This window comes from Arvicanthis niloticus, chromosome 28 (genome assembly GCF_011762505.2).
Source record: "Arvicanthis niloticus isolate mArvNil1 chromosome 28, mArvNil1.pat.X, whole genome shotgun sequence".
In the NCBI taxonomy this organism is placed as follows: domain Eukaryota; kingdom Metazoa; phylum Chordata; class Mammalia; order Rodentia; family Muridae; genus Arvicanthis; species Arvicanthis niloticus.
Window position 1 is genome coordinate 22,013,412 of NC_133436.1, and position 144,179 is coordinate 22,157,590.

Genomic DNA, 144,179 nt, shown 5'->3' on the forward strand with positions numbered 1-144,179 from the left:
TTCTTAATTGTTCGTCCAGCTGCATGAGTCACTCAAACATTTTGAGTCCCACGTCAGTATTCTGTATTGTGGACATTTTCTCCCAGCATGAGATAGGCCTCTTATGTGCATGTACATGTGGTGTGTGTGTATGTGTGTGTGTGTGTGTGTGTGTGTGTGTGTGTGTGTTGTTTGTAATCATGATTATGTCAGCTGATGTAGGAAGACTTGCTCATTTTGCATGGCTCATGTTGGAGTTTCGATCTTCTTAAATGGTCTCTTCTGAAGAACTGAAGATTTTATTTTCAGTAAATCTGCTTACTGATTTATTCTTTCAGAATCTTCATTTTGTGTAGCCTTCCAAACAACTGCCTGCCCCAGGGTTTTCTTCTGCATCAGAGTTGCCAGAAGTGTGAGTCATTATGTATCGGATTTTCCAGGAGCCACAGTAAAATAGTGAGACCACCTTCCTTCAGCAAACTCAACTTATTTTATTCAAACTAATATATCTAGAACATTATCAGTTTAACATGTAGTCAGTATAAAATTACTTTTAACCATCATTAATATGTGTTTGTTGTGTGTAGGGGACTTATCAGTGCCAGAGTGTGTGTGTGGTGTGGGGACTCATAAGTGCCAGTGTGTGTGTGTGTTGTGTGGGGACTCATAAGTGCCTGTGTGTGTGTGTTGTGTGGGGACTCATAAGTGCCAGTGTGTGTGTGTGTGTGTGTGTGTGTGTGTTGTGTGGGGACTCATAAGTGCCACAGCATGCACATGGAGGTCAGACGACTACTTTGTGGAGTCAATCAGTTCTCTTTCAGTCTGGGAATGGAACGTAGGTCGTCAAGTTTGCATGACACAAGCCCTTATCTGTGGAGCCATCTTGCCAGTCATGATATGAAATTGATAATGAGACATCACATGTTGTTTGTCAATCCAGAGACCTTGAAAACTGAAGTTTAATCATCACAGGTAGTCCTCGGTCTGGACTAACCACAGTTAATGTGCTCAGTAGACGAGTGAGGATTACAGTGAGTAAAGCAGTTTTGAAAAGTGTGTATTGCCTTTGTTTTATGTTGATCTATGACCTACCTTGGTTTCATTTTCTCATTTTAAACATAAGCAGAAGGTTACCCACCCCCCCACACACACACAAGCAGCCAGTCCCCACACCATTATTTCTCTTTCCAATTTTCTGCCAAAAATCAGCAGGTCTTAAGCTGAGAGTGATGGTCCTGTCTGTCACCCCAGTCCTCGGGAGGCAGAGGCAAGCATATCAAGAGTTCAGGGTCATTCTCTGATACATATCAAGTTCAAGGCTAGCTAACGTGGAGTGTTTGAGACCGTGACTCAAACAAAACAATTTCTGGATTCAATATTCTGTTTCTTTTCTCACCCTGATGTTAGTGCCTTCTTGTCTCGGTTTTTATACTTTTGTATTAAGCCTTAAGATCAGATCTTAAGCCTCCCAATTACCCTGTCTTCTTCACCCTTTCTAGTCTTTGTTCCTCTTCCTTTTTCTCTCACTCTTTTCTACTTCCTCCTTCACCCTCTCTTCCTTCATCTCTTCCTTCTTCTCTTCCTCTTCCTCCTCATCTGAAGGAACACCCATATCTATATTTTAAGGTGATTTTTCCCCCTCCTCTATGTTCTTTTCATATAAAGTTAAAATCAGTTCATTACAGTTCTGCAACAAATTAGATCTGGGTTTCACTTGTTATAGAAGATTAAAAGACAGCACTCTTGCCAGGTGGAGGTGATGGTAGGACACACACCTTAAATCCCAGCACTTGGGAGGCAGAGGCAGGCAGATCTCTGAGAGTGTGCTGCCAGCCTGATCTGCAAAGCAAGTTCCACACCTTCCCAGACACACCCATGTCTATGTCCTAATCCTTGGTACTCGTTGTTGTTACATTATTTGATTAAAAAAAATATATATATATATATAATGGGAGTGGAGGGAAAACTTACATTCTAAATTAAAGTTTTATACATCAGGGGCCAGAGAACCTGTAAGTCCAGTTTTGATGAGATTCCATATGAAAACATTAGGTATTATACTTGTGTTAAAGTAATTCAGGTGAAATATTATTATGATACAATGACAAGTGTCCTAAAAAGATGACAGTGGAGCCACTAGTCAAGAAGACATACTGGAGATAGAGGCAGAGATGGGGACAGTGTGACTCTCAAGCCAAAGAACAGCGACAAAACCTTGCTAGAAGCAGCGGTGGGTTCTCCCCAAAGGCCACTAGAGGGTGCACGTGATCTTTGCTGATCTTTTAAATGGCCGACTTCTTGCTTCTTGAGTTGTGAGAAAGTTTCTTGTTTTGAAGCAACCATTTGTGGTAATGTATTGTGACAGCTATAGGAAACGAGTCTGCCCATTAGCAGGCCAAGGAAGGTCCCCTATAGTTCTACGTTTTGTTTTCAAGAATGAATGTCAGATTTTGCTCAACGTCTTTTCTACATGACTGAAAAATGATACTGTCGCCTATTATTTGGTTATTGTGTTCATATTTTGTATCAACTGTCTGTTCACATGGTGTAAATATTAGAATGCTCATACCTGCTATCCCTTGTAAAACCAGCCCTGATAGTGAAGAGTTCTGACACGTTACCACTGTGTAAATCAGCATCAATCTTCTTGCTTTTTATTTGATAAGGAGAACACACACACACACACACACACACACACACACACACACACACTTACTTTTTTTTCCCTGCTAAAGTCTCATGCAGCCCAGTCTGGCCTCGAACTCACTTGTAAGGAAGATTTTGAATTCCTTGAATACCTAACCTTCTTGCTTCTGCCTCTTAAGTGTTAGGGTCATAGTCATGAGCCACCATGCCTGACCCATAAAGACATTTTAAGAATTCAACGAAAAGTCTGTGGAACAAAACAGCACTTGGAAGTACTTAGAAAAAGAACGACTGGTTACAGGATTTCTGACTGTCAGAGGGGCTACTGTGGAGAGACCCCCGTGGTTCAGTTTTGCCATGAGAGATGATTTTGACATCTTTGGTGTTTCAAAAATGAGAGAGGTTTTTTTTTTTTTTTTTTTTTTGAGAAAATATCGTGTCTTTTTTTGTACAGATTTGATGACACTTCTGAGGTGTAGCCTAGCAGCACAGAAGCCATCCCCACCCATTTTAATATATTGCCATCCTCCTTCCTGGTTTTTACCTTGTGAGGATTTATTTACAACCTGTGTCCTAAAACCTTTTGGGGATGTGTGTTTTTGAGGAAAAGCTTAGCTGTCACAGCTACCAGGGAAACCCACATTTAAAAAAGAACTCTGAAAATAGCCTAGTAGGAAAAAAAAAAAAGGTTCCCTATGATTTATTATCAATGAGAGATTCCTGTATAAGCATATCAGGGAAGCATGAGAAAGTCAAAATTAGACCACCTAAGGGAAAGAAAACAGCATGTCAAATAACCAAGGAGAGAAAAAAAAAAACCTCTCCTCTTAGTTTTCTTTTCTTTTTTTCAAACAGGGTCTCACTATGGCCGTCTCAAGTACAGACTGGCCTTGAACTTTTCTACCCTCCTGTTTTTGCCTTCTGAGTGCTGGGATTACAGATGCTCATAACCTATCCAAAACAGCATTCTTACAGTGTCCAATTTGAGAATTGATAGCAGAGCTAAGGTTTATTGAAGTGCCGTGTGCATACAATATGCCTATACCCACCCCATCTTCCCCCTTAGAGACATGTTGGGGGAAAAAAAAGTCAGACTAAGTCTTGAGAATCTCAAAAATCTGCCACATTGGAAGTCAGTCAGGAGCATCTTTATGAAGTGTCCAGGAAACAAAACACTTAATGCTGCTATTCAGTTCACCTCCTGGGGCGCTATGATCTGCTGAAAACTCCAATCAGAGTTTATGGGAAGGCGCGGTTTCTATTGAGGAGGGGTCTGGTGAAGGGATGTAGGCTTTACCAACGGGGGGCTGAGTTGCCTAGGCAAGCTGTATTCCCAATCATAGCTGTTTCCGCGAGCATTCTTCCTCCCAGGTCTCCGTGCCTTGAGACCTAAAGAATTCATAGGAAAAAAATAGTCTACAAAAACAACACCAACGCCTAAAACGGAAGCTGGTTCAGATATAACATGAATGGAATATTATACTCTTTAAAGAATGTAACTTAAAAATTAAAAGAGCATGGTATACGTGGAATGGGGGCAGGGGTGGGGAGAGCAGGCCGTTTGGCCTTTGATAAATAATTCTTCAGGCATTCAAGCAGAAAAACCAAGTGACCTCGGAGAGAAGCTTATGTAGGATTCAGGCCTTTGCGTGGAGCCCTTTCATCAGTAAGGCGGTCGTACAGGACACGGTGTTGCAAGTATGTACTGCCGGCATTTAGGAGACAAAAGGATCAGGAGTTCAAGGCTAGCCTGGGTACACAGTGAGTACAAGGCCAGTCTGGACTACATGAGACCCCTGGTTTAAAAAAAAAAAAAAAAACTGTGAGGAAATTGCTTTTGTGTTCTGTGAGGTTTTGCAAGGCTTGGATTCAAAATACCAAGGTTTTGTTTATCTACATGTAAAGACAAAAGCGTATTTTCCCTCGAACGTGGAAGTCACATACTTCTTAAGAAAACGGCCTAAGGGAACAACATATAGCCAGCTTTCCTTATTAGATAAACGCAATCTATGAAAGGTCTACCATGACCATCACGTTCATTAAATCTGGAGTTAAGATCGCACATTTAGCTGCTAATAAGCCAAAAGCAATATAAATGACGGTGGGAAATTGAGTCTGGGTTAGGATAGGAGAAAGTGTGCACGCCTCTGTCTCACTTAGGAGACTGTGAAACTGAAACAAGTCCGGAAGCCCTGTTCCTTACTTTTTCCAATTTGTGTTCACAGACTCCCTTTAAGTAGCTATGTCTTACAAGGACAAAAGCAAACCCTGGAGATTCGTTTCAGGCTCTTTCTCAAAACAAAACAAAACAAAAAACACTATAAAATATTTTAAATGCCTTTAAAGTATTGGGCAATGCGAGCCGTGGTCACAAAAATTGCTTCCAATCTGTCTTGTTTATTTGCTATTCAGCGGGGAGAATAAGGTTTTCACAGGGGCTATCATGGGGTACTGAGCCTCAAAGCTGTTAGAGCCCCTCTGTGGCCACACCAGCAGTTGTACCACTGCCCACACAGGGACTAAGTTCCTTTGGCCTCTGGCTACAAGCTCCAGCTCACAAAGCATCCATCACCCCTCCGCCCCCACTCCAGCAAGCTTCTGGTTTGTGATGTGGCCGAGGGTGGATCATCCCGGTGGGGATGGAGCGATCAATACGCAGATATTCGGGCTGAGTTGAGGCTACCTGCGCCAACGCGGCACCTAGGCGACCTTGGCTTTGCGCACACAGCCGATGAGTCACCACGGAGGGCTGCGTGGCTGTCCTCCCCCGCCGACCCCTGAGCCCCAACGGGGCCTCTTCTTCCCACGTGACACCAGAGGGGGGGGGGAGCAGCTACTCTCGCAGCCCCGCCCGCAGCCTCGTCTGTGCAGCCATCCCCTTGGCTGGTGTGTTGCGCGGCAAAGCCCACGGCATCTGTGATTTGTCACTCAGCTTGGGCAGGGACCGCCCCGAGCCTTCATTTAGACGGGGCTGGGGAGTTCTCCAGCCTCACTCGCCTGGCAGGCGGGAGAACGCTCGGGGAGTTGCGGCCGCGGGCACGGGGCTCGCGGCAAGCGGAGTGGAGAGCGGGCACCTCCTGAGCGCCGTCATGGCTGCTTAGGCTGTGCCTGCCAGCGGACCGACGGTGTCGGGGTCGCCTGAGTCCTGCCTGCTAGGGTAGGTAAGTAAGTGACATCGGGGCGCTGCAGGGACTTGGCTTGGCGATGCCGCAGGGAGGGTTGCTGCTCTTCGCGGACTACAGGGTCCCGGACCCTTCAGGCTCCGAGGTGATAAACTCCAACCCTGGGTGCCTTAGCTGCAGCCAGAGATCCAGCGAAAGGCTCTGGGTCCCTCCAAATGGGCACTCGTGCCGCGCTAGCTCGCACCGTGAGCTATGCGGCACTTAGCCGCGGTCCTTACAACCTGGCGACACGCAAGTCGCTAAAAGGAAAAAAAAAAAAAAAAAGTCGGGGAGAGGTGATTTGTGTTCCTTTGGGGGAAATACACTTTTAACGATAACTGGGTGCTCTCATTCTCGCTCTTAAAGCTACTTGAAAATGCTGGACTCCTAGGAATTCCTCGGAGAATTCAGAGCGCAACTTGTGTACTTTTTTCTCCAGTCTCCACGTCAACTTTAAGGTCGCTAGTAAGGGTTTTGGCTTTTTACCTAAAAAAAAAAAAAAAAAAAAAAAAGCTCCAAAAATGTTGGGAATCCCCCTTGCAACAAATGTGCTACTTTGATGTTTTAGGAATCGAGTAAAAATTAAAAATAGAAATGTCTCAGAGTAGATTCTTCTAGGAATCTTCCGCTAACCCCACCCCACCCTACAGGGTAGCTCCTGTTAGCTTTCTGGGGCCTCGCGGAGGTGCTGATCCCCTGAAGTGCACCCCCCACACACATACCAACCCTTTCCCCTTTTCTCTGCGTTTTAATCCATAGGTCTGGGTTGGAGTCTGTGCCTGCTTACTTGGCGTGTGGTAAGTGATTAATATTTTAGTGACATATGAAAAGATAAAATCTGTTGTTTCGCGGTTTTTGCTCTAAAACAGTGGGAAATTTTTATGCTAATAAATGAGAATGTTCATTTAAGTCAAAAAAAAAAAATCTGAGTTGACGACATTTGACAAATGCATTTCCCGACCTCACTGTCCCGTTCCTCAAACTAAACGGAGCAGCGTTGTTCCAAATGTGAAGCCCGTATTTGGGAGTTGTGAAATCATTTAAGGAGACGGTGATAAGAAATTGTAAACCACAAACAGAGAATTTTAAAATGCCAGAATGTGTCTCAAGTCAGTCAGAGGGTCTTTGTTTTATGATACCGTCCGTTTATACACACGAATGTATGTAATGCTATTCTAAAATGGCATTCCTTACTCTGAGTCACGGTCAAAAAGTTGAAAAGCCACTGCCCTAGATACATTTTCGAGTGCACCAGAGAACAGGTACAAAAAACCTTACTGTGTAGTACCACAGAGCTGGCCAACGCCTTCATGTCCGTCTGACTGGGAAACATAAATTATGTACCAGTCATAAAATGGAGCAGGCTCAGGAGCAAATAAAGTAGTTTTGTGTTTCCACACAGTCTCCTCTCAGTGTTGAGGGGAAGAAATAAAAACACGTTACTGAATATTGCATGATTTCATCTATGTAAAATTCAGAACCTGGCAAGCAAAGCTATTGTTTAGGGACCCACAGAGATATTAAAAGTCATAAAGAGAAAAACACAAGTCAATGGCTCTCTCCCTGGGGGGGGGGGGGGGGGGCAGAAGGTGTGAGTGAACACTAAGAATCTCCGTGATTCTGGAAACTGTCTCATCTCCTGACCACTGGACCTGAGCCATGTTTCAGGATTAATAACTATTAATGGTACATATAGATCTAAATGTTATCCCCCCCCCCCATCACCAGTATATTAAAGAAAGGGAAGAATCCCAAGTATGGGGCTGGAAATCTCATATTTTCCATTGCGTCATAAGGATCAGGGAGAGTTACCTAGGTAACATAACAGCATTAACATCTTATTTCATTATTTTTCTGGTGGGCACATTGCTATTCATTAAATCCATCATATGTTCCTATACCGTAAAAAAAATTTAATATATTTTAAAAGAACTTGAGAAAATTGAAAGCATTCAGTGTGCTTTCTTTTAAAAGTAACTTTGATGTTGGTTGGAATTATATTTTATTTATCAATTAAACTCAAATGAGGTTTTGTTATTTAAAAAAGTAAAAACTCAAAAGGTAACAAAGCACACAGATTTTGTAATCCTCCACTCCGGGTTGTAAAATGCTGGCATGCTGTGTTTATTTCAATTTCAGCTATTCAATGGCTCCAGGCCATATTTCTTGTGCTCCACATGTAACTTTATATTTTATTATGTTACACACTTCTACATTACAGACCAGGACATTTCCAACATTGCAGACATTTCTCTTGGGAAACATTGTTCTGGAGACAGGTCATGGTTGAAGAAACTTTCGGATAATAAACAGACATTCATCTTTGTGATGTGTGTCTTGATTTTTTTTTTTTTTTTTTTACAAAAAAAAACTTGGCTGTTAATAAAATTTATTCCACAATGATTTCTAAAGTGTTTATGGTTTATATCTTGTCAGCAGTTTGGGAACGCATGTACTCGTGGGTGTAGATGTGTATGTTTTGTTTATGTGGTGAAGATAGTACAAGATAAACAACATTTTATTTCATTTGATTAGATTATTTTTTTTACTTGGAAAGGCAGTTGTCCCTGTGCCAGGGACTTGGAGCACCCCTTTGCCATGGGTGCTGCTCAGATTTGTGTGGGTTTGCTTTTGGGTTGTGTACCCATTGTCATCTGAAAATGTTACAGTTTTTTTTTTTTTTTTTTTTTTTATGCACTGTTGCTTTACATGTACTATGCGGTTCTGTTTAAAAATTAAACATGTTTTTATTGTGGTATTTTTTTTTCTTTCACTGTGAGTGTTTGAGAGGTATTCTCTAGCTCCAGTGTGGAAGGAAGGCTTAGCAAGTTTCCCTCTTGTTACTGAATTCTGATATGCGCTGCAGTTAGCCCATGATCAATAACCCTGGCTTGATTGCTTTTGAGCGTCACGTTACGGTCTTAATTGTTCCTTGTATGATGATGAAGGACACTTAATCAAAGACTTTCCGGGTCAGTAATATATGTACTGTGTGCATATGTATGGATTGACACTTTTACCTAAAGGTTTTTTTTTTTTTTTTTTTTTTTTTTTCAAGTCTGGGAAGTTTTATCCTGAGTTCATTCTCCCTGAGTACCTACTTTTTTTTTTTCTGGGAACCACGGTTAGGTGTATTAAAATTTCTCACGTGTTTTTAATCTGACGTTTATATTTTTTACCCATGTTGAATTCTGGATATTATTTCTTTAGATTCACATTCTAGTCACCAGACTTGTTTCTTTCTCCAAATTGAGCTACACACTACTTGCAAATACGAAATGTGGAAAGGGCAAAACCTAAAGGGTGTGGCCTGATGAAATGTATTCATGTAAATGCCTACATGCCTATCCAGATGTGGTCACAAACCCTTTGCATCCCTCCTCCTTCTCCCCCTCCCCACTCTCCTGATTTTAGTCATCAAGAACTTAAAAATGTAAACTTAAAAATATAATCTTTTTTTTTTTTTTTTTTTATTTTATTTTATTTTTTTTTTGCTTACATTGTGTTCTGAGAGACATCCATACTACACTGTAATTTTGTTTGTTTTGTTACCCCTTTGGCAAAGGGTAACTGGACTGGCAAATTGTGGCCCATTAACCAATTCCAGCCCACTACATATTTTCATATAGCAGTTTTTTTTTTTTTAATTGGAACAGCGTCAAAGCCTGTTTCTGTGTTTGTTACAGTAGAGCCATCAGACCCACAAAGCCTAAAAAGTTCATTTGCTCCACTTCAACAGTATACATTACAAACCCTTTATCCATTTTATATTTTTTAATGAACATTTGAGTTGTTTTTCATATTGGACTGTTACAAATTAAATTGCTATAATGTTCTTTCTTTTTTTAAAAAAAAAATGAATTTACTTTATTTCAATTATGCATATATGTGTATGTTTGCGGGGTTTCACAAAGGTAAGTGCAGGTTCCTGCGGAAGCTGGAGATGCTGGGATCACCCTGGAGCTGGAGGTCCAGTAGGTACTGGGAATTGGGTGGGGCAGGCTATGAAAGAGCACCGTTTGCTCTTAACTGCTGAGCTATACCTCTATACCCAAATGTTTTTGAAACTCGTTGGTAGAAATATGTCTCTTAGGTACAGATTGAATGTCCCTGATCTTAAAACCTAGTCTTTTTGAATCTTCAAGGCTTTTGGGCACCAATATGCCACAAGTGGAAAATTCCACACCTGGCCTTAAATGATACGTTTCAGTCAAATGCAAGTGAATAAAAACAGTATACAGATATGCCTTCAAGCTATATGCATCAAGCATATATGACACTTAGCTGAGGGGGCCTATACAACTCAGCACATTCTTCCCTAGCACCTCTGAGGCTCAAGGTTCAATGCCCAGCACGACAAATAAGGAAGTAAATAAACAAACACAAGTAAAGTGCACTTTATGTGTAGACTTAGGTTCCATTCCAAAAAATATCTTATGCATATTATAACTTTTAAAGATGTCAGATGACAAGGGACATAAAATCTGCACAGCCCAAGAAGTTGAATTCATGGCCTTTGTATAAGTTTGTCGCATTATTGTGAGTGTTTATAATGAATGGCATTTACATTTTTTTTTGAGACAGGTCATACTAGGTAGTGCTTGCTGGCCTAAAATTTAGTATGTATTCCAGGCTATCCAGTAACTCCCACCCCTGCCTCTGGGTGCTGGGACATCACAAATTCTCTGTGAAGAAGTACCTGTTTACACATTTTGGCAATTTTAAATTTTTGTTCATTTTAATCCCTAATACAGTCTGGATGGGAGACTCAGCAGGTCATGCTTACAAATTGTTAGTTTTTTGAGACAAGGTCTCCCTGGGATGCTGCCAACTCCCCATGTAAATCAGACTGGCCTTGAACTCATGGAGGTCGAACTGCTTCTGTCTCCAGAGTGCTAAGATTAAAGGTCTGGCCTGTCTATAAGTATATATATATTTTTGCCTCTGGAATTTACTTTGTTATTTGCCTCACATTCCTTCATATCCCCCCACTTCATCTGTGTGTGTGTGTGTCTGTGTGTGTGTGTGTGTGTGTGTGTGTGTGTGTGTGTGTGTGTTAAAGCTTGAATCTAGGGTCTAGCACAGGATAGGAAATTGTTTTGTCACCGAGTTACACACACAGCCTAATTTAATGGTGCCATTTGATAAGCAGTATTACTTCTATGAAGTCCAATCTGTCAGGGTGTTTGGGGGGTGGGGACCAGGGCAATAGTGTTTCTATGAGTCTTGCCCATACCTGATTTCACAATCTCATTTGCCTGTGGCTTCTATGAGCAGGTCTGTATTGTCCTCAAGGCAGACCTGTGATTATTGCTATTTGATCCTGGTGTATGTGTTAGGTCAGGATCAAGATAACTTTTTCCATGTGGGCAAACACCTTCTATCTAAATTAATTGAAAATAACCTATTTTTCATTAAATGATAGAATCTTTGTAGAAAAACAAAAGGTCATGTAATTGGGTCTATTTCTGAATTTGTTCTCTTCCACTTAGATTGCTTTTCAATTCCCAAGTTAGTATCAGGTTATCTTAACATGGTTTATAGTGGGTTTTTTATTTTTGTTTTTTCCTTATGCTAGGCATTAAGGGGGCCTTGTGCTCACTAGACAAGCATCTTACTACTAGGCTACATTTCTAGACTTAAAGACCTTGGCAAGGTCTTGTGCCTCCTCTAATCCCCTCCACCGTGGTGTGTGTGTGTGTGTGTGTGTGTGTGTGTGTATATGTGTTACATATGCAGGTACACTTCCTTATATTGGCAAATATGAAGGCCAGAGGTCAACATGTGTCTCCATCTTGGGGTTTGAGATGGGATCAATGAACCTGGAGCTCACTCCTTTGCTACACTGACTGCCTGTAAGCCCCACCCATAGGCCTGTCTCTCTTTCCACAGTACTGAGGTGCCAGGACTCACTTTTTATGTGGGTGCTGGGGGTCTAAAGTCTACATGTTTGCCCAGCAAGTGCTTTACCCACTGGGCTGTCTTTTCACCCTTGGATTTTTTTTTCCATAACTTTCAATGAAATTCTTTGCATTTGTGTAAATGCAAAGTAAATAAATTAGAGTAGATTAGAGTAAGGTTGTGCATGTCCATTTTAAGAGTCCTTCAGAGCTTTATTTATGATTATTGTACTGGCTTTACAGAGTAATTTTTGGAAATTGTCCATTGATATATCCATTGGCATCATAATGGAAAATGGCTATTTATAAGCATAACATACCTTTCCATTTTATGAATTCGTTAATTATTTGCACTGTTATTTTGTAGATTACCATGTAGAGGACTTACACACTGTTAAGTCTCATTATGTACATTTTATGCTCTTATAATTTTTCTCCCAGTTTTATTTCCCCTTTATCTTGTTCAATATAAAAACAGTGGATCTTTGTGCCTTGATCTTGTAGTTTGTTGCCTTACCAAATTTTTATTTGAATAGTGTATATCTTTGGAAGGATCTCCCAAGTGCACAATTATTCCACACGCAAAAAGAAAAATAATTTTAGAGAGGGTATCTATCCTTAAAATGTCTGTTAAATGAGTTTGGAGGTCCTTGCCTGTACAGTAAGGCAAGAAAAAGGAAACAGATTGGAAAAGTAAGTTTAAACGTTAAATTAAAAAAATTATAGAATCATATAACATTATAAAATTTTTAGATTTGCCAAGATAGTAGAGTATTCTTATATACTTTCCACCCACTTCCCTGTGTTAATGTCTTATAGAACCATTATACATTTACAAAAATAAGGTAGCATTAGCACAGTACTTTAAACCAGTGATTCTCAACCTTCCTAATGCTGTGACCCTTTAATACAGTTCAGGTGGTGTAAACCCTCTACATACATTTTATGAAATCATTCCATTGTTATTTCACAACTGTAATTTTGCTACTGTTATAAATACTTCTTAATTTAAATTTGAGTACTTTCATAGTTATGTAGCTGGTCTAGATTTGGGTGTCAAATATCATGAGGTATTTACATTTCCAATTTGGATCTTATCTGGGGTCACACGGTATCCACATCAACTAGTGATGTCTTCCCAACCATGTAGTTGTTGCGTTAGACAGAAAACAAACGTGGTTTCTTTTATGTTTCTCATCATTATACCATATTTTTCTGTTATTCATTCTTGTTGTTAGAAGAAAGTCCAAATTCAAGAGAAGGAAAGAATTTTTTTAAATTATGGATATATGTTAAAGCCACCATAGTAATTAATATTTTGAGGGAAGTATTTCAAGGTGCTACATTCTGGTGCTTTGATAATGCCGTGAACTCATAAATATGTTTTTTCTCCCTCGTTAAAACTGACTGTTTTTCAAGTCCTGATTCTGTTCACTTGAGACAGGGATTAGAAGCCAATATCTAGGTACTAGGAATCCTCCTGTTGGCTGCTCTCCCACTGTTTTTAGGCCTGCCCAGTGGTGATTCTATAGATGTATACCCAACTTCAAACTTGTCCAGTGCCTTCCGTATCTACTGATGTCATCACATTTGCTTTTCTTGCTGTGATGAGGTGATGAACTTTTATATAAACTTTATATGAATTTTAGTGCCAGTTCTCCATGAAGGACCCTCAGTATTTGAACTTACAGGTTAATTTTAAAAGAACGGATGTATCTGTAACTTCTAGTCATTTCATTCACCCCACTTGACTTTTTAAAAATGTCCTTGACTGGTCCTTTAAAAAGGACAGGTGCGTACTTTGTTAGGTGTGTTCTGGGTCTTTATAATCCTTACAATGTATATTTCCCTTTGTTTCCATGTTTCCAAAAGTAGCTATTTATACTGCTACTTTTATAGTAGTAAATAGTTCTATACATTCTCAGAAAGGGCACTTATGCATTGTTTTTCCTAATGGTCATGTGCTAGTCTGTTGTCTCTGTGTTCTTTCACTGGCCAGGCACCAAGCATCAGCCATAGTGGCTATGGGTGTTCTTATCTTGTTTCTGAACTAAATGACAGTGCTGTGTCTCACCAGTGCCTAGGGCTGTGGTCTCATGAATGATACTGATTTTATTAAGTTCACCATCTAATCTATTAGATTCTTATCCTAGTTGCTTTCCTAGTTCAATCCCTTTGTGGTGCAGTAAAATCTTGGAGAGTTGCTTAGCTTCTCAGTATCTTAATTTTCCCATCCATAAAATATGGAAAACGGGGAATCTCTCTTGTGAAGTTGGTGAGAATATTGGTGAGGGTTATGAACTGTTCTTATCCTCTAAGTCAGTTTATTCTTCTCCTTGGATTTCTTAGCATCTGATAGATTACTTTCTTCTAGTTATTGCTTAGTCATCAGATCAGCTCATGTTAATTAAACCTTGGGCATATGATTGGGACTTAATATGCTTTCTAGTGTGATACTTATGAGTCATAAAGCAACTGGTCTTTGACTATAGCAAAAAAAAAAAAAAAAAAACACACAATGAATGATAGATTCCTAAGAGTATTGCACAAGAGCTTAGCAACTAACAAGGCAAGCTTTTCTGGATCGATTTTTATCTGAGTCTTTGATAAGATAGAGACAGAGCTAGTTTTTGCATGCACAAATTCAACACTTGCCTATTTCATGGCAGATCCCCGCTACAGAAAGGGAAAGTGAATCTAGTTTGTATTACATTAGCCATACATTGAGATTTCTTAACTTTGTGTTTAGAATTTCTACCATATATTCATTCACCGACAGCATTTTGAGTACTTCATGGCAGGAGTGTATTTTGCTTGTTTGAATACACCCATGTCCTTGAGGACTTAGAGGTCAGTCAGGATTAAAGATCGGAAGATGAGTTTACCTGTACCAATTTGGGAAGACCCCTCCTAGTTTTTGTGTTCCCATCAGCCCACAGCGTCAGGCCCTGTGGTCCTGTGTAATTTTCCTTGCTGTACAGTTTCCTGCTCTTCACATCACGAGGGATGACTACTTGCTAAGACATTCTTGTATCCCAGTCCTTGTGAAAAGAGGTTCTTTGTTCCAAGTCTGGTAGTGACCCCTCCTTGCTCACCCCCAGCTTTCTTTGCTGGCCTCCTCATATCTGCTGCTTCTTAGACTGAGTCCCCCTGGTCAGGTGGCTGTCACCTCTTAGCAGTTCCAGAAGATTCTACTGGGCCAATGGATGTATTTTTCCCTTTGTCATTTCCCCTGTGTTTAGTATATTCACCTCCACTAATTTGCAACCCAAACTTTCTAGGTCCTGTACTGAGGCTATGTGATAATCCTCCTAGCTAGATCACAACCCTATTATTTGTGATCTATGGTTCTTCTTAAATTGTTAGGTTTCATCATCCTTTTTTCTTTTAAATCTAAATGTCATTTCCAGCCGGTCAGGTTCTTAGAGATTCTGTCCAAAACGCCCTGCATGGTACTTATCATACAAAACATGATTGCTAAATAGCTCCCACTATTAAATACCCGTGATGATTGTGCTTGGTTTTGCAAGGTAAGTAGAATTATCTTTGTTTTCAATTGTGAAGAAATTCAGCAAAGAGATCAAGAAACTTGCCCAACACCGTATAGTTAGTAAGTTGCAAGACTGGTTTGTCTGACTTGAAAGCTTTTGCTTGTTCAGGCTGTATTGCCTTGGTGCTAAAAGTACATGCATGGCTAAATAAATGAAATTACTGAGTAGAAATATTTACAGTAAAGCAAGCATAGAGGTGCCTGTGTCTTCATTGCCAGTGTTCTGCTTGGACTCTGACCTTTGAGACCATGCTAAATTCGTGGATTAACCAGTTCAGGCTTCCTTTAGATTTTCCTTCTAATTTTTATTGTTATTAATGGATGAGTTTTAAATATTCTTCATTGGGCTCAAAACAGGGGAAACCACACTTTACTTGATATTTCATTGTTTTGAGTTTTTATTTGTTTTTGTAGGGCTGGGATTCAAACCCAAGGCCTTAAAAATGCTAGGCAGGTAACTACCACACGCAATACCTGTAGCCCGGTTTCCCTGACTTGTAACTCTACCACACACAATACCTGTAGCCCGGTTTCCCCCACTTTTGGGGTTTTTCTATCTTTGCCTTGCTGACTTTTAACAAATATTTGAGCTATTTTTTTTTTTTAATTGTGTGTAGTTTCTGCCAATATCTCAGCATTTGTCACGTGCTTTGGAATGGTGACATGTAGCTGCCTAGCCACCAGGAGCATCACCGGGGCCTAGTAGATTAAAAGGGAATTGGGGGCTGTTCAGGTGATTTTTTTTTTTTAAAGGGTCTCAGCATCAGGAAGGGTGGGAACCACTGAAATAGGGCCCTACCCTTCTGGCCTCACTTAACCTTAATTACTTCTGGACCAGTGGGGTCTCCAGATGTAGCCTCACCTGGGATTGTACTTTGACATAGGGATGTGATAGACTCATTACATTTGTAGCCTGAATCACCCACAGGCGAAAAGCATTGAAATGGAGACAAGCTGCTTCCGTGTTTATGATGCTGTCTCTCATCCCCCATCATGTATCTTAACAGGCATAATGTCAGTTATTATTATTTTTTTTTTATGACGCCATTTATGGCTCCTGGTTGAGATCTTGAGAGCTTGGTAAGGTGGAGAGCTGACCATTTGGCAGGCCTTCCGTGACATATTCCTGCCTCGCATGCTTTTAGTGTAATACCTTGTTGTGCTCTAAAGAGACGTTTCACGCTGCAATCTAGAGAATTGCTTTTTAAAAGCCCAGGGAAGACGTTGTAGCCCTAGAGGCTGCCTTGTAGAACATAGAGATGTGCCACTCAGTGTGAGGCTTTGAAATCCGAGAAGTGCAGGAAAATTAGGGACTCCTGACATCTCAGGAATTATACAAATAATAAAGATCCAAACCTAGTCTGTAATTTTTTTTAAATATAAGTTTATACTCAAAAGTGTCATTGATTGAAGTGCAGCAAGTTTGAGATAGGATACCCCAAAGGAAGCAAAATGTTTCTTACTGGGCCCTGAGTCTGTCTGGTCATTGTTTTGAGCATCTTCCTGTTCTTAGTCACAGGTAGAAGGGAGGGTTAGAGAAAATGCCTCATTTGGGAACTAACTCTTTCTCTCTTTCTCTCTTTCTCTCTTTCTCTCTTTCTCTCTTTCTCTCTTTCTCTCTTTCTCTCTTTCTCTCTTTCTTTCTTTCTTTCTTTCTTTCTTTCTTTCTTTCTTTCTTTCTTTCTTTCTTCCTTCCTTCCTTCCTTCCTTCCTTCCTTCGTTCCCACTTCCTACAAGTGGAAATGCAAGGGCCCAAGGATCATTTTAACACTTCAGCCTGAGAGGCCTTTGTCTGTGGCAGCACAATAGTCCTCTAAACTTGGACAGTTTAAGTATTTATTTACATATTGTGTTTTCAGGCAAAGAAACATACCCTTTATTTCTATTTTTTTTCCCCCCTCTTGAGGTATGCTCCTCAGATAGATGCTGTAGGTTTATTTTCTCATTTCTGTGGTTCCTTTTAGACTTCAGTGAAACTGTCTGGGACTCCCTGGCTTCTCTTAGAGAGATTAGTGTGTATTTAGACCTCCCTGTATTGTGTGTCTTCAGGCAATTTAGCAACATTTTCCTGAACTTATACCCTTCACAATCTTCTAGACATTCTCTGTTAACTGGGTCTCACCACATAGTAAAAGCTGGCCTTGAACTAGTGATGGTCTTGCCTCAACACCCACCCCACCCCCATGCCTGAGCAATAGAATCCATGGTTTTATGAACCTGACACTCATGTAGTTGAGAGTGGTTAGTACCTTCCATAGATCCTGGGACTTTTCTCTTCAGGGAGATTGTGCAGCTGAAGAAGGTCCAGCAAGAAGAATGGATCAGAGGCAGGGTCATGTTCACGCAGGTCTTATTTATGGCAGTTCTGAAGAAGCACAGTTGCCTTTGTGCCTGGAAAAATGAGGGTAGGATGTGAAGTGACCTACAGGCCGGTGCCAAGGTCTGTCAGCTTTGAGCCAGCACCAGGGGAGCTACATTCTAGGATAGCCTGGATTGAGGCACTTATCTTGACAATGTAAATTCTCACAGTTCCATTGTGATAAGTCAGTTTTTTAGGCATTATAATGAATTTACATCAACTCTAAATTCTCTTATCTCTTGGAGGTAATGGGATTGGGTCATATAACTCAGAATGGCTCCCTTATGGTTCCCTTTAGGTTCCCCCTAAAAGGGAACAACTAAGGAATGGAGCCATTAGAAAACCGCAGGGTTCCTGAATCCAGGTGACCAAGGTCAAATGCTTGCTTTACTAAAGTGATGCCGGGGGAAACCTTTTTATTCTTATTCTTTTTATTCCCTTTCGGCCATGGTTGAATTTCATCAAGGAGATAGAGCCGCCAATTCTTTGGATTGTCAAGAAAATTAAGTTTTAGCAAATAGCTAATGCAGGAGCATGGGTAACTCCTTTCTCAAATAAAAATAATGAAGATTGGTGATCATCTACACTAAGTCTGTGAATTTTCTGCTTGGAGGATGACATAAGAGAGGAAGGAGGTGTAGCTACTTGAAGTCCCTAGTCTGATGTCCTGAGTGCTCTGGGAAGGACCTGGACTCCCGAGTATCTCCAAACAGGTGCTTTCACTTACAGCCTTATAATCTCTGTTAATCAGCAGCCTCCTGACCTTTAAAGTGAGGGTAAGAATTCCTTGATGGCATTAATAAGTATTCTTTGATAAAGTGTTTAGAAAAAGAGCTAGCTTGGGAAGTGAGTAGGCAGCAAGGCAATGAGAACCTTCCAGAAGTTTCTCTGGGAAAGGGTAAAGTTGAGCAGAGAGCTGTAGAGTGCAATCAGGTCAAGGAGTGTTTGTTTTTTAAGTTGGGATATACCAGAGTATGTTAAATAGTGGGGATATGTGTTTCAGTGCAAGGGGAGGGCATGGAAACCTAGAGAAAGGTCTAGACAGAGAGGTGGGGAATGGCTTCCAGTTCTGTGGCTGGAGGGAAGTCAGTGTATTTAGAGTTGGAACGGTAAGATTCCTTATCCAATAGCTTTTGTTTTCTCGGTGAACCATGAGGCCAGGGTGTTGATGGACATGTGTGCAAGCATTGGGAGTAGGAAGGGCAGCTGGAAGAGAGGAAATCTGTGGAATGACCACAGTATGGGGGGGCATTATGAAGTTGGACAGTCTCCGGAGTCTTGGTGAGAGCAAGTTGGCAGAATTACGGCATTCAATATGTATACATGGGCCCACAGTGAGGAAGGTGCTTTTGAGTAATTGAGAGGTACTATAAGGTTTAGTTAAAATACATGAACTAATAATGGTTTCTGGAAATGGAATAAAATATAAGCATTTTAGAGCTACCAATAGAGTAAAATGTGGATAAGGTAGAGTTGACTCCATCCCTTACAAGGGAACAAGAATAGGTAGCTTCATATGGAAGTGAATCTTAGCCCACTCCCTTGCTTTCATGTATAACTTCTGTGCACAGCCACCTATGCTAGTAATGAGTCTGCCGCCCTTGCCCACCTCCTGACCCTAGACCATTAAGGGGACATCTATAAATGAAGCATACCCTGAGTATCTGGGACAGAATATCAGTGGCTTATTGGCCATATGCCTCTTAAGTATTCTCGAGTGGGCCGGCCTGCCACAGTGATGCATAAATATGTTGCTTTGTTTTGTGAGAGAAAATAGCTACTACTTTTCAGTAATAATGCCATGTCATTAAGATAATAGAACCTACAGAAATTTCGTCCTGATAAGTATTCTACTAAATTATTATCATTATTTGGATATTACCTTTAGGCTGTTAGACGTATCCATTGGCTAAAGAGCCTAATTTTGAAGCTTTTTTTGTCTGTAACTGTAAATTCCACTTCTCATCTTCCCCTTTGCTAGATGAATGAGCCTTTTTCAAGGGTCGGCATGGCTATGAGATGGGTTTGTTGTTCTAATTAGGGGTCTTCTTGCTGTACGCTTCATCCTCTGTTTTTTTGTTTTGACCATTTTCCATCATTTCCATCTGTTTGAATACAGAACAATTTTCCTTTTGTAAATTACCGTTCAGGTCTGGTTAATGTGCTGCATTATACTTGGGAGACTGAAACAACATAATTGAGAATTCCAGGCCAGTTTGGGTTATAGAACGTGAGTTTGTCTCATAAAAACAAAACAGAACAGAACAAAACACCTGTACCATTGTTCGGGGACATTTTTTTCTATCCCGTTTCTCTATATTAAGGTGAAGTCTAGCAATAATTGAAGGCCTTGTGGTGATAGCACAACATATTTTGATGTCATTAATATTGATTATCTTGAGGGAGAGTTGAGCCTAGACGCCAAGGATCTCGTCCCAAATATTGCTAATGTAATTCTGTATAACTTATTCAGCTTCTCAGTGTCTTAGTTTCCTCTTGGGCTGTTCAGGGGTGATAGTGGTATATGTATGCTAATTAAATTAATATGTAAAAGACCTACATGTGGTCCTATGATAAATTTCCAAAAGTTTCTTGTTAGAGATGCATTGAAAACATGGGATGAGAATTCACAGATCATGTCGTCTTTAACAGTTTCAAAATAAGTTTTAAAGTAAGTTGCTTATCCCGAAGTAGCCATGGGAAGAAAGAACGTTTGTTTCTGAATTAAAACTTAATGCATAAAAAGAAAATTCTTTAATCATGATTCAATATGCAACTTGGTAGTAGTCTGTTAAGCATGTGAGGTATCTTTTTTTTTCCTTAATAAGTGGATACATGTTTAATGTTGAAATGGGCACGAACTTGATGGTGGCAGTTATGACTGGGCTGTGAAAAGGCCATGTGGGGCCCCTTGTGGTGGTAGATCTGCTCTGTATCTCCACTTTGGTGGTGATGGGAGCCCCTGGTATATACTCACATCCAATAAAGCTAGAGAAATCTTCAAGACTCTGGACTGTATCAACAGCATTTTAGCTGTAACATTTTATATAAGGTTTTGTGAAATCTTGATGCTGGGGGAGATTAAGTCAAGGCCGTCTTAAAAGTGAACTAAAATCTCTGACAGTCTCAACATTCCTGTCAACCAAGGCGCACACTCCACTGTCGTGTCGTGTGATAGTCAGTGACAACTCTTTGTTTGCTTTCAGGTGGCTCCGGCTTGTTTGGTACAGAGTGTCATTGTCGCTGGCTTCGTAAGTTCATATTTCTTTCCTTTCTTTTTCTTCCATTTTTTTTTTTTTAAATTCCCCTTCCCAGCATCTTACCCTCTCTAATCACAGGGGAATATCTTTGTAAATGACCTGGAGTGAAATATTTTCATTATTTGGCCCATAGACTGGTATTTTAAGGTCCTTTTCAGTTGAGCCTCAATGCTAGTAGATGAATTATTTCGAGGGTAGTAACATGATTGCTTTATTCAGTGTAGTTGGGGAGAGATGACTTGAGTGGATAATTATATCCATAGGACAGAGCGTCTGCGTATAATGCGAGCAGTGTGAGATCTAGAGGCTGAACACTTGGCGTTTCTGCTGTACGACATTAGCAAGTCTCTTCACTTGCTAGAGTCCATTCCTAATGTCTCAGTCGGTTGTGAGGAAGATCAAGTTGCATTATCTCAGTTCTTTGCAAATGCTTCTAAGAGACAGGCAAAGGAACTGATGAGTGTGTTTGACCCTTGCCACATGCTTTCTTTAAGTAGTAAATTTCAGGAGTACTTCTGAAAAAATAACTTGATTTAGAGGAACTTAATGAGTTTCCAGAGAACCTGGTTTGAGTCAGACTGACCTGCAATTATGTGAAGCTGTTCATAAGACCAGCTTCCTATAATGAAGCAAACTTTGGAGGCATGTTAATTTCACAGTACCTTGTAAAGAAATTCTTGACAGATACTTCTGTCTCCATTTCAGAAAACTAGGAAAACAGAGATGTTAGTGTAACCCCTTAACCTAAAGTGCGTCAATGGCCAGATTTAGCTTAACATTCTTGATAGAGCAGTAACTTGTCTTTATCACAAGCCACCTCACCTATCTCCCTCTCCCTACCTTTACAGTTTTGTTCCCTTCCCCTTTTGTCTCTTTTTTTCCCCTTCTTTAGTTTTTTGAGTCAGGGTCTCATTATAGAGCCTAGGTGACCTTGAACTTGTGACCCAACATCGTGAATGTCTGAGTGCCATCCTGAGATTGCTGGCGTGTGCTATCACAATCTCGATGCTCTGGCTTTTTAAAAGTTCATTTCTATCCAACCCTGAAAATTAGTGGAAGCCCTTCACAGAGGGCTGTTGATACCCTCTGTGGTACCTCTGCAGTAGTTAAAGATAGACAGGAATCAGTAGACTCAGGGCTCAGGAAATCTGTGGTGAGCCCCAGGACAGTACTGAAGCTTGGAACTAGACATGTGGGAAGGGTGTGTTCTGTGTCAAGAAGTGGGTTTCCATACCTTTAGTTCCAATAGTGTTTATTTTCTCTTCAGTTTAGGAATTTTGAAAGGTAACCCATCTCTCCTCCTGTTTACTCAGGATGAGTGACAGCCATGAACACATTTCATTACAGGGTTGGGTAAAGGTTGAGTCAAAGAAGCAGTTCTGAATCCAAGGGCGAATTTAGAAAACTTTTTAGTTATGTTTGCTCAATAGAGGAAACCCCTTGGGAAAACACATTTTCTTTCAGACTCCTTTGGCTCACTCTGCCCCGGCTAGCCCTCTTAACTCCCACAGATATGCAAACACTCCTTTATACAGAGACCACTATTTAGGACCTGGTTACCCAGCTAGACTCCCCAAGTCAAAGGAAAAAAGGTAACTGTTTTGCCCCGTTCCTATTTCTGTTTAGCAAACAGAATTTATACAAACTATACTCTTCCTTGAGCTGTGTGGCCTTCCCTGGGGACGATGCTTTTGGGAATACCTACAAGTTAGAAATGAACACTTTTTCAGTTGGAGTTACCAGGAGCATGTAGCAGCTTCACTGGAACAGAGAAATGGATTGATAAGGGGCTACATGGGGGATGTTCCACCACACCCACACAGCTGTTAAGTTTGGGAATAAAGTTTCCAAAGAGTTTGGGTTCAGTAACATGAAAGAAATTTCAGACTGTTAAGTAGATCATCACTCCTCAAGATACTGCATGGAGGAAGAAAGGGAGAGCCAGAAGAAGTTTATTTATGGAAGGTCAGAGGGCCATTGAGGCTCAGCAGGCCCTAGAAGCCTAGGACTTCCCTCCGCGCCTGCTCTCTCCCTCTGACCTTGGATGAACTAGAGAGCAGTATATTATGCCAGATAATTGTGTCCTTTTGTCATGGTTAGCATTCTGGACTGTCACTGGAATGTAGGAAACGATGAATTTGAATTGAACCATGAGGTGGTCCTTCCGGCTCTCTCCTGGTCTCAAGAAGACCTGTCTCAGTTTGTCTGGGCTGGGCCTAATGAAAGCTTTGGAGGGAGAGAGAGAGAGAGAGAGAGAGAGAGAGAGGTGGGCCTTTGATCTCTTTGTTCAAGCTGCACCCTGGGAACTGGCTGAAATCAATGCGCTGTTTTCCTGAAGGAGTGAATGGCTCTGCCTAACTAGCTTTGTAAAGCTGTGGGGAATTCACTGCCTCTGTTTATTGACAGCTGAAAAGGGAGCACATGGAGTGGAATGGACCTTCTTGTGAAAACCATGCACAGGAAAAATTAGACCTCAATTTAACACAGAGGAATTTGGAAATTCACCCCAAAGGAGCCGGGAGTTTCTCATGCTTACATTAGAATGATTCAAGTTTGGGACTGGTGTGCAATGAACAATGGAGGTTTTGTCACAACTATGCTTTAAGTAGGAATATGGTATGCATAATGAATAGATGTCTATTCAACACGCTTTCTCCTTTTAAAACACGGACATAAAGACAAATGTGAACCATGATATAATCAGGTGATCCCTTCTTTTCTTTATGTTAAGAAGAAGCATTAGCTGCATGTCTGGCTTCTCCGAAGTTTGTTGTTCATTTGTTTGTTTCAAAACATCTTTGAACTTGAGATCTAAGTTCAGGCCAGGGACTCATTTCGTATTGTGATTATTGGGGGAACACGATGATTACACATCGCCAAGTTTTTATAGTCCTGGGACTGCTGAATGTGTGAGAGTGTGTCAGAAGCAAATGAAACAGAGAGTGGACCAAGATAGCTCCTGGAGTAACAACAGTTTGTAAAATTTAAAATTAACTACCTTCCTTTTCAGAGCACAGTAAAGTAAGATCTCTAGTTTATCGAAAGGAAATAGCCCACCCCTTCTTAGCTGTCTTCCCTCACTCGCTCGATGCTTGATTTCCCAGAAAGAATTTATTGCTCTTTCCTTTGGCCCCAGCCCCTTGTGCATACCTCCACCAAAGTCCTTAACACATCCCCCAAGCTCTTTGTTTAGGTGTATTCTTTTTAGCTGGAAGTAAAGCAGCTGTGTCGGATTCATTTTTTATATCTTCAAGCCCAGCAAAGTTTTTGGCTCAGTAAACGTGGATGGATGAATGGGGATTGATGGCTCCCTGTACATTCCTGTGAATGTAATTACTTAACCAGGCCTCAACGGCAAATACTACACTTTAGGAAAACCTGATTGGTCTATTGAACCTGATCAATGCTGCTGCTGTTGCTTTATGGAACAGTATACACTTTTTTTTTTTTCCTTTGTAAGTTTGTGGCACTCCATCAGCCCCTCTAGAGGAAGCATTTAAAGGCATAGGGAGATGTCCCTTCTGTGACCAGCCTCTGATTTCATTCCTTTCTGAAAGATGTGTAGATACTTTCACTAAGAAGATGAAAAGGCTCTTAATTAAGAGTTCCGTAGACTTTCACGTGACTAAATTTAGCGACCGAGACAGATAAAGCTTGAACTTGAGATGGTTTAATTCTGTGGTATGCTGATAATATAGAATGAAACCGCCCCTAGGAGGGTGCCTAGCTTGCTTTGCTGCCATTGTAGATTATGAATTCTTTGCTAAAGGGAGAAAAAAAAAAAATCCACCCCCAGGTGAAAAATGAGGAAGAGTCCTATCCTGTATGGCCACTTTGATTTCATAGAACCCTAAACCACACTCAATTGCCAAATTATTCTCACATCAATCCTCTGCCATGGGACTTGTGCTCTAAGTAGGTAGATCACTGTCGCCATTTCCCAGCCCAGGAAGCCTGGGTAGAGGGGGATTAAGCAGAGGATAGGAGACCTTGGGATCTGATCCAATAACTGTTCTTCACTGTGCTGCTTATTGCCTCTCTAAACCCAAGAACACTTTGGGACTGACCCCTGGCTGGGATGTGGCAGGGTGACATGTGACAGAGGCATTCCTGACATCCCTGAGCTCATGTGTTCCTTACCACACAGAGCATTTCAGTTCCCCAGCAGTGCCTTTTCTGGCTTTTTAATTACGTATCCCTCTGAAGTTGCTGTCACTCCTGACATGGCCTCTGCCTTCAGTGTCATCTGGGTCTCCTCTGTCCTCTCTGCACAGTAAACATACCTTCACTAAGCTGTCAGAGGCCTGCCCACTCAGCTCTCTCCCTGGTCAGTCTTGAGTCTGCCCTGGTTTTCTGAGTTGAAACCCACACTAAAGCTGTCCAACATTCATAACATTCAGTATGTCCTTTGAGTGGCCTGGCGACACGTGTAAGACCAATTCATTCCAAGCCCATTTGTAATCGGTTTCAGTCACTAAATATGATACTGCATTAAAAACACTACCTAAAGAATATCATTAAAATTACTTGCTGGGGTAGTAAGATGATTCAGCAGTAATGAATGCTTACTGTTCAACCCAGAGGGTCAGGGTTCAATTCCCAGCACCCATATGGCAGCTTACAATGACCGTAACTCCAGTCCCAGCACACCTGACGCTGTCTTCTAACGTCTGTGGGTTCTAGGCTCACAAGTGGTATGTTTTAGATACATTTCAGGGAAACGCTCATACACATTACAAATAAATAAAAATTTAAAACCACTCCCCTTTTCCATTAGCAGTTAAAGCAAAACGGTAGGCTGTGGATATCCTCGGAGAAGAATATTGAATGTTATTAAAATCAGCCGGTGTAGCTCATTTCCCCATCAGTATTCAAAACAATAACGGAAATGATGTGTATTTATACCATAACAAACGTACTACACTGAGAGAATAATGTAATTGACCCATTATGTAGCTTTTACCAAGGTAAAATTCTCCCCTTTTGTCTCAGTGGCAGGAATCAAAAGTGATTCATGAAGCGCGCGCACACAATCACCATGTAAATTGGAGCCACATTAAGATCCCAGTCATTTTACGCTGTTTTCTTTAAATGCTTCTCATTTGGCCCATCTATTCAATTCAGTGTGTAGGAGAGCTACCGGTTGTGATTCAGAGGAGATTAGAAACTCTGTAAATGGTGTTATAGAGGAGCTGAAGAAAGGCTTCATTAATTTTTCTGTGGGCAGTTTTTCATCGGTGGTGGTGGTGGTGGTGTCCCCTCCCCCACCGCCCATGGGAGTTATTATTTACCTGTTGTAATGTATAGCTGTGATCAATCTGAAGGAGTAGTCAGTGTCTGTTGTGTATGGTCTCTTTCTGGAACAGAAGCCTGAACACACTGCTTTCCTGTTTAAGAACCTTCAGTGGTTCTGATTAGACAGGCCTCTTGGTTGCAATTGACAGAAACTAACGAGACCATTAAGGGATTGATTCCAAACAGGCTGGCGACAGGGATGGATGCATTAGCATGTTAGAAAAGATGTCGCTGACAGGACCATTGTGATTTAGAAGGAAGTCGAGCCAGGCTAAGAACACAGAGACCAGTGTGGACCTTAGACACCAGCATGTGGAAATAGCCCTTTTACAATCCTGACCCCTGGCTTCTTGCTCGTCAGGCTGGTTGACGTTTTAAGGAAGCCATTGGAAAGCTCTGTCTGGACCAAAATAGTGGGCTGATTCTTTCTTTAGCATTCTTCCCATTCTTTCCCCCACAAGGTTTTCAGTACCATAGATGGGTACCTATAGGTGGCTACACATCACGACCACCTTAGCCAACTCTGCTCTGTGAGCAGTCACTGTTCCATACACCTGCCCTATAGGCCTCAGACATGCAGCCACAGATTGAACTGGAATTTGCTTAGAGGATATGACTGGACTCAAAACAGTATCCCCTTCCCCCAAACCCAGATGCGTCATTAGTATCTTAATTAGTATCTATCTCTACGGTAGTATCTTTGAATCAACACATCTTGTTTCAAGTTATTTATTTTCTTTGTGGTAGGGATAGAATCACCTCTCTCCGGAAGTACCTCAGGTCTCATCATTTTCATTTTAGGGACATGAGCTGGCCCCTCCGCATCCCAGTTTGTTGACTGGGAAGTCTACCTAGGTTAGGAAATACGGCTTCCTAGATCTTGGCCGGCAACTGTTCTGGCCTACCTCTTGCCTCTTCCAAGTAGGCTTTCCTTCCTTTTTTTGTGTGTTTGGTTTTGGCAATTTAGAGCTTAAGATAAAGGCTTAAAATAACACTGTAGGTCTTTCTCTCCCTAGGTATTTGCATAGGAATCAGAGGAGTTAATCTTGTGAGTATACTCTAACACCAACCCCCTGTCTCCAATCTTCCTGCTCTATCTGCTCCAGGGTACTAAAACACTGGGCACCCCCTAGGTCACCAGCACCTTCGATGCTGAGGCTTCCCTCTCCAAACCCAGGTGACCTTTGTTATTTGTGTTTGACAGATTGGTTTCAGTCCCAGAGGTCCTAGCTAGTGTAGAAGAGAGGTACACTTCTGAGGGGGACTTTTGCCTCCTTACTGAGGCAGTACCCACACATCTGACTCTCACTGCTCAAGGTCAGAGAGACTTATAACCACCATCCTCGAGACTACAGCCCCCAGGAGGGTGGCTGAAAGAATGCCCCCTAGACCAGATTTAGGTGCCTTGCTTACACTGGCAGCGTGTTTCCTTGAACCTAGAGATTTTCATGGCGCCTGAAAGGTGAGGAACCGACCCTCTGCCCTCCATATATCACAGAATGACTTGAAGCTTTGCAGCTGTCTGGGCTGGGAGCAGGGCTGGGAGTGGGGGCTGGAGAACCAGCTGAGGTTGGCTTGCCTCCCTCGAAGGGATGCTTCCACACAGCTGTCTGGTCAGGGAATCCTACCCCAGACCTTCCAGGCACTGACAGATTGCCCTTTCCTTTCTAAACTGGGTTTGGGCTTACGTGGTGAAGGAAGAAAGAGGTTTGTTTTGTTTTTTTTTTTTTAAATCCTCCTATCTGTTCTCCCTTTGGAGTCACTCCAAATCCTGCCGAATTTCTATGGTAGGTTTAAATGCTAACAAAGAGACTTTAGCGCTTGTCTGCCTTCAGCTGGGAGAAAATATGAAAGATTAGAAACCTTCCACCTGTTGCCCGCCATGCTGATTTAGAACCCTAAGAAAGGCACTTGAACAATAGGCAACTGTGAAGGAAGAAAACAGATTTGAGAGACAGACAGTGCTTGATCTGTGCAGCATGATCAGGTGGGGGAAAAAAAAACAAACAAACAATCTAAAGTCAGGACAGAATTTCTAACTCTGTAGAGGCCAGGAGGTTAGAGTGTAAGGACTCCCTGTCAGACCACACACCCCGGATTCATAGCCAGTTCAGCTGCTTGCTAGTTACAGGGGCAGGCAAGTTAGCCTACTTGCAAGAGTTCATTTGTCAATAAGTAAAGTAATAAGAACACCGGGCCACTCCTGTGATTGCCCAGGGTGCTAAGGACTTAACATTACCATTGCCTGGTGAGCATCCAAGAGTTGTGACTACATAGTGGTGTTACAGTGCTCGACAGGATCCAGCAGCAGGGATGGAGGGGAAGCCTCTGCTTTAGAAGATATTGGAGCCATGAGGGGGAAGAAGGAAGGAAAGAGTTTTTGTCCAGGATTTTAAGGAAGTTCAGGGTTGAAGATAGTGATTCGGGAGGCATACAAACTCAGGAACTATTTGAAACCTTAATTTTGTGAATGGGGAGTATAAAGATTATGTGAAATGAGAGTGCAGAGACCAGAAATAAGGCCCCCAAATCTACTAAAATTTCATGTGACCCTTGGTCAGCCTGCCTCTGTTTAAAATATCATCCTTTGGAAGAGAATATTGTCTCTCCTAGGTCTCTTCGAAGATATAATCTCATGGTTTATGATCCATCTCTGTGAGAAGATTTATTTGTAAGTTTCCAAATCAATGGGCCCCTTTGCCTATGAATGAGGTCATAGTTTAGAAAAACAAAACAAAACAAAACAAAACTTGTCGGAGAGACTTTTCCTGAGCAAACCCCACACATCTTTAAGCAAGAGAAATCTTTACGTAGAATAAAGAGTAGAATAGAATAAAAGTTTCAAGCACTTGCTTAGATCAAACCAGGAGTATCTCAAAGTGCTCAAACTGAAACAGAAGAAGTCTCTTTGTTCAACTTGAGTCTCTGTAAATGTTCAGTCAGCAGCAAACCCAGTTCATCAGCGAGGCAGAAGGCACACTGTAAACTGTAAACAAACTTCACAAGGCAGAAGGGCATTCTAGTAACCATACACTCTAGATTGGTGAAGCTTCCATTTTTGTTGTCCACGAGTGGCATTGAAAATCCATTTAAACTAATTAATGTGATTCTATTCACCACATGCCAAACTTCTTTCTTAGAAAAATGTGATTTTTCTCGATCTTCTGGAACTCCAAGACACTGCCTTAGCACAGTTTAATTTCAGAGGGTCATTTTCATCTCATGCTGCTGCTGCTGCTTCTCCTTCTCCTTCTCCTTCTCCTTCTCCTTCTCCTTCTCCTCTTCATTCTCCTCCTCCTCCTCCTCTTCATCTTCATCCTCCTTATTCTTTGTATTCTTTGTCTTCTTCCAATTGACATTTGAAAGTCATTTTTCTCAGCTTTTGAAATCTAGGCCTGAAAAGCAGTCTGCAAGTGGCATCCTGTCAAAGTGAGATAGATGAATTTTTTTTTTCCTCTTGGTCTCATCTCTGCTATGTTACACTGTTACATGAAGCATGGGATTGTCCCCTGGGCCCTGTCTGGCCTGCTCTAGAATCTCGACAGCATTGTTGAGTCTTGTGTATATGAGGCACTGCTGGGTGGGCAGGTGGGAGAGGCTGAGAAGCTTGATCCCCTCCCTGCTAGGGAAACCCTCTTTCACACCCGTTCATTCTGTGCAACAGAAGAATAGACTCCTGTGTGAGTCCGCTGCTGCCGAGTATTGTTGGAGGCAGAAAAGAATGATTTTCTCTTCGCGGTGATTTGAATATTTTGACAATGAAACCAAGCTACTCTACTGCCTGGCTTGTGAGCCTCATGTTCTGTAAGCCCCTTCCTGGGCAGCATAAGTGAGCCCCCTCCTCTCTGAATACAGAAATTGGTATTGTCCACTGAGGAGATGGGCAGACTCAATGAGGAGTCATTCAGACTAATTTTATTCTTTCGCTTTCATGTGTTTTAAATCTCTTGGGGTAAAAAAAAAAAAAAAAAAAAAAAAAAAAACCCTAGTTAACACAGGCCTCTAGACCACCCAATTAAATGACCATAGTGTGGAGCATTTTGAGATGAGGGGCGTGTTTACCCATGCAGAACAAGGACCAGACGGAAAATAAACAGGTTCAGACTAGTACATGGTTACCTCCAGATTTTGTTTTTGTTTTGTGTGTGTGTGTGTGTGTGTATGTTTTTCTGGACTATATTTGATTGTTTTTTAAACTTGTCTAAAGAAAGCTGCATTTTTTCCATCTTTAATTTAAAATGATGTTGATGTACTAAATATACAGATACAGCCTTTTTGATCAAATTAAGGAAACAGGTAGTCATGTGACTAAACCCTTTAGATGAGATAAAACAGGCTCTCGAAATCCATTGGCATCCTCCCTACCTGCAGGAAAATCAGTTTGGCAGAATAGTCTTGAGTTAGAAGAGGCCAAGTAGTAGGATGAATTGATGAACAGAGATGTTGTAGGTTTCTAAATGTGTGTAAGTGTTCAGTGGTCCATGGTTGGTATGAGGATCAGGCCCTTGAGAACTAGGGGGAACCAGTTTTCCAGGCTCCTGTCATGTTGTTTCAGTCTGTGTTGATTTGTGAAGTGGCCTTGCAATCTGCTATTAAAAAAAGAAAACAAAAAACAAAAACCTTTCCTGCTAATTCTAATGCACAGTCAGGTTTAGTACCCACTTATCTGCATATTCAATTTAGTGATGTCTGCCTTTCTGCACTGCAAATTTGCTAAATCTATATGCTTACATAAAACTGTGAAAAATGCATGTCACCCAGTTGCTGCTTTCCTTCGATTCATAATTTTATTTCAGGTTCTGTTACTGCCTAGATTTGCATACCTGTTTTATGGCATTTTAATATTGTTGTTTTAAAAGAATCCCCATTTCCTCTGAGTGCTGTTTTGAATATCTTATGTAAGCAATTTCATATTTTCCCCCCACTGTTAGAAAGCAGAGGGAACCTTCAGAGTTCTAATCCAGTTACATGAAGGACAAAGGATATACCTTAAATAAAGACCATCTATTGAGATGCTTGAGAAAGCAGTAGGGAACCTCTTTTATACCACACCAGAGGGGCAGGTATTCACAAAAGAAGGTGTGGGAGGTAGACTCATGGGAGAATATTCTAGCTTCATTCTCTGACAATGTCCAAGGTCTCTCCTCACAGGTTCGAGTCTTCAGACTTCTACAGGACTCCATCCATACCTGCCTCACAGCCAACTTTCCTGCTTACACAGAAGGTACGGAAGTTTAAAAACTATTCTTATCTGGACATGTTTGATAAGAATTCCTTGGTCCAGGTGTGGTGGTGCACAAGTGTTTAATCCCAGCACTTGGGAGGCAGAGGGCAAGTGGGTCTCCATGAGTACAAAGGCTACCAGGTTTATATAGAGAGTTCCAAGCCAACCAGGGATACACAGACTCAAAAAACATATGGAAGTACATGGCAAACTTAGGAATGCAGGGATGTGACAGTGGTCCAAGGTACTTCAAGCGAGTTTCGGTGAAACACGTCTATCCCCCCTGTCTTCACAACCCCTCATTTCCCTCTTAAACTGTACATTTTAGGATTCTTGTCTTGTAAAAGCATCTGTATACTCTACATCTTAGGGACTCTGGTAATGAAATTAGCAACCTTTCAGCTCCTCTACCCCAACTGCGGCCACAGCCTATACCTAGTGGGTCTGTGGCATTTTCTGCTGTCAATTCATAGCGATTCAAGAACCTGTAGGCTGCCTCTGCTGTCAGACCTAGGTAGTGAAGATGTGTCAGGTTGTTCTTCACTTGTGGAAGAGGATGAGCTATAAACCCATGGAGGTTGGCATTCGGGGGAAACATTCAGCTTCATCGGAGAGCCCACTGCCCATTTGGGGGATTAATCTGGAAACAGTGGCAAAAACATTTGCCCAAGGGCTCTGTGCACCCAGACATCTTGCCTTGGTAGAAATTTTAAAAAGCACAGGGCTTAGCTCTGGACAGCTAGCACTCAGCAGCACACTGAGCTCAGCCATCACTTTCTTAGCACAGTGTTCCATCAGTAAGAACAGTGGCGTTCAGCTCATTGAATTTCCAGTGCCCCTCCAGCTGTATGTATAAGGCAATTGAGTAGTATGGGAAGGCTTTACATAAGCTCAACGGGAATACTATAGTGCTGTTTTAAATATTATTTTGATTCCGATGGAAAGACAACTGTCCCTAAAAGCTGTCTTGATTCATTAACCAAGAAATTGAAATCCATACCAAGAGGGTCAGCCATGATCTGTCAGGAATGGACAACGGCCTGAGGAGTTGTGATTAGTTGGAGGAGGCTAGAGAAGAAGAATCTTTGACTTGTGTCTTCAGTTTAGAGTGCACATGACTTCAGAGGGCAGAACGTGATAACAGGGAGATCTGGAATGTGTCTGTCTAGCATTCAGGCCAGAGCCCACAGGCTAAAGAAAGAAAATGACTCAGGAGACACCTGTCTTAAGGGGGTCAAAGGGGACAGGCCCAGCCAGGATGTGCACCAACCAGGGGAAGGCAGAGAAGCTTAGGCGAGGTTATAGGTTCCAGGGAAGGGGTTGCACGTATGCCTCAGTGGGAAGTTGAGGTTATTGTAAGCCGGCTGCTTGCCCTGTAGGAGGCTCAGCTTAGAAGGGCAGATGGAGCCCCACTGTGTTGGGGGAGGGACCACACATGTGGACAGCTACTTAGAGAGTTCACATTCCTCTCCCATTGAACCCGGTATGATTGTAATGGTCTCTTACACAAAGGGCTTAAAGCTATGAATGGGGGAGGAAAAAAAGACATAAGGCAGAGAGAAAGAGTCAGACAGACAGACAGACTCCTGCCTAGTTAGTGTTCCTTTTCTTTTAAGCATTCTCCCCCATTTCCTAATATTCCTTTCCCCATGTGGAAGCTTAGAAATGTCATCTTCTTTACGTAACAGTAAAGAAAGACAAGCAGAAACTCAATAACATGTTTACTAGTGTTAACAAAAAAGAATCAGATGAGGAGAACTGTAAAGGCGCAATAATTAAATGCTTTTGCATTTCATGTTCATTTTTCTACATGAACAGTTTGCTTTGCAGATACAGAAAGTTCACTTTTTTCAAATCACAGATTCTAACTTCTGGATATCTATTCATTGATTGGGCTCTTAAAAAAAAAATAGCTCACGGGTTGTCATTTTTAAAGTGCCTGTCAAATGTGTGTCTGTGGTGATTTTAGTCCTGGACTCCATCACTGTGTGGAAAGACTCACTGGGAGCTTCTGCTCCTTTCAGAGAGTCCTGTTAGAGGGAGCCCTGACTGATGGCCTCTCTGTTAGGCAGTCTGCTGCTGCCGGCCCTGACCTCCACAGACTACTACTCCCTACATCTACTTTCATGTGCCTGAAGGGTCTCCAGTTTAGTCTGCACCTTCCCTCACCCCAGGCAGGCTGAAAGCTGGGCTCCATGTCACCATTCTCTGTCGTCTCTCTGCTGTTTTGCTTTTTCCTCCATCCACAGCGCACAGCCCCTCCCTTTTGTCAACCCAGTCTGTAAACGGCCTAGTCAGAAGCTAGCAGAACTCAGGCTGTGTAGATTCTCTGCAAGAGCAGCAAAAATTAGACCCTCAGATCATCCAGACCATCTGACAGACATGTAGGTATCCACACTCTTGGTCCTTTCCTGTTTATCTAGCAAAATCACTTGTGTGATGCTGCCCACCCCACCCAAGTCTGGAGAATCCCCTCTGGACAGTATAGATTATGAGTTTGTCTTAACTAATGGATCTAACTTCCCCTCTTCATTGTAACACAGATGGCTTTTGTTTTTCTCAGTATTAACCTGTACCCCCTCACTTCCGAGAATGGACCCAGGCTTTCTTTTCTGTCCCTGAAGGATGGTTTTATTGGGACAAAAGGCCATGCTGCTAATTAGAGTTCTGGTTGCCCATGCCCTATTCTGAGAATCACGAGGGGAGAGATCGGCTATCAGCTATAGAATAGTGACCCTACAGAGGTCTAAAGGCCAGCCAGCAGGGATTTATAGGGAGGGTGGAGTGGGGGATATGTTCTCATCTGTCACAAAGAAGCAGTTTCCGCTCCTGACCTTGACATTAGAATATCTGCTCCTAATAGCAAAGTTGTTGTTTTTTTTGTTTTGTTTTTTTTTTTTTGTTGTTTTTTTGTCTGGCTTGTCAGGCTGGTTCTCCGCCACTCATCTCACACCGACCTACCTATTCTCCATCAAGAAATAGTCATCTTAAAACAAAGATGAACCATCCCAGCCTCTGAGCCAATCCGGGACTCAACACTTGTGTTTCTGGGTAGACCTATCTGTTGGGCTCCCTTGAGGCAGTTGTCCTTTTTTGCCTGAAGGTTCTATTTAAGAATCCAGTGTGTGACACTGAGTGGAAGAGCAAAGGCCTGCAAGGATAACTCCTTTCGTGGGCTCTCCCCATCTCTCTCATCCTTCAGAAGCCCATGAGACTGTCAGAATGGAGTCACCCCATACCCCAACCCCCAGTCCACTCTGTGGGAAGAGAAGGGGTTGGCTATGGTGTTGGGGGAGGGAATGGAGACCTGTGACAGAGGACATGTGTGGTGATGGGCCCTACACTCTGCCCCCTAGCAGCTGCTGGGCAGTCATGGCTTGCTCCTTCCTCTGTGGCACTCTGAAGCTCCTATATGTCCCATTCCAGCTGTGGTGGCTTTGCCAGCCTTCTCCAGGCATTGTTCCCCTCGTCCTCCTTTCTCCCTTCCTGTGTATAAGCTTGGTGATTAGTGGGCTGATAGTATCTTCAGCCCCCTAGATAAAAACTTTATTAGTTTTGTAAAGGTAGCATATAAAGTAGTCACTGTAACATTTTATTCATACTTTTATTCTTACTGGTTAGTGCTCCTTCCCCCATCCCCTTCTTCTTCCCCCATCCCCTTCTTCTTCCCCCCACCCCCATGCATCCAGCAGCCCCTCCTGCCATGCAATTTCATTATATGCTCTCCTTTCTGCCCTCCCCCCATCTCCTGTTTCCTTCTCATGCTCTGCTTTCCAGTTTCTTAACCTGCGTGCACATATACCCAGGTACGCATTTGTACAAATTCAAATCTAGGGTTAGCACAGGAGAGTTGAACAAACCGTAACAAAGAAAAATCCCATCTGTAAAAAAGTTTACACTTTGCCAGTGGATGGGACAACCAAAGATGGTCGTTTCTAAGCCGTTTGGGTCTCCTTTATATTTCCACTGTGCACAAGTTACTTAGATGCATTTTACTAAGTTTTTGTAAAATGAGACGTAATTCTCATTTGCTGATTTTTCTCGCTACAGCCCATCCCCACAATGTCAGAGCTGAGGAATTTATGGGAAGAGGCGTCTTTGGGGCTCTGGGAACTTCATGCCCCCACATGCCTGCTTCCTTCCCCCTCCACAGCCCTAAATAGATATCTGAGGGGGAAGGCTCAGTCTGGCTGCAGCCTGCTGCAAAGAAAACAAACTTGTCTGGACCCCAGGGTTGGTGAACTTCATCCGTCTACCCTAGGGAAGAGAAACATTGATGAGTAAGGTTGCTCACGTGATGACAGAATCCCAGACCACCCATGGCAAGTTGGGGTGTGTCCCCTCTCTTCCATAGTGAGGCAGAGGACACCAGCAACTATGTACTTCAGTCTTCTTGGTGCCCCAAGCACCGTTAAAAATAAAAATTCAAGACCTAAAGCAGAAAGATTAACTCCTAGTCTTTGCTAGGTTTTCCCTCTGGATCCTTTCCTAACACCATGCGCCCTTTCCACTACCCAGGTACTAATTAATCTAAGGAGCCTGCTCACCCAGCGTTGTTGAAGCCAACTCTCTCTTTAGAGGCACATGGTCTATAAACCTCTGGTCCCACCAGTCACGCTCTCTTAGACTTTTATCATGAGTAGAGGTTCATAAAAAGCAAAAGCAAAAGCTAACCAATGGAAGCTTGTATTTTTAAGGAGAGGACATACACGTGGGCCTCACTGTCAAGTAACACAGTTGGACACTCATGGACCTGTCGTTAGTAGAGTTTCAAGAGTGGCCAGAATAATTTACCTGAAGTAAGTCCCCATTTTGAACTTTATGGCAGTCACACTGTTTGTGAACCGAAAAAAATTTTTTTTGTTCTTTGAAAATGTACAGGCGTGGTATGTACTTGGTATCCTGAAGCTTGGTTTAATCAGTTCTGTTAATTCTTGCATTTTAACCTTGAATATTAGACTTAAAAACTTTACTCTGATTTCCTTAGTATGGGCCCCCTTTCTAAGAGAGTAAGAGCTGACTTGGCAATTAATGACAGTTGAAAAGAGTCCACAGGCAGCAAACCTGATTGTGCAGCTGGCTGTGGGGAGACTGTCCCAGGGGTGATAGTGGAGCCCCTTAAATTCAATGCATGTGAATTTAAGTGAAAAATTTCCAGACAAGTCGGTGAGGATGCTTGCTAACCTGCTGAGTGAACCCTGTAGTGTGGGAGAGGTCTTCATGCCTCTATCTGGGGGAGACAGGGAAACAGGAGTTTGCAGGGCAGACAGGGAATTGTCTACATTCCAGGACTGGAAACACATTTGCTACAAGAGAATGTAGCACATTAAGGAAATAACCCAGTGGACTGATCTTTGGCCTTGATTGCCTTTGAGCGGCCACTGGAGAGAGGTCTGCAGACATGGCAGAGTGACAGGCCGTGTGGAGCCAACTTATGAGTTCATCGCAGGCAAGTGTCTTCTAAGTGATGTGTCAGCTCAAATGTCAGGGGATTTTTAACACTAGTGTCTGCATATTGAGTGCTATATATTTAACAGACTTAAATAGGCTTGCAAATGAACCCTGCAATTGGTGAGCAGCCTGAGTTCTGGGACAGGACCTATTAAATTATCACCTGTACCCATACTTGAGATCAAGTTTTGTGTAGATTGTTTGCTGCTTGAATTCTCCAAGAAACATTGTGGTAGAGCCTCCCATTTTAATCTGATAGAGCATAAGCATATGGTGTGTAGCACTCAGATTACGAGATAGTTCATTGCAAGTATTTTAATGGAATGACAGCCCCCAAAGGATTTCTCTCTCGTTTCTAACCTTAGGGATACCCTTTAAACTTTTTTTTGAATATAGGACCCCCTTAAAAATGTGAGAGAGAAATCATGGCTCAGAAAGAACCTTTCATATTTGAACTAGTAACGTAGTAGTGCTCAAAAAACAACCCCCAAGAACCAGCCAACTTAGAACATCCATCTTGGAAGACCAAAATGGAAATCCCATTTCCTCACATGTGGGCCTCACTTTGTGTTACTGGGGACAATGGAAACAGGAGCCAGAAGTCCTGGTTTATTTTGAGAATGCTATAAAACAGTTGTTCCCCATTAGATAATTGTGTTTTGCAGCACTGGGGAAGTCCTGAGTCTGCATCTGTGCTCTGACCTCTCGCTTTACAGTTGCATACCTCTAATCCCCAGGGAATACAGTCTTCCTGGATATATATATATATATATATATATATATATATATATATATATTTCTTATTCTAGTTTGATCCCCTCTCATCCCTAAAATAATCACCATGAGCAGAATGAAGCAGATGGCTCAAGGTCTTTGGTACACTGGCAGTTCTGGATCACTCACTCAGTATTTTTAGAATCAGGAGGACTGAAAATTAAGTCCTGAGATGTTTTGGCAGGGGGTGGGGGAGGGAGGAGGAAGACTTACTATCTTTCCAGGGCAACAGGTGTTGAAATAGTAGAATTATGTGTGTGTGTGTGTGATTCGAATGCAATTTGTATGTCAAGAGACAGGATGGATTGACTCTCTTCAGGACCATAGCCCTTCAGCTCTGTTGTAATTGTTGGTGGTTTTCTAGATAGTAGGCAGTCTATTTTAAGCACATCAAATTTTAATGGAGGAATAGAATTCACAGTATACAGCTAGTATGAACTAGGTGAGGGGTGGCTGAGACATAGCATATATATCTACATGACTAACCTTTTTTTTTTTTTTGACATTTTGATTATGTCAGGAAAACAGTGCAAACCTGAGTATTTTAAGTTCCCATATATATCTAATATGCAAGGATGTTGAGTGAATTTTGATACTATGAAACTGAGAACCACTAAAGACTACCCAAAGCGATTAAGAATGTTCACAGTGGTATGGTTTATCAGCTCCACGTTTTCGGGTGAGGTTTGCCTTTTGTGTTAGGCTGGGTTTGTTTAACACAACATAAAAAAAAATCAACAAGACAAAGTTTTAGGAAAGGCTGTTCTTGAAGTATATATGCTAAGTATAAGGCATTTGAGAGACTTTTGTGTAGAGCTTTTCTGTCTGGGGAACTTAAAAGTTGGAGGAAATCTGCCTTCCTTTTGAGTAGTAAATCATAGTCTCTTTTGTCTCTGAGTGCACCCAGTCCGAGAAGGCCCAGGGGAAATGGTGTGGGCGAAGACCACGGTTGTTGGTATTTGCAGTCAAGGAAAGAAGTGACTAGGGAACGGGGCTGACAAACTGCAGTGTCATGGGACAACTATAAAAAAAAAAAAAAAAAAACCCGGAGAAAATACCATTTTTCTGCTTCACCCACAGTATATTGATAAGCAGTGACTCACCGAAGGGTCACATCTGCAGAGAAACTAAGACCGCCATTGCTCCTTCTGCCGCTTCTTATCTTCTTTCCCCATGTGTCTGGCCCATGCTGGCTCCTGCTACTTCGAGTTATTGGAGGTGTACACGGGGGTAGATGCCATGTCTCATTGCTCCATCACGCACATAGCTCAATAGCTAGGAAGCATTAGCTGTGTGTACCCTGGCACATAGCTTTTATCCCATAAATACTACATATTTTGTGATTTCTTTTTCCTCTTCAGGTTACAATCACAAATGGAAAGATTATGTCACTGCTGTTTCAGTTGCTTGTCCCCCAGCAGCCTTCACATATGCTATGTGGTTATATAAACCAAGAAGCTAGGATTCACAGTAAAGCTGGAATATGAACTGGGATCCTTGCTCCCCTCCCCCCTGTGTTAATAAAATAGGTGAACTAAACCGCTGTGTTTCTGCAAAACACCTGAGGTTTAACCAGTAGCACAGTTATGTGCAAGAAAAGCCCAGCCTTTTCCCCATCTCTTGACAGGGAATCCAAGAGTCTGCCTCTGTCACTCACTCCTACAATAGCTACTGGCTGCCTGTGGTTGCTGAAATCTAACTTAAGATAGTTGTGACTTCCCAGCATCAGGAATTGTGGTGTGGGGTGGGAGGGAGGAGAGCGCGGAGGGGCATTGTTCGTATCACACTCCGTTGTAGAAAGTTCCGTTGGGCATACTGTTCATCTCCTAAAGCAAGAGTTGGGGAGAGTAAATTTCCTTAGATAAAAATTGAAAAAAGTCAGTGTACCAGAATTGACAAATTGGTGATGGGACTACAGAATCTTCCCCACTGGCTCCTCCATCTTGATGCGAGTTCAGTGCTAATTTAGCTATGAAGGGTTAGCGGGAATAGAGCGCTTCATACTTTATAGGCTTATAGCTTCACCGCATCAGCGCAACTAGGCTTCATTTCCCCATATTCTTGTTTGTATCGGGCCTCCTGCATAGTGATCTTACAAACAAATTCACCGAGATGTATACAAATGATTTCTTCCCATCCTCTGAGAGTTTAAACAGGTGCTGGAAACAACCTCTCTTATGCTCACAGTGCATGAAGAGGAAAAAGCTCATGGTTTGAATAAGGGGTGGTCATTGTGAATCAGTAACGCACGACAACACAAATAGGGAGGCTTACCCCTCCCCCCACCCTCCACCCCCCCACCCCTCGCGCCCTTGAGTCGGTCAACTGAGTCTCACACTGAGCTGACAACAATAAAGTTGATAATCTTGAGTCTATGGAGGTAGCAGTTCTTATTAGGAGAGAGTGTTTCGTGAACTACCAGGACACAGGGGCTCCAGAGGGACGGAAAGCAAGAAGGGAGAATGGGTTGCCAGGCCCATCTGAGCCTCTTAAAGGAACGTACTGATTGCAGGTCATTGGCTTGAATTCGGTGGTGCTGGTGGGGGATAGAGTTTTCCAATAGCTCATGTGAGGAAACCATTCCTCTTCTCTCCACAGACACCCAGCTATCGTACTCTGGATCTCTCCCAGCTGCTAGGCTGTGGTGCTACCTTTCTGAAGTCAAGCTGTAGTGACTCCCTACCTTCTTTCTGCCCATGCTTAAATGGCACAGCAGTTCCTCGGCACATCTGAAGAAGAAAGTGTGAGAAGCAAAGACCATGGCTCCATTCCGCTGTCAGAAATGTGGCAAGTCCTTCCTCACCCTGGAGAAGTTCACCGTCCACAATTATTCCCACTCCAGGGAGCGCCCATTCAAGTGCTCGAAGGCTGAGTGTGGCAAAGCCTTCGTCTCCAAGTATAAACTGATGAGGTAAGAGGCGTTAGGAGGGGGTGCGCTTTTACTTGGGCCTTTAAGTGTCTCCTCAGGCCTGCAGGGCTCTCGCAGAAGGGGAAAAGAAGGCAGGGTGTGGGTGCATTTAGCCTGTTAGGCACTCTTTAAAGCCCTATCTTCAGTGATTACTGGAGTATCCGGTACTCCATTGACGACTGTGACACCTGGAGACATGGAATTCACTTGTGTATTTAGAGTTTGTGCATGTATGTTTCTTAGGGTCCAGGATCTATGAAAGCAGTGATTTTTCACATGAGTCCTTTAAAAGAGAGTTTGTATATAATATGAATTATTTCTCTAGTGTTGATTATGTACTCGCTACTATTATATAAGTGGTCCCCGAGATGTACAATGGATTTTGGTGACAATCTATGTAATCAGACTGCAGCCTGACCTACAGTGAGTGCTGTCTGTATACTTCTCTTGGTATGGCTTATGTCTAATCTTCACAAAATGGTTCCTCAAGATTCAACTTGCTGACAACTCACATGCAAATGCATGGGTAAGAGAACTAGCAACCCAACTTCCAATCTGAGTGGTAGAAGCCCTGCATTATCATCCCATCTTGGGGTACTTCAGAGGAAGGTACTTAAAAGAGATAAAAAGAAGATATAAATTATGCTCCTGACCTTAAGAACATCACTATTACTGATAATGTAATATAATTTGATGTTTAAAATAAGACTGAAAATGCTTCTGTACTTTACATTTCAAATGTCTTCAGTTGTAGGCCATACTCTGGTTGTCATAGTAACAGCATCAAGTGCCCACCATGTGCACTGATTGTGTCAGGGACTCCCTGGTTAGTATCAAACTCATTCCATGTGTATGCAGGTATCTTTCCTTAAACACAGAGGGTAGCCGTGGCTTCTGTGGGGCTACCTCATGGTACCGTGGGAGGTCTGGGGAGAAAGTACAGTGGGGGCAACAGATTATTGTACTAAGTAGAATTAGTTAGAAAGGCAATGGTAAGTCAAATGGGTGCTTTAAGAGCTGTTGAAGAGGAGGTAGTGGTTTAGGAGAAATGATTTGTTTTATCAAGGTGGAAGGTAGACCCAAAGCAGGAAGCAGTGGACATCAACCGAGACCCTCTGTCCATGCCCCAGCCCTCTGTCTTCCCTGGCCAGAAGCCATACTCTTTCATGGAAGTAGAGAGGGCCGAGAGGGCAGGGTATTTAGCTTCATCTTAAAGGTGGTGGGGCAGCAACCATTGCTGCCTAACTTTCATTTTATAAGCAGAGACTGAGGAGAAATATCATACATCTATTTCACCCCTTCCTGAAAAATATATTTCATAGCCATATTTTTTTTAAATCTGTAGATACCAGGAAAATTCAGTCTTTCTTAATAGGCATAAAGTTGAATCTGCCTTTTAGTAATTCTTGGCTTTTTAAATGGTAAAATGTTGTATTCATAGGGATACTAAAGGAAAGGTAGTTTACAAATGAAAATGTCACTAAGACCTAGAGAAAATAATTAGAAACATCTTGAAAGTGGTGCCTCAGTCTTCCATTCATAAAATAACTCTGTTGCAAACTGTACCCCTTCCGTTTTGCTTCCAGACACATGGCTACACACTCACCGCAGAAGATTCACCAGTGTGCTCACTGTGAGAAGACATTCAACCGGAAGGATCACCTGAAGAATCACCTCCAGACCCACGATCCGAACAAGATCTCCTACGTTTGTGAGGATTGCGGCAAGAAGTACCACACCATGCTGGGCTACAAGAGGCACCTGGCCCTGCATTCGGCCAGCAGTGGCGATCTCACCTGTGGGGTCTGCACCCTGGAGCTGGGGAGCACCGAGGTCCTGCTGGACCACCTCAAGTCCCACGCGGAAGAAAAGGCTCAGCACGCGCCCCGGGAGAAGAAACACCAGTGCGACCACTGTGATAGGTGCTTCTACACCCGCAAAGATGTGCGTCGCCACCTGGTGGTCCACACAGGATGCAAGGACTTCCTGTGTCAGTTCTGTGCCCAGAGATTTGGGCGCAAAGACCACCTCACTCGTCACACCAAGAAGACCCACTCCCAGGAGCTGATGCAAGAGAGTATGCAGGCAGGAGAGTACCAGAGCAATTTCCAACCCATTGCGCCTCCGCCTTCATTCCAGATAAAGGCTGATCCCATGCCTTCTTTCCAGTTAGGAGTGCCCCCCGAGAATGGGCTTGATGGTGGCTTGCCACCCGAGGTTCATGGTCTAGTGCTTGCTCCCCTGGAAGAGACTATGCTGTCTATGCCGCCTATGCAGCTTATGGAGCCTATGGAGCCTATGGAGCCTATGGAGCCAATGGCGCTTATGCAGCCGATGCCAGAGCAGCCTTTTACTCTGCACCCTGGGGTAGTTCCCACCTCTCCTCCCCCAATTATTCTTCAGGAGCATAAGTATAATCCTGTTCCTACCTCATATGCCCCATTTGTAGGCATGCCGGTTAAAGCAGATGGCAAGGCCTTTTGCAACATGGGTTTCTTTGAGGAATTTCCTCTGCAGGAGGCTCAGCCGCCCTTCAAGTTCAACCCATGTTTTGAGATGCCTAAAGAGGGGTTTGGGAAAGTCACCCTGCCCAAAGAGCTGCTGGTAGATGCTGTGAATATAACCATTCCTGCCTCTCTGGAGATCTCCTCCGTATTGGGGTTTTGGCAGCTCCCCCCTCCCACTCCCCAGAATGGCTTTGTGAATAGCACCATCCCCGTGGGGCCTGGGGAGCCACTGCCCCATAGGATAACTTGTCTGGCCCAGCAGCAGCCACCACCACTGCCGCCTCCACCACCTCTGCCTCTGCCACAGCCGCTGCCACAGCCAGTGCCACAGCCACAGATGCAGCCCCAGTTTCAGCTGCAGATCCAGCCGCAGTTCCAAATGCAGCCCCAGATGCAGCTGCAGCCACTACAGCTGCAGCTACCACAGCTGCTGCCTCAGCTGCAGCTGCAGCAGCATCCTGAGCCAGATCCAGAGCTAGAGCTAGAGCCAGAGGAAGAGGAAGAGGAAGAAGAAGAGGAGGAGGAGGAGGAGGAAGAGGCAGAAGAAGAGGAAGAACCAGAGGCAGAGGCAGAAGAAGATGAAGAGGCAGAAGATGAAGATGAAGAACCACAGCCAGAAGCAGTCCAAATAGCAGTGAGCGCTGTGAATATGGGCCAGCCCCCATTACCCCCAACTCCCCATATTTTCACCGCTGGCTCCAACACTGCTATTCTGCCCCATTTCCATCATGCCTTCAGATAAACTGTTTTTTTTTTTTTTAAGAGGGTGCTTCTCTTAAACATCAGTTACAGTTTGAGACATCAGTTACAGTTTGAGGAGAAGCACTGGAAAACAGGAATGGGGCTTTAGCTTATTTGCCGTGAGTAGCTTGAGAAAAGAATTCTCTAACTGCATGTGTTGTGCCAATACACACCCATAGTATTCATGCTTTAGTGAGTGGGGGCGTATTCTGTAATCGAACTGCAAATATCCTCATATTAGTATCCTCGTATTAGTATCCTCATATTATTACCCTCATATTATCCTCATATTATTCTCATATTATTATCCTCTTTATCATATAATCACAACGTGATTACGTGATAAGATCCAAAACATGAGCTGCTATTTTGTAAATATCGTGTTGAGTGTTAGCTGTTGTAGTAACGTTAGCTATGTGACTGTGTGTAGCCTAGAAAGGGCATGGTGGTAAAGTTTGGATTTCTCCAACTTAGAAGGTGTTTTTAGGAGAAGTGGGTAATCTTCGAATGGCGATTATAACTAGGCTGTGTGTTTCTTTTCAGGGACTCATCTACCTTCAGAATTAGATGTAGTTTAGTTACTCTTCTTGTTAGCTTCTCTGTAGTTTATTCTTCTTGTAGCCTACTGTGTAGCTTTATAGAAAAGTTCCTGTGAAACTATCGATGTCTCCGTTTTTAAAGTGAATTTTAAGTGTACTCTTCAATATTTTTCATGTTATGTTGTTCCAATGTGAGTTATGACTTCATTTATCTTAAAGACAAAACTGGTTGTCAGTCATATATGACAGGAAGAAAGAAATCACAATGTAGCCAAGTCAAGTGGCTAACTAATTGAAAGAAGCATCAATCAAAAGTGGTTTTCGGACTGTGATACTCATTATGTTTTTAACAGGAATTTAAGAAAATGTACTGGAATTTTTTAAAAGCATAAGTATATTAGATAAGAATTTTCTTTGCCTACCTTAACCTACTACTTAAGCTGCCTAAGTTCTGACAAGTTGTTTGTAGTCACCAATAGAAAAATGTATCTGTAGTTGATCAATTTAAGTCGTTGTTAGTTTGTATCCCAAGAGGATTGCTGTTTGCAATGTAACTGTACTTGTAATCTCACTTGATATCTTGTTAATCAATTTTGAAAGTGTAAAACCTAACCTTTGAAGACTCTGTATTTCGTTTTTGAGACTGTATCTCCCAGCATATATCTCCTAACCTTTGAAGACTCTGTATTTCGTTTTTGAGACTGTATCTCCCAGCATGTATCTCCTAACCTTTGAAGACTCTGTATTTCGTTTTTGAGACTGTATCTCCCAGCATATATCTCCTAACCTTTGAAGACTCTGTATTTCGTTTTTGAGACTGTATCTCCCAGCATGTATCTCCTAACCTTTGAAGACTCTGTATTTCGTTTTTGAGACTGTATCTCCCAGCATATATCTCCTAACCTTTGAAGACTCTGTATTTCATTTTTGAGACTGTGTCTCCCAGCATATATCTCCTAACCTTTGAAGACTTTGTATTTTGTTTTTGAGACTGTATCTCCCAGCATATATCTCCTAACCTTTGAAGACTCTGTATTTCATTTTTGAAACTGTCTTTCCCAGCAAATGTATCTTAACCTTTGAAGACTCTGTACTTCGTTTTTGAGACTGTACCTCCCAGCATGTATCTCCTAACCTTTGAAGACTCTGTATTTCGTTTTTGAGACTGTATCACCCAGCATATATCTCCTAACCTTTGAAGACTTTGTATTTCATTTTTGAAACTGTCTTTCCCAGCAAATGTATCTTAACCTTTGAAGACTCTGTATTTCGTTTTTGAGACTGTATCTCCCAGCATGTATCTCCTAACCTTTGAAGACTCTGTATTTCATTTTTGAGACTGTATTACCCAGCATATATCTCCTAACCTTTGAAGACTCTGTATTTCGTTTTTGAGACTGTATTACCCAGCATATATCTCCTAACCTTTGAAGACTTTGTATTTCATTTTTGAAACTGTCTTTCCCAGCAAATGTATCTTAACCTTTGAAGACTCTGTATTTCGTTTTTGAGACTGTATTACCCAGCATGTATCTCCTAACCTTTGAAGACTCTGTATTTCATTTTTGAGACTGTATCTCCCAGCATGTATCTTCTAAACTTTGAAGACTCTGTATTTCGTTTTTGAGACTGTATTACCCAGCATGTATCTCCTAAACTTTGAAGACTCTGTATTTCATTTTTGAAAGAGTGTATCTTCCAGCATATGTCTCCTAAACTTTGAAGACTCTGTACTTCGTTTTTGAGACTGTATCTCCCAGCATGTATTTCTTAACCTTTGAAGACTCTGTATTTCCTTTTTGAGACTTTTCCCCCAGCATATATATCTACATATAATAAACGCTAAGCATCTGGCAATCTTCTGTCTTTTCATTTAGCGACACCAGTGGCATCCCATTGAGCTAGAAAACCTTCCCAGTTCCCTTCCGCCCCCTCCTGGTCATTTCTTTTTCTGAAAGTACTTTTCAGCACTGTGGGAACTTTACATCTTTTGAATAAATTATGACTTAAGAAAAACCTATAAACTCAGGTCACATTCTCAGTACTGAGTCTTATGATGTCACATGATTTATTTCTGATGCATGGGTCTAGCCACCAGAGTTTAGTGTATCCTGGACTACCATAATTCAGTTTCACAATAGTGTTTACAATTGATTTCTGATCCCTCTTAGACAACTTGTTCCCTATTGGGATTTCTTCAAAAAACATTATACCCTTTAGATACAACAGGGTTTTTTGTTGTTGCTGTTTTGGGGTGTGTGTGTGTTAGTTCTAGATGAGGGTGTGAGAGAATGTGAAGCCTTGAAGAAATCGTGTCAACAAGCCCAAGGTCTGGGTTGAAGCCAGTGACTGTAATGGGGAACCTTGCACTATGGGGTCAGCTGTGAGACCAGGGTCCATAAGCCACAGTTGACCCAGAGTAGACAATGAGGCAGCGAGATAACCTCCTGGGATCAAATTCATGGTTCTAAGATATCTTAGTTCCCACAGTCCCCCTCTTCCTCTGGGTGGGAAGGCAGTCTCCCCAAACAATAGTTAACCTCAGCCAAGGTTGGGTATATGCTTCCACAAATACCTTTACATAGGCTACTGTGGTCTGTGGTCCGTTGCAAAAAATACTTGACTTTCCTGTATGTGAAACAATGGCATTTGGTCCCCATGGTCTAGATCATTGGTGTTACGGAATGCTTCACTGGCAGTGGGAGTAGCCTGGGATTCTTCTTGCTGACATGTTGACAGAGAATGTGGCTTAGTTTTCCTAACTAAACTTCCCTGATTAAGAAAACGTTCTTGGACTAAAAAGTATGAACCAAATGTAAATGCCTACAAAAGTATGTTTCCTGACCCTTTAGACTCCGGAAAGAAGGAAGACTTGACTCAGCACTAAGCACAATTCTGTAAACAAAGCAATGATAAAAACTGAGACTAGGAGGCTTCAGGTTTGACTCAGACAAATGTGGTGCAAAGCTGCCCCACCTGCCTCAAGCGACCATCAGAAAGTAAATATTTAAGTTATAATTCACAACAGTAGCAAAATCACAGTTCTGAAGTAGCAATGAAAATAATTTTATGGTTGGGTGTCATCACAACACGAGAAACTGTATTAATGGGTTACAGCATTAGGAAGGTTGAGAACACTGAACTACATGTTGTTCTATGACACTAATAATATAATCTATCCAGGTGACTGAGACATTGGGCTATGACACCAACAGCCATGTTTTGCCTGGGGTTGCAGGGCGGGCTGGGACTCAAGACGCCAGCTGGGGCTTGCAGAAACCATTACAAGGAATTAAAGCCTTTTTTTTCACAGCAAGAGAATGTACCTTCAACCTTTTCCCTCCACTCCAAGAAATGTAATTTGGGGCTGAATTTGGGATGGTATACATTTTCAGTCGCAGCCCTTGAGAGGCAGAGGCAGCCAGATCTACAATTTAGATCCATGCCTATATACACAATGAGTACACACACACACATATATGTACATTTATATGACAGCATACAAACTGTTTGGTAGACTGACCTATCTCAGACACTTCTATATGGTGTATATAGGAATGTGTAGAGTAAGGATGGGAGGTGCTGGAAAGATGACCCAGTAGTTAAGAGCACTTGCTGCTTTTGGAGAGGACCCGGGTTTGGTTCCCAGCACCCAGATGATTGCTTACAAATGTCTGTAACTCCAGTTCCAGGAGATCTGACACTCTCTTCTGACTTCTGCAGGGCATGAGGCATACATGTAGTGCCCGTTCATACTGCATATAATTTACACCCACATCATGCACATTAAATAAATTTTAAAAATCATAGCATTAAAAATAAAGTAGGAATAATTAGTAACCACAGTTTAATAGATGCACATATAAAAAAAAGGGACGTTATGGTTTTGACATAGAATGAAGTGGGTTGAAAGTTGATGTTCTCTTCAGGCAATTAAGGTTCTCTAATGACTAGTTCACAAAAGGATATAAATATCAAAAACACATTGTCATTCTTAAATGTCTTAAGGACACTTCAAGCAAATCTTCAATCTTTAAACCAGACATTATGATTTAAGCTGGTAAATTTAATGACATTTGAAAAATGTCAAAAGGGCAGATAAAGTTGAAAGCTAATATCACTTGTTCTGAATGATGCCCGACAAGAACAGACATTTTTTGGAGGTGTTTCTGAGTGCCTACACACCCAGGCTGCAGAGCCCCAGGAAGCCATTCTGCAGTTATAAAGAGAAAGGATATGAACATTACCTCCTGGGTTTCTACATGGAAAATGTTAGGTAACCTGGGCCTTTGAAGCCCTTGGAAACATGATGCTTGCTTAGTCTCTGGGCCAGTCTTCAGACCGTCAAGTTAAATCACAATGGACTCATGCATACCCAGCAGAACTATCCAGGAGGAAGACATATGAGTCTATGGATGTGAGCACAAGGTATCTTTTTAGGGGAAGTATATTTGTTAAAAAACAAAACAAAACAACCCAAAAAAACCGACAGGTCAAAGGGAAGGAATATTCCCTTTCCTATACAGCCAAGACATAAACATGACTAGAAATAGCTCACTGAACTGCTTGATTTGCAAGCATAAGGATATGATTTCAATCTTTGGAACCTATGCTTTTTACAAAAGATGCCAGGGATGGTGAAGTGTGTTTATAATCCCAGAGCTAGAGGGACAGAAATAGGGAGTTTCCTGGTGTTCAGTAGCCACCTAGCCTAGTTAAGTTGCATTTTGGGCCAGTGAGAAACACTGATTCAAAAGAAAGAGTCAGCTAGTACCCGGAGATAAGACTGGGGCCTGTCCTTTGACTTCCATGTGCGTAGGTACACTTCACACACACACACACCTGTATACACACTTGAATACGCATGTATAAAAGAAAATCTAGGTGTCCTTACACACCACAAGCTTAGCAAGCAGCTTCAAAGAAACACTTTGTCAGGCCCACTCAGGGCTTCCTTGCTCCAGGCCCCTTCTCTCAGAGGTTCACTTACTGGACCCTGGACACATGACCAGCTGCAGTGGGATACATGTGGCTTTGTGCTTACCTGGTCTTTAGGAGTTAAATCTGTTTTAGAAGATTTACTAAATCCCTGTCTGAGTTTTCCTCCAGAAGCAAGATCCATGGCTAATCCTTTGCAAACATAAACAGATTTGTTATTATGTCAAAAGGGAACATTCCCAAGGAGGGTGGAAGTAAGGCACAGTTGTGAAACCCTCACACTAAATTCCAAACTCCCTGTTCTTGTTTTCTTTTTGGTATCTATAGACACAGACTTACTCGTTCTTGAACTTGAGGCACTAAATAAATATATAAATAAATGAATATGAACACACAGACAACAGGGACCATTTGGACTGATTTGGCCACCACCTTATAGCCTGTGGTCCACTTGGGAATTTAAAAAAAAAAAAAAAACTTTTTAAATTGATTCTTTGTGAGTTTCACATTGTGCACCCCAATCCCACTCATCTCCCTATCCCCTCATATCTGCCCTCTGTCCTTGCAACCCTTCCCCCAAGAAAACAAAGAACAAAAATAAAACGTAAAAATTTTTCTTGTGAAAGCTGTAATGTGCCATCCATAATATGTCACACAGTATGTCCTTTGTCCACACATCTTTACGTGATCTTTACCTGCAAATGTTCATTACAATGACTCATTGGTCTGGTTCTGAGGCCTCTGGCTTCTGCTATACTATTGATACCAGAGTCTCACCAGGACTCCTCTCAGACTTCCTGTTGTTGCCCTGTGTCATGAGATCCTACCGTTAAGGAGCTGTAGGACTGGCTCGTTCACATGCTCCAGCAGTGCACAGATGAGGGAGATGTTGGGGTGGGTCAACTCAAAGTGCTGGATCTGGGCCTGGTGACAGCAGAGTTGGTCAGCACTCCAGCTCACCCACACCCACACCTTCAGGGTGAGCACTCCGGCACTGCCCAGGCTAGCTCACCCAAAGCTTCAGCTGGCAAAGAGTAGGGCCAGCTAGCTCTACTGTGCTGCCTTGAGGTGATGTGGGCGTGGCAGAGATGCCTGCCACCTCCTTGCCTCTTGCCACCTGCTATTGCATGGCCATGGACCTAGACATGGCTAGGACTTCATCATAACCTAAGGTGGCAGGTGGGACAGGCTATTCCTCTCCATTGTACCTCTCTTTATGATGCTCAAACTATTTTTGATTCTCTCCCATCTGTCTACCATATACTTGCCCATCACTTCTACTGAGGGGAAGTGAGCCACACAGCAGACAGGCCTCTGGGTGTTCTCCGTTGATCTGAACCACGTGGTTTGGCTGCAGGTGAGTTTCTGGGTACCTTCATCTACCTGCCCCGTGTGGCAGTGGTGGCAGTGGGTTGGCCACTCATTCCATTTGGTAATTTTAAACTGCTACCTCCAAGGACCAGCCGTTTGTATAACATGACTCAACATAGTGTCCCAGCTTTTTAAATGCATCCCACTGTTTCCTGTCTTTATGGGGTTTTGTTTTGTGTTTGTTTGTTTTGGGCAGCTTTCTTCCAGAAATGGTTTGATAAGCCTTCTGGAAGCATAAAAAGACTGCCCCACCTCCCCACCCCCAATCCCGTATTATTGTCTCAATGGGTTTGTTCACACTCTCAGCAGAACTGCTGGCCTGGAGCCTGCAGAGTCTAAGGATGTTAGCATACCACACTAAGATCTTGACCATATGATCTGAAACAGAATTCATTCTTGTAAGGATTGAGTTCCCTCTGTCCTAGAGGTCTCCTTTCCTAGCCATTCAGTATTTTAAGAAAATCCAGCAGTAAGATCAGTGTGGGCCAAAGGATACAGGAATAAAATGAGGCTTTGGGGTTAGTTTTACCCAAAAATATACAATCTTTCCATTTGCCAAAGAACCAATAACTGCCACCCTGCCTGTCACCATGTTTGCTGAACAATTCAGTTAGGAAAGAAGGAAGAAGCTGGTCCTGGCAAGATGCTTAGCTTACTAATTAACAGCTGGTAGCTCCAGGGATTAAAAGCAGAGCCCACAGGATCAGGGCTGGATGCTGCTACTTACTAGCTACATGAAGCAACACCAGCTTGTGCCCTGCCACTGTCTTTTCATGGTGATTCCAGGCCCTGCATGGAGGGGCTGTGGGAACTAATCTGCCATGGCACCTGTCCTGAATATTCACTGTTCTTACTCAAAGCCTCACAGAAATAGCCACTAGTTACTACCTGTTAAAACACAAACTCATTTTCCATCTGAACATCAGAGTCTTTGTGGAAAAGCAAAAAGAGCCTTAGGTTTTTGTTTTTTGTTTTTTTTTTTTTTGTTTTTTTTCCTGGAATAATTTTCTAATGTAACCTCGATATTTACTGTCTTGAAGCCAGTTTTCGCAAAGACACTAAGATTTGGGAAAAGTTCTACTGCTTTTTATCAGTTATTTCTTGTTTGCTCTGGTGTTCAGGGCGTTGCTCTTTTGTCTGCGCTTCCTAGTCTGTCTTGTAACTTGCTTATCTGTAAAACAGCGATATGAGTCTATGTCATCATCCATGTACTATTGTAAGGATTAAATGAGTTTTTGTTCCCAAAGAGCTTAGAAGAATGCACAATATAAACTAGGGGAGGGTACGTTCTTGTCCATTAACAAGGAAACATTTTTTTGGAGTTTTTTTTTTTTGGGGGGGGGGGGCTTGAGCTCAAAGATCTATGGGATCTGCCTGCATCGTGCTAGGACTAAAGGTGTGTGCCACAGCAAGTGGCAAATTTATTTAACACAAAATAAATACGAGCAACCAACTTGCTCAACATCAGGAAAATTGGCAAACAGGCCACGTGTTCCCGATACAGTACTGTGTTTTCAGAGGACCTCTTCTACCGTAGGGTAGCCCTTGAACTGTGTTAGGTCTGAAAACTCAGGTAGAAACAGAAACAAAACAGGGGTGAAAAATGTCAGCCTTACAAATGCTTAGAATGGTAGGCTTCAGAACCATGTCTTACTTGATTTGTACCTTTCCCTCTGTTTCCCAATGTCTTTTACAGTAAGCATACATCTCTTGCAAAATTTTCAAAATTGCTATTTCTCAAATGGGTTTTTTTGGGGGGTGGGGGTGGTAGGCTAACTTAAAGTGGCAAGAAATAAAAAGTTCCCAGGGAATTATAACTGCTGGCTCACACAGATACGCTTGACAGGCAGAGGGCAGAGGATTCAGCGTGGCACCAATGACACGGTCTGGGAAGCCTGGCCTGGCACTCACGGCCTTCCTTGCTCTGGTACCAGCTTTCAACTCCAACTGTAACTTCTCTTCAACACTCTAACTTGTCCTTGTGCTTTGGCCAAGGGAACTATGTGCTTCTTACCACACCCCTGGTGTCCTAAAGCTCTTGTCTGTGTTCATCATCATCATGTTTAGCTCATCCTAAATGCTTCTCCTTCCTCAAAGTTCCCGGCTCTCTGTCACTTCAGCCATCAAGCTCCAGGGACAAAGCTGGTCTCTTTCCTTCACTCCCTGCAGACTTTGCTGCCCAGTGTTAAATATAGATATAATGACTGTCTGTTCTCCTAGATGCAACAGACTTAGGAAACAACCATATACAGTAACTTAATGTTGAATAGTGGCTCCTCTTGAGCCTCCATGAGGGTTTGGCAACTTCACGTTAACATCACAAGCTCTCCAGTGTTAGAGGCTTTCCTGTGTGTGCTGTGATTTCTCGTGACTCTAGGATAAGAAAGACTGATACACTCCTGTGTCTGTGCTGCTGCGAACTTAGAGGAACATTATACATAGGAGGTCCTATGTGCATCTTTTGTTAATGAGAGTTGGGCAGTGAGAGCCTTCATTTGGGAAACTGCTATAGTTCAGGAAGGTTTGGATCACTTCCCAAAGTTTAGTCCCTAGTGTGGTGACATCAAGAAAGAGGGGATTTAAAAAATGGAACTTAATGTGGAACGGCCATTAGTGGAATGACTCTAGGAAGAAGTGAAGCACTTCTCTCATTCTCTCTCTCTCTCTCTCTCTCTCTCTCTCTCTCTCTCTCTCTCTCTCTTTCACACACACACACACACACACACACACACACACACACACACACACACATCTGCCACTATGAATATAATTCACGTTTGGCCCATACTTGTGACCTTCAGTTAATAAGACTGTAAGCTAAACAAATCTATTTTTCCTCATGGAGAATCTAGTCTCGGGGTTCTCATTATAGCAACTGAAAATGGACTAACACAAAAGTTAACAACCGGATAGGTGAAGGTCACATTTTTTTTTGTTTTAAAGAGTAAGACCAATTACCCTAAGCTACTGAATATCAAAGCCAGAGAACAGCCTGTGGAAGTACATTTCCTCTTCCCACCACTCAGGTTCGAGGATCCAAACTCATGTCTTCAGGCTTGATGGCAAGCACATATCCCTTATCCATTTGAGCCATCTTGCTAGCCAAAGGCACTTTAAAAAAAATAGTCTTCTGTTGTGTCATGCTTTGGCAGAATACTGGTAAGAGACCACACTTACACACCTGAGGGAGGGTGGAGCTCTGACATGCTAATCGCCTCTCAGAAATCTCCCTCTTGACACAGTGGAACCGGGGAATTAAGTTTCCAAAGCATGAACTTTAGTGGACATATTTTCACCATAGCGTTCTGCCTTAGCAGGCCCCTAATCATGTCCTCATGTAAAATCAATCCAGTCTATTTCAACAGCACTGGTCTTAACTCAGTTTTTAACTCCATGTCATAATTTACTCATGAGGCAAATTTCTCCTCGATGAGAATCTGTGGAATTAAATGTCACTTGCTTCTAAACAAGACAAGCAAAGAGGCTTAGGATAAAGACTTTCATCTTAATAGGAAAAAAGGGTTAATTGCTTCTTCTTAGTCTAAAATACAAGAGAGGAAATATCATTAAATCTTAAGACCCCAGAATAACCTCTTTTGATGCCATGTCTCACACTCTAGACAAGGTGCAGCAGTGGGTTGGCCCCCAAAATTTGAGGCGGTCTTACTCATCTGGCTTCGCTACTCGGTCTACCCAGCAACCCTCACAGCTTGGCGTTCCCCCCTGCACACTTCCTAGACCTGAGCTACGTGCTAATATATAAGGCCTGCAATGGCTAATCCTCACGGTCCATTTGACTGGCTATAGAATGATCTAGGAGACTCACTTCTGGGTGAGTCTGAAAAGACGCTGTTACAGAGTTTTAACTGAGGAGGAAGCATCTACCTTGAATGTATGCAGCAGGATCCCATATGCTAAGAATCCCTGTCTGAATAAAAAAGAAAAAAGAAGAAAGTGTCTACTGTAGGTGAAATGTGACCCGTTGTATCATGCCCCTGCTACGACAGCTAGAGCCTCTCTGGCCACCATATTGCCTTCATTGCCAGGATGGGTTATGCCTTAAGTTCCCTTTGTCTTGTTTTTCTCCCGGCAACAAGAACAGTAGCAAGTATGTATTCCTACATCCCCGTGCTCTCAGGGGTTACCCTGCCCCCCCCCCCCCCAGCTCGGGTAAGCATTGCCTTAGGATGAACTCTTCTGCAGTGCTTACTCGACCCAGGCAGGTTTCTACCTGGATCCCCAAGCTGTCAGTGACATCGCTTGAAGTCTAGGTAGGCCACCATGGCACCAGTGATTTTACAACCATAAAGGTGGATAATGCCAGAGCTCCGGAAGCCTGTGCCTTCCAGAGCAGTGGGTGGAGTCACATGCCCGCCCCATATCCCCCACCTTGGACCATGGCTCAGACTGCTGAGGGATGCTGTGTCAGAATTCAGAAAGCAGGGTCCTGAGGTACAGGACAGCGAGAGCTGAAGTTCTGTGGGCACATCTCTGGAAATACTACGCTTACCGTCTTAGCTTGCCTGGATATTCTCTGAAATACCTTCGGGGTCTTTTGCTGACTAGAGGATTAGAAGCTGTCTTCTTTGTATCCGTTAATGTCTTGAGCAAACAGTTGCTGGGCCCCACCCTTTGCAGTCACTCCCAAACACGGATCTTTTATTCTATACATGGACAGGCTGAGAGGTTTCCAAATCCTCCCTTTCTGCTTCCCTTTTAATTATGAATTTCGCAGTTAAATCATTTCTGTTTTCTTTCCTTACTGTATGGGGCCAAACTCAGCAGTGTGGTACCTTGAGTTCTTCATGGCTTAGATACTCTTTCTACCAGACATCTTAGTTTATTGCTCTTAAAGTCTGCCCACCACAAAATCCTAGCATTCAGACAAGCCCTGCTAAGCTCTATGCAGTTGCATTCAAACTCCAATTCTGAATACCTCTTTCCCTCTGGAACCTAGGTGGAGTGGCCGCCTGTTATCTGTATTTGTGCGTTTTGAGCACAAGTATTTAAGCATAGGCAGGTGGTCACACACCACTTCACAATGGAGTTACATTTCCAGGAGGGTGTGGAGATGTAGTTATGTCTCGCTAATAGAACAGGAAACACTTACAGAGATCTAAACCTATCCACAGTATAGTCAGCCATTTAGTGTCCTCTGTGTGAGCTGGATACTGGTACCTGGCCAGATTGTAGTGTTCAGAGACTAGTGAACAAGAGATGTATGGAGCCAGTGGCAGCATAACACGGCTGCTTTACAACACAATAATTGTTAGTAAATAGAAACACACTCTGAAATAATGCTAAAAAGTATGCTATAAGCACATACATTGGCAACCTAATCGCTTGCTACCATCAGGAGGCACTTTGTGCTACGCATTCTACGTGTGCTAACCTTTTATACAGTTGTCAGGCAATGGGTTGGCTTAGAGCAGCCTCACTGCCAACGTATCAGCAGTGGGTTACGGTACACTCCTATGGAAATGATGCCATAATTAGCTAATGCTCATTCTCAAGAGCAAGTGGAAATTTATGAGACCATCATTATACATGTAGTCTATTCTTGGACAGCATCTCACTGTGTGGCCCAGGACAGTCATTCCTAAGATTATTTAAAATTTGCCTGGTGTTCTTGTCTTCTTAGCGGCACTCAGAATTAGTCTTCCTCTGTTAACAATCTACAGTGTTTCTAGCTTGACTCTCCAGATTCCTTCTGCCTCTACTCATTACCCAGCTTTAAAGCTTGCTGTGTGCCTACACAAATGTGTCCTTGACTTATTTGTTATAGCAACAGCCACAATTTGATGGCTTAGGGTTTTTTTTTTTTTTTTTTTTGTCTGTTTGTTTTGTTGTTGTTGTTGTTTGGTGCTTCTGTAACAGGATATCTGAGCCCAGATGTATCTAGACTGAGATTTCATTGTTATAGTTCTGGAGGCTGGCAAGTCCAAGGTGAACTGTCTGCGTTTGGCAAAGGCCCTTGTTGCTGCTGCAGGGGGGCAACTATGTGTGAATGTGATCAAGAGACTCTTCCTTCAACATGGAACACGGCCCCAATAACCTGTCCATTCTCGTAGAAACAGCATTAACTCGTTCACTAGGGCGGAGCTCTGACGACTACATTGCATCTTCAAGGTCCCACCTCTGAAGATGGGCCCCACTGGGGGGCAGCAGCACAGGGGTTCTAAACTTCCGTGGACTGGCCACAGACAGCATTCGCTGAGCTCCACCAGCCTCCTGTTCTGCTACCTAATGGGTGAGAATGGAGTCTCACGGTGAGTGCCCTGGTCAAGTGTGAGAGCCCAAGACAGAAGATGTCTGCCTTCTCGCTTACCAGCTTGCCCATCTTTGCATGCTGCCATGATAAAGAAAGCATCCAGGGAAGAAACTTCTAATTCTAATAATAAACCTTACATGCTAGTCCCTCCCCCCCCCCATTCTCTGTTTTATTTTTTTCTGGTTCTATCTTCTTTCCAAGCTCACTAGATTAGAGATCAAGGGTCCCAGACATTGAGTGCTGGAGTCAGACTCAACCTTATACACTGTCAACATCATCTAACCCTGATGAATTAAGAAATATTCCCGGTTGGTCAATGTGTATTGACCTCCAAATTCACAGAGTGCTTTTTAGTTTTTAAAGCATTATCATATACTCTCTAAAGAAAGAAACAGAGATTTTAAAATGTATTTATACATATATATATATATATATACACACACATATATATATATATTATGAATCATTATACTTTAGAGCAAAGTTTAATAGTAAAATTTTATTAAGCAAATACATGTGGCCAGAATTATTTTTTTCTCAGATAAAAGCAAAAGTCTACTTTACAATATTATTTCACAGCTCAGGAGAAAAGTAAAACCTTGTGAGACTTCTGGGGAGAAGTCGGAGTGGGAAGCACCGGGCATTCCCATCTTGACCCCATTGCAAGAGCATAGTCTGCCCAATGGATCTGCTTTAGACCGGAAGCTTGCCACTTCTAGGAGAAGGCTTGATCCTTAAAGTGCAGATAATTTAATCAACTTCAACTCTTTTCTTTTCAAAAAGGATTATTTACTTTATTTATATGAGTACACCGTCGCTGTCTTCAGACACACCAGAAGAGAAGAGAAGATAGCATTACAGATGGTTGTGAGCCACCATGTGGTTGCTGGGAATTGAACTCAGGACCTCTGGGAAAGCAATCAGTGCTCTTAACCCCTGAGCCATCTCTCCAGCCCCTCAACTTCAACTCTTAGCACAGTCACAATTTTACTTTTTCTCCGTATGTTCCTAGCTCAATCTGCCGGTGGCCTGTGGTATCCGAGGTGGGCAGCAAGGATCCTGTTCTTTAGTCATCTGGGGTCTGTGCTCTGACCATTGGCTGGTGTTTCTAATCAAAAGGGTGCAGGCAAAGAGGAAAGTGCCTCTGGCATTGCGCCTTCCCCTACTGATCTCCCAGGCTGGCTTGATTTCCTGTATTGGCTGATGTGATGATCTCCTATGTTGAATCTAGCGGATTTAAAAAAGTGAATCTTTTTTTTTTTTTTATGTATCTTTTTTTTCCTTTTGGGCAATCAAATACTATAATCATGACATTTCAAAGATATAACATATCCAGAAAAACTGAGAAATGAGCATGTATTTCTAAAGAAAGGCACAAGATCCGGAAAGACCTGAGAGCAGTGGTTCTCAGCCTTCCTAATGCTGTGACCCTGTAACACAGTTCCTCATGTTGCAGTGACCTCGGCCATAAAATTATTTTTATGGCTACTTCATAACTGTAATTTTGGTACTGTTATAAATCATAATGTAAATATCTGATAAGGCCTTAGGTGACTACTGGGAAAGAGTGTTTTGATCCTAAGGGGGTCACTCTGCACAGGTTCAGGGCCACTACTTTAGAGGATCTACTTGTCATGATCAAGGGCACAAAGGCAGTCACAAGTTTTAAAACTCAGCAAACCCCAGGGAAGGAGGAGAATCTAGTTTCCAGAGTCATTGCACTATCAGATTAGGGTGTGTAGTTTACAACAAAACGACAACGACAACTTCTTTTGAGATTTATTTAATGTGTATGAATGTTTGGCCTGTATATATGTACACGTGCCATTTGAATGTCAGTATTTAAAAGATGGCATTGAATCCACTGGAACTGGAGTGATGAATGGTTTTGAGCTGCCATGTGGGTGCTGGCAGCCAAACCCGGGTTCTCTGCGAGAGCAGCAAGTGCTCTTAAGCACTGAGACATTTCTTTAGCCCCTGCGTGCCTAGTTTTTAACAAGAAGACCATAAGGCATACGGTGAAATAATGCAACGTGGCTCATTCAAAAGAAAAAATAAATCGTGTCCCTGAAAAGGATCTGGTGGCAGGCCTTCTAGACAGATATAGTAGACAAAAACTTCGATAACCATCTTAAAGTGCACAAGGAACTAAGGGAAAAACTGGAAACAGTCAAGGACATGAAGTATGTGGAGAAGAGAAACAGCCACAAAGAGACAGAATTTCTTTCTTTTTTTTTTTTTTTTGGTTTTTCGAGACAGGGTTTCTCTGTGTAGCCCTGGCTGTCCTGGCACTCACTCTATAGACCAGGCTGGCCTTGAACTCAGAAATCCGACTGCCTCTGCCTCCCAAGTGCTGGGATTAAAGGCGTGCGCCACCACCACCCGGCTGAGACAGAATTTCTAACAGAAATCAAAAGTAAATTCTATAGCTGAAAACCAGAACTTCAAAAGGATCATTTTCCTAGAAGGTTTCTGGGACACAGTTGATCAGGGAGAAGAAAGAAATTGAAACTAGGAGGAGAGATATGATCAATTTGGAAAAATCAGGCAGTTAAAACAATTGGAGTTAGGAGAGATGTCTTAGTTGGTAAAGGTCTGCCTTGCACGCTTGGACAACCAAGTTCATCCCACATAAATGCTGGGCACTGTTTTGTTCACTTTTTGGCCCAATGCTGATTGACATGGAATCAGACAGGTGCCTGAGGCTTGCTGGTCAGCCAGCCTACTGCAGCTGAGACCCAGGCCAGTGCAAAACCCTATCTCAAACAAACAAACAAACAAACAAAAACAGAACAAAAATTAAAACAAACAACAACAACAAAACAAGGCTGGCTATTCTCTTAGCAATGACACACACACACACACACACACACACACACACACACACACACACACACAAATGTAAATATACAAAGAAGGAAGAAATGATGTGGTGCTTAAGGGACCTGTGCATCAAGCCAGCTGTATTAGTGATTTGGCAAAACACCTGACAGAAGAAACTGAAGAAGAAGTTTATTTTGGTTTCCCAGGTCTTAGAGATACATACAATCCATATGGCAGGAAAGGTGTGGTAACGTCCATTATGGCAAGGAAGGTGTGGTAACAGAGTGAGGTCATTAGTGTCAGTTCCATGTAAAGGTGTTGAGAGGTGAATGCTGGTGTCATTCAGCGTTCTTTTGACCCAGTACAAGCCCATGGGATGATGATACAAGCCCATGGGATGATGGGACTCAAATTAAGGGTGGGTCTCCCCTTGCTCACTCAAATCTTTATGAAAATGCTTTTGTAGACATCCCCAGAGGTGTGCTTCCCTGGTGTTTCTAAATACAGTCAAGTTGACAGTGAAGATTAATCATTGTGCCAATGAATATGTGCATTGTGGGAGGAAATATTCATTCTGGATTAAAAGAGAGGATTAACAATGGTAATGCCTGAAAAAAAATCCCCCAATGTAATAAAAGTCATAGTTATAAACACCCAAGAAGTACTACAAACCCCAAGTGAGATGAATTTTAAAGACTAAACTCAGACAAAAATCAAGGAATCTTGAAAGCAACCAGAGGAAAGTAGTAGGAAAGTATCACATACAAGGGACTCCCCAGTAAGACCACCTGCAGTTTTCATAGAAACTTTCATGGGCAGAAGACAGTATGTTCAAATTGTCTTTAAAAATAGCCAACTAAATAAACAAGGGAGCATTAGCCAAGAATCCAATGTCCTTTAAAAGTAAGAGAGAAGTGAAGAAATTCCCAGCTAAAAGAATGTGTTATGTTCATCTTGTAAGAATGCTCAGGGGAACTCTTCAGAGTGAGTTAAGGGAGCTTAGCAGTAACTCAAAACTATCTGAAGAAATAAGGATGTAATAGAGGTAACTATATGGACAATGATAAAAGTTGGTGTTTATACAATTTTAGCTTGTAAGATTTTTTTTCCCCAACATTATTTAAGAGAATGATTAGTTTCTGTTTGTGGGCGCAAAGTTTCTTAAAAAAAAACATAATTCTGTGATAGCAAAAAGAAAAAGATGCATGGTGGCATGACTTGAGGCCTAGCACTTAAGAGGCAGAAGCAGGTAGATCTCTGTGAGTTTGATGCCAGCCTTGATTACCTAGGGAATTCATATTACAATCTTATCCCAACAAACAAGAAAAAAGAGGTGGGGCACAGGGCCAACAAGATGGCTTAGTGGGTAAAGTACTTGCAGCCAAGCTTGGTGACCTGTGTTCGGTCTCTGGAACCCATGTGGGTTGTATACTGTATGAATTTATTTTGTATAAGTATACTAAATAAATTAATGAATGAATAAATAAATAAATGTAAAATAAAGATCTGGGAAACAGCTATTAAAGGAACAGAAGTCTTTGTATATTACAGAAGATGTTATAAATTCAAATTAGAGTGTTATGACTTTAGCATATTGAATGTAATTCTTATGGTAATCACAAAGCTTATAGCAATAAAATGTATATAAAAGAAAATAAGAAAGGAATTTAAATATTCCACTATAAAATTCAACAAAAGGCAAATTAAAAAATCAATACAGGAAATAAAAAACACCCCAAAGATAAATTGCAAATAAACAGCAAAATGAAGAGGATCCCTCAGTGATTAGTTTACATGTGAAGAGTAAATGCTCCAACCAATATCTACAGAGTTTAGAGTAGATGAGACATAATCCAGCCAGATGATACCTATAAGGGACTCATCTCAGACCTAAATAAACAACTATGTTTGAAAATCAAAGGACAGAAAAGAATGCATCACCAAAAAGGCATTTAAAAAAGAGCAAGAGTTGTCATATGGATGTCACATGAAATTGGCTTTAAATCAAAAAGTTGTCAAGAGACAAGGAAGGATATTATACATTAATAAAAAGTTTAATGCAGGTAGAAATATAATAATTATTAACCTAATATTAGATTCTTCAAAACATAGGGGAAAAAAACTTAAAAAAAAATTAAAAGAAAAAATAAACCAATGAAGTTGAAGGCACAACCTACCAAGACCTATAAAATGCAGCAAAGGCAGAGGTAATGAGAAATGTATAGCTGTAAAGGTTTATGTTAAAATAAAACAAAAAAGAAGCCAGATGTGCTGCCTCACACTTGTAATCCCAGTGGGAGGAGGCAGAAGTGGGAGGATCCACTTCAGGTTCAAGGCCAATTTGGTCTACATACAAAGTTCTAGTCAAGTTTACATAGCAAGCTCTTGTCGTAGAAAACCTCTAAACGAAAAAGAAATCAAACCAACCACCTAATTTGGGAACTTACCTGAAGCAGGACAAACCCCTGCTACTAATTTGCTTTGGCCAGGTTCTTTTTATCACAGCAACAGAAAAAGTGTATAAGACCAAGGGCTAATTTTGATTGTTAACTTGGATGCATTTAGAATGACGTTGAGGTAGTCAAACATACTTCTGGGTACATGTTTGAGGGCATTTGAAGATGGTCACACTTGGGTTAAAGACCCACCATGAATGTGAAAAGCACTGTCTACCCAGGTCGAGGGGTTAGACAATAAACGGGGACAAAAGGAGAAAGCCAGCTTAGGACATGCATGCCTTCCACGCAAGGCTTCGTCTGCTTCCTGGACACCATGGTACGAGCTTATGCTCTATGCCCCGTCCGCAGGTGTTTCTTGATACCTCTAAACCATGAGCCAAAACAAGCCCCTCCTCCCTTAATTTGTTTGCGGTGGGCATTTGTTCATCACAGAAGAAAATAATACAGCAACCAATTAAAAATGGGAATGACTTGAGTAGACATTCTCCAAAGATGATATGTTGATGGTCCATAAGCACTGGAAAAGTTTTTTTAAGCATCATAAATTATTAAACAAATACACATCAAAATAACAATGACATATCACTTTATACATTAGGACTGCCCCCCTCCCCTCCCACAATCTGGTGGAGACATGGAAAAATGGACCTCTCTCTTGAACAATGTTAGTAGGTAGAAATGTAAAACTGTACAGCTGGCACAGAAAACACCACTGTGGCTTCTCACAAATGTAGAAACAGAGCTAGTATATGACCCAGCAATTTTGTTTCTGAGCATCTACCCCAGGAGATGAAAGTTCAGATCTCAAGAAACCCACTGCACCTGGATGGATGAGTAGATAAACAAATATCATATGCACACACACAAACACATATGCGTAACACACACACACACACACACTGAAATGTTAAGCCTTTAAAAAGAAGGTAATTCTAACACATGCTGCATCGTGGCTGGACCTTGAGGACACAGCACTAAGTAGAATAATCTAGTAAGGAAGGTAGAAATGTTGTGTGGCTCTAGATAGAACTGGAGTAGACAGAATTGTAGAGACAGTGGCTGCCAGAGACCAAGAGAGGTGATAATGCAAAGTAAATGTTTAATGGATACACACTTTCAGTTTCACAGAATGAAGGAGCCATACACCCAGCTACTGGGGAGGCTGAGGCAGGAGGATCCCAAATTGGAGAACCAAATGGGCCATGGCTTATACAGAATGGGTTCAAGCCTAGCCTGCCACTTAGTGTGTCTCTCAAAAGAAAAAGGCAAAATAAGGCTGGCAAGGTGGTTTGTCAAGTAAAGGTGCTTACTGTTTGATCCCTGGGGACCAAATGGTAAATGGAGAGAACTAACTCTTGCAACTTGTCCTCTGACCCCCAGAGGAGTGTCATTGGCGTGCGCATATGCACATAGTCTAAATAAATGCAATTTAAAAGAAAAAAGAGGGATGGAGATATAGCTCAGTGGTAGAACACTAGCTCAGAGTGAGCAAGAACCTAGCTTCATTCTCAGGCTGGGCAGGAAACAGCCGTGGAGGTAGACGGTTCGGATGTTCTTGCACAACATGATGGATGCGTTTAATACCACTGGGCTATATATTAAAATGGTTAGGATGGTAAATGTATGTAAAAATTGGGAGAAAATGAAAAAAAATTCATAAAAAATACAAACCTTAATATGGCCCAAACAAAACCAAAGAAACAAAACTCTAACTAGTGTCTGTAAGGCTGTGCAGATAGCTTTAAAATATTAACTCTTTTCTTTGCTGTTGTTAGTTGTGTGTGTGTGTGGTATATGTGTATGGCATTTTGTGTGTGGTGTATGTGCCCATTTACATGTGTGGGTGCATGCACCCATGCTGACATGTATATGGAAATCGGGGAATGGTGTCAGGTGTCTCTCTGTCTTATTCCCTTTAAGACAGGGTCTCTTACTGAACCTGAGCTAGACTGGCATCCAGAAAGCTTCAGCAGAATTCAATCACTTTCTCCCACTGCTCCAGGGTTATGTGCCCGGCCACTCCCAGCTTTTTACTGGGAACTAGGACGCTCAAGCGTGCACAGCAAGCTCTCTTACCCACGGAGCCATTTCCCAGGACCCTCTATTCAGTTTTTAATCCCGTGATAAGCTGCTCAAAGTAAACAGCAAAACTTCTTGGTATTACCATTCGGGGCTGAGACTGGCTAGAACCTTCTAAACATGTCTACTGACCAGAAGTGATGCTGTGTGGCTGAGAAATAACACATACTGTTCGAACAGTGCATGCTGGTAAGTGATGTCAAAGCACAGGGGAAGAGTCCTGGGAACAGAGGGAACATGAGAACAGGGCCCGGGAAATGGGGGAGAGGAAAGGGGGAGAAGAAGAGGGAGGCAGAGAGACAAATGCAAATACCATAGGACAATTTGTTCCTTTGTAGGTTGACTTTATAAAATTGCATGTTGGGTATGTCTGTTGTGCAGCTGACTGGGGGTGAAGAGCACAGTGGATATCTAATACAGCCTACTAGTTACCAGCCATGTGCCTTAGAAACGTCATGTGTCCCCTTTGAGCCTCAGTTTCCTTTTCTGTAGGTGGCAAACTACATAGAGGCTCAGCGGGAAGCACAAGGCTAGTATCGTGACATTGGTTACAGTTGCTGCCACGCTGTAGAAGTTACTCGTTTGTACACCCCGACATGTGAATTTTCAATCTCAGTCTTTTCTGTTTTAGCGGACTGGAGAGCAATAGCTGTGGAGTCCTGCTGCTATAATCAAACAGAGCTTCCCATGTGGTCAGAGTGGTGCAATCGGGATAAGAAATATTCCCTCTTGACAAATAAGCTTCAACCTCAAACAAACCCACACATAGTTTTCTGCAGCAGCAGCACGGGATGTCATTTTTGCGTTTATTGACCACCAGAAGATCATCTCGGCAGGGTGGAGGCTCTGCTCCCATGACTTGACTGTGCAAGCACCTGGTGCATGCGCTGGCTTACTTGAGCCATAATGTCATTCTTGGTCTACAGTCCTGCTTTGCTTGCTGCAGGGCACCCACAGCACTCGTAACAGTTGGTTATTTTTTAGGACTTGCTTGGGCCTTACCCTACAGATAGAAAGAGAAACAACATTGTAACCCTGGGTACCAAGCATGAAGTAAACTTGTATTCACCCAACTAGCAGAAGGTGAGAATCATCATGTGGACCCTTTCACTCAGAGGAAGGAGACACATACTCTGCACTTCAGTTAGCCTAGACCCTGGTTTTCTGCTGGTGCTCAAAGGCACAGTTTGGTTTGGAAACATTCATTCTGTAAGCAAGCCCTTGGGGTTATCCAGTCTGGTTATCCTACAAAGTCAGTTGTGTGAGGACAGAATAAATCATTTAATAATGTCAGTAGGGATATAGTTGTAGAATATTTTTTTCTTTACACTTGAAGACGGTTTTGTTTTCTAAAGAGAAGAGAAGAAAACCAGAGATTGACAGGCAGCATATGTTTTAGGCATAGAATTCCAGTATTCCCAGAACCTTGCTAGTCCCACAGAGCAGCTGCAGATTGCACAGATGGAAACAAAACAAAGACAAAGCCTTCTGAGGAGCCCCTCTCAGCCTGCGGTGGCTGTCCCTCCAGGCCTATGGGAAAGACAGCACAAAGATGATCTGATATTGAAGTAAACTTCTCACCACTTGGAGGATTATTGAGATAATACAAGCAGCAGATCTTCTGTCCTTAGCCAGCTAAAATATTAGTATTCTTTTTGTTGTTATTATTATATTGTGTGTAGAGGGTATATGTGTACACGTTCAAGTTGGTGTTAGTGTCTGCCCAAGCACGTGGAGGTCAGAGGAGGATGTGAGGTATTGTTTTTCTATTGTCATCCACCTTATGTTTTGAGACAGGGTCTTTCATTGCACTGGAAGCTGGCTGGCTTGGCTACCTGGCTGTCTTTGCTCCCGATGTTGGGGTTATAGTCATGTGTGGTTATGATTGACTTTTATGTGCTGGCGATTTGAATTCAGGTCCCTTTCTTTCACAGCCAATGTCTCCATTGAGTCAGCTCTCTAGCCTCCAAAGGCTTATTTTTAGAGGCCCATGGTCTCCTCTGGTTAAGGGCATGACAGAGTTTTTAAAGTTGATTCTGTTTGAAATAGAAACACATTCTGTCCCTACCACCAGGAGTCCTGAAAGCCCCAAACAAACCCTCCCTTCTTGTTCTATTTCTGAGTAAGCTTCACTATTAGGCAAGGCCTTAGAGTGGTGGTGTTGGCACTCAGGGAAGCAAACACGGCCATTCAGACAGTGAGCAATGGAATTCAGGAAGAGCAATCTCTGCTCTGTGCTCCCAGTCACCACTAAACTCTGAAAAACAGGGAGAGGAAAGTGGCCAAGTCACTGGTTACACTTGGGATAGCCAGCTGGCCTTTTTCACAAATAAAACCCACTTCTGTTTGCTGGTTCCCTTCACCCTCTTTGGCCCCTAATACTAATACTGACAACTCCATGGAGTGGATAGAGTCATCTGTGATCATGGCAGTTGCTGTTCAGGGTGGAAGAATCGCCAAAGATACAAACTTCTTCTCCACACTTAGGTTGAATTCAAGCCTAAAGCTGCCATAGTCTTTCAAAATTGTGATCTCCAAGACCAGCAAAAAGAAAGGGCTTTTGGAAAGGGAAAGGACAGACAAGGAACCTTCTGGGCCAGCCCCTTACTCCCAACAACTCCTCTAGTTACAAGGGATTAATGTTATTTGCAGGTGAAAGTAAATCTCAAAGCCTCACCTACAAATAATCGACCATACATGACAATGGGAAATGAAGCCCTGGCCACCGACCACCAAGTCCCAGCTGTCTTGACCTTCTACCTTTCCCGAACTCGCTCAGCTTGGAAAACTGTCTCTAACCTGAATTCACCACCTGTCCAGCACACGAGACTCCTCCTTCCCGCGTTCCTTCAGGTTTAGAACACTTCTGACCCAAAGACGTGTCATCAGAGACACTCCAAAGTCAGAAGCATTTTGACCACCAGCATGTCACAAGTTAAACATTTCTGCACATGACCTCACGTGATGTATTTCAGTAGAAATGTGGGACATTCCAGTTTTCAATTTTGTAGTGTGTGTGTTTCTGAAATATTTCTGGTCCCACTCATTCTAAATAAGGGATTTTCAGCCTGTACTATTATCTGCGTCGTACAGATCTCTAATGCCTAGTTTTATCTTAGTGCTACTTTTTCTCAACTTCATTCATTATTCCTCATGCTATTCTCCTATTAGTCCCCTCCCCACAGGAGCCTTATTAGTCTGCCACTGTGTGTCCTTCCTGGTCTTCATCCGTTCATCCCGCACAATGACTGCAAAAAGTCCACTGATGATGCTCTGTTTTCCCCTACTGAGTTCAGATCTAACCTGCCTAGGATGACACATGAAGCTACGAATAGAAAATGCAGTAAATAAGCCAACACTACCAGGTATGGTAGCACGGGTCTTTAATCCCGTACTTGGGAAGCAGAGGCAGGCCGATTTCTGAGTTTGAAGACAGCGGCCTGGTTTACAGAGGAAGTTTCAAGAGCTGCACAGAAAGACACTGTCCAAAAAAAAAAAAAAAAAAAAAAAAAAAAAAGCCAGAAGCTGTGGGAAATGGGTAGAAAGAAGGAGGTGGGGATCACAGCTGCCTCGCTTCCCAGAAATCTTCCTGTTCCTGCTCCCAGGCTCTCAGGCTTGGCTGTTCCCAGATTTCCGAGCATCTGTATGATCAATTCCTTTCATCCTCCAATCTTAACTGGCTTGAACCATAACCCCTCTACATCTGTTGCCTTTGTTGCTTCATCTTGTCAATCCCCATCAGAGACTATGTTTCTGGTTAATGCCTCAGGCCATAAACAAGACATTTTTATGTGTATCTCTTCCCTCCCCTTCACCTCTATACATCAGAACTCAACCCGCTAGGCATCTTCTTGACAACATTGTTCCCACCCAGACCAGTTCCACTGAGTCACAGGTCTTTGCTGGGTGGGTTAGGCTGATAAACACCAGTGGATAAGCCCGGTATTAGCATAATGTCACAGAGACATTCTTTTGATACTGAAGTCTTCATCCTGAGAGGCTTCAAACACTTAAAAATAATTTTTTTTTCCTGCAACACCCAAAGGTGCTCCAAGCCAGAAGTAGACAGCTCCCATGGAGATGAATGATAGTGATCAACTTTCTGATCCTCCGGCTTCTGAGGATGGACAGCTGAGCTCCCTGGCAGATCTTACCTATTTGCCCCAGGCATGCAAAGACACAAAGCCTAAATCAGGAGAAGAGAGATTTACCTGAGTTCTTGATGCCAGTCTGGCTGCCGTTTGGGCTGGGTCAAAGACGCGTCGAGAGGTCTGATTCTTGCAGAAATTAATATGTCGCTGTGCGGCGGTTTCATTAAACCTCCTCATACAGTAAGGGCACTGGATATAATCTGGATGTGAACAGACCAACAAACCATGATTAACACTGCAAAAACAACCGTGGAATGAATGAATGAATGAATGAATGAGGAATGAAATGGATTCATAGGCTGTAAACTACTGCACCACTGAAGAACGAGGTCCCAGACTGTGGTTTGAGACAGCCTAATCCAAAAGGGGGAGCCCAAATAAACACATGGCAGGGGGAAAAAAAAAGCAGTCTCTAGGTATTTATTTCAACTAAGAATATCCCTTTCAAATGTTTGCATACTATATTTTTTAGATAATAGATTAATTATATTTAGGAACTTCAAAATTACAGCTGTGTGTAGGAGCTGACATCACAGCAGGCTAGCTTTAATGGTAAGAATGTTTGTGGATGACCCACAAGAAGCCCATGAATGGTACTAGTTGAGACAGAAGGTTGTTCAGAGTTACAGAGTTACAGAGAGTTAGTATTTAGTTTCAAAATGTGGGTTTGAGGGGATGAGGTTGGCTCCAATATCATAGTCATTAGCAACAAGAATGCATTTTTGCAGTGGCTAGATTTTTTTTTTTCTTCATGTACATGAGGAGGCAGATGCCATACTCGGGAAGGGAAGATATATAAAGAGTAGAAGAAGAGCTGATGGGGGCTAAAAGTTAAAGAACAAACAGGAAAGGCTGGTGGGAAAGTAGCTTTAGAAGTGGCTTCAGTTTCCCAGGCTGCTTCTAGTGATCCTAGCTCACTCATCTGTGGTTCTGTATAGCACCTTGTCAGATTTTCTTTCATGTTTTATTATCAGATATAACTGGCTAGTGAAAGCCATGGGAATCGAGAAAGATCTAAGGTCGACTTGTAACATGGAGATTCTCATAAGCAAAGTTGGGTCTCTGCCTATCTTCTCTAAGCACCCAGGGATTAGGGTCAGCTTTGTTCTTGACTTAGACATCTTTAGGGGATGTGAGTGACGTCAAGAGTTTCTTCCCAGAAAGGGTCTGAGCTGCCTCACCCTTACACTTTAGGATGGAAGTTTACATTATCGAATAGTCAAAATTCCTACACGTACAGCCATGTCTTGAGAGAGAAGTTATTTTATTTTTTTAAGCCCTATTTTAAGCCCCATCGTTAAGCAGTTTCCAGAGTTTTCTATTTGAACGAATTTCTTCCTAAAATGTATAGCCCTCAAATGTAAACATTATAAACATTTAGAGATGACCTAGCAGCACTAATCATTTATTCAGTGCCTGCTATAGGCCACACATTGATTTTTACATGAAGATGCAATGTTTCTGGAGTCAAGGAATATGTATTTGAGTGCAGAAACAAAAAAAAATAAAAATAAAAATTTCACACAGTGATAAATGTTTTTTTTTAAAAAAACCAACCACTGGGCAGCATTTAGAAATAATAACGAGATTAGCTCTAGGGACGGTCTGACTAGTTCTGAGCCCAAGTTCTTCACCTGCTATGAGTATGAACTTGGACAAGTTGCTCAACTTACACAGGCCCCCATCTCCTCGGCACAGCCATATCACCTGTTTCATCAGGGTGTTGTGAAAGTTCATAGATAATCCACACAAGGGCTTGGCACCTCGAGAAGGGTGGGACATAGGAGAATGTTATAAATGCTGGCGCTTGCTGTGTGGAAACGGGTCCAGCAAGCATATGCTTCTTACTCCTAAACAAGAGGGCAACTGCTTAGAAACTAGAATGAGCCAAGACAATTCAGAACTCACTCACTGGGCTGGAGACAAACTATCTAGAAATGGGCATTCAGCATGGTAGCTGTTTCTCGAATTTTCCAGGTGGGAAATGGAGTCTTACAGCAGACCCACTGGTCCTATGAAACCTACTCAGGTCAGTTAAAGACAATGATTTAGCATTGGAGCTGAATTTCATTTGTCCTTCTATTCATTGCTGCCCTTCTGTGCGCTTCTAATTGCATACCACCACGGAGGCAACAAGGTTTGAATATATTTTCCTGCCAACCAGTCTCTTAGATAATGAGGCAATTAATAAGGAAGCACTAGATCGCCTGAGACCCCGGAGGAACAAGAAGCCTGGGTGTGGGAGTACAGTGCAGAGCAGGAGAATGTCCTGTGGCTGAATATTTGAGGGGTGCTGTTAGAATTTACATCAAATCATCTGAACGGGATGTGTCACAGCTACACGCTTTATCCTAGTCTCAAAAAGAACAACTTCTCCCTTTATTAATTGTGAGCTCACAAAACTCACTATGTCCTATTTATTTCTATTGAAAATAAGTTCGAACCCCAGAGTGCTAACTTTTGCACCACTGATGGTGAGTTCAAAAACTGGACCACAAAGGGATTCTGATAGGAAAGGTGGCAGCCAGATCTCCTGTAAGGTAGACGTATTTTCAATGAAAAAATTCCCCTGAGATCCTAAGGCAGCCTATGAGATGCTAAGCGCCACTCAGTATCACAGAAGGATCCCAATCCTACGTATTATTCTATATCTTTGCTCCTATAAAAGGTTCCAATGATATGGAGCTGTGATTCTTTAGCAGACTTGATTAAGCCAGTAAGAACTAGAATAAGTATATACAGGTTATGAAAACTGAGTCCTAGAAATGGAGAATTATCCTGACAAGTAAAAGGAAATTGCTTGCAAACTCATGCATATTAGGTCATATTATATATAAAACTCTCTTTGTATATGCATATAAATTCTCTAGTACATGAGCCTATGAAGTCAGGTTAACATAAAGTCCTCTCATAAAGGACATAATAAAATTGCAATGAAAATATGCCACTCTGAAGTATTGTTTAGTTATTGTTAGTAAAAACTTTAATTTAAAAATTTTGTATTTAAGCATAAACCTTTAAAAAAAAAAAAGAAAATTAATCGAGTGTGTGATGAGTCCTGTGAGGGGAATTTTTTTTTTTTTTAGAAATAATAATAATCCTGCATTTTTAGAATCCATGGGTAGGGAAAGAAAATCACAAAGCCCATCTGACATGGTTTTACTTCATCAAATAACTGAAAGGTAGTCATCAATGTCCAGCTTCTGAGTTTCTGATGTTAAAACGAAGCTGTTTCTCCTAAGAGGTGTGTTTTGTTTTGTGGTGATGGCTCAGACAGCAAAACCTTGTACCTTGCAAGTACAATGAGCTGAGTTTGATGCTCCAAACCCACATAAATGTGTGCGGTGGCGATGGGCTAGTAATCCCAATGTTACTTGTGGGTGTGCAGAAAGGATCCCTGGGGCTCACTGGCTGCAAGTCAAATCTAATGGATGAGCTGCTGGCCAATGAAAGACTATCTCAAAAGAGGTGGTTGCTGGGGAACCAGGGCAACAGATGAGTTTCTTCTCTGCCTTGCATACCCACATGCATGTCCATAAGCACACCAACACAAACACATAGGCACATACAAGGTATGCTTTCCCTGATAGTTTGTTACTAACCTGGTAGCCATAGATCTTTGTATTAAACATATTAAGATGATACATTATTTTAAGCTACATTTTCATTACTATGCAGCAAAATAAAGCAGTTATTAAGATTATTTTCTCGTATAGCAGATGATTTAAGTTCTATGAGGTATTTACTATGTGCTTACACTGTGGTTTGTTTTCAGACTTTTGAAATGAATTCTTTGGAAGATTAATTTACATAATAAATTGCGTTTGTTTTAAGTGGGCAGTCCGGTGCATCTTGACAAATGCATGCATTTGCGTAACCACTCCAATTAAAACGTAGAACATTTGCCCCAATTTTTTTTTCTCATGCCATATTTCAGACACAATTCTCCAAAGGCAGCCCCAGTCAAATGTCAGTTATGTGTTTTCCTGTTGCCATAGACAAGCTTTCCTTGCTCTGTAATTTCGATACTAAAGACTCCATCTTGCTCGTACACAGTGGTTGTGTTGAAGAGATTCATTTATACTTACTTCACAGCAGGACTATGGGATTTCCACAAACGACAGTGGTAGGTGTGAAGAGAAGCCTGTCTCTCCAAACTGAGTGTGCACTGTGGATGGCAGAGCTGGAAAGGTGGAATTGCTCACACCCTTTGGAGCCCAAAAGATCACGAGCACACTCTATATGTTGGGCATGGCAGTTTTACACTTAGACTTGTCTTGCTTGGATCTGATTGTAATTCCACCCTGGTTCTTTTTCCTTGGAATTATAAAGTATGTAACTTATTTGGGGTTTTACAGGAATCCATAGTTGAGAGACTTTGGATACTTTTAGAAGACTGAACTTTGTAAAGTTATATACTATGTTTCATATTGTGACATAAACATGAGATCTTAGAATAAGCAGCAAAGTAAAGATTATGGCTTAATAATAATGTATTCGTGTGTCACATTGACAAGAGTCAATTTTGCTGTTTTTTTTTGTTTGTTTGTTTGGTTTTTTTTTTTTTGTTTTTTTGTTGTTTTTTTTTTGTCAACATGATATAAGGAAGTGGACATCAAGGAAGAGGAGCAGTGAAATTTTGAAAAAAATTGTCTCTCTCAGATCAGCCTAAGGGAAATGTATGGGAGCATTTTATTGATTAATATAGGATTAATATGGGAAGGCGCAGCCCACTGTGGGTGGACCCATCCCTATGTAGTCTGGGATTGTATTTTTAAAAAGCAAGCTGAGTGAGCCACTGGGGATAGGCCAATAAGCAGCATTTCTCTGTTGCAGTTGTTGCTTCTAGCTTCCTGCTTCAGATCTGGCCCTGGCTTCCCTCAGCTATGAAATATAACCTGTAAGATGTAATAATACCCCATCCTTCTCAAGTTTCCTTTCGTCATCTTGTTTATCATGGCAACAGAAAGTAAACCAGAAGATTAAGTAGTGGCATTTCATTGTGGCCTTATTTTGGACAGTGAAAATAATGTCAAGTATTTTTTTTTTCATGCGCCTGCCAGATTGGTGTCATATCTTAATGCTTCTCTTGGCCTTTTATGATCAACTATAAGTGCTCTTTATACAGTCTTAACACGAGCCCACTGAGAGGTGGTGGGGTACAACATTAAGTTAGGTTCTGACTTTGAAGCTTGGGCCTTAACATGGAATCCACTTGCCTAAGTGCTGAGATTCCATGTATGTGTCACCAAGTCCAATTTACCAAGCTCTTTCAGCTTTATTAATCTTTGTTGACTTTACTTAAAGGTTTATTTACTTTTTCTCTAATTTTAGTAGTCATTATATGTAGGTCAATGATTTATTTTGAATTAATTGTTATGTGAAGTATAAGAGTTTTTTTTTTTTTTTCTTTCAAATAGACATCCAAGTTTTCCTAAGAGTATCTGATGATAAGACTACTCTTTCTTCAAATTAATTACCCTGGAACCTTGTCTTGAGGTTACTATGTCTGTGATAAAACACCCTGACCAAAAAGTAAGTTGGGGAGGAAAGGGTTTATCTGGCTTACGATTTCACATCAATGTTCACTATTAAGACAATCAGGGCACAAACTCAAGAGGGTAGGATCTTGGAGGCAGGAGCTGATGCACAGGCCATAGAGGGGTGCTGCTTACTGGCTTGCTCCTCACACCTTCATCAGCCTGCTTTCTCACAGAACCTAGAATTACCAGCTCAGGGGTGGCCCCACTACAGTAACTGGCCCTCCCACACCAATCCCTAATTAAGAAAATGCACTACAAGGCAAGCATAGTGGCCCACAGTTTTAATCCCAGTACTCATGAGACAGAAGTAGGTAAGTTTGAGGACAGCTTAATGACAGCTAAAGCTACATAGTGAGACCCTGTCTCAAGGAAAAACAACCAACAAAAAAACCCTACAAGTTTGCCTATAGCCTAATCTTATGGACGCAGTTTAATCAATTGACATTCCTTTCTCGTCAATGACCTTAGCTTATATTAAGTTTAGCCGGAACACACCTTAAGAGAAACCAACCATGCCTAGGTGTAGTTCGATAGCCAGAGTCCATTTTATATTCAACATCATATTGGTCTTCTAACATCAGATTGCCACAACTGCTGCATTCATCACAAGTCTTGACACCAAGAGAGCCCAAGTCCTCTGTTTTAAGTTTCCCCCTAAACTGGCTTGCCTATTCCAGAGTCTTTCAATTTGCACATGCTTTTGGAGTCAGCTGGTCAACGCCTACTTGGCAAAGAAGAGTTGCAGTTATTTTTATTGGAATTAAATTGAAACCGTAGACAAATGTGGGTAGGGTTGACATCACAACACACTCCTGAGTCTCTTAAGCCATGGAAATGGTAAGTCTTTCTACTAATTCTGGGCCTCTTTAATTCCTCGAAGGAGGAGTACACTGGTTTTTTGTTTTATACTTCTGTACCATATTCTGCCAACTCCATCCACAGTGTTTAAAGTTTTCATGTTACTGTAAATGGTTTTTTAAAAATTTCATATTTAATTGCTTCTGCTTAGTCAACAGAAGTACAGAACGTACTGAATTTGTTCTGATTCTAGCAGCATCCCAGAGTTGTTTGTATTTCCTTCCCAGTGATTGCAGTTTGTGATTCAGAGAGTTCTACTTCCACAGAGCAATCTTCAGGTCAGATATTATATGTGTGTATGTTTTATGATTATCTGTTTATCTTCTTCTTATGGCACTGAGTGCTGTTTCCATCATGTTTAACAGAAGGGGACAAAATGGACATTCTTGGTTTTTTTTTCCCCTGAGCTTAGTAGGAAATTATTCGGTTGGGTTGATAAATAAAGATTTCCCAAAGATCCCCTTTATGGAAAAAATTATTCATTTTCCCATTGCCAAGAGAGTGTCTGCTTTTTTAAACGTGTATAACATTGAGCTCTGTCAATCATTTTTACTCCCTGGATATAATCAAATGCTTTTCAAAATCTTATTATTATGATAAATTGCATTTAAATTTTTTCCTTGCATTTAATTTGGGTTTAGTTTGCTCTTATTTAAACTTTAAAAGCAGAACTTTATCAGCAGATAAGCAAATCCCCTATAAGTTGGATGTTTCTGTTATCATCCTCTTAAAATATTTTCCAATTCAATGTGCAATTTGTTCTTAGATTCATGGGCTATTTAGAAATCACTTGCTATTTTCAAATACCTGGACATTTTCCAGCTATGTTTTTTTCATTAACTTCTAATTTAATTTTATTGTGGTCAGAAGGAGAATACATTGGGTATGATTTCAATCCTTTCAAGATTCCTGAAGCCTGCATACAATACTCCCCTGAATATAGCAATCCTTGTGTACTTGAAAGCAGTGTGTATTCTGCTATGCCTGTGTGTCCTCTGGCAGTTATCGATGTGAGGGAGGTCAGATTGGCTGATACTGCTGCTTGGGTTTTCTGCAGCTCTACTGATTTTCCTGTGGGTCAGTCTATTAGTTCTTATGGTATGAACGACAAAGCATCTGAATATAATAGAAGTGTGAATTTCTCTCCTTCCAATTTAGCTGGGTTTTGCTTCACATTCTTGGGAGCATTAAGTACATGCACGTAGGTCTTCTTAATGAGCATGTCTTAATGAGTCACTGTCCCTGTTAACACTTGCCCTGAAGTTTGCTTTGCCTGGTCGTAAGCAGATATGCTAGTTCTATGATAATGGCTTGCATCTTTCCCCATGCTTGTAGTTTTTGTTCTTAAAGTATATTTCTTGTGAGAAAAGCACACTGTTGGCCCTTGGTTTATTACCCAGCTTGACAGTGTCTGTCTTTCATCTGGAATAGTAAACCATTTATATGCAATTGTTCAACCCAGGTCTTGCTAAGTATCTCTGCTCCACTTTTTCATAACTGACACAGTCTTGCTAGGTGTGGTGTTTGATTACGCTTGGCCCATGGGATGTGGCACTATTAGGAGATGTGGCCTTGTTGGAGTAGATGTGGCACTTGTGGAGGAAGTGCATCACTGTGGGGGTGGGCTTTGAGGTACTATGCTCAAGCCCTGCCCAGTGTGAAAGAGAGCCTGTTTCTAGCTGCCCGCAGTTCCTCAGCCACAGTGTGAATGATGTGCCCCTTCTGACTGTCTTCAGATCAAAATGTAGAACTCTCAGCTCCTTCTCCAGCACCATGTCTGCCTGCTCTCTGCCCTGCTGCCCACCGTGATAATAATGGATTGGACCCCTGAAACAGGAAGCCAGCCTCAATTAATTATTTTTTTTTCTTGGTTTCTCGAGACAGGGTTTCTCTATGTAGTCCTGGCTGTCCTGGAACTCACTTTGTAGACCAGGCTGGCCTCGAACTCAAAAATCCGCCTGCCTCTGCCTCCCAAGTGTTGGGATTAAAGGCGTGCACCACCACTGCCCGGCTCAATTAAATGTTTTATGTATAAGAGTTGGCTTGGTCATGGTGTCTCTTTGCAGCAATGGAAACCCTAACTAAGACACTGAGTATGCCTCAATATTTTTGAATGGTCCTGTAGCAACCTGCAATGTATTTTCACATGATATTATTACATCTATTCTTATGTAAAAGCTTAAAACCGTATCCATTTTCCTCATTCAACTTTGTGCCATTGTTTTCTGCATCTTGCTTCACATGTTGAAATCCTACCAAGAATGTCATTATTTTTGCTTGAAACAGTGACATAAAAACTCAGGTGGCACTGTACTCAATGGAGACAAGATGAGAACACCCACTTTTGCTTCCTATATTTAACAAATGCTGAAAGTACTAGACAGAATTTAGGCCTACAAGGGAAATAGCAAGAGAGAGGAGATGTTTATATGTATATATGTTTACAGATGACATATATACAGAATGCTAATGATTTCACAGAAGCCCTGCTAGAGCTAATGAATAAATGTAGCAAAGTTTCAGTATACATACTTGATATACCAAAACTCAGCTGCATTTTTATATGCAAACAATGAATAATGAATAAAGCTAAAACGTCCATTTTCTATAAAGCCAAAAAGAATAAAGACACAAGAAAATTTAAATGAGAAAGCAAAAGATGTATACATAGAAAAACGGTAAAGAAAACATAGATAAATAAAAAGCCATTTTTGTGTGTGTGTGTGGGTCCATGTACTGGAAAACAATATTGTTAAAATGATAACATTAACCAAAGTCACCTAAGGTTTAGAAATTCCCTGTTAAAATTCTAAAGTAGTGTTCAAAGAGTTATTTGTTTATTTTGTACGTGTGTGTGTTAATATAACCCAATATAACACAGAGAGAGACAGACAGACAGAAACAGAGAGACAGTCAGAGACGGAGATAGAGACACAAAGAAAAACGGAGGGACAGAGACAGAAACAGAGAGACAGAGGCAGATAGCACAGACAGACAGACAGTGACAGAGGCAGTACTGTCAGCAGTTCTTAGACTTCAGAAAGCATGTAATTACTGATTGTCCCATTCTTTCCTCTTTCTTATAGATCTGAAACCTTCCAAACAGCGAGCTGTGAAACCACTTTAACTATACAACTTCGAATGCTTTGCTTTATGAGACTAGCACTTGTGAACAAGGGTCTGTAGGTTGCTGACTGTTCGAGCCAGTGTAGCACTGTGTACAATTTTGTTCCTCAGGCACAGTGCAAATGATGTGCCTTTTAGGTCTGTACTGACCCTACCCAGAGTGATGATGTCTCATGGGGGCGCAGACAGGAGGGAATATATATGAGCTCTGTGGACTGCAAGAAAGACGTAAAGTGTGCTGTATATTTTTTACTTGCATAATGGATAGACTTACCTTGAGTTCACTATCACTGCCGTTCACTGTCACTGTTACTAAAAGTCAAAAGGCAACCCAAATGCCCACACACCTGGGTTAATGGTTGGAGGGGGTGGAGGTGGGAGGGGCTTGCCCTCCTTCATGGCTAGAGTGCATTGTTTTGCTGATCGGATCGTATTGATGAAATCTTCATGCTGCTGTCTCCAGTTAGATTTCCTCACAGGCTGAACCTGTAAAAAAAACAAAACCAAAGCAACCTCTCCTACTACATATGGATCAACTGAGGGTTTTGTTGTTGTTTTTGAATGACTGGGGTTTTGAATTTATATCAAGTAGGAATGTGAAATTTGTAAAGAAAGAAAAAAAATTTTCCTCCAAAGAAACGTTTTAAAAAGTTGGAAACTACAGTGGCAACATTTGCCAGTTACAACAACGACAAAAACCATCAAACAAAAATCAGAGACATGACGAGACCATAAAACTTCAGAGAAAGATAGTTCCAAGATTAAATGTGGCCTTCTTAAAACTTTGTTTGAAAAATTACATTTTGATTGACTTATTTTTGTGTGTGGCTATGTATATACCTCAGCACATGTGGAATATCAGAAGACAACCTTCAGGGGTCAGCTCTCTTCTTCTACCCTGTGGTTTCTTGGGGACTCAGGGTAGCAGGCATCTTTCTTACTAGTTTGGGTGCACACTTGCAATCTCACTCCTGAGGAAGTTGAGGCAGGAGGATCATGAACTCCAAGCTAGTTGGGCTCTGTAGTCAGCTCATGGCCAACCTTAGCTATCTAGTGAAACCTTATCTCAGAGAGGGGAAAAATGAACTTACTTCCCAGGCCCCTTTCTAGACGGAAAGGCATTCTAATGAAAATGTAAACAGGATTCTTTTTACTACATCTGGAAAGTATCTACAATTTATTTGGAAATCTAAGTAAGATTATACAGAAAACAGTAAAAGTGGATTATATTGAAATGCTGTTACACTGTCTTATCAAGCAAAAATGAAAACAGCAAGTCAAGAAACCAGCTTAAATGTACTTCCTATAATGAGAAGTAAAGAAATTGTTGGCATACCTTGGACTGAGGAGATTTACTCACAGTGGGAATGTCAGTTCCCTGTAATCTTTGCTTTAAGGAGTTGAAGGGTTTGCGTTTTTTGTTGAATACTTTTTTACATATTGGTCCATGTCTTTCCTGGACAAGAAAGGGTAAGGATTTGATTTGGAAAACGTCCGGTCAGCAAGTTTTAATGGCTACATACTTGGCCCCCAGGACACTGACTGGCCAGTGTCTGCAGAACCTAGTCTATTCTCTGACTCTAGACCACAGTGGAACAAGTCTGTCAGTTCTCCCCAGCCATGTCAGACAGTTCAATACTGTATTTAGGGAGAGACAAAAGGTGCTTTACAGGTTTCTGTATTTGTGGAAACTTCCAGAGGTGAGGTCTAAACTGGAAATGCTGCTGGAGGTTTCTCTTTTGGAACTAGGGAAGCACAGAGGGTAGCGATGTGAGCCCAAGGCAGCCTGGGAAACATAAAGAGATCCTGTCTCAAAAACAGAACAGCAAAACACACGAGTTCTCACTGGGAGGATTTTTGGTCACCGGTAATGTACCCTGTCATGGGACTGAGGCACTAGGCCCCTTTCTTCTAATTTCCTTCTGCTGATTGCCTATGAATGGAGAAGTTTTGCGTCTTTTATGTTTTTAGTGTGACAAACGCAAGACCAAAGCAATGGGGCTAACTGCTAGTGAAACGGCACCTCTGAAACTGAGACCAAAGGAATCTTTTCTATTTATAATGTGACTATCTCATGTATTTTATTGTAGGCAGAAAGTTAACACACTAGCTAAAGAGTTTTACTTTAAATTTGATTTTACACCTCAAACTCTAATATGTAGGCTATAATGTTCTTTCTTTTAAAGATTCAACATTTCTAACAAAAAAAAAACCCAAACAAACAAACAGAAAACAACAACAACAACAACAACAAAACCACATAGATTTCTGCTTGGTATCCCCTTCATAAAGTTATGGTATGGTCCTCTGAATAAGAAATGTCCCCCATAGATTAATGTATTTGAATACTTGATCTTTTGGAGACATTGTGTGAGGATGCCATGGAAACTTTAGGAGTTGGGGCCCTGCAGAAAGTCCATTACCAAGACCGGTCCGTTTCCTGTTCATTTAGTCTGCTTCCTCTGTGTTGATAAAATGTGATTACCAGCTTCCTGCTCCTGTTGCTGTACCCTCCCTACCATACCATGTCTTTTGGCCGTGATGGTCTCTATCTGTCTGGAGCCATTAGCCAAAGAAAACCTTTTCTTCCTTAAATTGCGTTTGGTCCGAGTATTTCAGTTCATCACAGCGACAGAAGGTGAACGGATGCAGCTGTTTACTGTGCCTTTAGGACGTAATATACACCTTTGCCCTCTTCCACAGCAGCTACCATTTGCGAAGTTGATTTGTTTCAATCCCCCAAATGCAGGTTCTAGCAAAACCTGTGTTTCTGCAAGTCATCCATGTCAAACTACAAGAGCGGTTATCAGATCTCCTGATCAAGTGTTCTGTACAGCCTACAGCCAGGCTTAACAGTGAGACCCAGGAGTATGTAAAGTATACTTGACATTTACAGATCCCTAGCCAAAGGCCCCGCCTAGGTCTCAGGATGCAGCTAGGGTGCAGCTCCTAGCTAGCAAGGGTAAGAGTGTGCTGGAAGATACTGGTAGACACTGGACTGCAACAGGCCTGGATGAGCTGCAGCTCCAACACAGATTATCCGGAGGAACAGATTATTTCTAAATTTCTCAGAAAAACAATACCCACAACCTCATTTTAAAGGTCCCGTATCTTTTAAACCCTAAATCCTGCAACTTCAATATACCATTCCCATGATCTAAAACAGCCAAATAATCACATTATCATCTTAAGAGTTTTTTTTTTTTTTTTAATTCATCTTTCTTGGTCACTTCTTTACAATATTAGGGTGTACCATCTGTTTGAAGCCCCTCCCATCCATCATGTTTGAAATAATCCAAATTTTTATTCAACCTTTAAAAGCCAGGGAACTTGACATGCAGTTACTTTGTATCTGGAAAATTAGATCTTGGAGCAGGCTTGGATCCATGCATTAATTGTACAAATGGTAAAAAAAAAAAAAAAAAACCTCCTTGAAATCAGAGTTCCGTGTACGTGGCAAGGCAGAAAACAGCAAGGTTACAGGACTTGTCAGAATTAGTGACAAATTTGCAGCCATGAGCCAAGTTTCCAGATGCCTGAAATTCAATGCTCATTCCTCTCGACCAGCTAATTTCCCTGGTGTTTTGGCCTTGAAATTTGAATTTTTGATGCTTAAAGAAAAGGCGGAGGAGCCAAAATCTCTCAAGGGATAATTGTCTGTGCCAAGACCATTCCATCTGCCATGCTTTCAGGGAGGCTGTGGTTAATAGGGTCACTTTTGAATGTGGCATTATCAGCCTGCCTCAGTGTCCTCCCAGCCTAGCAAGCCATAGGCTATGAACCTCTCTCCTCCAAAACGACCCCCCCCCCCCACATCTGTCTTTAATTTTGGCACCGTTGCCTCCTCACTGACTTGACAGTTCATTTAACTCCAACGAAACACATCTACAAAACGTCTTTATGTTTACCAGAACATCTGCTGCAAAGCATCTCCCACAGACTTCACAGGGAAATAACTTCTGATTGCCATCTGCAGGAGATTCAAGAGCACATTATGTTAAGTTTCACGGAACTGCTTGGCTGAGGAGAGACGAGTGACTGCAGGTGACCTCAGTCGTCTGACAGCCCCACAGTTGTCCATCCCCACCACCTGCTTCCTCCTCCTCTTTTGCAATCCCACAAATTCTCTTTTCCTAATATAAACATCTCACCTAACCAAACGAGTAAATGACACAAACTCAAGGCAAGCAGGGTGTAATTATTCACTTTCGTAGGTAAATGAGGTGCTGAGAGCTGTGCATTAGACATAAAGACAGAGTTAATATATTAGCATACAGTCACAAATTATCTGATGGAAACGTCGCTTTGGGATTCTGCTTAGGCTGAAAGATGGGCTGTCAGTGATGTCTCAAGGAAAACTGGTCCGGGTGTTCTCTAGACAAAGGAAACTGCTCTATAAGGGGTCAGAGAGGTGGCTCAGTGGGTATTGCTGCTTGCTCTGCAAGTATGAGCAACTGAGTGTGGATTAACAGCACTCAGGTAAATGCTGGCACGCTGGTGCACATATGAATGCAACTCCAGCACTGGAGGAGTTAGATAGGCAGATCCTGGGCTCTCACCGAGCAGCTAGCCTTAGCTAATCAGTGAGATCCAGCTTCAAGTGAGAGAGCCTGTCTCAAAAAAAGTAACATGAAGAACAATTAAGAAAGACATTTGACTCCCCACCACAGGCGTGCACAAACGCACATGCAAACACACCGCGCGCACACACATGCATACATGCAATCACATACTTTAGAAATAAGGAACAATCAAGTACTGCTTGGAAGATACAAGTCAAACAAAAAAATTGAATTTTTAACAGAGGACTAAAAAGTCTTGCAAGCAATAATTAAATATTCTGAAAAGAACTTATACATGGGTCCAACATAGACACATGGCAGCAAATGGGAAGATATGTCACTGAATTAGAAGGCAAATTATTTTAAAAGAAGTTAGAGAAAACCAAAACATTACGGACACCAAAGATTTCCCATCTTAGCACCTATTTTTGCTTTGTGGGAATTTGTGTATATAGAGATTTATTTACTCTTTTTCAGTTTTAAGTCTAAGCCTAGGGGTTTCATATTGGAATGAAAATATTGCTTTTACTCTACAGACAAAGGGAGCCACCAGAGACACGCAGGTCCTCAAGGGATCCTACACAGAGCTGTGGAGGACTCAGTGACATACTTGACATTGGACAGGGGTCTGTTAATGGGATGGAGACTTAAACAAGGAAGGAGAAAAATGCATTGCAGACTCTCCAACATGACTAGAGTTTTTGGGGGTTGAGGATGGGGAAGAGAGAGAACCCTGAATGTTTGGGGACAATGTAAAGTTTACAGGCAGAAGGCCTGAGGAGACTGTGGGGCTGTGGCTAGAACTAGGAAGTTGGGAGAAAAAAAAAATCCATCTTAGGAAGAAAAATGACCCCACTCTTGGAAATCCTGAGTTTAACCAAGCTGTCCAGCCAGCAGGATGGAAAGGAGGGAGGCCAGGGTGAGGGGCACAGATGTAGGTTTTGGGGAATGAGGTAAAGCAGGACACCGCCAGGGAAGTCGTGGAAAAAACAGTGGAGAGAGGATCCTTAGGGAAACTTCCACTTAAGGCCAAGAACATGATGGTGACAAGCCAGGAGAAGCAGAGCACAGGGCCATGGAAGCCAACGGGGAACCAAGTGAAAAAAAGGGAGGTCTGCTTAACAGGAAGCAGATGGCAGGCTGTACAGACGTTGTTGATTTAAACGATTTCTTCACAGGTCTGTTAATTGGTGTGGTGTTCTCAGCATAGGTCACAGAAATACTCTCTCTCCTGTCTGTTTGGCTGTCAGCAAAACAAGTGTCTTAAAAATAAGATCTTCAGCAGTGGCCCCCCATCACCACCACTCCCCACAGTCTTGCTAATAAATACTATTTGATTTTTAAAACTCATTTTTCTCCAACCACACTGAAGGTAATGGTTTTACTCATGTTATAGTCATATTGATTTGATTCTCTCTTTTTCTTGATGTCTTTTCTACGTTATTTCATGGGCTCTTCACAGTAACCTCGAGAGACAGGGCTGGTGTCATTTCAACAGAGAAAATGGAGGCTGAAAGCTAAGTGACTTCTCAGTCCACAGATTACAAGTGGTAACCTTGAGATTTGAACCAAGTCTCGACAAGGATTAAGACAAAAAGTTTCAACTGTAGTCTTATGGTATCCCCGCTAATCTGCAAACTTCCAGAATACCAAAGATCTTTGGTTTAAATAAGTGGGTTTTAGTGAATTCAAGGAATTTAAAATAACAGATATGATCCAATTAAAAACTTAGATATAGAGGAGCCACTCGGTTCTGAACGACTTTCGCTCTGAAAGCTTGCCAATGAGGACTGGAGAGGAAAGCTGCTTTAACAGCTGAATCCCACATAACGGTCAAGGTCTATAGTGTCAGCCACTCTGTACTGATTCAAACATAAGATTTGACTGCTATAACCTTAAAGGAACACTTTAAAATAAGCAAAACACCCTTCACTGGGCAAAAGGTGTACCCATTCCTCGGAACACCACACAACAACAGAAGGGAGTACCATAGATCCATGCAACAGCCTAAAAGGATCTCAATGCTCAATGAAATAAAGCTAAGTTACATGCTACATGACTCCATTTGTAGAACATCCTAAACGTCAAAATGAGAGAGACGGAAGACACTAGATTCTTAAGCTGAAGGAATGGTTGGTGTGTGAGGAGGTTGGATATGAGATGGAAGGAGAACAACTCCCTTTGTGTGGATGACAGAGCTAAAACCACACTCTAGTGACGACACTAACTGGTTTGGAGGTTGTAGTATAGCAGTTCAACTAGAAACTTGGAGGAAAGCCGGGTTAAGGGTGAGAGGGATCTCTTGGCCAAGACTGCATCAGTGTTAATGGAACACTCCCATAGCCACTAATTCGTACCTATTGTTGTTTTCACACATCTGCAGTTGTGCAGTGGTGAGGACACATGACCAGGAAAGCATACTATGTGGCCCTTCACAGATACGGGTTGCTGACTGATGAATGAGATTTAATTTAACATACCTATTAAAAATAATGCACGAAGCTGGGTACAACGGCCCAGCTCATGTTTGTAACATCCACATTTAGGAGGCAAGAGTCCAACTTTAACCTGGCCTATAGAAACTCAAAGAGCATAAGCAGCTTAGTGTGGTACACAGCTTTAACCCCAGCACTGAAGAGGCAGAGGAAGGAGTTCAAAACTACCCTGGCTTACAGAGCAAGTTCCAGGACAGCCAGGAATACACAGAGAAATCTGTCTAGAAAAATAACACTAAACAACAACAACAAACAAACAAACCAAAACAACAACAACAAAACCTCAAAACCCAGAAACCAGCCAACCAACCAGAAAGACTTGTGATTGTGATTATCACGTCGGTAGACTTTATTTACTTACAAAAGCAAACACACAGTAACTACATTTGAATGGCAAGAATAAAATCGATAAGCATTTGTTAGGTTCCTGCATTTTCTTTCCTCCTTTCCTTCTTTCTGTCTTTACAAACATGCTATCACTATTTTAAAAATCAGAGCCACTTCAGTCTAGTGCTTTAGTTCTGCGGTGACACAACTCAGATACAGAAATACAAGCCAAGCACGAAGCTTGTAAGCAAGAATCCTCAAATGCCCAGTGATGGCTTCCAGGAGTCACTCAGCACCTTACTCGCTGACATCTGCACACAGGTGCACACACTCTGGAAGCTGAAGTCAGACCAAAGACCTGTTTAGGTCAGCTCTAAGACATCTCAACTAAGAGCTGCAAATGCTGCCTTCACAGAGGTAGGTTTATGTGAGCTTCTAGTTGTTCAAAGAGGAGGAAGCTGTGTTTAGGGGTATCATAAACGGTTTAAAGGAGAAGGGCTACAAATTAGTGTGATAGGCCGGGCAGTTTAGAAACGAGTAGGGGGAAAGACAAATTAGAATCGAGCCAGAGGCCACTTGCTTCTGTTCTGTTATTTGCACAACAGGCATGTGTTTGCATATTACAGATTTCACCACCAGTTTCACAACTAACTTCCAAAGCACTGGAATCTTCATCTGCCCTCTAACTAGGTCAAACAGGCATACTAAGGAATCCCTTGTCAACACATAAAAACACAAACAACACTGAATATGTGGTCAGGGGTTGGGGATCTGAGCTGCTCTCAATTGATGGGAGGCCATGACATCACAATGCAGGTTATGGATACTACCATAGCTAGACAGTGCACCTAGATTGCATGTACAAATGGGACCAGCAGCGAAGACACACACAATTCTAATACTACCAATGTATCCAATAAGAAAGCTTTGAAATCAATCCAGGAGAATGCTCAAAGAAGACGAAAATGTAGTAAGCAGAGCCAGTGGCATGGCTCAGTGTGTAAAAGTGCTTTCTCAGCGCTGGAGAGATGTGTCAGACTATTGGTTGCTCTTCCAGATGACCCAGGTTCAATTCCCAGCACCCACATGGCAGCTCACAAGTGTCTGTAACTCCCATTCCAGGGATTTTGACATCCTCACACAGGCATACATGCAGGCAAAACACTAATGCACATAAATACAAAGAAAAAAAAAATGCTTACTATAAGAGATCCACAACCCAAGTTCAATTCCCAGCACCCATGTAAAGGCTGGAGAAAATCAACTCCACAAAGCTATCTTTTGACTTCCTCGTGCACTGTGGCACCTGCATCTATGCATCCAATAGCGATAAATAAAAAATAAAAAATTTCAGGATGCCGGCTTGGGATTCTTTCTCCTTGTGAACCTTTGTGACTCTATCACTGTACAACCTCAAGTTTAAGCCATCCTTTTCTCAAGTGTCTTAGCCTGGACACATTCATTCATATGCCACATAGACTATTTACCAAATTCCAGCTGCTAGCCCAGGCAGGAGGGTCAGGTGGTAAAGCAAGTTTTACCCTCTGACTTTCCTCTAGTCAGAGGAGCCCGAGAAACTGGTTGTCTTGTGTGTCAGTGCTGCAGAGAACCCAAACGTAGGGGAGGAGGAGGCACTAGGGAGGCGGGCATGCTTTTTAGACATATACTCTTGAAGAATGTAAGGTGACAAGTGAGCCGACCTCTCTGAAGACTTCAGGGGACAGGTATACCCAGATCCCCCTCGAAGGCTGTGCTTAGCACAGCGACAGCATCAGCACATATCTGTCCCCAGTCAAGGACTTCCTGAAGGCAAAACCCCTCTTATCTCCATGAGCGCCTATTGTTCAGCGCAGAGCTCATGTGTTTGGTTTTCAGCAGTTTCTAGAAGACTGAAAACCGAGTATTTGAGTGTGTGTAGGGAGAACAAAACATTAGGAAATTCATTCAAGTCACTATAAAAGTGTTCTCCACAATAGAATTGCCATCGTTAGGCTAAATGACTTGGTCTCCAGAGCTGTTAAGTTTCTACAGACTTGGGTTCAGCTGCATTCTCTTATTTGCAGTGACATCTGTGCCCAGGAGTCTCGATGCTATGGAGAATCCTCTTTTGAGACGGTCAACGTGACAATGAGCTATTCATTTAGGAATTATTTTCACAGTATTCATATAAAACCCCAACTAACTCTGCCTCTGCAGATTGGCATTAAAAGACACTTCCTTAATGACAAACTCTATGCAGTTTTATTTTTGTTGTTAAGGGTTTACATACTAGAATTCAGCTATTACTGCTCAAAACTCTAAGAGAAATACAATTATTTAGATTTAAATGAATAAAACTTAGAACAAGATAACACCGATCAGCTTTGGAAAAGACATACTAAACTAACAGATGGCACCAAGCATCCTCACCTGCCACAACCAGCTGTGCCTCAGCCATTCAGTCCCTCACTCTGACCAACAGAGTCCACACTGGTCAGGGGCAAATGAGCAAAGGCCAGTTAGAAGTCACAGTTTACCAAATAATGGATATTATGATGTAGTCATTGCCTAAACCTTGAATCAGTCTGTAGATGTAAAAACAAGAACATCTCATCAAAACCTGGAAACTTTTGAGTGTGTATTGTAATAAACAATGGATGGTTCCAAACATTAGACAGTCTTGGAAAGAGCAACTTTCTAGGTTACAGTGAAGTAAGTAGTCTTGATTGCCCCAGTTCTGCTGTTCCTAAGCCCCAAAGGGACAAAGCCATCTGCTCTCAGGACAGGAAATCCCAACCATGAGCCACAGAGCTCATCTCCAGTCCTTGTGAAAGGGTCGTTTTGTGTACACGGAAATCAGCTTCTTACCCGTGGAATCTTGTCAGGAACACTCTTCTCACCGCTGAGAATAAACCCAGCATTTCAAAACTGAGCTTAAGCAGATCACTTCTCTACAGACGGCAAATTAAACCATGTAATTCCCAGGAAGGCGTGGAGAGGTCTCAGAGAAATATCTGTGAACATCTGCAAACAACAGCTCTGACAACCATACAAATAAATGAGCGCCCCAATTCCGTTCATGTTATGAAGACATTTTCCTTTAATTTATCCAAACATTTGACTTTCATGAAGTCATTTATTTCAGGGAAATGTAAGTGTATAATGTTAAATTTAAAACATTATTTACAAGAAAGCTGATAGGAGAACCTCGCTTGTAGGAAAATACAAATACTCTATTTTTCTCAGCTATTTGCATATAAAAACGACAGGGGCAAGCTCAGCCCTCTTCAGATCCTGGTTAATTTCGGAGCATAAGGAGGACAGATCACTGACACAGAAATACAGCTTATATGAATGTCCCACACCTACAGCTTTAGGCCTTCAACGTTCTTCTTCAAGTTCAGTAGCTCCTTTTCTTGCCTTCTTTTCTCCAGTTTGAATGCTAGCTTGTTAGCTTTCTTTTCAACTCTTCGTTCCTGTACAAGAGGATCCTCAGGTTACTCATGTTTATACGGAGAGACTATGTACATGCATGCGTGCGCAAACACACACACACCCTCCCACTACGCCCTCCCAACAGCTCTCGGCAAAGCCTTCATGAGGGTGTTACCTTCCGCTCCTCTTTTATGGCTTGTTTTCTGGCTCTTCTCTCCTCTTGGCTCTCATTTTTAGAGCGGGGCTGGGTGGACGCCTTGGGTAGGTCACTGCTGTTGATCATCTGCATCCGTTCAACCTGCTTCGCTGTGAGGCCTTTCTTAGGTAAGACATTGAGAGGTATTCCCGTCTTGGAAGATAGGTGGATTTTTTTTGGCTGAAACAGATAACACAGCTCTGGTCATTTCCCACTCCTATTCAAAACAGCTCATGAATGACACACGGTTGCTGCACTGACAGCCACAAAGTGACAGTAACTGTGAGGAAGGGTGTTAACAATAAATTCTTATTTGTATGTATATGTCTATGTAAGTGTCATGGAGGCCAGAAGAGGGGGTCAGATCCTCTTCACTGGAGTTACTACAGATGTGTGTGCTGTGAACCAAACTGGGTCCTCTGAAAGAGCAGGAATTAGCCTTTTAACCCTTAGCCACCGCTTCAGCCCTGAAAATGGTACTAGCTCCAGGTCAATACTTACCTTTGGTTCATATTTGATGAGCTGTGGATGGTTGTATAAATTGGAATATGTACCTTAAAAAGGAAGACCATATGTCACTTAAGTGCTGTAAGTTCAAAGCACCTACAGTTCATTCTGTGTTCCCACTCTTGGTGTTTTCATAGTAAAATTCACATTAGAGCCTCTCTGAAAACCATTCTGAAATCATTTATAACTCACCAACAGGAGCAGTCATATTCTTTCTAAGTCGTTCTCTCTCAAATATTCCCTCAAAGCTTAACTTCTACTAAAACATATCTACTTTCCCACAATCACTTTAAATTACTTTCATACTTTTGGCAGTTGAGAGGACAATAAGATACTTACTGCAAATGGATTCACAATCCCACTTCTCTTTGGCTTCCTCCAGAACCACAGTAATGGTCTCCTCCTTTTCAGATGCATTAAGCTCAGTTGTTGGCAGATCTTGATCCTCAAAAGGCTCAAGAGTATTCAATTTTACACAACTTTTTTGGTACATTTTATAAAATGAAAAGGGATGAAGAAAACATTAAATTCCATGTCAGTAAACAGCTAGAGAGGCAACAGTAATTTTAACTCCTAGTCCTATGCCTGCCATGTTCCCTCCATGCCTCTATACCTAGGCTGCTGCACCCTCCCAGTGGTTCTGCATTTTTGCTTTGTTGATAGGCACATCAAGTCTAGCTGCATCTGTACAAGGTTATGCATTACACAAGATGGCAGATTCCCTAAGACAAATACCAGCTGCTCATCTATCTCTCTAAAGTATGTGCAGAATTCACTTAAAGCCTATGGCCTCTCTTTGTGCTGTGGAAAGTGCCTGCTGGAGTGTTTCACGGAACAAGACTTGTTAGCAGATTTAAATACTTCATCAGCTTCTCTCAGATAAGAGTTCCTTTGGTACAGATGCTGACAGAGCAAATACTTACACTGGTAAGCTCTGGTAATCAACTGAAGAAAAGCTTATCTATTAGCCATAACTGTTCACTTCTTGAAACACCCACCATTTCAGAAAAAAGAAGAAATCAGACATTTCTAAGTTATGATTCTTCAGCCCGAGGCTAGAAGCATCACGTTACTCCAGCATCTCTTCATATTTTATTTCCCACCACCATCTCAGTTACTGTACCATGATCTATGTCAACAGTTGACAGACTTTGACTGTGTGGACCCTTCGCCACCACAGTCACTGAGTAGAAAAACCCAGCAGCTAAGGGAGAACAGCTGTCATACTTCTCTGCCTTCTCCTTGTAGTAGTCATTCAGAACCTCCTGCAGCCGATTGCTGTCCACCTGAATGGTACCTTCCAACTCCGCATTATCCAGAGCTCCAATTTCAACGTCATCATACTGTTCATAAAACTTAAATGCAAACAACAAAAAAGATGTGTGAGAAGTCATTCTTGACGTTTTTTACTCCTACGCAGTATTTCAGCACTACTAAAAGCTTGTAAGTACCATTAATGCATCAGCAGAGAGGAAACACCACTGGCAATGGCATGAAGACTTCTTTTTTTTTTTTTTTTGGTTTTTCAAGACAGGGTTTCTCTGTGTAGCCCTGGCTGTCCTGGAACTCACTCTGTAGACCAGGCTGGCCTCGAGCTCAGAAATCTGCCTGCCTCTGCCTCCCAAGTGCTGGGATTACAGGTGTGCGCCACCACCGCCCGGCATGAAGACTTATTCTTATGTGTCTGAATGTATATATATGTACCAGTGTGTTCAGAGACCAGAAGATGGCATAGTGTCCTCTGTAGCTGGGACCTAATTCAGATCCTTTGCAAAAACAGCATGGACTCTTGACCTGAGCTATCTTTCCAGCCCCAAAGAATACATATTTTCAGGGATTCACAATTAGTCTGAAAACGAGCTTCTACTTAATATGAAAATAAAAGTGCTTATTTTACTCAGATCAGAAAATAACATGCAGAAGTCTTTGCTTCAGAACACCTTAAAGATAATGTCACATCCCTCAGTGATGCAGACTAAACTGTTGCTGTGGAGCAAACCTAACTAATATATAAGCATCATTCTTGTTCAGATAACGCTCATTATTCAAATGCTGCTAACACTGTGATGCTTTATCTGAATCCCTTTATCTCCTGATGAGTATGAGTGTGCTGAACCGATGGCCTCTTGACAGGGAAGGGGGGTAACTAACATTTTGTGATAGTGTAGCAAACTGAGAACTCATATATTTCATGCACCCTGAAGGACAGTCCCTCATTTGCTCACTAGTGACTGAAAAGCTTCAACTCTCACTGCATACCAGGCACTACTACTTTAGGACTTTGGATGTACACTTGAGAATCTCTGCCCCAGAAAAATTACATACTAACCCAATATAAACGTATAGATGATAATTATAGATAATATACATAAGTAAGCACATTAGAGACAGGTGTCAGAAGGTGGTAAGAGCTGCAGGACAGGATGGAGGAAGAGATTCTGCATGGATAATCCACCAACCAGGAGCTGACCTGCCACAGAAAAGTCAAATCTGGTGTGCTTCAACTTTTAAAAGTATCTCACATTCTACTTTGTTTTTAGTATTAATTATACCAGAAGAACTAAAAAAAATAAAACATAAATGCAATTTTGTTTATACTAAGCCAGCTAACTCTTAGGAGATTTTGCAGATTATGGTCAGATGTAAAATTAGAACAGCAAACCTTAGATGTCAGGATGTTAGACTCTTGGGACCTAATAGATCTTTCCAGAGCAGGGTATAGCTCTGATCTGCATTAATGTGGTATGTAGTTTCTAATCCTGAAAGGTTTAACTTTGGTTCCACTGTCTCTGTTGCATGGGGAGAAAGTACTCAAGGACATTTCTCAGGGGCCTCACCTTCTCAAACCTCTCATCGTGTAGGGTAAGCTGTTCATTTCTCCTCATGACTGAGGAGGTCATGGAGTACTCTGTGAAACGGCTTTTGGTTTCCTCTTCCCAAAACAGGTGCTTTTTCATGGCTGCTTGGCTTGAGGCGAGGACAGACATGTCACCTCCGTCTGACAGAAGACCCGCAGAGCTACAGTCATCACTCCCATCCTCATCGTCCATGTCTTCCCACTCACCGCCGTCATCTCCCTCAGACTCCCTAAAGCCAACAGGTTATAAGTCACCTGCCAAGAGAACTTAGAAAACCAACAGGACACAGGAACTTTATGTAAAACTGAAAGCTACTTCTGGAAGGCTCCAGAGGGAAGGGGACGTGAGGTGGCGCTAGACTAGCCTGGCATGGTGGGAAAAGCAATCAGCCACCCGGACTCTGGGATCTCAGCTTCCCTTATTGATAGTATGTTCAAATCTAACTATTTTCTGAACTACTGCAGATGTCTTGGACTACACGTTCTCAAAAGTCTTCCTATGAGAGCATGGTCCTCCCCTCATCTCCCCACCCTCACACACACTTGGTAAGACCCACACATACGGCATGTCCATCCCCTCTCCTGTCGGCTTGTTGGCCTGAAGAATAAAGTCATCTTCAAGGAGGTTTTCTGGGTCATCAAAGTCAAAATCATCATCAAGAGCTGCAACAATGTCTGGATCAAAATCCAGTCGAGGTCCTAAAAGGAAAACAGAAACTGAGCAAAACGAGTGTCTTCAATTCTACCATCCAGGGGTTGAAGGTGAGCCTCGGCTTCGCTGTGACTCAGCTCCTGCCTGGGCCACCCTGCTGGAGAGAAAACAAAACAGGAGGCCCCAGATCTGTACTCCTCTGGGGGCAAGAAAGCCACTCCATTTACTGTATATAATCACATCCACTTAAATACTGCAGATACGAGAAGGATTTTAAAAAATTAAGTCCAGTTTAGGAAGATAGAATAAAAATAAAATTCATCCTTCTTCAATGTTTCCCAGTAAAAGCACTTCCGTTATGAATCTGCATTATTAAACTGTCTTTTTAGCAGAACTAAATTTTCACCTGCAGAAAGAATCCAGGCTTCAACTTCATTTATTAGAAATAAATATTTGGTGACTTTTTACATGTTCACAAATTCAGACTATAAATGTTAATAAATCCCAGCTGTTTTCTTCAGCTACATAAGTTTAATGAAATGAACTCGGGAAAATGTTTCGAGTTCAAACTTTCCCTTTGACACGGCTGCCAATGAGGTCCGCTCTGCTCCACCACCCTGTCTACCTGCCCAGCTGCATGCTTCATTCATCCTTCCATGCTCGTCTGGTATGCTCAAGTGTATACAGTGCCTGGTATTCACCTTCCCTTGGTTTTATACACAGTCAGTCTTCTGTCTGGAACATCTTGGCAACTGGGTTCAGGTGAGCAGAACACTTGGCCAGCATGCTCAAAGCCTTGGTCCCACTCAGAACAATCACAAAGGCAACAAATCAACTTTGCTGTTCTCTTGAAAGCTTTGCCCAGTTTCCCAAGGCCAGGTCTGGTGCCCCTTATATCTATTCTCCTGTGCCACAACTGTAATATCCCATTCAGAGTCTTCCCAGCAGACAACAGTCCTCACTCTCAGGTTAGGGACTATGCTCTACTTTGGCTTAACCAAAGACTACCTTGGCCACTCTGTAGGATCAATTAATGAAACGTTACAAGGGCAAGTGCTGGTTAACTTAGGAAAAAATACTAAAACTGCTTCCGTGGGCCTTTGTTTAAACTACTACAAGGGTGGTACCGAATGTTTTCTTTAAAGAAGCCTCAGTTTATCTTGAGTGAATCACAAAATGGATTTCTTCCAAATACTTACATACATGTTCAAAATGTCAAGGAATAGTGATACCCACTGTTATCTTCCTAAAAAAGCACGTGAACTTCCCCTTCTAGATTTCACATTTTTCTCCAAATGAGACCTATAAAGACCTAAGAATTTGATGCATAATACCAAACCCTGCTGGCCACACTCACTCCCTCTTCCTGTTCTATTTATCCGAATTCTAGACTTATCTCAATTGTTTGAACTCTTCATTGTGGATGGAAAAATCCTATATTGTTGTTACTGGGTTTTTTTGTTTTGTTTTTTTGCATAACACAAACTGACTGAAATGAAAACCTAAAGAAGTCAAATTCTTTCTCTTTGGCTGTGAGCCTTATAAGGCCTCTAACAGATGAGCCACTAAGAACCACAGCTACAACAAGGACCAGCACAGCAAGATACACCCAAGAATATAGTAACGATACCTGTATTTTTAGGGTAACCAACAGCCACCCAATTACATTTAAGACACACTTAAATAAAAGGGTACTGTAAACCTAGCCTACTACCTACAGTAGGTATAGTGACTGATGAGGTCATGGACCCTAGGAGAACCCACCTCTGCTGAAATCCTAAATCACGTGTCATTCCCAAATGTATTGTAAATACCTATTCTTATATCCACACATAAGTGTGGCTTCCACCCTTCATCAAAGGAGCCTCTCATTGCAGTAGAAAAGAGATCAACATAGAAAGCTACAATTGGTCTAAATGCAGAAACAACTGACTATGGAGTAGCCAGACCCAACTGGAAGACAGAACACAACCCCCACACTTAGGGCTAAGAAACATCAAGAAAAGGGGTCAGGGGGATTTTAGGAGCCAGAGGTCCAAGGTAGTGTTTTCTATACAACCTAAATAAGACTCATACCAAAAAAAAAAAAAAAAAAAAAAAAAAAAAAGGCGCATCAGCTGACTTCCCAATATGAATGGTGGATGGAGGAATTTTACAAGGCTCCACCCCTGGATCAAGAGCTACAACTGATGGCTGCTGAGAGAGGAATAGCCAGTCTTCTCCAGGGACAACCTTTTATAGGTTATCTAAGCCCAAACATATACACATGGAAAACATTAAACGGGCCCAGCAGGCTGTACTTATACATAAGCACACAGGCAACAATAATTAAAGAACAAGCAGTCATGAAGCTGAGAGGCAGTGGGGGTGCAGGGGAAGTGACTGTGGGGGCAGGAATCATGCAAACGTAGCACTCATGTATGAAATTTTCCAATAATAAAATAAAATTTAAAAAAAGTTAAACTCACCTGAAACTGGAGCTGCTTTGTTTAACAATCCAACATCTTCCTCAAACTCTGATGCAAACACTGATGAAGGCAACTTAATTCCAGTGCTCTTGAAAAGGAAATGGAGAAGAAATTACACAGCTATGAGGCTTATTTAAAAAAATACTGCCACTGTACTAGATTGGAAAGTATGCTTTCAAAATTCATGTCCAGCCAGGCAGCCGCAGGCTGTGACCACACTTGAAATAGGCTTGCTAAGGCTTACTCCAGAGGAAATACTGCAATTTACTCATTGCTAGGAAACATTAAGGCTGACACCAGGTGGACCTCATCAATTGATTAGGACTCTGTCCCCATGTGACTAATGGAGTGACAGGCTGAAAGTGGCTTGTTACAAAGGCCAGTGGGTACATCTTTCACATGCTCTATGTGACAACCTTTGCCACCTTACCTTAGGTCTACTGTGAATACCACAACCATACGCACTCCCCTGATCTTGAACATTAAAGGGGACAATGAGATGTGACAATGAAGGGAGATGGAGTGAGGCACCTTCATCGAGGGCTCTGCAGACACACTGCTGGCAGGCTCTAGAAGCCAATGGTCAAATGAGTGACAGAATCTCCTTGAGTCCCCAAGAAGGAACTGAGTCTGCCAAGAGCTTGGTTTCAGACTTCTGGCCTCCAGACCTGAGAGAAAATAACTGTCTGCAGTAAATCACTGTCTGGGTCGATGCGTCACCAGTCTCAGGAAGCTGGTACCATCGCATCCTTGGTTGCCTCACTTGTGTGCCAGTATATATTCTCAACACACCATCACCACCCTAACAGGACCCTTTTACATGTTTCACAGCCCCTCACACAATACTCCACTTAATCTCCAAGCTGTTAGTATGGACATTTCACTGAAAAAAAAAAAAAAAAAAAAAAAAAGGCTCAAAAATTGAAAATTAAAGTCAGTCACTAAGAAGATCCAACACTGAACCAATACTTTACACCTCTACCTGCCTGGAGTCTAAAAAATAGTGCAGATTTTCCTCTTACATTAGAAGTAGCATCCCACAGGTCCAGCAGTGTAAGGCATTGTTGACTTAACTCTAATGGATATCCTTCACACACTAAACAGTTCACCTATTAACGCCTACAACTGTCACTATATTCCTCTGAACTCTCATGCACCGTGATTTCATCCCTTTCCTTTGGGCAACATCCTAAGTTTTGTTAACAAAGTCACTGCAAAGCCGCTCCTCATCAATTCCTAACTCCATCTTCTTATCTCTGCCAGATGTGACCTTCCTGCACTTTTAACAAGTCCTGATGTTTCAAGGCTCCTTAAGATCCAAGCCTACGCTAGGTATCCAAATGTCTGTTACTTGGCAAGAGAGCACAGGAACCAAGCCTAGTTCCTCACTGTAATGTAATAATTCAATACAATTTAGTGAGCACACAAAAGCCTGTCAATGTGATCCAAAACAGCACCTTAAGTCTGTTCCTGACTGAAATGTTCTTCCACGTAGGACCACAGTTAGTGGTCAGCTCAGTTCCTGCTTTCCTGTAGAGCCACTCCTAAAGCTTTTTTTTTTTGTGTAACCCTTTGCTCTTCAGTCTTTACTTACTATGCAATCTACTTAATACATACACTCTGACTGACCCGTTAGCTTTTATTTCCTCCCCTCCATCAACTAGTACGTGTGGGTGAGCACAAATGCTGTGTCTCTGTGTGCCTCCCAGCTCATCCACCCACCCGCAGTACAGTACCAGCACATCTAGATAGATGCCCTCACTGGACCACACACCGAGCCCTGCAGCTGGGGGCAGTGGTACAGGCCTGGATTTCCAGGTTTTGGGAAGTTGAGGCAGAGTCAGATTTCCAGACTGGAAAATAAAGAACCTGACTGAGGAAAGACGAAAGAGGACTATGGATGCTTCCCTTTGGGACATAATGGCACAAAGGTTCACAGCTGCAGTGCATACACAACAAGCTGTTACAGCATGGAAAATGAGATTCCCAGTGGCATAAATTGGGGTAACATGTTTTTTTTTTCATTGTAAAGTCATTTCAAAACAACAAAGTCAACAACAACAACAAACAAAACACCAAGGACTCATGTACCCTGAGCTGGCCTGGAACTCAGAGACCTGCCTGTCTCTGCCACCTAAGTGCTAAGATTAAAGGTATGTATCACCATTCCTGGCTAAAATCAGAATATTTAAAAAAAAAAAAAAAAAAGGCCTTTACCAAGATATCCTTCCCATGTGCTACAATTCACCCATATACTCCCAGAACCATGTGACTGAGATGAGATATCCTTCCCATGTGCTACAATTCACCCATATACTCCCAGAACCATGGGACTGAGATGAGATATCCTTCCCATGTGCTACAATTCACCCATATTCCCCCAGAACCATGTGGCCCTCTGCCTATTACTTCCCACCACCACATCACCATTATCACAATCACTGTGGAGCCTGTGTAGGTCAGGACAACTTTATGAAATTGGGTCTCTCTTCCCACTTTTACATGGGGCTCTGTGGATTGAGTTTAGGCTGTCAGTCTGATCAGAGCCCTTAGTCACTGACCCTGTACTAGTAATTCTGTTAAGACTGTGATAATCAATCATGATAGTGCAAGTCTGTAATCCCTACACACAGGATGAAGAGCAAGGAGAGCTATCCTTATATATCTACTTAAAGCAAGGTCTTCCTGTGCAGCCTTGCTGGCCAGGAACACTGCACATAGACCAGGCTGGCCTCAACTCAGACATCCTCTTGCCTCTGCTTCCTAGATGCCGGGATTAAAGGTGTGCAACCATTTAATATTTTTAAATCAAGCCTGAAGCAGAGTTTTCTGTTACTTTGAATGGACAGTACCAATATCTTGATCTAATCAACAAAAATATATTAAAAAAGATTATTACAATTATTAAAAGATGAAAACAAATATATATTTTATATATATATAAATGACTTTTTAAAGGTTACTGTGATTCTTTTTACAATACTGAGACTAAGGAGGGGTTTAGTAAATTTACCTATGGGATTCTTTTATCAAGTCTTGATAAGTAGTTACATGATCAAATAAAGGACAATTCCAATACAGATATGCTTATTTTAGTAGCTGTAGTAATTCCCAATGCCCCTGAGTTTTCAGTTCTCCTCTCCTAGCAATAACACCATGTGAAAGGCAAGGCAGGCCCAAGCGGGCACATCCACACACCGCTCACACTGCATTACGGTCCTTTTCTATGCTGCACTCAATCCTCCCGACAAATTCAAATTTAAAATATATTACAATGCAAAATCAGTACCACCTCCGCCATTTCTTTCTAGGTCACCGTATACCGGGCTCCAACGGCACCTTCCTGTGAGTATATCACACCTGTTTTTAAATGATTTGATCTGTAGAATTGTCTGTATAAACACAAATGAACTGCCCACTTAGTAGCTTTAGTTTGTTAAGAAAAGAAAAGTGATCACTCTTACTCAGAATGAATAAGGATGAACAGCTAGCCTTTCTCTGTGTGGCAGGGACCACTGTTCATGAACACTGTTTTCCACGTTGAACAATGCTACGACTTTATTAAAGCTTTTCTTCTTAGAAAAGAGAAAGCTGCTGAGCAGGAGGGCCCTCTTCTCCCTCAGTGGGGCATAAAAGGGAAAGAGCAGGAAGGACCCTGCTAGAGGGGACAAGGGAACTGGTCCTGCGGCAGAGGTGCAGAGGTGCCATGTGGGGCCTGACAGAGGAAAGGAACTGGTCAGCCGCACTTGCTGCCTTTCTTCAGGACACACCCAGAAACCTGACTCTCATGTCCACAGCAATGAGCTCTGCTCTGGAAGAGCTAAATCATCTCTTTCCTCAGAAGGGATCTTTCCATCTCTCTTCTTTTGTTGAAAAATCCCAATAAACGTCTTCTCCTTTTTTAAGTGCCAGATGATAAAACGTAAGGACACAGCAGCGTGCCAAAGGGGCATCCTCAAGGTAAGCAGGCACCAGTGGGACCTCCGTGAGCAGCACCAGGCACCAGTGGGACCTCGTGAGCAGCACCAGGCACCAGCGAAGGTGCCTGTTTGTGTTCAAAGGAAAACGTGTAGTATAGGACCCGCACTCCTGCTGAGGGGATTGATTAAGTTACTTCAGTACAACCCTTTCTTGCTGCTCTCCCTATGGTTACCTTGCAGCTGTTCACAGAAGTGTTAAAGATCTAAAAACCCCACACCCACAACAGTTTGTGATCACAAAACAACGTTAGGATACAGAATGCCCTTTGTTTTTCTTCTATGGAAAATGCTGCCTGACATGACTCAAAGTTCTGAACCTGACAAAAGGCTGTTAATCTTGACACCAGCTACCAGAGAAGTGGCCTGCACCCCATGGTGCAGATACACACACAACTATACAACAGTAGGCAGAGACTCTATGTTTACTGTCCCAAACTTATTGACTTAAAAACAAGGCGTCTCCTCATTGCTGCACGGTTTCACATTTTAAGGGCTGAGAAATCTTACTGAAAGTACCGAGGTGTCTTCTTTCTCATCACGGGAGTACTCGGTGAAGGTGGAGCTGGGAATAAGCTCTGCGGGCCCGGAGGACTCCTTCAGGTGTTGCAAGTAGTCATAGTCATCATCGAAGAACACGCCATACTTCCTCTGCTCTGCTCGTCTTTCTTCATCATTCACCTTGGATAACAAGATGGACTTAGCTATCCTGTCACGAGTAAGACCAGGATCCTTACAACTTTCAGGAGGTAAATAGCACATGAATACTGGCTGACAGGAGGCACTAATTCTTGACAAAAACCAAAACTACAGAGTCCAAACCAGAGTGCTACATAAAATTATAACGGAATGACAACAAGCCAGGCTGAAGTGGACCATTAGAAACCACGAATGTAAGACAGGCCTGAAACATGTAGAAGAGCTTGTCTCAAAGACAAAGTAAAACAGGAGCACACACATATAACAAGATGAGAACGATTCGTTCAACTAGACAGTTCTGCATGACAAATCCAGGTAAGAAATAGATGTAACACACACTCAAAAAATGTCACTGGAGGGTTAGAAGAAAATATTTGGAGACTTTGACAGTAAGTATAGTTTTTTGTATTTATACCCAAATAAAGTTTTTCAGTAGTATAAGGGGGTGGCTTTAAGAAAAAGCAAAATGAATGCTAATGCCCCCCAATACTTAAAACATTTTTTACATTTTTAATGAGTGTTTGGACTACATGTGTATGTGGCTAGAAGAAGACAAAAGAGGGTATCAAATGCCTCTGGAACAGTTGTTACAGATGGTTGTGACTCTATATACGGGTGCTGGGAACTGAACCTGGGTCCTCTGCAAGAGCAGCAGGCACTTAGACCCTGAGCCATGCTTCCAGCATCTCCCACCTTTCCATTATCCACGTTCAGCAACGTAATGCTGACATAAACAGAGCTTTTCAAGGTTCCCTTAGGATTTCCAAGGCTAATTCATGAGCTCAGACGTTCTATATTCCATGAGATGAGTGGCTAAGGGGCAGAATTACAGACAGAAGACCACTGTAACATGGCCGAACCCCAAGAGGAAGCAGAGACTGTGCTTCTGTGTCACAGGGATTGAGTTAACCCAAACTGTCAGGATTGTACATTCCTGGGGTTTTGCAAAAGGGAAACCATCTTTCTGCAGACGTAGGCTGTGGTCAAGTGAACGGGACTAATATTCTATAATATCTCTTTATTTAATAATCTCAGAGATGCTTTATCCTGTCGTTGAAAGCAAATACACAGCATCAAACATCAGAACAGAGATTGGAAACTGAGTCACAGCTCATTTTTTTTAGAGGGCCAACTTCTTAGAGTATCAGCTCATTATTAAAAATCTGGGGGGACAGTTTAGGGGTAGCGTGCTTACCAGGCATGCCTAAGTCCCCAAGGTTCCATTTTCAGGTCTATATAACTACTATTCACCTAAAACCTTTGTGGCTACAGAATAGGACCTACCTTTTGTGTAGGCAACAGGACTCTCTGGGGAGCAGTTTCATCTGCTGCTAAAGGGTCTCGCTGGCTTCGGTGGACCAGGTGAAAAGACACAGCTTTCTTCTTCTCTATAAAGGGCTTTTTCTTTCTGTGAGGCTACAAAATAATCAGGAAAGATCAATAAAACAGAACCCCCTCACAGTGGGCAATTCCACAGCCACAGGTACATACACAGGTATGTGAGGGGGGAATAGATATTTCAAATTTGAGCATCTAGGCCAGACAACAGTCCCTCTCTCCAACAAACATTAACTAGTCACCTATTCTGAGACACTTGTTCAAAGGTGCTGGGGATATGGTAATGGGACAGTCTGAGAAGCTCTCCGTTCTTAGCAAGTAAATCGTAAGACCTTAGTGAAGGAAAATCAAACAGGGTGAAGTGCAAATGCCTGAATTCTTTTAGGATGGGTGCTCTGGGAAGGTCCCCGAAAAGTTTTATCAACAAGACAAGGAGCCTGCCACACGAAAATGTAGAGACAGACACTTCATCTGCTAAGTAGTAAATAAAATTAGGGCACAGACAACTTAGGTTTACATTATTTACACCTCGATAAAGTCTTATTTGCTCTTCAACTCTGGGTCTGCAAATCCAGATGCTAACCAGGTGGCCGAAGTGAACCCCGGAAGCCGGGGGCGGAGCTTCTGGGTCACAGGGACTGAGTTAGCCGAAGCCGGCAGGGTTGTAGACTCCCGGGGTTTTGCAAAAGGGAAACCATCTTTCTCCTTCCGAAGTGCACCCGGGGTGATAAAGGTGACTGGTGCCGGGATAGTGACTGGTCTCGGGGCACCAAGCCTAAGCCAGCCGCAGGGAACGGCAAACAGACATAACCGGAACCCGCCGGCTCCCTCCCGGAGCACCGCGGCTTTCTCACCATGATGAGGCAGGGACTCCCTTTCCGGAACCGCGGCAGCCGAACCGCGGCTCACCGGTACCTCCCGGCAGCTCCACACGTGGGTACACAGGTCTAGGACAGCACGTCACACGATGGCGTGGCAATGAGCCAATCACCGAGGAGCCGCTAGTCTGAGGCCGGAAGTTGCGTAGCCCACTGTGCCTGAACCTTCCCGGGAACTTCCGGGAGGTGGGACTACTCTCAGTGGGCGGGGCTTTTCTGGCTGGAGTTGGTGCAGGTAGGGAGTAGCCTACCTAACCCTGAGTTCTACCTGAGGGCAAATTTCCGGTCCCAAAACTCGGCTGATGAATAAAACGTTATCACTGAAGATATTCCTTACCTATTCTTAACTGAGACCAAACAAAACAAAACCAAGCAAAACCAGACCAAGTCAGTGCAGGTTCAAGGAAGCAAAGTGGTCACTTCCCTGGCTTCTTGACCTAAGGGAAAAGTTGCCTAGCAATAAACAACCAAGGCTTAGCTCTATCTAATAGGCAACATCTTTAGGGCCTTCATTTTACATCTTTTGATGAACAACTCCCAACTGTACCTTCAGCACAATCCCTACGACTATTGGTTTTAGGGGTATTTGACAGAATAAAATACATTCTGATTGGCCTGGCATCTTCCATCCTGTATGCCCTCCATTCACGGAAGGGCTCATGTGTTTGCCTGCCTCTAGAATCCCCTAGTCCTGGTGCCTGCAACCAGAGGGCCCTCTCTAACCCCCTTTTCTCTCTTCTGTCTTTTCTTCCCTATGCTCCTGTCCTGTCTTCCTCGGCTTTTTGGTCACTTTTTTATACTCCGACACCCTCCACCCCATCCCGTCCCGTCCCCCCCCACCCACCCAAATCAATCTGGCTCTCAAATGCCAAATAAAATAAAATAAAATAAAATAAAATACATTCTGAAGCTCTGATGGTTGCAAATTTTTTAAGATGAAAACTAATAAAAACCCAAGGTGGCTTTATTTGTTTTTTGAGACACTGTTTCATGTAGCCCAACCTTCCGTCCAGCGTGAACAACGGATCCTCCTACCTGCACTGCGCTAGTGCTGGGCGTGCTTTATTTATGTGATGCTGACTCTTGAACCCAGGCAGGGCTTGCTGCATGCTAGGCGAGCGCCCTATCACGTGTTCTATGAGTACATCTCTGTCCTCCAAATGTTTGCTCACGTATTTTGTGGTGCCTTGAGCAAATAGGATTTTAAGTGTAATTTTTTAGGAAGATTTCCATCAGATGCTGGAGGAAAAAAAAAGGATGAAATAATTCAACATTGTATCAGTAGACGTATGCTTTCTCCTTCCCAATTGCTAGTGGTTTTTTTTTTTTTCAATGTCTGAGTTCTGTTGGAATGTCTCTATAATTATAGCCAAATATTATCATTGTAAATGTTTGTGGGCTACTGTTCTTTTTCTACAAGAAAAACAATGGAAATGGTTTAGGTCAGGACCACATGATTAGTCGTGAGAAAAATGCTTTGTAAAGCAGATATATCATTTAACATATCTTTACACTAATTAGTCATTATTATTTGTTAGATGAAAGTAAGAGTTGTGGGGGAAGCATCAGTTTCATTTCCATCTGTTTTATTTACTACTGGATCTAGTTCTTGGTACACACACCCAATCAACATTTGTTTATGTGAATGACTGGTCTGGCACTCTACCTGAGTAACCAATTTCCTCACTATGACTCTGTGAGAGAGGTGCTATTAGGTGCTGGTATCATTTTTACTGCAAACCAAAGTTCCCAGAAGAAAAAGCTCTACTTGTGTTGAAGATTTTGAACGACTAATTAGAACTTCATGATTGTGGAAAATTGGAATGTTGCAGATCCAGAATCAAATCAGAATACCTTGGCAGTTCCCTGCTTAGGAGCGACCTCGTTGTCCTCTGTGTCTGACCTAGCGACCTTTTGCCTATTAGGTAAAGCATTGGCCATGTATTCGTGCAGACCGCTGTTTCCACCAACCCCAAAGCTAAGAATGCCATCAGCTAGCATCTGGAACCGCAGCAGAGCTGTCCCGAGCTACCGTAACCTGTCTATCTGTGATACCTCAGCAATGTATTTGGCAATGCATTTATTTATGATTGTTTGATTTTTTTTTTTTTTTTTCCTGAGACAGGGTTTCCTCTGTGTATCCCTGGTTGTCCTGGAACTCACTCTGTAAACTAGGTTGTCCTCAAACTCAGACATCATCCTGCCTCTGCCTCCTCAGTGCTGGGATTAAAGGCGTGTGCTAACAGGCCAGGCTAAAGACCTTTCTTTTCTTTTCTTTACTTCTTTTTTTTTTTCTTTCTTTTTTTTTGTACTTTTTGAGACAGGGTCTCACTATGTAGCTCTGGCTGTTCAGGAATCTACTATGTAAAAGAAGCTGGCCTTGAACTCACAAACATCAACCTGCCTCTTGCCTTTGGAGTGCTGGGGTTAGATGTCTAATTCTTTAAAGAAAAATAATTCATAGAAGTTCATGTGTCCACTTCCATCATTAATCAGGGCAACTGGAATCCGCTCCTGGACGTGGCACTCACATTTGGTATAAGGATGAACTCTTTGAGAGAGAGAGAGAGAGAGAGAGAGAGAGAGAGAGAGAGAGAGATATTTTCTATCAACACTAGAAATACTAAAAAACAAGGTATCAGATAAGAGACTTTTCATAGTAAACATAACTGAAAGGTGGAACATTTGAGACATAACTTGGGTTTCTAAACCATATTGCTTCCTCTTTTTTTTTTTTTTTTTTTTTTTTTTTTTTTTTTTTTGGTTTTTTGGTTTTTTTTTTTTTTTTTTTTTTTTGAGACAGGGTTTCTCTGTATAGCCTTGGCTGTCCTGGAACTCACTCGGTAGACAAGGCTGGCCTCGAACTCAGAAATCCGCCTGCCTCTGCCTCCCAAGTGCTGGGATTAAAGGCGTGTGCCACCACTGCCCGGCCCATATTGCTTTCTATAAACAACTAACAATATGCATGTTTTACCATTTATTGCTCTAAGGCAAACACAAACTAACATACAGCAAAGTGCTTTCTACTTATTATGCCATTTATTTCCTTCCACAGGCCTGTGAAGCCCAATGAGATAATACTGACATGTGCGTCTGACCTTCAGAGAATTGACGTTACTGACCCAAGGTAGCAGTGTACGTGGAAAAGCATAGCAATGCATAGGAAAGCTGACCACCAGCCTAGTTTATCTTCTTTGATTCCTTGTCATACTCTTCCCCACATCAACCAGCATATTCTGTTGTTTTTAATTTTGAAAATTTCCATATGTATAGTTTCACTGCCCAATTTATTACAGGGATCATTTTGAACACTCATCAAGTCTCTTCCCTAGATACCGTGTCTACATTCTGGCATCAGGATGAAGTCAAACTCTTGGATTGTTACTGAGAATTCATCTCATCTCAACATCCTGTTATTTTGCCAACTACTCCTCATATCCCAGCCCTGTCAAGCTGTTCGTAGGTCCCCAAAGCACCTGGTGAGATGAGCTCTTTCCTGCCTGTCTAAAAGGCTCCCCTCCCCTGGTTGTTCTTTATATTTTAGCATTCTGAGTCCTAGGCTGGAGTTACCCCAAGAGGGGTGGCAAGGGAATTCTTCAAACAGAATTTGCCAAACCATTTGGAGATGAGGTCAGTTGAGATTTCAAAGAAAGAAGCAGTAAACACCAGGGGGATCAGTTCAAAGTCCATATGAGGATTTAAAAAGTGTGGCTCAGAGCCATGGCAAGTTTCTATGGTTGAGCAACAGATTTTCATATTTCCCTGCTTTGGGAACTAACCTATACAGCTTTATCAGTGCCTGGAAATGTTCAAGGCTCCATCTTAGGTTCAAGCCTACAGGGAAAAAAACCATCCACAGCTGCCCAGGTCATGGAACAGTCAAGGTACTCTGTGTTTCTGTCAGAGCTCAGAAGAAAAGCAGAGCAATGCGGAGGGCTCTCCAGCTCTCTCTCTAGAACACTTTTGTTTATTATTCAAAAAGAGGGACCATTCCAAATGTTGTCATGGTGTCTAACAATTATCCCACCCTGCTCAGCTCCACTAAGCTGGAAGTCCTTATTTTCATCTGTCCCTATAGCCTGACTGCAGTAACCTACTGCCTTAACTACAAGAAGAAGCTTTGTACTGATTTCCCTGTTCAAAACATTTCACATATGTTTCCTCATTAAATCCTCATAAACGGGATTAAAATACGGATACCATTATCTGTATTGCCTCCCAGCCTGTGACCCGAGTCCCATCCCTGGGACCCATATGGTAGGAAGAGAACTGACTCCTGCTGTAACTAATGATCACCACTTACACATGCAACCATTCTCATATACTCACAGATACACATAAATGATACATATAAAAATTATTTCAAATTGAGGACTGTAAAGCTTACTGATTTCTGTCTCAGCACAGAGAGTTAGTCCCTGCAGAAGGTAGAATGTGAACTCAAGTGTAGGTCCTGGCTCAGTGAAACCCTTAACTACCACAGTACACTCTGCTTCAAAATGAATTTTTCCCATCAATGAATGCCAACATGTATGTGAATCTTACAGCATCAGAGATAGTTTTGAGTGCTGACTTAACAGAAAAATGTTATTTATTATTCTATTTTTACTAACGTGCCTATCAGTTGGTTTGAGGGTGGTGATATTAAACTCAAACCACACTTTTGCTTTCTAATTAGTATCCTTTAATTAAATGCATCTATTTTTAAATGGCTAAATGTAATTTGTGGTTTTGCCTAGGCTCTGGAAAGTTGTTTTTCCTATGTGAAACTAACCATTGAAAATGTGTTTGTCATGCTAGCCTCATTTCTAGCCCTTCAGTGTTTCTGCTACTTAGAAAAGTCTTTCATCGCCCACACTCAAGAATTGCAGGGCAGCAAGAAACTAATGTATGCAAACGTGGAGAATTATTACTTGGGATAGGCAAACTAAATAGAATCTGAAGCAGTAACTCTGGGAGTTATAAATTACATTCTTGACAGTGTTAATAGTGTTTACAGAGTTAGTTAATTTATAAGAAGAGAAAATGTGTCCAGGTGGATATACCAAGATGTACATTGAAGGACTGCTTGTAACAGAGAAAAGTAAAACAACTCAAAATCCATTCGTAAAGAGTTGATTGAAGAAAAAGAAAACCACACAAGCCATCCCTACAACAGGCTGCTGTGAAGGCGGCTCTACTCCATCTGACTGACTAACATGCTTTGGTGTATCAGAGAACATGAAGGTGGCTGAACACCTTGGGAGATGGCAGTTTTGAAAGTTGTGAGCTGTAAAAGAGGGAAACATTATCCGTGGAAGTAGCAATGCAAGCATAAAGAGATATCTGGAACACTATGCTTAAAACTATGACTAGTAGTTATTCTAAAGAGCCCAGAGAGGAGTGCAGCAAAATTTCAGTGGCTACCTCAGTCAGACCTGTCATTATTATGGTATGTGTCTTTATATTAAGAGTTGTGCTAATAGTTTCCTCTGAGATTGAAGCATCTGATCTCTCAGTGGAGCTCTGCATGTGATAAGAAGTAAAGAACTCAACTCAGAATACCACCAGGAAGTCCCTGAAACTGACCAGATGTGCATAAGTTCAAGAGTGCAGAAACAATAGACTGCTGAGAGTCACTTCCTGACAAGCCTAGCAGCCAGGAAGAAGCTGAGATCACCTGAACTGTATATAGGAATCAACAAGTAGCTAAGGTGTCTGGAAGAGGGTCAGATCAGCGGAGTCACTTGGAAAGATACCCTTAAGCCTGTGTGAGCTGCCTGCAGGCCGTGTAGTGTGCTCCAGTTTTCCAGTTTTGGTGAGGTGTCATCCTTGCTGGGGTGGGTTTTGTAATGGTGTCTTTGTGTCATTTTTGTTCCTGTAAGTAGCCCCAACCTATAGTCCTTTAGCTTACTCCAATAAAACTCAGTGCTTCACCAAGCTGGATGTTCATGGTATCTGCACTTTGATCAGTAGTCAGTTCCCTATTTGGGGTGAGTAGCAATGTCTTCATGTCTCTCCAGGAAAAGTCTGTCACACAACCCTCATGTCTCTGTAACTGTAGATTAGTTCCAGTAGGTTCAGAGGGTGCTTGGGTCCCTCTGTACCTCATTTAGACATTCAGAATAATCTCTAATGACTTATTCTGAATACAAGCCAGGTGCAAGGTAAGTGCTATGAAATTGTTATACTGTATTGTAGGAATCAATAAAAAAAAAAAAGTCTGAGCTAGACATAGTGGCATATACCTACAATCCCAGGTCTTGTGTGGCAGAGGTAGAATTGTGGGATCCAGGCCAGCCTGGACTACATAGTAACAATAAAATTGGGAATAAAAATAGGGAGACTATATCTGTTCATTAAAGACACAGCTCTAAAGAGCTCCCTTTTGTTTTATCATTGAGTGAAGCTTCCAAGGAGTAATTCTTAAGTGCAGAGAACAAAACATATTATATAAAACACACATGAAGATAAATGCAAGGGCTGAACAGGTTAGAAATATATCATCTAGGCCAATAAGTATTCTAAGTGATATAATTTAAATTATTAATTATGCCATTTGCATATCTATAAAGCTAGCACATCTGTTTTATGTATTATCAGTGAGGCAACAGGTAAATGTTACATTTAGTTCCAAAAACTGAGACATGGTCAGAGAAGGGACATTTGGAAGCATGTACAAATTTCTTCTACAATGAGGAAGGGAAGGCATTTGGATCTCTGCTGGATAGAATTCATATGCATACCTATCTAGAAGCAAGAATGGTGTTCAAACAGTTCTCTGCTTTCATGGAGCCCCCCAAAAGTCTCAATGGAAAGGAGATGCTCACCTATAGAGACCCCGTTTCTTAACTGAAACGTGCATTCCCTTCCTGTAGGACATGAGGCCAGCAACACACAACTGGTATCCTGGCCAGGATTATTGTCAGGGTCTTTGCTACATTCACATTGTGTGACGTGGGACAAGTGAGACTCAGTTTACCCACCTCAATGTCAAACAGAAATGGCCACATTAGTGATGCTTCATGGGTTGCTGTCGATGAGCAAGAGTGTGTGATACACTCGGCTTACAGTAAGCATTTAACGACTATTGGCCCAGTCACAAGAACATCCTACCCCAGGACTACCGTCTCTGAAACCATGACCTTCATTTCAGCATTGGGATGTGCCAGGACATGACCTTGGCTCACCATGGGGCTGAATTTACTTGCACACTGACCCTGGTTCTCCTCCATTGACTTTTAAAAGATTTCTGTTATGATTTGGCTTCAAATATTTTACTTGCTTTTAGCTCTAGAAAGCATGTGTTCTTATTCATTTTTTTGTTTGTTTGTTTATTTGTTTGTTGCAGGATATTTGATCACACCGTGAACCCTGAGATTGTGTTCTTTACTGAAACAAATCAAAACAAAACAAATGAAACGAAACAACCAAACTATTTCTAGTTGTGGTGTGGCTTAGCCCTCAGCACACACCTTTAATCCCAAACAATGAAGGTAAAGTTAGTTTGTAGAAGGAAGCACCCATGTTTGAAAGTGATGTCTAATTGAGTGGCAAAGTGACAAATCAGAGAAATATTTGACAGAATAGGATCTGCCCAGCTCTCACAAGGGGGAGGGAGGGAAGCCACTTAAGAGAGCAGCACAGAGAGGATAGAGAAAAAGGAGGCAGTCTTACCAGGAAAGCCTTACAGAGACAGGTTGAAGAGAGAACAAGCTAGACACAGGTGAAGACAGATGAGCAGAGAATGAGAAGGAGCCAGAAGATTAGAACAGATTGCCAGAGTTAGTTTAAGGCCAAGTGGAGCAATTCAGTCCAAGGCAGAGAGAAGCCCATTTGGATCAGTTAGTGTGGAGAGGAGTTTTAGTCAGACCAGCTGAGTTGAATCACCAGCCAGAGATCAGAAAGAACAAGAAAGGGTGAACGTAGTCAACAGTAAGTCTCAGAGGCTGAAAACACTTTAGGCCTAGATAAGACTGTATGGAGGCTAGAAGCTTCCAAGACTAGGCCTAGGTTAGCAGACAGAGGCAGTAAGCCTTGGAGATGACAATTACATCAGGAGAATAAAAGAATAAAAGTTACTTTTGTTGGTATCAGGTCCCGAACCCAGTGACGTCACTTTTAGGCGACTCCCACATTGTCGCTGAGGCAACAGGCGCACGCTCCCAGAATCCACCTGGCTACCTCACCTTTACCTGGGAGATACTACGTCACCACCCATATAAAACAGGCAGGACCCCGGACTCGTGCCCTCTTTAACCTCTTATCTCTCCCCACCTTTGCCCCATCTCCTGAATACCCCCCCCCCCTTTTGGAACCGTGTGGTCTGGAGTGGTCTATTCTGCACGGCGGCCGGATTTTCTTTCATCTTTCTTTCAACTTTTGCATTAGTTTGCTTATTTTTAAGACAATTTCTTACTATTTTGTCTAGGATTCAAGTGATTTTCCTCCCTCATGCTCCAGATAGCTAGGACTATAAGTATAATCACTGCCAATGATTTTAATTGTGTTCTTTAAAATTCTTGTTAGCCATAGTCTCTTCCTATATCTTGAATTTTTCTTCACAGACTCTTATTCATAGATGTGCCCTTCCCCCAGGCCTGAGCAGGCCTGCAAAGTCATATTACCACAATAGACCAAGCAACAGTAGGACCTGGGAGATGCATTGCATTACCAGCCTTGGCGCCTTGGAGCCTGCTACCTGAGCTAAGAAGAACTGTCTGCTGAGCTAGCCTTGACACTTTCCGGACTGCTATCTCCTTGCCCAGCCCCTGGGCTGAACCGAGAAGAGACTCTGGGGGGTGGGGCTTCCCCTTTATATGTGAAAGCAAATTATTAAACTTCAAGCCTTGATCAGAGAACTTTGTCTTGGCTTCATCTCTTCCCGCCCGTTTCCCTATTCTCAGCCTCTCTTGCAGGTGAACCCATTCAGCTGTTGCTGCAGGCGGCAACACATAGAATGCAAAATCTATACATTTGATTGATAGATCAATCACACATATTAATCTGAATTTTCTCTACTATACCTCTGTAATCCTAAAGATGAATTTAAGGTTTTTTTTTTTTTCTTTTTGTAGATTTCAGTTCCACTGACTTTAGGTTTCAGAAGTGTCTCATAAGTCATTATTATTCCCTTTGAGTAACATATTGCACAAGATAATTTTTTTGGAATTATGAGGTAATTGCATCATGTATCTATTTAACTTATGAACTTTAACTCTGTGCTTTCGGGCAATAAGAGAAGATTACAGGAAAAGGAGAAGATTACAAACATTTCCATTGAGGGAAATTGGCAGTGCCCCCCTGTCTTTTACAATGAGCATATGTATAGAATGTTGGGATCTGAGACAAGTATCTGTTCTCTGTACATTCATATCATACATATATGCTGCCACTCTGCTTGTTTTGCAGCTTGTATTGTGAACATCTCGCTAATCTCACTGTGAGGAGTGTCATTCTTTTTTTTATTTTTGTTTTTTTGTTTTTTTTTTTTTTGTTTTTTAAGACAGGGTTTCTCAGTCTAGCCCTGGCTGTCCTGGACCTCACTCTGTAGACCAGGCTGGCCTTGAACTAAAAAACCCACCTGCCTCTGCCTCCCAAGTGCTGAGATTAAAGGCGTGTGCCGCCACCACTGCCCGGCCTGAGGAGTGTCATTCTTATGTTGCATTTATTAGTGTTTTTGTAAGAGGGTCTCATGTAGCTTAGGTTGACTTCAAACTTACTGTATAAGCTCCTCATCTTCCTGCCTCCGAGTTTTGGGAGTATAGGCATATGTCACAACACCCAACAATTATACTTTAAAGGTATGGTTACAGGAAGACACAAGTAGAAAAGGTCACATCTGAAGTTATGTGACAAGGCACTGTCAAAAAACAAGTGTGCTAAGAATGCTGTAAAAGTTAGCTTCAGGCAACAACATGTAGATGAAACAAATACATTTTGTGTTTAGATTTGGGTCTATCCCCAGGGCATTTCATCATGTGTATACAAGTCTTCAGATATCTGAAAACATTAGATACATGTCTACTACTAAGCTTTTTTGGGTAATGGAGATAAAGCTCACATATATTTCTATGTACACTGAATACAGCAAGTAAATATAAACTAATTTCTTCATTTGTGACCATATTGAAGAATGAGCAACTTATTCTAATAAGAAGTAAAAATAACCAGCGTGATTTATTGAAATAATATTCTTACATATATAATATTTTGTGTAATATCAGGAGTTTTCAAATGCAATTTTGCTTTATAATTTAATATTCTGAGCAAAAAGCTATTATATTTTATTTAAAATTAAAGTAACTAGTGAAATCCTATAAAATTAAAAACAAACAAATATCAGAAACGCCCAATGATGTGTAAATAATTTGACAGTGTGGTCTTAAAGAGAAAGTCAGGCAATGAAAAAATAGCTTATTGAATTTTGACTCTGCTGATGACTTCATGGGCATAAGTTAGATTATTTTCCTATTGGAAAGGTTTATTCATTTTCACAGTTCCTTTGAATATTCTCAACTCCCTCTCTCTCAGACATTCTTCCTACCCCCTCTATGGTGTTGAGGATGGAGCCTGGGAACTTTTGGCACAAGTACTCTCCCATTAAGCTACCTTCCTGATTCCCAACTAGACATTTCCTCTGACATTCAGACTACTGTGTCTGTAAGGCCCCCACAAAGGGAGGACCTCACCCAAGCCTCAGGAATTTGCGGCCACCCAGTTACTCACAAGACACCGAACTTGATGCAATCAGCAAGAGGTATATTTTGATCAACATGTTGAGGTCGAGACCTGTAGCTCACGAAGGGGCAATGGGGTCTGACCCCAGGGCTTTGGAAACAGAGAGAATTTAAAGCCAAAAACCACAACTCAGGGGGGAAACCACAACCCAGGGGGAGTAAAGGAGGGTTATTGGAGAGTATCTGTGGAAAGTCCCAGTCCAGTATTCAGTTTGTGACAGGGTCCCAGGAACAGTCATGAGGAACATTTTGTATAGGCTATTCTCTAAGAGCCTATTTGTAATCAACCATCTATCTTGTGGTCAGCCAAGTTCCTGAAACACAGAGCTCACGACCAAGCTGACCTGCATTCTTGGTTCTGTTTAGTCTGCTAGGAGTTTTTGGAAAAAAAAAATGTTAACCCTTTCATGTCCAGTTGACTGTAGTATATCTATCAATCTTGATGTCCCAGAAGAAGGCAAACCAAAAAGAATAGATTACAGAGCCAAAACTAAATGCTTCACTACTCAAGTGTCTTCAGCCTCTTTGAGCCCCCTCTCTGTATCCAACTCTATCCTTACATCAGCCTGTTCTCTTCAGTTCTGTCCTTCAGCAAGTGGCACTGCCATTCTTTATACCACACAGACACATGGTTAGGTATAGACATGACTTTTGCATGTTCCTTTTTGCCACAGGAAATACTTGAACTTCATAGCTACCCTTTAAATTAGGTTATCTTTCTTTGTTCCAATAGTATCTAGCTTGATTGGAGCCCCCTCCCCCCACCAACCAGACTAGAGCAATAGTAAGAGCCACTAAGCTTCCAACACTGTTTCCACTGTCTCATTATGGTCAGTGTGGTGGTTTGAATAGGCTTGGCCCATGGGAAGTGACACTGTTAGGAGGTGTGGCCTTGGAGGAAGTGTCTCACTGTGCAGGCAGCCTTTGAGGGCTTCTAGTACTCAAGCTCCACCCAGTGCAGAAGAGACCCTCCTTCTGTCAGCCTGTGCAAGAGAGACTCCTCTCGGCTGTCTTAGGATCATGATGGAAAACTCTCAGTTCTTCCAGTGCTTCTTGAAGTCTGTCACACTTCCCATTGGATGCTACCATGCTTCTCATCACGACGATAATGGACTGAATCTCTGAAACTATATAAGCCAGCCCTAATTAAATGTTTTCCTTTATAAGAGTTGCCTTAGTCATGATGTCTCTTCACAGCAGTGGATACCCTAACTAAGACAGGATGACTGAGGGGAGATTAAAGTACTTAATAAGTTCCTTTTGTCTTGAGGATAAGTTACAAGTTCCTTGATAAAGTTTACAATCACCTATCCAACTTCATGGCTTTTTTTTTCTTTTTTTTTTTTTTTTTTTTTTTTTTTATAACAGTCGCTGAGTGGTGGTTGACCTACACCTTTAATTCCAGCACTCAGGAGGAAGAAGCAAGTGGATCTCTGTAGAGCCTGCTCTACAGAGCTAGTTCCAGGTCTTAAAAAACAGAAAAGAACAAAACAAAATAAACAAACAAAAAACCAAATCAAAACCAAGGCTACAGTAGGTCATGGTCAGAGTGCCTGCCTCATAAGCAGGGATCCCTAGGTTCAATCATCAGTAATCCCATCTGCAAGGCCCCCAAACAAAACAAAATGCAACCCAAACTGAAACAATGGGTGTGTCATCTTGCATGTGTCAACCATTTTCCAAGGGAGGCTCCTTGGTAGTTGGCCAAACCTACTTTTTAATGTTTTTAGTTTTCATTTCTCCCCTACATCTCTTGTCTAGGAAAATAATGACACACAGGTTTCTGTTCATTTCTCCTCTCATCCATGACCTTGTATTGGAGCTGAGAGAAGCCAAATTACTCTGTTAAACCCTGTTGAGGAATTCAAACCCTTTTCCAGTTAAAATGTGCTCCCAGTTTCTTTTCTTGCTTACAGTGCATTAAAGACTAAGCACACAGAAGTCTATTTCTTTATTAGTTCTAAAGGGCCTATCTTTTATATTTATATTTTATATCAGAAAAATTATCAAATAGCCACTGACATAAAAAGATAGAAGAATGAAAAATAAATATACCTTGATTTACTACCATTCAAAGCAACAGTTCTTTGGGTAGGGAGAAGGTTCCATGGCTAAGAGTCTATACTGCTCTTCCAGAGGACCTGAGTTCAATTCCTAGTACCAATATCACACAAGTACTTGAAACTTCAGCTCCAGAGAATCTGACACCCATTTCTGGACTTTCTGGGTACTAGCACCAGACTACTTATAAGAATTCCATTGCTTCTCTATCATGGAGGTAAGGAAGATTATGTCTGAAGTGTAGAAGACCCTGTAGGGTGTGTCTTGGCATTCCTATGAGCTGTGACTATAACAACCAAATCTAGGCAGGGTGATAATGTCAAGACCTTCAAGACTGAAAATACAAGTCACTCCTCCAGGACCTGTCCAGGTGTTTGCCAAGGGTGTAAGAAATGCAAAATGAGCAGCAGAAGTTGAGAATACCAGCTAAAGTCACATGACCAGTTGCAGAAACAAGGATTGTAATTGACATTAGTGTTTCTGTCATGTCTTGTTAAGAATGTGTTTGTGCATATATAGATAGACACATATTCAGCAGATGTTCGTTTTCTCTCCCTCTATCTTCATCATGTAATCTAACACCAGTGAGATAATATCAGTGGTTATCGTACTTAAGTGATAAGACATTGAAAGAATGCCCCTCAAGGGACATTGCTACCTATTCCAAAATATATAACGCATTCACACTTGTCCATGGGATAGTTGTATTATGCTAGGCTTAATTAGGACCTGGTTATTTTTATATTTGGAAATTAAGAATGGTATAAGCAGATATGATAGTGTGTTGAGTTGCCAAGGGGTGGACTTATGATGGCTGATCTTGGTTATCAACTTGATCTTGGCACACTTCTGACAACTTTTTCTTGATTCAATCACCAAGGTAGGAAGATCTACTGTAAACTTGAAAATACACTTTTAGTGTCAGCCAACGTAAAACAACACGGGAGAAGACACGTTTGCTTTTTGCCTGCTTGCCCTCACTCTCTCTGGTAACTTCATCAAGTCTACTGATGAGGCATTCCTTTGCTGGTATTAGAATATACTTCTTCAGGGTTCCAACATAGACCAAAGACCAGCAGAGACACTGGCCTTGTGAACTGAAAAAACTACCAGATTCTTGGCCTTTCCATTTAGAGACAGCCATTGTTGGACTAGCTAGACCACTGACTGTAAGTCAGTCTAATAAATCCCCTTTTAATATAGATTCATTTTTAAGTCAATTCTGTTCTTCTACTCTCTCTCTCTCTCTCTCTCTCTCTCTCTCTCTCTCTCTCTCACACACACACACACACACTTTTTTTAAAAAAAAAATCAAAATGCAACCATTCTGTAGGTGGGTTTTTAACATACAAATTACTAGGCCTCACATACAACATATGTTAATAGTTCAGTGGGGTTGAAATATCAGGGAATTATAAAATGTATCTGAATCTCGCTTTACATCTGAGACCTCGGTGGACTTTTAACCTTGACTATGAATGATGATGAGGAGGTGGTGCATGTCTGTAATCTAGCACTTGGGAGATAAAGACAGAAGGACTAGGAGTTCAAGGTCATCCTTGACTACATACCTACCAAGTTAGAGGCCAGTCTGGGAAACCCTATCTAAGAACACATAAAACAAACAAATAAATACAAAATGAGAAGACTGAACACAATCTGAAAAATAAGACAAATGGCAAAAGACTAAAGCTAGCATTTCCCAATGATTTTTATTGAGGTAACGTTTTCCAATTTTATACACAACATATATGCAAATATATATACTTAGGAAAGCTAAACAATGTTCTAAGGCACTTGGAACTGTGCACAGCGGACTATCCTACTACATTATACTACAAGATTGAATATAATTTTTCCATTTTAAATAACACAAACACCAATATGGAATAAAAAAAAAAGATAATACATGGTCTTTCAGGTTACAATCGTGGAGTACATATGCTTCAGCGTGGATACTTGCAGGGGTCACACCCACATACTATCATATAGTAATGGATTAGCAATAAAAAGAGAAAGAAACTCTTGTGTTTATCCCGGTACAGTTCCAGTTATTAATACCCTCAGATAGCACACCTGTGTAAAAATGAGATCAAACACTGGAGACTCTCCCAGCTTACCATCAGTATCACTTTAACCAACGTTCAAAATAACAAAAGAACACAGACAGTCCATTACGGAAAATACATTGCTACTTAGGGGGGAGAGAGAGAGAAAGAGAGAGAGAGAGAGAGAGAGAGAGAGAGAGAGAGAGAGAGATTAGTTTGAATTTTTTAGCAGATATTTAATTGGTAAAATGTGTGTGTGCAGGATGCTTTAAATATATGGCTACATGTCTAAGCCACAGAAGAAATACTAAAGAATTAGTGCCTATAGTTTAAGTGATGAAAGTGGTTTGACCCTCAGTTCTCAATAATTCTTTTCTAATGCTAGTCATCACTACAGTGGCAAATTCTCATGGTGGGTGCTTTCTAAGCAATGTAATGATACAGTCAAAAAAATCACATCAAGAGCATCCGTGAAAGGAAAAGCCCCTGACACTGGCAAGTGCACAAATATTATTGGCATTTTAATAAACCACAATATTGACCTGAGGGTGGAACAGCATTCTGCTGCATTTACTTCTTTCAATGTATTCTCTTCTTTAAAAAAAAAAAATACTGCTATTAAGAAAGATAAGATTTTTTAAGCACCATCTATAGGTTTATGCTATAACCACCTTTATTGATTCCAAGTTGCTATGCTTAAAAAAAGGGTCTTTAGAATTTTAATTTAAAAATATTAGAATGGGAGGAATTAATTTCATCCTTGCAGCTAGCTGCAATTTATTTAAATATTTTTCAAGACCTATTGACTATTCAATTTCAGTGACAGAAAGAGTATCTTTCTGTACGGTTAGCACAGCTTGATCGAGCTGCACCTGGGGGAAAACTCATTTTGTTTTGCCGATCTATGGTGTGGACAATATGAATGCAGTTTACCCACATGTCTGCCACAATGTTAGATTTGCACATTTTATTAGAAAAGTTGAACCATATGGATATGTTTACACGAGGGAGTCCAAGCATTTTGAATGTGTGTGTGTGTGTGTGTATTAACAGCATTGTCAACAGGAGGGAGGGAGATTCTTTTGTAACGCGGTCTCCAGTATTACCAGGTAGGATCCAATGCTGAGTTCCAAAGACGAGTGTTTTACTCAGAGCCACTGAGTTCCAATAACCAGGAGTCTAGTTCTGAAGTAACACTGTGTGTGTGAAGAAATAGACAAGATTTGCTTCATGTATCCTCCAGAAGTATCAGGCCATGTCATGTTGCCCACTGTATTGGACAATGCTATCCAGGAACCTCTTTCCCAGGGAACAGACAAGTTTAAGCTGCATCTAAGCAGAAGGCTTTCAAAAAGAAGTGGGTAGAGACATGTAAGGCAGTAAACATGGTATTGAGAGATAGGCGTGTTCTCCCATGGTCCCTTGCTGCAGCAGGCAGTGGCATCCAGGTGAGGGGTTCACCCTTCTATGCAGGCAAGTGGGAAGCTTTTTTCCTTTTTGGTTCTCACAATGTCTGGTGTTGAATCACCAGGAGCCCAGGATACCGATCAGATCATCTTGCAACATGTGGTATATTTCAGCACAAAAGGATTTATCCAGATTCAAATGCCAACAGCACCCCCACCGGGAAACATCTATCAACAGTTCTTTGTTCACATGCAGCTGTGTTAGAGAAGCAACAAGCTAAAGGGCACTTCCCTGCAGTACAACCCAACAGGGCTAAAAACTGGCATTAGGTTGGAATAACAGCCACAGGACTCTCCATTTCTTTGCCACAAAACCTTGTATTTTTATATGTAAAAAAATGAGATTTTTTTTTTTATTATGAGGTGAAGCTGGCCTCAAAAAACAAAATAAAACTCCAAAAAACCAACATACCAAAAAAAAAAATACCAAAAATACAAATACCAAAAAAAAAAAAAAAAAAAGGGTGGGTGGGGTGAGGGCTGGTCTATATTACAGTTGCTTTCTAGAAATGCTAACAGTGAGTGGTTCAAGCTTAGAACGAGGGTTTAGGTTTAACAATTAGAAAAAGTAAATAGAAAGCAAGAGTGAAAATGGTCTGGGGCTCTCTACCGTCACCTCCATCTCCATCACACTTGGTCCCGAGAGCCTCGGTTGTGAGACCTAAAGGCCCTCTTTGGAACTTGACTTTGAGTTGCCTAAGAATGTGCTTTCTCTCAGGAAGCTGTTCTCATTAATTTGACAATTGCTTATTTTTTGTGCCCGTTGGCCCCTCTAGCACATATCTCCTAAAGGCTCATTCTGCTTTGTTAAATAAAAACATATCAGCAGTAAGTAGACAGCAAATACTAACAAAAGATTAATCATTTTAAGGGGTGAAGGGGCAATCTGCATGCTGTATAGACGTGGAAGGAGTAATGAGCCCCGAGTGCAGCTTCCTGTACTCGTAATGATAAGAAGTAAAGTGGGGATTTAGGAATGCATAAACAAATTCCCCATGCCGAGGAAAAAGACATAAATCCATATATCCTGTATTAGATTAAGCCTGTTTCACATACACTAAAGAATGTTGATTTCTCTAAAATATGCTGCTAGGACCATGCACAAATAACACAGGCTAGACTTTGAGAGCAAGAGATGAAGAGAAGGAAACTTTTTGGGTTTTATTTTTAACTGTTTAATTGCAGACATACTGTTATGTGGTAGACTGGCCTCTTTCTATTGTGTCTAAAACTTAGCGTTCACAAGTTTTATCTGGCGTGTGTTGATGTGGGCTGTATCTGGACATCAGATGTGAACCCACATTTCTTTCGCTCTCAAGAACAAATTCCTGTATTTTTTTAAAAAAGTGCCAAATGGATCACTGGATTAATTATAAGATACAAAGCCGTTTCTAGGGGCTCACAATTCATGTTCAATATTTGGTGATTTTTGGAAAGCATATTAGATTTTTCTCTTTCCTTAAATATGTTTGCGATTAAATTTCAGATTGTTCTCCTGACACGAGAGACAGAGAACTGCCTTCATTTGGTTAATAAGGGTGAGAAGAGGAAGGCAGAAAGTTGGCTTCTTTTCTGGGTAAGGCATCGAGATTGATGTGTTTGCCTTTCCTTTAATTAATAGCTGTGCAAACACCCAAGTCGGTTCTCTGAATATTGCAGACTTTGGGTTAAATGATTTAAGGAATGAGCACAAAGGTAAATTACAGCTAACACAAAACCACAAGACATTTGACATATATAGGAAATGACCAGTCAAGGTGCCCCAAGCAAACAAGGATTTGTCACAACAGTAATAATGACGAGGCTGCTGCTGTGTGGAGGGGGGCTTAGTGTCTTCTCGTCTCCCTCCTCCATTAAAAACCAAGGTGGAAATGGATACTTTGGCTTTTCTATTTGCTCTAGTTTTTTTTATTGCTAGGGCCTTCAGTGAGATGGGCTAATTCTTTTCTTCCTTATCACAACTCAGGAGTCAGGAGAGCTCATTCAGTTGTCTAATGGTATGCTTTAGTGAAAAACTGGAAATGTGTTACAACTGCAACACACACACACACACACACACACACACACACTCACGATTTCTGCACACATTCATTTTCTTAAAGAATAGCTGCTTGTTGTTTGGACTGCAGAATGCTGGCAGTGAGCACAGGGGTAATTACAGGGAGAGCGGTTTGCCTGTGCCTTCTGTGGGGATGCCTGGATGGAGATCTGTGATCGAGCTGCTGCTGAGGTTACATAGCCTGTAAACTTCTCTGCCTTTACAAATTAACCAGCAAAATAGAGCCCTATTCTGAGAACTACAGCTTGGCTCATGATATTTTAATTTTTCCCATGGCATTTAAGACAGTTAATAGATCATCTAGTGAAGTAATCAGTGGTCCCCATTATTTAAATACTAGTACTACTGGTATAAAATTAACTACTGGTAGTTAATTTTAGCTTCCTAAACTTCTTTCTCACAAAAAAATTTCTCAAACTGTATCAATTTCGAGAAATTGTATAGGCATCATAAATCTGACAGACGGTATTAGGGAGGCAGGTTTTCATTTGTGCACTGCTGGGTATAGAACTGGGAGCCTCAGCACGCAAGGCATTTTGTGTTTTGTTTTGTAGCGGGCAAATATCACTATGGAAAATAAAAACTGTATCACTCACATCACTAGTGGGGAAAATGGTTCTTTTGACCAACCCAATAGAAACTTTCTATGGCACACACTGCGAATGACAAACTGTGCTCCTGTCTTGCATTTATATTGTACAGAAAACATTTGATTAGAAGTTTTAAAATGCTCTGAGATCATAAGCATAGACAAAGAAACATAATCTGCCTTGGCATTTTCCCCATGCCACTAAGATGATAGCAGGGTATCTCGAAGGAAAACTATTTTGCAAGTCATGAGAACAAAGTTACTATTTATGGTTGAGTTGAGATGCTATAACACAAAGGCCGGGGTGTAGCTCAGGGGTTAGAGTACACAGAGCATGCACACAATCCTAGTTTGATCCTAGCACTGAAAAACAACAACAAATCAAACAAGCCCCCAGATAAAGACAAATACCAGCACACTCACAGACACTATTTCAAAATCAGTATGTGTTATGCCATTAGTGAAACGAACTGGTGTAGACGCAGCCTTGTTTCATTATTGCAAACAGGTAAAGCACAGCTATGGGTACAATGATGCTGGCTACCGTGTGTCATGGTCCTTCTGGCCTTTCACAGCAGTCCCCTAGAGCTAACCACTTTGGCTTTTAAGTGAAATCATCAGATTTCAAGTGGTCCCTCCAAATACCACAGAATGGCAGGGTCTACACTTACTCCACTGATGAAACGCCGACTTTTCAGTTGAAATAGAAAATTACAGGCTTCCACATTCTGAAGCTGAAATGCTTCAGATCAAAGAATGAGATAGATGCATATAGATTCTGCCTTTGTTAAAAAAAAAGTGCGATATAGATTCTGCTTTTTTTTTTTTAAGGTGTGTTTTTAATCCAAGGGGGCAAAAACAATTGTTAAGGGACAATGAAATTCAAGGTAGCATCATAAGTGAGCCCTTCTAGGGTTCTGTGCTGGGGCCTGACACCGCAGAGAAGAACAGTTTGAGGGAGGAAAGCTTTTTAATGTAAACAAGACTTGATTACAGGCTCCTGGGGAAACTGGCTTGAACTGTATCCTACTGCTTCTCTGGCATGGGGAGAAAAAACTGGGTGTATGGATCTGATCCACAGATTCATCATAGAAGGTAAGGTTTCCTTTACACAAACCAGGAGTCTTCTGTGTTCCTTTAAGCCTTAGGGTATTTTTGTTAAATTCATGTGCTTGGTTTTTATAGTTTGATTCTTTTAAATAGCAGCAACCTAACTTTTTTTTTTTTTTTTTTTTTTTAAATTTAATGCAGCATCTTAAACTACCTGGCATGTTTTTTAAATTCCCTCTCAGAACTTGGAACAAGCAGCAGACACTTGTATGTTGCTTATGTTGCAGCTCTGGATTGAGTGTTTAAAGGGTGCCATATCTTCTTCTTTAGCTAAAGAATGGTTTCCTGACTTTGGAGATAACGAAGACAGGGAAAGAACAGAAGATTTATTTCTAAAGCTTGCAACAATTTTACAGGGCCACATTACATCTGATCTCATTCCTGTTACCCTTGCAGAGTGCTCAGACATTAGGAAAGCAATAGAAGAAAATGCGTGGGTAGCTGTACTACTGAAAGCATGCAACACACTGCGAGCAAGCATGCTTGGTAAGAGCTGTAGAAGCGTCTTGCATTTAATGAACACTCATATTTGTTTCTGGCAACTGGGTTCACTGGCACAACATAAAAATGGTACTACACAGAACCATTATCGGCGAAACAATAATGTTCTAGAACGAAGTCTTTAAGGAATCTACGTTGGTTGAGTAGGTTCCCAAATCCCTTAGGAAGTTCTTAGCTACCAAATGTCTACTTCAAAAATATACTTCTCTCCATTCTTCCTCTCTTCATTAACATAATGAAACAGTTCTCTTTCTTTCTTAGTTTTAGCGTTCACCCTGTTGGGGTGACCACCAGTAATTCCAGTATCTATTGTTTGTGAACCCACAGGAGCTATACCGGTTGGCTTTCTGGTAGTTGAACTGGCGATTGTCTTCTGCTTGTCTTCTTTGATTAAAATTCCTGCTGAGGAACAGCTGAGAGAACCAGAGTGGCTCTTACATCGGTGCACACTGTGGGCAGCCATTGCTGCATCTGGCTCTCAGCTTGTTGGCCTCTTCTGAGCTGTCCAGGTGAGGAGCACTCTCAACCAAAGCCGAGTCGTACACCTCCTTCACCACAACGAAACGGAAACATACACATTCAAATCTCAGTGCAATGTCAGGGTCTCAGGAAGCAGGGCTTCTGCCAGGGATGATCAGTCTTTATTTCTGAGCAGTCCCACGCTTCATTATGGACGATGAAACCTGGAGTAAGAAACAGAAACTGTGAGTCTCTGGCACGGAAGTGGACTGTGCATTTGGTGACGTGAGTAAGGTGCAGAAGGCAGTTCTGAATATCACCAACCCAGTTACCATTAAATTGCTGCTGTAATAGAATACCGTTATGTGTGCTATATTGGAAAGCAGACATGAAACTTATGAAAAAGATCTTGGTAGTGTTTAGGCTCAGAGAACAGTCAAAGTGAACCATTACTATGCTCTAAGGTCACATTCTAATTTACATTAAGTGGAGCGAGATGCATCTTAAATGGATTTGGTTACACCTAACTTGTAAATATGGAAGGCAAACAGAATCATCATTATCTTAGCTTAATGATAGGCATGGTGGTGCATAGCTGTAATCCTAGGTCATGGACAGTAGGGACCGGGAATGGGGAGTTCAAAGTCCTCTTTGGCTACATGAGGCATTCCAGGCCAACCTGGGCTACATAAGATGCTGTCTTACAAAATAAAACAATATAAAACAGAATAGAACAAATACCCTGCCCCAACCCTAACAAGGGCACTATTATCAGCATCCCACAAAGCTCTTCCCAGTGACTTCAAATGACTTTCACCACTTGGAATAATTCTTCTTCTTCTTAATGCATGCTAGGTGATCACAGAAGTTGGAAGAGAGCATTGGATCCTCTTAAACTAGAGTCACAGACAGGTCTGCACTGCCATGTGAATTCTGGGAATTGAACCTGGGTCTTCCGGAAGAGAAATTGGTGTTCTTAAATGCTGAATCATCTTTCCTGCTCCTATACCTGGATTTCTAAACACCTGAGGGACATATTTACCACAATGGTCCACATGCCTCATTAAAAGCATGCTCACAATCCTACAGAGGTCCCCCCACCACAACCTGCCTTTATCCTGTCATATTTACTGTTCTCTTAAAATAAGTTGAGTGCAAAAGTCCCAGATCCAGAAGTCCTTTTTCTCCTTCAATCTGATTTTCCATTTGTCATCAAATCCTGAGCCCAAGTGTCCAGTCACTTTTCCTCACTAGCTTGTGTTGGCATCACTTAAGCAAGCCTTTCCCTCCATGCATATGGGCTCCTGAACATTCCAGAATGTTAGGGAGCCTATGCTTCGCAACACGCTGTCCTTAATGATTGCAATGTTATCCCTTCACTTCACATCTACATGTGTATTATCGAGACCAAGGTCGAAAGCCTTCGTAAGTCTTCATAAAAGCTTGAGCTGACTCCGCTCTTCAGTCTCCTCTGACTCCACATTTATGCGGCTCTGCTGGTGTTCCCTACAAACGGCTGTTCATCTATCCTGTAGAGTTAGGCTCCTCATCTATCAAACCTATCTTCTATGCCATCACGAGCAATCCGAAGTATCCATCCCACAATGTTAGCTCATTGACAAAAGACCCGATTGCTTGTTCCTCATTCTCTACAAGACAGAACTTCCCAGAGTTGTGACTGAATCTGTTCAGAATGGCCCAACCTGTGCATCTTCATCACTGTTCTTTGTGGCTGGTCTCAAAATGCCTGTACCTATGTTCTTTCTCTCACCTTTATCTTTCCTCTCATCTCCACTTGCCCAATCTTATTCTTTGAGATCACAAGATCTCTTTTCTTTAGCTCTCTGGGAAGCATTAATTGTTTTCTTCTGTGTTTCATGACCTTTGGTTTATATTAATTATTCATCATTATGAGGTAGGGTCTTTGTGCAAAGGCTGCAGAAAGCTGAATAAAGACCTGTTTTTATTTGAGATTCCACACTCACAGAATGCTCTACCTGGCAGATGGCATCTGTTAGTAAGGAAAATTGAACACTATACAAAATAAGCTCTGGGGTGGATCCTCGTGGTAGCTTGTTCGCCTAGTATAAACAAGGCCCAGGATTTGATCTCTGGCACCTCAAAAGGAAAAAAAAATATGAGAAAAGATAAGGCAATAACATGTTGATCTTTATATTATTCTTGTGCCTTTGCTAATCTGAAAGTCAAGATAAGATACAGGAGCTTTCCCAAATCAGTAAGCTAGTGGAAGCTAAGGCAGAAATGTGTGCACTCGGAGCTCAATTCTTCACGCCAGTGCTGGCCATAACCTTGAGGTGATATGTGACAGTGCACTCACGTGGTCTATATTTGAGGAATGGAAGGGTCTGCTGGACCTGTCATCTGAGCAACCCATGCCCTGGCCATGCACAATGCCTTCCTTGTTCGTTCCCCACATACCATTCATCTGTGCTTCCTTCAGCATTTGTTTACCTGATCTTTTCTCTTTCCTCTGCAGTGGACTTGCACCTTTCTTCTGTTGTTTAAATCATACACGTGTCACTTCCTTAAGTCCCGCCCAACCCTTTCCCTGGCTTCTCAGTCTGTGGTCCTCTTGTCTCTCACAGCATCTTGCGGTATTTTCTCCACAATTCTGGAGATGATTGCCTGTTCTTTACTGTTAATAATTTGTCTCCCTCATCAGATCATGACATCTGAGAAGGAGGACCTCATCTGCACTAAGTTTCTGTCATATCCCCTCTCTGTACTTAATCAGTACTTGTTGGAAGCATATTATTACAAAGGCATTTTGGAAATGATTTGATAACTGTACAAATAATTCTATATGACTTGGCAGTTCATTCTTAAGCCTTCTAAATTTATTTTAAGTAAATATACTGCTATATGAGAACTCAGCAGGTAGAGCCTTCCAGAATACTATCAAGGAAGGGCCAAGAACAACGTGAAAAAATAGGAAAGTTCTTTTTCTGTAGTTTAAAAATTTTAAGTGTATTATATTATTTTCTTTAGTGTGTTTGTGTGTGTGTGTGTGTGTGTGTGTGTGTGTAGGGCCATGTTCATATGGATGCCAGAGAAGCTACTGTAGAGAAAGAGCTCCCAGAATCACGTTGTATAGCTGCAGAGATTGAGACACTGGGAACTAAGTCATTTGTCCAAGGCAGAGAAATGGGAAGTGAAGGGTTGGCTCTGGATTGTATAATTTTACCTATATTAAAGACCAAAACATGTCCTTAGTTGAGCTTTCATTCAAAGGAGGAGGTCTCTGTTATCTTCTTGTGACTATCCTGGCAGGAAAGGAGACATTTTAAAGAGAGACATCCGTACTATCAGACTACTGAAACAATAAACCACAAAGAATTATAATTGCCCTAGTAATTCCATACTGGGTAAGGGCAAGGCCGAATTCTCATTCCTTCCAGAAACTTGCCTGCCAGAAAGATTCCACACACTTTTCTTCTAATTTATTAGACCACCTCTGAGGACAGACCAAAGCCAAGACAACGACGGGCAGACTCACACCCCGCCCAGTGTTGACCATAAAGAAAGTCCTGATCTCCACGTTCAACTATCTCCAATGCATCTACTTTTTGACAATAAGGACAGCAGATGTGGGTCGGCATTCTTAAGCTTTCCCCAGTAAAGCAGCAGCTGGTTCAGCTGCTCCACCTCCCTAGGACCAGCACATCTATACTGGCTGCTTAAAGAGAACAGAGCCCTCAAACGCCCTGTCCCTTCATGGTCCTCACTCAGCAAACCTCTCTCTCCCAGCCCCATCTTCTCTGGGCACTGTATACAAACTCATTGGTTAGTGACTGTTTAGCCCATTCTCACCTTTACATGGCTTTTGTGTACCAAATATTCACTAATATCCCTATCTACTGGCATCCTTTGGTTCTGGATTCAAAGGACAAGTGTGTGGACAAGTGACACAAGATATCTTCCTATCTGTAAAACTGCTTGTGATGAAGGTATTTGAAAAACTGGACCAATGCTGGGGGAGGGGAGTTGGGGAAACAGGGTCATTTAAAGTCCAGTATTTTCTGGAAAGAACCCCAATTTTAGTTTCTCCAAATCAGCAAGGAAACTCTTAAGGTATTTTTCCTTCCATTGTACCATTTGACCAAGAATCTGGGTAGAAAGTAAGTTCCACTGGGTTGCACCAATGAGATGGCATCAGGTCCTTGGACTGGCTCAGGGAAGTATGGGGGCTAGCAATGTGGCTGCAGCCTCTCTTATAGGCAGTCCCTAAGATCTGGTAAAACAAGGAAACACACACGCATTGTGAAAGAGTGGAGTAGCTGAGAGAGCAGGTTCTTTTCTATGTAAACCCAAGAAATGTCAATAACCGCAAAACACACAGAATGAAATCACTGTTTAAACAAACAAACAAACAAACAAAATCTTACATGGAAAGCATTTTAGAAGTTGAGAAAAGAAAAACATAGTCCACAACTATAATGAACTATTAAGAGCTTTTGATCTCACCTCCAACAACACTTTTTCTCTGCACCTGAACTTTAAATCTACCACTGACCATATGCATCCAGGCAGTCTCCCGTTTGTCTGCTGGTCATGGTACAATCTCTGGAGACTAGCTTTGACTTTAAAAGCTTCAATTCAGTTATCCATGAGTGCATGGTGATGCCCCTTCCTTAATAAGCAACCATTTCATAAACAAATAAGAGTATTCACATCTGAAGACACTCTGGACTCTAAAATGTTATTTTGTGCTAAGCTTCTTCTTTTTTTTTTTTTTAAAGTGACATTCTCTCTTGGTTATGAATCTGATATATGTTAATACTATTAGAAAAAATAGTATCCAGAATATTCCAGTTACCCAAATCTTACTGTTATACTTTATAATTTATTTCTAAGTAAAATATGACTTTCCATATAATTATTCCCTATTATAGACATTCCATTTGTCTCAGAAAGGAAAGTGGATTCTGTTCATCATGGTGGTATCTTTTGAGAACCTAATGATTCTACATGATCAACATGTAGGCCACTGTTTAAGTAGGCTCAACTTTTTGGTTTTAAGCAGAGGGCTGAGTGGAGCCAGAGAAGCACAGAGAAAGCTAAGGGATGCAGGTTACAACTTAATCCCTTCTCAGGCCTGAGGGTGAATTCTTGTCCCCACCCTTGGTGCAAGGCCCTAGCTGAAAAGAAAACACTGGGAGTAACCAGGGCTATTACAGATTAACACAATTCATCAAAACAAACATAACAGAAGAAACTCTGTGACAGGGGTCAAAGCCGAGGCTTCCTGCTGTGCTACAAGTATTCCTGATATTAATGCCAGCACGAAATTCAAAGCAAATTGCCAGGCTAGAATCCTCATTGATTGAAACACAGTCTCAGGACTTGGATACCTTCAATGCTTCTTTTAAATACCTGTTGTTGGCTGTTGACTAGGCAAAACACTCTCCTATTTCAAAAATGTAAAAGGTTTGAAAGAGTCAGTGGCAAAAAAAAAAAAAAAAAAAAAAAAAAAAAAAAAAAATCATCTTTCTCCTGTGTCTGCCCCAGCTCTCCTCCCCAGAGATAACTAGTGTCATTAGTCTCCTGGGTGTCTTTGCAAAAGATCCAGAGACACAGGAAGTTACAAAGGGACACCTTCTGAGAGATGGCTGGATTTCTGTGTGTCTGAGTCTCTTGGATAAGCAGGTGCTGAACAGGGAACAGAACTGTCTTGGTATGACCTACCTTCAATCTACACAGCCCTGGGAGGGTTAGGAGCTGATAGGAGGCTTATTTGATGTGAGGAATAAAGTCTGGTACTGACTGTCATGTGTCTAGGCTGCATACAAAGGGATAGGTAATGATTGACAGACAGTTTACGCCCCATAAGTAGTGTGAGGACGCTTAAGTCTTTTACATGCGTGCTTACTTTTCTAAGTGAAAAACACGGCCATATTTTCAAATTATTTTGACTGGAAACAGTAGTGTTTATCAAAACTCTTTCCTCTGAAAAGAAATACTGACACCAATGTGAAGATCACAGCATGATATTTTATATTTCAAAAGCCAAAATGGCTTCGTTGCCGGGATGCATCTCTAAAGATGTCATATAAATTAATAAGAAAATAGCAATATACTTTTGCTTTGCTGCCAAGTTTTAAAGCTACTTGAGCAAGGCATGTTTATTTTGGTGTTATGAACATTTAAGTTTTCCTTATTTGGAATGACAGTTTTTAAAAAGCCTTTTAAAGTTTATCTTCAACATGAGCTGTTACTACCCGAAAACTTACTCAATATGCATCTTTTAACATTTACTTAAACAATGAAAAGATCAACAAATTATTTAATAAAACACAAGTCTAGTTTTTATTTCTTTAGAGGAGTAAATAGCCAATAGGATTTTGGAGGTTTTAAAAAAAATTCCATCAAATAGAAAACATACTACGAGATGAATTCAAAGTGTCATTGGCACAGGCAGGAACAGTCAGAGCTCCTTAACACGTAATGTGGAACCCAGACACAGACAGCAGGCATACTAGAAGTAAGCTTCACATCTAGAAGGTACAGAGACAATGAAGTACTACTGACTTAGAAAAGCAAAGTCCATGTATTCTCTTGAATCATGCACAGAAGAAGGTGCCCAGTGGATTAAAGTTTTAAGTGTGAAAAAAGCTAGAAACAATAGTTTTATAGTCTTGACTGCTTTCCATAGAGCATAGAAAACAACAACAACAAACTAAAAAGTAACTGCACAGAAAGATTTCAGGTGCAAACATTTACCCAAGATAGTGAAAAAAGCTAAAAGGCTAATAGCAGGTTGGAAAAAAATACAGAGGACTAATATCTCCGATTTTACTAATCTACATAAAAAACAGGCAATCCAAAAGAAAACTTATAAAGGTTTGAATACAAAAATCAATTTAAAAAAGGGGTGGTTGTGGGGAGCCGACAGAAGGCGGCTATCATCCTTGCAGTCATCTTGAGCCATATACCCTGATAAGAGACTTGATTATATTAGCCTGCAACAGCTGAACACACTCTGATAACATCTTGCTTTAGATACCCAGGATTTTCCCTTGGGTGTGTGAGACTTAAAGGTGTGTGACTTAAGGGTGTGACTTAGAGATCAGATTTAGAAAGGGCATGATTAAAGACATGACTTAGAGGCGTGGCTTAGAAGTGAGACATATAAAAGGCGAGAGGCAGACAGGAGAGTTCAGAACAATTTGGAGTAACAGAGAATCAGACACTTCAGAGAGATACTAGGAACAGAGAATCAGACACTTCAGAGAGTACAACTTGGAGTACAACTTGGAGTTGGAATTAAGCAGAGGTATTAGGCACTTGGCACTTGGAGGAAGAACTTGGAATTAGACATTAGGCACTTAGCACTTGGAAGAAGTAACTTGGAACTTGGAGGCACTAGGGACTAGGAACTCAAGACTTGGGACTTGGACTAGGAAGAGAGACTGAAGAATAAACGGGATTGAATCACACTCTGTCTGGTCTCCATTCCTCGAATCTGTCCTCACTCTCTCTCTTGCTGAACCCTGACCCTCGGACTGGAGCAGCTTGGGGCAGTGCGGGCTAACAAGTTAGTCCTCAAGGCTTTTGGCAGTGCAGGTTCCAACATTGACAGAGGGATCCGAAACATTTTGGCCCCCAAATGTGGGGTAGCTCAGGCCACAACAGATGGTCAATAAAGCTAAGAGGGGATGCCCAGTCTTATGAAAACCAATGTACTACTATTAATTCTCTAGAATACAAATCTTGAAGCTGCTCATAGACCCCATGTTGATGAGTGTGGCTGAGTATGCAGTATACTCATCCACTGTAAACCAAGTGTGTCCTCTTTGAAAGATAACAGAGAAGAATCTTTAAAAGGTTGTAAAATGCATGAATCCAGTGACCTCGGAAATCCAGTTAATGGGGCTACCACAGAAATTCTGGTGTGTGCACACACACATAAGCATGAAGCCAAGGTCTTAGTGTTGACAATGACATCCTGAAGCACCATAAACATCCAGTAGTACCTGTTCAGTAGTGTAGAGTATCCTACCTGTGGGACGCTATGGGAATGAGGGGCATATACCAACAGGAAGGACTGATTTTTACATGCTGTATGTGAGTGAGAGTGGATATAAGCAGTCTACACACACACATACATTATATATGGATGGTTTGTTAATGTACAGGAAGCCTAGAGGTACATAGGCTTCTTGTACATCCCCACCTCACCTTTAATTATTAACTGTGAGAATAAAACTGAGGGTGGAAAAGGAGTTAAATGAAGGGATTACTTTTTATTGATAAAACTTTTACATGTTTAAATGCTTAATTAAAACATGCCATTATATATATATAAAAGAGACATGAAAAGAAATGATTCTCACATCTCTCTGTGGCTAGTGTTGGTGAATTTGCTTAGTGAACACAACAGAAAGTAGGTCTTTTAGTTTAAATATTTCTCGGAGAATTAGAACTTTTGCAAAACACATGGCCTTCTGCTTCTTTTCTGCTGTAATTTATTCTTTCCTCATGCTATTAAAGGAGATAAGGGTATCAGGGCTTATGATTTATAGGAAGGCTATGCAGAAGGAAAACTAATGTGAATAGCCAGGTGGCTGAGTGAAGACACTACAGCTCAGGACAAAAACACATGCCATTTCCCCAACAGCCTGGAGGTCCCAGCCAGTTCTGTGTCACCATAAATATCCTGTCTCCTTTTGATGATCAATTTCCTCAAATAAGTATAACCTCAGGTGTCACATGTTAACACAAACTTTTCCTGACCCCAGCTGTAGCAGGAGGTAGGGGTGGTACATGTCCAGCATATTACGGATGCAAGAGCAGGTTACCACTGGAAAGTCCTCAGAGAGAGAACATTTAGGATGTATGTTTGCAGATAAAAACAAGGTCACAAGAGGCACACATGAAGAAGCTTTCTAAGAGGAAGTGTGTATTTGCCACACTAGACCTTCCTACATGAAGAATGGCTATGGTACATGACTGGAAATATACTTCACAGAAGATTCCTGCTGTGGAAACGTGAAGTTTTACCAGCATTTCCTTTGCCTTGGGACAAGGTCCCCTATATAGAACAGCACCTTGACCACTGGGCACCACTGAAGGGCTGGAAGCACAGTATTTGGTTACCCTACTGAGGCTGGTTCTAGATTAGGCCTTTGGATCACTATATGTGTTCTGAAAAACAGAGAATCTTGTCTTCATGTATTAATTTGTCCTGGAATTTTCTACAAATTCACTTATGTTTGTGTGTACTCACACACATGTGTTTATATGAATCTGTGCATATGTGTGTGCAAGTGAATTAGGTCACAGCAGATAGGTTTTCTCGCTGAACCTGGAGCTTCAGTCTGTATCTCCAGGTCCTACACCTCTCTGATAGGCGGGGAGCCAGCATGCCCCAGAGATCCTCCTGTCTCTGCCTCTGCAACACTGTGGTGACAGGCTGATATGGCCATCCCAGGCTATTTACATGGGTGCTAGAGATTCAAACTCAGACCCTCATGCTTGTGTGGAAAGTCCTCTTACCTATGGGCCATCACCCTAGCCTCCCAATCTGGATTCTAAAAACTTAATGTCGGTACAAAATATTAGAACTATGCCTGCTATGTAAACAATGCTCATATATGCATGGGATGTAAATAAAGAACTGTTATATGTGGACACCAGATAACACAAGGACGCAGCTCCCCACTAGCTTCTGTCATTTGTAAAACCAAAGGGTAATGAGAAGAAAAATCATGGCATTATGGTTGCTGAAACTTGGATCTTAGATGCCCATGTGCTAAAGCTTGGGTTTACTGGAAATGCTGTAATGTAAAAAAGGGTGGGGCCTAGTATGAGACCTTGCAGTCATTGGGGGCATGCCTGTGGGGGAGGATGGGCCCACACCTCTCCCTCTTCCTTAATCTCATTCCTAGGCTACAATGGGAGGGAGTGGTGTTCTTACGTGTTGCCACCATGATGTGGAGCCTGGTCATAGGCCCCCATGGCAGTGGAGCCAATGAAACATCCACTGGAATCTCTGAATTTGAGTGAAAGAAAGGTTCCTTTCTTTCTTTATAGGTTCATTATCTCAGAGATTTGTCTGACTTCACAGTAGTAACTTGGGGAGCCAACCAAAACTTGATTCTCACTGTAAGTTCTACTTCTGAAAATTTACTCTCTGCCCCAAGTATTGCCCTGTGATCATGAAGTAACATGTGTTCTCACACTGCCTACCATCAGCTATTTGTTCAGGACACAGAGCTTGATTTTTGACTCCCAAAAAGAAACAAAAAGGAGAACTGTAATATAGCTCTTCACAGATTCCACTGAAAGGAAGAAAAAAAGAGACCTCATTTTAGAATTTTAAAAATTATTTTCTTCTAATTTTATGTGCATTGTATGTCCGTGTATGTATGTCTGTGTGAGGATGTTGGATCCTCTGGAACTGGAGTTACAGACACTTTTGAACCACGATGTAGGTGATGGGAATTGAACCTGGGTCCTCTAGATAGAGCAGCCAGTGCTCGTAACCACTGAGCTTTCCCTCCAGCCCCCCAAAACTTTGATTAGTTCATGCATTCTTAAAAGACAACTAAGCCATAAACTTTCTCAGGAAAGTCTAGACAACTATAGTTTAATCCAGCTTTATCTTTAAATCTGTCCCCAGGACTCTATCTATCTTAGCAGTAAAAGGACAGATGTGAGGTAAGCAGAAGCAGTCATTAGGGGATTTCCTGCTAAACCACATTCAAAACAATTAAATTGTGATGCAATACAGCTGCCATGAAATTTACCTGATTGATTATTCTCAATATGCAGAATTAAGTCTCATCTACCTACCTTGTAAACTGTCGACTCTCTTCATGAACTTCCATTTCTGTGCTTTTAAATTCATTTAGTTCTTTCCTTATTGCTGCCTAAACAGGAGAAAACGGAACAAAATTTAAGTAATGTATTTCCCCAACCTATACAGCATCCACAAGGCAGATATTCTTCTATGACATAATATTGTGGGGGAGAGAAAAATAATCACTAACGTATCCTTAAGATTTAATAAATAAAACATGTTACAGTGTAAAAAATTGGACATTAGAAAATCTTCAAAATCTGAGGCTTTCTGAGCTTCAGTGTGACACACAAGTGGAAAAGTTCCATACCTGACCTCATGGGACAGCTGCAAAGTAAAGGTATGGTAAAAACTCATAAAATAAGCTTCAAGATACCTGTGTGCAGTGTGTATGAACAGGAATGAGGTTCAGAGGAGGGACATTCAGGTGAAGGCCAAACTAGAGCTAGGGTGGCCTCCCCAAGAGTGGGAAGGGTGGCAGCAGGGTCCTCAATAGACTTATTGTCGTGTCTAGTCTGTGTGTCATACAGAATGTCCTTCCAGCCTCTGATGACCACAGCAGACGTGATGCATGTGGGGTTTTCAGAGAATCTATATTCTGTTCCCAGGAGAGTTTTACATTGAAGCCTGCCCGCCCACCACAACATAGCTTTGATTTGCTGCCACAGGGATGCCAAGGAGGCTGTTGCTATTTATTTTTTCATATTGAAAGTTTAGACAAACAGGGCTGAAAATTCAGCACAGCATTTAAAGCCACTCAGAGAAAAAAATCAAATGGAGGCCTTATTTAAAGAACATATAATCCATGCCATGTACAACAAGATGCTTATGCATGCAGACTGGAAAGCGGAGACACCCCTCCAAGTGCTAACTTTGGCTGTCTGTTAACAGACAGTGGCAGGATTATGCATGGGTTTAGTTTTAATTTCTGTCTTATTTTTATTTCCCATTTTTCTACAAAGGCTACTTCACTCATATAAAAAGTACTAAAAAAAAATACAAAACCTCCACGTCGTTATAAGCTCTATGCAGATTGCACCATTCAGACAAAACACAGATCATTGTAAATATTTTTCATGCAAAGAATGTTTTCCCTCATATAAAAGGAAAAGTAGAAATAAAATATTCTATGACAGCTGTGCTAAAGGGACTGACTCCAGTTAAACACAGAATGCCAATGTAAACCACAGGAAGTGCTTTCCCAGAGAGATAGGGAAATCTACTCTGGGGCTGAAAGTCAATGAACTTTGGAAAAGGGAAAAGACAGAGGAAAGCCGAGGACCCCTTGGTGGTCCTCTCCCACCATGAACATCAGTATAGTTTACAGACTTCCTTTCCAAGGGTATTTTAATGGGATAATTAAGCCCTGTTGTCACAGACTGTCTCCTTTACCCAGATATATTCTGTAGGTCTGGAAGTCTCTTTGGAGGATCCTGGGACAATGGACAGTAGTCTTAATTCTTATGCTAAAGCAAGCAGAGACCTATCTGTGGGCCAGAGTCCCCTGTGACAGAGAAATGCTGTACATTTCACCAGTCATCACAATGTGCACACTTGGTTTTGGCCATAGTAACAACTGGCACAGGAGCCAGGCAGTTGCTCAAATAAAGTTTTAGAAAAAGTTCCTCCTTGAAAAGAAGTGTTTCAGTACAAATAGGGCAGAGAATTCCAACTCTGTTCACTTAAAAGTTTCTTCTTTACACAAAAGTTTCTGGCGGAGGCCTCCTGAGGAGCTGCAGACATGGATGCTGGTCTTCGTGCCCCATGGCATTTTGACATGGAGTAACTTTCCTTCTAAGCCCCAGCTTTCCTCCTGCTAGAGTTCAGATGAGTGTCACCTGTCAACCATGTGGTCCATTGTTCAGGGAGGTAGTACATTTAACAGGTAGGTCTATGACAGCCATGTCTTTAGGTCATTAGGGGCACGCCTCTGAAGAGATTATCAGACAGACTATGCTCTAGCTTCCCTTTGCCCTTTCACTCATCATGGAAGGGCCCTGACCATATAATATCTCCACTAGAGGCCCTGACCCTTGATTACTTAAGACTTTTATATTCAGACTGTGAATCAAACCTTCCCTACTTAAAAGCTAATTGCTTTAAGGATTTTTCTTTTAACAGTGACAGGAAATCAGCTAACATACCCACCTAGAAAGTAGCAATGAAAATGCAATGAAAATAATAGTTCAAAGAGTATTTTTAAAATGTGCCAAATACTGTAGAGTCGCCAATGAAATATCATAAAGTTTTAAAACAATACGTAACTTGGGCTTGTGACTGACAGTTCTTTGATTGTTATGATAGAAAATTTGCTGGAATGCAAGAGGATACTGGTGAAGGTAAGTTGAATTAAATAAGATCAAGGACTTGCTGGTGATCATGAGCTAGCTACCAGCCGAAGAGTATGGTAAACCCAACATATTCATAGACATATTCAGAGAGAAAGAGTTGGGATATGGAGTTTATAAGTCAGGACAACTACAAACTGTGCCCCATGCACACAATACAAGGTCTCAATAAGGACCCACCTTCATTCTATCAGTTTCGACTTTGGAAGAAAGATTTCTCAGGGGTTCAAAAGAGGAAAATTAAAACCTTTTGTATTAACAAGACACACAGGGTATAAACATAACTTTTGCTAGATTTTAGGCCTAATACTCTCTAATTTAAGTGTAACTGGGGCTGTTTTTTGTTGAAAGATAGAGGTGGTGGGACTGGAGCCATTGGTCCTGGGCTGGATGACCTATGGTGAACCACTCAGCTGAAACTAATCTCTAAGAGGACTGAGGCAACAACCTCACACAGCAGGGAGCTGCACTGAGACTACATGCACAGTGGTGTTTGGGATCATGGGAATTAAACACAGGACATACAACCAACTAAACCTAAGTTGAAGTGTGGCTAGTAAAGATTATCCACATGCTTTTCCTCGTCCAGCCCTGGCCAGTTTGGGGCACTTCTTGGCAAGACGCATCAGGCAATTTGTTGAAAATACAGCACTTGCAGCCTTCTGAAACATTACAGTTTAGGTTGTGAGTAAAGAGCTAGAATTTCCACTTGATATCTTTTATTTCTCTGCTAAATGCAGCTATCAAACACGAGTGGCTGGCTGGCTGACTCATTAAGCTTGGTGTCACGGGGAGTGAAGTGTGCACTCTGTGACCCAGCTAATGACATTCTACAGAGGACCTAGCTAGTCGGTGCTTTACTGGAAAGGCACTCTTCATTTTCATGTCCCTTGTACCTAGAATATCTTTGGGTTTTAATAAATGGCGCAAATCAATGTATCATCAGAAACTAATCTGTTATTATTCTGGTTCACTAGAAAATTTTAGATTGAAATTCTAATCAGTATTTTAAGTTTCAATCTAACTTGGGTAACTAAAGTGAAATCACTTACGGGTTCTAAATAATATTTGCATTTGTTTTTCTTTAAAAATATAAGCTTTCAGTAATTTTTATTTTCACTATTTTTTAAAAAATTGGACATAGAGATCAATACTTAAAAATTTTTAAGCTAATTTTAAGCTACATTTGTTTATTTTTGTGTATGTGAGTCTACCTGGGTGTTTGTGTGCCATGACAGACGTGTGGAAGTTGGAGGAAAATTTCCTTCCATTATGTACATCCTGGGGACCACATAGGCTGTTAGGCTTGGTGGCAAACAGTTTTACCCACTGTGCTGTCTCATTGGCCTCATAACCTAATTCTTAACACAATAGTTAAGTCATACTTAATGAATTCTATACCAATTAAGTTAATGAAGCAAATACATTATTTAGAAGTTGACCAATAGGTGTCATGAAGTATCTTATGGTAACTGTAATAAAAAAATCCTTTTTTAAAGCTGTGTTGACAATTAGCATGCTATTTTCATTCTTACATATCATGATTTTAGCATGTGGGCCATATTTCTTTATACGTGTGTGTGTGTGTGTGTGTGTGTGTGTGTTTGCACGTGCTCAAGTGCCATCATTGGGCATGTACTGAAGCCTAAAGTTGACATCAGGAGGTCTTCCTCAATCACCCTCCCCATCATGTCTTGAGACAAGATATCCCAATGAACCTGAAGCTCACTGTTGCAGCCAGACTATCTGCTCAGCATCTCGGGGATCCATCTATTTATCCCTGTCCCTTGGTGTTGGGGTTACAAATATGTATAAGCACACTCAGCTCTCTTACACAGGGTTCTAGGATCCAGACTGCAGTTTTTTATGCTTGCCGGGCACACCTTACAGCTTCTTAGCTCCTGTATACATACATATTTGCAATTGTGGAAAATGATTTAATTTCTCTCAGTGTCAAGTAGAAAATAGTATTTTTTAACATTCATAAAAATGCAGTGCCTTGATCTGAATTATCATCGTTGATTTTTCCCGTTTGTGATTCTGGATATTCAGCTATTTGACAACAAATGCACCCTACTTGCATGTACAAAACACTGCATATAAACAGAGCACTTGTGTGTACAAAACATGCTACATGCAAACGTTCAATTTTTGCATTTTTCTGTTTTTTTTTTTATTTTCTACCTTTAAAAGCATACCCTTTTTCCCCTAAAATTCTTACTTTTGGAAAACACACTTTCTTTTCTCCAGAGAACACAGACACAATAATAATACAGCCCTAAAAATGTAGTCCTTCAGACCTTAACACACCTCAGGATAGATATGTGAGATTTCTGAGGAAGAGAGCGAGCCTCCCCTATAAGTCAGGAGGGACTCTGGCGCTGCTCTAGAGCTTGGTTGCTAGGATCAAGAAAGATGTGATAATTCTATTTCTTCAGAGAACTCCAGAACAGAAACCATGCTTGCATGCTTGCAGAAGAAAACCTGACCAGGCCCAGCACCCTGTGGTTAACAAGCCCTAGACAGAAGCCTGGCTTCCTCTCAGTTCCAATGGTCTTAAAAAAGAAAAATCTCTGCCCACTATGGCTGGAGATGAACAAGTTCTGCTTCTTACAACAGGGCAAAGTTAAGTAAGGGCTACTCAGGGAATGCAAATTGAGTTTACACATAAGGGTGGTTAGTAGGTCATTTAGATGGCCACTCTTGTGTCTTCCACCGTCTATGGATGCCACTGTTTATGTGGCCTGTCAAAAGGTTAGCATTTGAATAATCAGGTGGCTACTAATGGGTGTAGCAAATCTTAATTTTCTAGGATGGCAAGATAACACCTTCAGTCTGCATAATCTGACCTCACTGCTTCCTACCAAGAGGCAAAACTATCTATTCCCTTCTCCTTGGTTCTGAACTAGCCTTATAACTTGCCTGGAACTAATGGGATGAGGTGGACATCCGGCCAAGTGACTTCCAAAGCTGACTGGAAAGGGGCAAGTAGCTTTTCCTGGGCTTTCTTAGGACACACACCTACCCTGAGGGAAGAGGTTTGGGGACTCACAATGAAGAGGTAGCTTTGTGGACAGCCCAGCTGAGTTCCACATCCAAGCCAAGGCAACTAAGACACAAAACAAGTTGGAGAGACAATCCTGGATCTTTCAGGGTAGCCTGATCACCAGGGGAATGATACTGAGTGACCTTGGCCCACCTCATGGAAAGCAGAATTGTTCAAATGATGCTTGACTATATTCTAACCTACAGAATCTATAAGATGCAACAAAACTGTCTCTGCTCTTCATCACTAGGCTTAGGGGTGGCTGGATGCATAGGGACAGTGGCTGCAGGGTTAACTAGGAGGAAGAACAATGTAAGCCCATAGCTGAAATGAGATTAACTGGAACAAATGGACTTCTTGTAATATGCTTGAATAGGGGCTGGTTACATGGCAACTAAGGGCTAGCTTTTTCTGAGACCCAGCTGAAAGAACTGTACTGCTATTACTTTACAAGACATATAAGCATGCAGGTGTTTTAAGAGAGAGAAAGGGGCTCAGGTGGGTAGGAGGAGGATGAGTATGCAGGTTTTGGAAGACCAAAGGCCATTCTGAGATTCTTGCCTTGTCTGCAGGTGTCAACCTGGCCCAGGGCTTGTCCGCTCGGCGGTCATAGTCCGGGGAATCTGTCACTTCTACATACTCATTAAACCGTAGGATCCTTCGGGCTTGTAGCTCTGCCACGGTAGGTCTTAGGCTGAGCTGCAGGAGGGTAGTGGAAAAGACAGAGATGAGTCGCACATTTTTACAGCCTCTAGGTGGCAAGTTTTCTGTCTGGAACACTTCAAAGTTAAGGTCACTTTCAGGTATTAAAAGAGAAGCAACGGCATCTTGGGAATTCATAATGAGACCTAGAAAGCAGCATGCCCTCATTTCCAGACTAGATAATCATCAGTGCTCGCTAGCTAGGTCAGCCTTTGGTAACTGCCTGCATCATTTGATTCCGTGTAACATATCTGACACTGAGATTAAGGCTTGCATATCATCTCAGACAGCAATACATACTGACAAAGGCCCACCAGTAACCCAGCTCTAGGATCCCTGTGGTGGCAGCTGACAAATAAAGACAAAAGCTATGGAGTCTCTATTCCAGGAACATGAAGAAACGCAGTGGCCCAGAGAAAGGCACAGCTACAGAATGGCCTTTCTGGGGAGACAGGCAGAGGGAGGCTTCCTGGGGGATAGTTTCTGCAACGGTTCTGACTTGTCTGCTTCTTGAGTCCTCTGTACCATTCAAATGTATCACTATATGTAACCTGGCCAGCCCTGGGGTGTCTTTGTTCTTCTCTCTTTCCCCTTTCACAAGCACCAAGAATAAGATTGGGATAATTTCGATACTTGAAGGGAATCCACACCTACCTGGGATACTTTTGCTCTGAACACTCCAGCCAATGCTCAACCATGTGAGTCAAGGCACACATTCAACTATGGTGTCACCCTGTCCTTCTCCAGGTATGGAAGGCACAGCTGAGAAACCATTAGAAGGCTTTACAATGGAATATAAACTACGACAGTGCTTAACTTCTCCAAAGGCTTTTACTGTAAGCACGGGGTGGGGTGGGGTGGTGGTGATGCTTACAACAGTCCTAGGATCAGGTTTGTATCTCTAAATATGTGGGAATGACAGCCTAAGTTCCAGTGATAAGCCATTTGTCAATTTTGGTTAACACTGGTCAAATTCACTCAATAAATTACTCATCCAGGTCTGCTACAGGACAGTGACAAATTGTCAGTAGTTACAAATTACTTATTTAGTATTTCCAAGACTAAATGGAAAGTGTGAACACTTTAAAAATCCAATTAAAGACATAAATATATATGAAAATGTTAATGTTGGCTCTCTAAATGGAAGATTTGTGTGTGACACTTTCTTTTTCTGTTTTGTTAAATACAAAAGTTTTGTATTTAAACTTTCTTTTCACTTAAAATACACATATTTATAATCGGTAAATGCAATGTACAAGCTTTGTTAATTTTTCAAAATGAACACAGCATGCAAATAGAAAGTAACTGATTTACACGCATTGCTGATTTGAATGACTTGACTCGTACTGTGGAGTACTAGGAGCAATCATCCCCAAACATCCCACTCACGAGTTCTGAGCGGGTTTGCCTCTAACAAAAATAAACTGGCTCCCAGAACACGCATGCGCATTAACAGTCATGACGTCATCACCTTCCGGCTGAGCCTCCGTTTGAGTTCCATTTTTGCTTCTTGCTCCTCTTCTTCGTTCTTTTCTGTTTATTAGGGGAGGCATAAGGACAGTTACTAGAGATAATCGTATAATCAGAAAAGTCTGCCAGGAACAATTATCCAGGTCTGGCATATGCTGATGAAACATGCCATCACCTTAGAAATGTATCCAAAGGTTCTTTAGAAGGGGTGCTTATACCCACGTTATATATGTGCATATATGTAACGGTAACTTTCTTCCTAATGGAACTGGTAAACTTTCTGCACTGATTTTAAACCTTTCTTTACCTTCCTATTTCTTGTTCTATGTGCATACTATTGCTGACCACCTCATAGTTTTAGAAATACAGTCTGCCATAATTCAGATAAAAATTTACTTCTGGATCTGTGTTTCCTGGGAAAAATCTGGGACACACTAAAAGAACAAATTAGAACCATTCAATGCACGTCTTAGCTGCTGACTTCCACTCAAACCCAACCAAAATATTTGGTTTGTCTTCCTATGTTTCCATAGAAGCAAAATGTAAGCATTCCTTGGAACTTGGCTTTCAAACCAACGTTCTGAATGGGGTTATGCTGTACTGTGGGTGGGAATTATTTATTTTCTTGTGACTTTAACTTTCCAAAGTCATCTTTTTCTCTAGTGCTTCATCAAGTAGTGCAATTCCACGCAGTCCAAACAGACAGGACTGGAAGAAAAAAGTTGAGAATTTTAAAAGAAATAAACAGTTTTCAGGATATACGGTATGCATATTTGAAGAGCATCTGTCTGTTGCTTCTTGTATCTCGTCCGTGTTTAAGTGAAGCAATAATTTTACTTCACAGTAAAATACATGCCAAGGCTTATATTTTAGGGATTCTAATGAAGACAGACTGCACTATAGAAGGGATCAACTGAAAGCTTCAGGAAAATTCTCTTCTATGGAAAGGCTTTATTTAACATATCTATGAGCGTGCGTGTGTGCGTGTGTGTGTGTGTGTGTGTGCGTGTGCGTGTGCGTGTGTGTGTGTGTGTGTGTAGGTCAGAGGACTTTGAATGTCATCATTTGCTGCTCTCTACCTTGGTTTTTAAGTCTTTCTCACAGAGACCTGAGGCTTACTGATCAGGCTGGGGTGTCTGGGGAGAGAGCCCCAGGACTTCACCTGTCTCTGCCTCATCAGCATTGAGATGGTAAACACATCCCACTATGTCCCACTAAGGTCTTCTTGCTTGCACCGCAATCACCTTACTGATTAAGCAATTTCCACAACCCTAAAATATACTTATTGTGAAAATTCAAATGGACTTTTCACCACCAAGGTCATTGGTGTTACAATATAAAGCTAATATTGAATATGAACAGAAGCTGGAGGTTTTTGCTCATTGACCCCACCACATTTTCTATACATTTTTTTTCTTCTCTGGATATAATGAACTTTCTGTATTCTTCTGAAATACATCTTTTAATTTACAAGGAAGATGATGATCCATGTCATTATATTACAGCAATACAAACAGAAATCACCCTTCAGACGAGATAACTTCAAGTTCCTTCATCAAATTAATTTGATTCTACAACAGATTTCTTATGAATGAACTGTAAGCCTTGCTGATTGCTTCACAAAAACAATCAGTTGCTTCTCTCTGTCTCCTTAAAATGTTCACAAAGGGCCAATTACTTAATGTGAATTGAATGAAGCTTGTGAATTGTATATTATTATACATATTAGACAAATTCCAAACTTCTTATAAGAACTGTATTTAAAAGAAAAATATAACCCTTAAGTATAATTTTAGTCACTTCTTCCCATATGCCTACCATGCTGTATTTCTTTTTTTGTGAAAGCTACACCTTTAAAAAATTAAATTTATTCATTTTATTTTAGGAGTGTCTTGCCTACATTTGTGTTGTATGCCATGTGTGCGTTTGGTGTCCACTGAGGTCCAAAGAGGGCATTGAATGTCCTGGGTTTGAGGTTGAAGATGACTGTGAGCTGCCATGGGAATCAGAGGAATTGAACCTGGGTCTTCTGCATGAGCACCAAATGCTCTCAATTGCTAATCCATCTCTGCAGGGCCCCACTTCCCATGCTTCATTTCTTAAAGGCATTTTTTTCAAACACACACACACACACATACACACACACACACAATCTCAAAGGTTTTCATTCCTTATGTAAAATGTCATTTCTTTGAAGGGAATATTAGTTTTACCATTTAAGGATGTTGTCCAACAAGGTGACAGCCAGTGACATCTAAGAAGGGAAGAGCTGATCCCAGTTAACTTAAGTAAACAGCATTTTACGATCTGGGAATTCTTCCCTGACACCAGGAACTGGCTTTTAATATTTCCCACGTTTGATGTGATACTTCTAAAGTGGGTGAGGGATGGAGGGGCTGCCATGGAGTAGCCTCTGAGTCTTTGCAGAGTGGTACAGGATCAAGGGTATATCTTGACGTTAGTACTTAAATATTCAGTGAGGTGTCCATTTAAGGCC

The 144,179-nt window shown here is 41.7% G+C and overlaps 4 protein-coding genes across 18 annotated transcripts in view; 1 reads left to right on the top strand and 3 right to left on the bottom strand.

Annotated features, from left to right (window-relative positions):
* Positions 1-5,524: 5,524 nt before the first annotated feature.
* On the top strand, positions 5,525-46,151 carry Plagl1 (PLAG1 like zinc finger 1). Of its 9 annotated transcripts, none has more exons than XM_076926872.1 (7): positions 5,525-5,786; positions 6,546-6,583; positions 20,802-20,846; positions 27,167-27,198; positions 31,288-31,374; positions 40,198-40,510; positions 42,094-46,151. In XM_076926872.1, exons 6-7 carry the CDS (start codon positions 40,359-40,361, stop codon positions 43,754-43,756), a joined length of 1,815 nt encoding a protein of 604 aa, XP_076782987.1. In that variant the 5' UTR covers positions 5,525-5,786; positions 6,546-6,583; positions 20,802-20,846; positions 27,167-27,198; positions 31,288-31,374; positions 40,198-40,358; the 3' UTR covers positions 43,757-46,151. The 9 variants fall into 9 exon arrangements, with proteins under 9 accessions (XP_076782987.1, XP_076782989.1, XP_076782988.1 ...); XM_076926874.1 differs by having other exon boundaries at positions 31,302-31,374; XM_076926873.1 differs by having other exon boundaries at positions 5,525-5,782.
* An 18,907-nt stretch (positions 46,152-65,058) lies between these two features.
* Zc2hc1b (zinc finger C2HC-type containing 1B) lies at positions 65,059-87,734 on the bottom strand. Its single transcript, XM_076926515.1, has 6 exons — positions 87,707-87,734; positions 81,822-81,883; positions 79,250-79,369; positions 78,261-78,399; positions 68,447-68,586; positions 65,059-65,238 (listed from the first exon to the last, which is right to left on the bottom strand). Exons 1-6 carry the CDS (start codon positions 87,732-87,734, stop codon positions 65,209-65,211), a joined length of 519 nt encoding a protein of 172 aa, XP_076782630.1. The 3' UTR covers positions 65,059-65,208.
* Positions 87,735-88,352: 618 nt separating this feature from the next.
* On the bottom strand, positions 88,353-102,399 carry Ltv1 (LTV1 ribosome biogenesis factor). Of its 2 annotated transcripts, none has more exons than XM_076926882.1 (11): positions 102,260-102,399; positions 101,352-101,483; positions 99,888-100,049; positions 95,392-95,479; positions 92,835-92,970; positions 92,252-92,501; positions 90,642-90,769; positions 89,754-89,893; positions 89,409-89,461; positions 88,887-89,087; positions 88,353-88,752 (listed from the first exon to the last, which is right to left on the bottom strand). In XM_076926882.1, exons 1-11 carry the CDS (start codon positions 102,260-102,262, stop codon positions 88,642-88,644), a joined length of 1,404 nt encoding a protein of 467 aa, XP_076782997.1. In that variant the 5' UTR covers positions 102,263-102,399; the 3' UTR covers positions 88,353-88,641. The 2 variants fall into 2 exon arrangements, with proteins under 2 accessions (XP_076782997.1, XP_076782996.1); XM_076926881.1 differs by having other exon boundaries at positions 99,879-100,049.
* A 20,040-nt stretch (positions 102,400-122,439) lies between these two features.
* The window catches only part of Phactr2 (phosphatase and actin regulator 2), a 255,936-nt gene continuing 234,196 nt past the window's right edge, over positions 122,440-144,179 (bottom strand). For 4 of the 6 annotated variants that reach the window (XM_076926887.1, XM_076926885.1, XM_076926886.1 and 1 more), the window contains 4 exons: positions 141,684-141,745; positions 140,072-140,209; positions 134,110-134,186; positions 122,440-123,518 (listed from right to left, as the gene is read on the bottom strand). In XM_076926887.1, coding sequence (XP_076783002.1) covers positions 123,503-123,518; positions 134,110-134,186; positions 140,072-140,209; positions 141,684-141,745 — 293 coding nt within the window. In that variant the 3' untranslated portion in view covers positions 122,440-123,502. The remainder of the gene's footprint in view (positions 123,519-134,109; positions 134,187-140,071; positions 140,210-141,683; positions 141,746-144,179) is intronic. The other 2 variants (XM_076926888.1, XM_076926883.1) reach the window with 1 other exon arrangement.

Bases quoted from the DNA above. Each gene is read 5' to 3' on its own strand.
- Plagl1 (XM_076926872.1), top strand. From the start codon at position 40,359: ATGGCTCCATTCCGCTGTCAGAAATGTGGCAAGTCCTTCCTCACCCTG. The intron at 40,511-42,093 runs GTAAGAGGCGTT...TTTTGCTTCCAG, and splicing joins TCCAAGTATAAACTGATGAG to ACACATGGCTACACACTCAC.
- Zc2hc1b (XM_076926515.1), bottom strand. From the start codon at position 87,734: ATGGCTGAGGCACAGCTGGTTGTGGCAG. The intron at 79,370-81,821 runs GTAAACATAAAG...TTTCTTGTCCAG, and splicing joins GCTTTGCAGCAGATGTTCTG to GAAAGACATGGACCAATATG. The intron at 78,400-79,249 runs GTATGCCAACAA...TTTTTTTTACAG, and splicing joins GTAAATCTCCTCAGTCCAAG to GTTCAGCCTGTGAGGAAATC.
- Ltv1 (XM_076926881.1), bottom strand. The intron at 100,050-101,351 runs GTAGGTCCTATT...TTGTTATCCAAG, and splicing joins TCCTGTTGCCTACACAAAAG to GTGAATGATGAAGAAAGACG. The intron at 88,753-88,886 runs GTAACACCCTCA...CCTCTTGTACAG, and splicing joins CCATAAAAGAGGAGCGGAAG to GAACGAAGAGTTGAAAAGAA.